The sequence below is a fragment of the Carassius auratus genome, chromosome 8 (genome assembly GCF_003368295.1).
Source record: "Carassius auratus strain Wakin chromosome 8, ASM336829v1, whole genome shotgun sequence".
Taxonomy (NCBI): domain Eukaryota; kingdom Metazoa; phylum Chordata; class Actinopteri; order Cypriniformes; family Cyprinidae; genus Carassius; species Carassius auratus.
This window is the reverse complement of record NC_039250.1, coordinates 10,993,700-11,134,548: the sequence shown is the minus strand read 5'-3', so window position 1 is coordinate 11,134,548 and position 140,849 is coordinate 10,993,700. Positions and strand designations below refer to the sequence as shown.

Here is a 140,849-nt window from a genome sequence, read left to right as displayed (position 1 = left end):
TCCTTTATTCTCCTCTGAGAGGAAGTGACTCAAGTCGGCTTTAAGTTCAGGTTTCCGTGTGATTTTCACCCACAATGCAAGAAGCCCCACCAGCTTCACTATCTTCCATTCAGCCCCACATTCTCCCACGTCAGAGACACTCGACACAGTCCGCAGTTTTACGACCACATCTACGCAAACCACTGAATCACTTAAGAAGCTTAATTGCCTAATATATGAGCTTATTTGATTTAAGTGTAAAACCTCAACTTGGTGAGCAAAACACCACACCGGTGAACAACATGATGTGGCATGTAACAGAAAAAGAACAATCCAAATAGGTCATGTTTTGAATTGGTACGCACCCTGTTTAAAGTGAAAACACTTTTATTATATTCTAATTTACATGTGACCTTTGTATCTTGCATGAACATGCTACTATGGCAGCTTAAAAGTTGATGACCTACAGCTATATATTTCCCTTTGTTACTGACTTTGACAGACCTTTTGACTGATCATCTCATGTTTGTGAAAGCACAGAATTTGAACTCTGTCCTTTGTGTGAAAGAGCACATGATTTATTCCACTTTAAACTTTCATTGATTTGATACAATGTGCATTGTACAGATTGAAAAAAGGCCGTATTTGAATTTTAAAGAGCTCAAATGCATTTGGTCTACAAAGAGCATCACGTTTCATCATACATGGTCAGGAAGTCAGCGGGGTTTTGTTGGAAATGATTGTCTTTCTTTCTCTGCAGTCTATAAACAGGGATTTGCAGTCTCAAAAGCAAGAGTTACAACAACAAATTTATCATGGTGGATACGTGGCGCTCATCAATCCAGACAGTGCTTCTGTGAAATGCTGCAGGCTATGTGCAAGCACAGGTTTCGAGTTGGGGAGGGATTCATTTTTAAAGTAGACTAGTGGGTCAATGACATAAGAGTTTCCACAATAAAGAGAAGAAAAGTCTTTTATGAATGTACTTCATGTCAAATATGGGCTTGATAAGTTCTTAAAATGCACTGTTTGTATTCATGTTGATTGTACTTGGTTTATTCATTATTTAAAATTTAATAAATAAAAAAAAATTCATTGGCTTTTGGATTATCACTGGAGGTGTGAAATGCTAACTCGTTTCCAAGCATTGTCCGTGCAGCACTCTATTGTATTTTAATTTTTTTTTACATCATTAATGTCATGTCATTGACCCTAGTACCCTCTGACTCCATTAAAATAAAACATGTACCTACATATTTCCTCACTACAGGATAGATTCCCGCAAGAGTCAGTATCCTGAGTAAACCTGGAAAAGCCTCCAAAATGCAGAGAAAAGGAAAGTAAATCCATGGAAAAGTTGGAAAAGCTGGAGGGGTGTGGGAGTGTAAAGTACATCTGTCTTAGGAGATAAATCTGTCAGCACCTTAGCCGCAGCCCACGGGATGCCCAGGATGGATGAGCGTATAAGCGGCCTGCCTCATCAAAGATGGATGCGGTGCCACGAGATTTTGAGATGATAAAAGTCCCACTGAGGTGCCTTTCCTTTTTTTCCAGTATGCTCCAGTTTCATCTTGATTGCAAATGCAATTGCCTGAGGCGTGATGTTCTTCGAAGAATGGGTAACGGGCAATTTATACACAAAAGCTGAGAAACACACACACAGACTTTGTTTACTATAGTCTAAAAGGCTAAAAGTGCTTTTGATGAAGTAGCAGAATGTAGAAATAAACTGAATTCAGATATGCATGTATACTCATATGTCGCCACAGCTGAGTCAAAACACATATTGGAGGGCAGACAGGTGGAAAGAGTACAGGGGACTGGTGATCTTTCAGATAAAAACCATTTATCTGCTTGCCAGGGCTGTCAGAGGTCTGCTAATTAGCTTTACCATTCAACTCTCTCTCTTTCCTTCCTTCTATCTCACACTCTTTCCATTCCCTCGCTCCACCCTCTTCATCACACTCTGTCTCTGTCTCCTTCCCTCGCTGACCTTCTTTCTTCTGTTCCGCCAGTTGCTTTTAACTATTTTAGTATACTTTACTGACCCGCAGTGCATATTTAAATTACTTGCCAGACTATTTTATATGACCTTAATATAATCTAATGTTATGTTTTGGTATTATGGATGCTTTAACTTGAAGTGTATTGGAATATTTTTTTGAACATTGTAAAGGGTAAAGATGTTTTGAATCAGGATCTCTGTTCTTCACCTATTCTGCCTGACAAAAACTGTGCGTTATAACTTGCATGAGCAAGAATCTCAAAGCTCCCATGGTCAACAAACACGGAAATAATGTGTATAATTAATTCATGAATTTAATGTAAAAGGTTTTAAGATTCACTGCGCCTACAGTAAACATACAAGAAATGTGGCAGATATTCAGCAAAATATAACAATGCAGCTAAAATGTGAATATTAAAATGTTTAAATATTATATATTTTCAAAATATATTTTGACATTTAAAAATTTTACAGTAAAATTAATTAAATAAAACAATTTATATAAGTTAAATAAAAACAAGTTAATTTAGTTTAAAAGGCTTTGAAATTAACTTCACCTGCAGAGTTAAATCAATATTGTTTTTTAATGTTGTATAATATTTGAAAATATAATAAAAAATATAGAAAATTAATTAAAATTAATAAATAAATAAATAAATGAAAACTTAATTATAAAACTTTTAAATGGCAGCCCAATCAATTATATATATAATATATATATATACATATATATATATATACATATACATACTGATTATAAAATTTTCTTCTGATCCAAACCATTTGAGCGTGGAACAGTAGCTTGTGCTCCCATGAGATCACGTATTTCCTTCAATCTTGATAAAACGTGTGGTGGTATCTACATCTCCCATAACAGTAGTACAGCTCTACTCCTCTGCTGCCTGCTTTGCATTTACAAACAGGGCAGGCCTTTGCTAGTGGGATATTTATACCATTGCATTAAGCATGAAATCAAAGGTTTTATGTGTACCATTGCAACATCGGCACTCCTCTGTTGAGGCCTGCCCAAAAAATGCCTGCCCTTTGGCTGTTTGCAGAGCTGTGCTGTTTCAATGCATATCCAAGCTTCATTACACATTGACCTCTCTTATGTCAAAATACAAGCTTTTGGTTAACATGCAGCCAGAAGTGACAAGGGCAAAGTAAAGTTTACCACGTGGATCACATATTTCCATATTTTAAAGCAAAATATCACTTCGGTTTGATGCATGCATTTTTTAAGAGCTGCGTTTGACCTCTGAAGGTCAAATCTCAGATAATGCTGCTGCCGACTTGTAAGGACTGTTGAATTGATCATGAAAACATGGAATGCATCAGTTCACGTGATCAAGTGTTGAATTGATCATGAAACATGGAATGCATCAGTTCACGTGATCAAGCATGGCACAGCTGTCTAAGCAAAGGCATCTGAATGGAGATAAGAGCCTTTGGCAATGACATCACATACACTACACTAGGAGGCTTATCTCATTGCCTTTGCAGTCCCACAGACCCCCATATAACTAACCAGGAGCTTGTGTTGTCTGGAGGCGCTTCAAATACAAAAGTCAAAACAAGCTCTCAATGAAAAAGACTGGAATCCTAATATTTTGCACCAGAGCTGTTGTTCCATTAAAAAAAAAAAAAAAAAAACACGTGAAAACCATAAAACGACTTTGTCCTTTTATCAGAAAAGCAGATTCGAATTTCTTATTCAGTTATTTTCTTTTCAATGCTGCCCTCTTGTGGGTAGACATGAGAAACAAAAGACGTCTTCTGAAAGCTGGAAAAAAAATATGCTTGTAAATAAAGTTAGGCGCATATCAATCTGATGATGTTTCTTATCATAGTGTTGAGAGATTAACACTAAATAAGTTAGAAAACAGGAAAGAATAAAGCTGTTCATTTGATTCATTTTCTGGAAAAGCCGAAAAGACAAAAGCCACATAAAACATTCTGAATGAAAGACAAAAACTTTATTTGACATGGAAAACAAAAACCAAACAAAGACACACATTTAAAATTTTAGTTCTCTATAAAATTTAGCACACAAAATATAGCATTTCTTTGATACTGTAGGTCAAATCTACCCTAATAATTCAATAACAAATTATAAACCCTTTTTAAGGGAAAGGATTATGTACAAACCACTGGCCTTGCAAGTAGAACAAGTACAATCCAGTATACTTACAATGAGTGAACAGCTTTTCATTTTTAAACCAGACTTTTACAGGTCAAAACTCAAAATCTTTTAACACAATTGCCTTCTTACAGATACATAGGAGAACATTTAGAATGGCTGCACTCTAATAACTGACTGACCAAAGTTAAAGAAATGATTCCTAAGGATCTAAAGAAACACTATTGGAAATAAATGCAAAAATGATATGAATATAAAAGACATCATGAAAAAAAAGTGTACATATTCACTATTTTTACAATTTCATCTAAGCATTTAACTGGACACAAATGTTTGAGTACTGAGTGCACACATCATGCTGTCAAAAGGGGGAAAAAACACCACACTAGATGACCTTGCCAATATTTCGCTCATTTAAATAACATTACAATTGTTATTCATTGCAGTGAATAAATGGTAATGTGCATGTGTTCTAGACATGACAAAAGTAGTTTTAAGGATTACATGATCACCACGGCAAGAGGTACCAAGTGTCAGGATTTAATCTGCTTCTATAAACAAAGTGAAATAAACTACAATTATTTAAAGGTTCATCAATAAACAAAAGATGTCATGTATTAATGACACAAAACGGAGGAAATGGACCTCATGAAGGGAAACACATCTACAGTATAAGGAGGATGAAAGAGTAAACATCCCTGAGTTATCTAGTTTTGGTTCAGAATGAAGTGCATTTCAGAATGTTTGACCTTTCTCCTTATAAGCAACACGTGGTGGTAGAGTTTGTGAACAATAAAAAGGCAAGGAAATGTTAATTTCATGGTGTTAGAATTCTGTAGATGAGGATAAAAAAGTAACACAAACAGCAATTAACCAAAAATATTACAGCAATGACTGAAAAACATGATTAGGCCTGTAAAACATCCAAACAGAAAAGTATGGTGTGTTTAGAAATGGTCATGATTGTAAGTGACAGACAATGCTACTGCATACAGTCAAAAACTAAACTAAGGGCAGTCTATAACCTCAAGCTTTAAACAGTCCATCGTGAGATAAACAAGTGTCTTATGGGTATCAGTAGCCCTATGAAATCTATAAATGCAAACTTACAAGTGTAAAATGTGATGACATCTTAAGGAAAACATGTTTTCAGAGGAGTGCACACATTGAATTTGAAAATTCATCATCTTTAATGTACACAAAGTACCATCTACAATGAAGACATAGTTAAACCCTGATCATTAAGCATCATTAACCACTTGTTATTTGAAACACTCTTAATTTATGCAGGAACTGATATCAGTAAAACAGATCATAGAAAATTCTAATGATGCTATTCTGCATAAAAAGAAACCAAGACAACCCAGACAACCCGGTTTCCTAACTCTTCTCTTCATCTACATCAATATCTTCCTCTTCCTGTCCTTGCTCTTTGACCTCACAGCCGCTGGAGTCACGTGACTCTTCTACTTCCTCAACATCCACTTCCTCTTCATCTCTCTCCTCGTAGGAGGATTCCCCCTCATCTCTGTCATTCTCTTCTGAGCCTAAGAGAATATGATTAGTCATGATGATTTGGGGGGGGGGGGGGATCAGTTTTATTTATTGATTTGAAAGACATTAGAAAAGCTCTACATTATACAACATGACTTGATTGTGAAAAGGAAAACCTCACCTCCGACTTGGTCATCATCTTCATCCTCATCCTCTTGCTCCAAGTTTTGGCTCTTCTCCTCATCTTCATCTGAATCGGAGATGATCACACACTCGTCTCCATTATTGTTGCCCTGAGGTTTGGGACCGCTGCTGGACAACAGAAATTGGTTTAAAAACAAAAACACAAATACAATTTGAAAAATCTGGATGTTTCAGGCTAGAGATTACCTGCCATTCTCTCGTGGCTCCCAGAGTGGAGTCAGATAGTACCTCAAAGGGTTTCTGTACAGGTCATCTTTCAGGATCTAGAGCCAAGGGAATGGAGTTCATCATTTTTTTTACTATGTTTAAGGATTTTGTTATTGCCTGTTTATACAGCCCTTCCTCCTGCACCTAACCACATGAGAGATGTACCTGTGCGATGTCATCCCTTCCTGGGTTGCTGTGGTCACTGAACCAGTGGAAGAAGCTCTGGTAAACTCCCCGTGATGTTCGACGTGGTTCTCCACTACCGACCAGATTCTGCCCCCTGTGCCACAAAATTGGGTTTGAGAATGACACCGGAGACCCTGAGCAAAAAGGAAAGCACATACAGATAAAGCACAATTACCTTTTTTTTTGTACCCAGAATTTTTTTTTAAGTAACCCAGAGTAATCCTTTTCACATTCATGAAAAGAGGGGTATTGTGATAATGGTCAGCTCACCTCCCATACCAAGATGAAGCTCCTTCACTATCATTTTGTTTTGAAAAAAGGGATTTCGCCGAAAATGGAAGCAGATGCGGTAACCAAGTTTGTTGTTCTTGAAAGACTCAATCTGTCGAATGATGAGCATATTAAAAACATAGATCGTTTGCAAGTTTAGATTGAAAATAGGAAAAAGAAAAACTGAAAAAATGTATTACCTCTAAATTAGTCATGTAGCTTAGAGCATCTTCGTCAGTCTCATCGATTTGCGCTGATAGATGTGGGTGATTCAGAAGCTGATTGGCTTTAAGTTAAGTGCACATTACGTAAATGAAGACAAAGATCTGGAATCCACAATCATTTGGTTGAAACCCATTTGACACAAATGGAAAAACAAAATGAACAGGAGTTTTGAGTATGATGAGTAAAGTTCTAGGGATTCTGGGCCAATAGAACAGAATTTGCTATAGGGCCCCCTCAAAATCCCAAAGAAAAACATTGTGGGCCCCATGTACTTCGTCTCCCTTTTTTCCCCATTTGTGACACTCCCCAAGTATGATCTTTGGTGACAATTAAAGTGATAATTCACCCAAAAATTTAATTTCTGTCATTAATCACCTTCATGTTGTTCCAAACCCACAAAAAGGTAATCTCATAACTTCTTAATATTAAGATTGAAACACTGATGTCACATGGACTATTTTAACAATGTCCTTACTGCCTTTCTGGCCCTTGAACATGGTACTAGTTCCATTACTGTCTATTTAAGGTAATCAAAAATATCTTAATCTATGCTCCAAAGATGAATGATGGTCTTAAGGGTTTTGAACGACATGAGGGTGAGTATTTAATGACAGAATGTTCCATTTCTGGGTAAACTATATAGACGTCAGCTCAAACCTTAACTTCAAAGGCCTTGACACTTATTAAGTTGTCCTGAACGCCACGCACACTGTTAAAGGATACAGCAGTGACCCAGAATCCTGGGATGGCTTGAGTGATGGCGCTGCGCTGGTCTAGGTGAGGGCGTCGCTGGCGGCTCACTTTCATCTCCAGGCGTTGATGCAGACGCGCGCCTTTCTTCTCCAGCGCGTCCAGCCGCATCTGCACCTGAGCGAGCAGCGCCACGGACTGCCGCACCTCCGGGGCCATCTTCACCGACACTATGGCACACTCTCCGTCCTCGTTATCCTCATTATCAGAGGCGACAGAGGAGCTTGCCGTGGAGGAAGAGCCAGGAAGGGAGTCGTCATCCTCGTCCTCTTCATCATCATCCACGAACGAAGCCTGCTCTGGATCTTCTCTGTCCTCGCAGAGCAGCAGGGATGAGGAGCTGTCAGCCGCGGCTGCCTCCGTCGTTCTCTCGCTCTGAGAACAACTGGGACGATTAGACTTATCCCTTGATTTCTCTCGGCTCGCTGTTTTAGAAGAACAGGGCATTTCTTTAGTACGGTCTTCGTCCGCGTCTCCACCGGTCAGACTGGCAAGCGCTTCTGCTGCGGCGATGGCAGCTGAATCTGACGCCTGGCGCTCGCTCTCAGCTTCACTAGTCTGTCCTGTGCTCTCCTGCGCGTCTGCTTCATTCACAACCACCGTGTTCTTCTCTTTAGCGTCTTCAGGATGCTCAGACCCGTGTTTTGGCTCGTCACTGCCAACTTTCTCAGGTTCTGCATCTTCACGAGAGTCATTCCTTGGTTCCTCGTCACTCACTTTCGCCTGCTTGGGAAGCGTGGAGTCAGACTCTCCACCTGGACTTGCACTTCTTTTCCTCTGGTTAGTTTCGGACGGCTGACCGCTGTCCGAGTTTGTACTCATGGTACTGCCTAGTTGTAACTTTGTCAGACGTATAAGATGATTTTAAAACAAATTTTAAATGCTAATTGAGATAACTGTGCGGGTCTCTATCCAGAGCCCGCGTTCGCATTACAGCAATACCAAATTCCAAGTCTGCGCAAATGTCAGCAGGCCTAGATAGCTTCCTAACGCTCAATGAGGCTAGTTTAAATTCTCGCTGACTGTCGCATATCGAATATTTCCGTTTGTATGTACACACAGCACTCGTAATATAGAGTTACTTTTCTCTTAAAAGTCACAATCCGTCTAAAAATGTCTAGTTCTGTTGTATTTGTTTACAGTTTGCCCTTCCGTTCGCCATTTATCTGAGGCTTTGCATACGAGCGCGAAAACAAAGCTCTGATTGGCTGAAATGCAGCGCGCAAAAATATCTCGGCCAATCGTAGACGGTGTACTGCAGTTGGTGACGAGCAGGAGCATGGAGTACATCACCATTGCGTTGCATTTACGCACTGAAAGAGTTCTGATTAGGTGGTGTTGAATTATTATTTTAGTTTATAAGAAGCAGAACTTGACATTGTGTACTATACCAGAATAACAGTATTACAATCCTGGATTCCGTTTCAGTTTGGACCTTTATTTGAATAACATATTTTAAGACATTAATTCAAGGAGAGAAAATGTACAGTTATTGTTTAAGAACAATTAGCAATATTAAATTAAGTACCATACTAAATGTATTTACATACAGATGCCCTTAGTATCATTATTGTTGTACAATTTTAATCTTTATAAAAAATGCGTCTTGTACTTTTTAATCAGTACATTTAAAAGCAAGAAGGATAGTGAAAAGTTTGCTGAACACCCACTACTTAACTTTATCTTTGGATTATGCAAACTTCATAATTCCTTACAAAATTATTTTTTCCAAAAAATAAAAATAAAAACTGTCTGAAACAGACTGCCAGCTATATGTTTAAAACCACCATTTTAAACTATTATAATATTTATCATTCTTACTAAAGTCGTTGATATTGTTACTGGTTGATTGTATCTCTTCATGAGAGTCCATTTGGGCCTCGCATCTGATAAGTTTCACCTTGTGGAGTCACAGGAAACACGTGAAAAGGTGCCATCCAGCCCATATCCTGATCCCTGGAGGAAAAAGTGGTGCAACTGCAATAAATAATCTCTTATGATTCTCCCACCTTCAACGATAGATCCACTTAGATCCCTCCAAAGAGCCAAAGTGTTATTTTTAACCTTTACTACTCTGCCATTTTAAAATTAATTTATTGTATTTATACATACAACCAACAATCCACCAGGAGTGTGACAAGCATCAGGAAAGTACAATGTTACTGACACCCCTATGAAGAAGGAAAGACAGTTTACCTGTGAAACTTCTGTCCTTTTCTTCTCAGAAACTCCTCTTCATCCACGGTCCAAACAGAACCTTTTCTTCCTTCAACGCGCACAAAGCACTTATGAAGACTGAGGTTATGCCGAACAGCATTCTACACACAGACAGAGACACATCAATGACTTGTTCTAATAGGAAGAATAAGATTCACTTAGTCCTAACATAAAACCACTGTAATCTCACAGTCGGATCATCACTTTCTGTCATTAACATACAAGCTGTGAAAGTTTTCTGGTCTACAAATCAGAGGCTGTGGCTTTCAGGATTGGCTTGTGTGCAGTGAGTCATGGAATGATAAATATAATAGGTTTACAATACAAACAGCGCATCTCATACCTTCCATGTGGCAGTATTGTGACGAAAGTAGAAAAACATGCGGGTAAACCAGTGATAGATTTCATTCAGAGTAAGCTGCTTCTCTGGAGACTCCAGTATCGCCTAGCATAAAAGACAGCTTTTATGTGACTGGCAGGAAATGAAAAGGTAATATACAGGATGTTCAATTCAGCTGTACTTACCCATCGTATCATGGAGGCGTAGGTGAAAGGTGGCCTCATGTTTGTGAACTTATAATACTCAAAACTGGGGATAATCCCTATTGCCAGAAAAGAAAGAAAACAAAACGCATGAAGAAAATAATTACATCGTATACCGTAGTATTGTGTGTGGAGATGAAATACGAATGACTTGTAATCAGAACCAGTATTTTTGTATAGTATAATTTTAATAGTAACAAATGTTGGTGTGCTGGCTGACCTGGTATAACTTGTGAGGTAGAGATCTGCCAGTATCCTTGTGTTAGTGCTTCAGCTGCCGCTCTGTCACTGTCATAGACACCATTTGCGCTCTGACATGCTGCAGGTTGCAGGAGTTCTGACAGATGTCCTGACTTCTCCACACTGTTACCATCCTAAGATCAGAAGGAGAGAATTACATCAATATATAATCTTGACATAGAATGCCATCTGACTTTCATCAAGCCCTATAATCAGGTCAAATCTGACCTCAAATAACAACCAGAACATCAACAGATCCCACTGTAATTATGGAATAATTTGATTCATTCACACAGGGTTTTGTCTTAGCTTTTCTAATGCTCCCTTTTTGTTTACTGTTGTAGACTAGCTAAAGATCACTGTTGTCTAGTGTGACCTAATTTCAGGTCTGCTTTAGCTAGCAGACTGATGGCCTTGCATTTGTCGCAAGAATAAACTGGTGTGAAGACAAAGCCATAATCCACTTACAAATCATGATAATAGTCCATTCAGCAGTATGCTTGGCGGTTGGCCAGCAGAAGATGATTGTAGTATGGTGCATACTTTCCAAACCTACAATTTTTTCCTGACTCCCTTTAAATGGCACTATAATTGTTTGTTTTTAACTAAGGAGTGTAGATCAATTGTTGTAGCTTTTTTTCCTGAGAATTCCCTCCCCCTGAGCTTGCTGGGAAGATTTTTTTCCACTTGTAAATGTGTATTTTTATTACATACACTGTAAAAAATTTCCTGTAGAAATTACAGTAACTTACTGGCAGCAGTTTGCCAGTAACTTACTGTAAATTAAACTTACAGTAAAAATACTGTATTCATATTTACAGTACCATTTAACTTGCTGTAAATGTATTTGCAGTAATATATTTTTTACTGTAAAACACAAATGTTTTTTTCTCCTTTTTATATATTTTAATACAATAAAATATTACTTTACACTGTGAAATTAACTGTAATTTGTTCACTTTTATTATGTCTTGTAGAACTGTACAAATTATTGTATTTCAACAGGTCTCATGTCTCAGTAGTAAAAACTATAAAAAGAAACAAAAGACTGTTTAACTTCTTTTATTGGTTTAATAGTTAAATTGTAATACTTGAAATAACATTTTAATATTCTTGCAGATAGTACTTTCAGTTTTCCAAAAACTTGAATACATTTCATTTATACATAAAAGTTTCATATTAAGAGCATTTTAAAACAACAGACATGAACAGATTCAGTCATAAGAACAATCTTAAAAATTTACAAATTCAGAAAACTCCTGTGTAGAATGTATTTGCTCTTGGTAGCTTAATAGTTTTGCCATCTGAAATCCAGAAACTCCTTAAAGGGATAGTTCACCCAAAAATCTGAATTAGGTCATTAATAACTCACCCTCATGTCGTTCTAAACCCGTGAGACCTCCGTTTTTCTTCAGAACACAGTTTAAGATATTTTAGATTTAGTCGGAGAGCTCTCAGTCCCTCCATTGAAACTGTGTGTACGGTATACTGTCCATGTAGCCTGGTAATACCAGACTCTGCTACTTCACTTTGCTTCGTAGACAGAGTCTGGAATGGCATAATAGAGAAGTGTTTTCTCTCTCGCTAGGGGGCGCTTGTCTGAAGTTTAAAATCATTGGTTACCCGTAAGCCAATCAGATACGTTTAGTTATGACGTATGTTATGCGCCTGTACAGCCGCATCGAAGCACAGACATCATGCATCGAACTTAAATCTATGATTGAACTTCCACTGTAAACCTGTTGTTAAACACTCTTCTAGTTCTGGCTTCAGTTTGAAAAAGAGTTGAATGTTCTCCATAACAGAGCGAATTGCATCCCGTGTCTCGTTTCCAATTTCCGCGGTCGTTTCGGTTTTCGATTTCTCTAACCTACAATTTAAAACTTGGTGCTTAGCATCTACGTCACGGCTCTCAGCCAGCCCTCTGTTCGTTGATTGGCCCGGCTGTTTTCAGACCGGTGGCAAACAGAAAGCTCTGACGCTGTATCAGACTGAGTACAGAAGCGAAATGAAATTGAGCGGAAGTAGGAAGTCTGACGTAGTCAGGCTACTGTCCATGTCCAGAAAGGTAAGAAAAACATCATCAAAGTAGTCCATGTGACATCAGAGGGTCGGTTAGAATTTTTGAAGCGTCGAAAATAAATTTTGGTCCAAAAATAGCAAAAACTATGACTTTATTCAGCATTGTCTTCTCTTCCGGGTCTGTTGTGAGAGAGAGTTCAAAACGAAGCAGTCTGGATATCCGGTTCACTTTTTGAACCAGTTCACCAAATCAAACTGAATCGTTTTATACTGTTCGCGTCTCCAATACGCATTAATTCACAAATTACTTAAGCTGTTTTTAACTTTTTTTAACTTTTTTAATCTTTTGTTCATTATCTGGCTCAGCTCGGTGTTCATCTTCAGTTCTCTCTTCACAACAGTTCAGTAAGTGTACTGTTTGAGTAAATGAATTACTCCGCGATATTGGTTTGTTTGAACTCAGAAGAAGTGTCAGCCACATTAAAAAAGTTAACAGCTTAAGTCATTTGAGGATTAATGCGTATTGGAGATGCGAACCGTTTAAAATGATTCAGTTCGATTTGGTGAACTGGTTCAAAAAGATCCGGTTACATCGAGTGATTCGTTCGCGAACCGGATATCACAAACTGCTTTGTTTTGAACTCTCTCACAACAGACACGAAAGAGAAGACAATGCTGAATAAAGTCGTAGTTTTTGGACCAAAATGTAATTTCGATGCTTCAAAAAATTCTAACTGACCCTCTGATGTCACATGGACTACTTTGATGATGTTTTTCTTACCTTTCTGGACATGGACAGTATACCGTACACACAGCTTCAATGGAGGGACTGAGGAGATAAATGGAGGTCTCACTGGAACGACATGAGGGTGAGTTATTAATGGGTGAACTAATTTTTTGGGTGAACTATCCCTTTAATGAAGGAGGATACATGAGGGTTCAGACCAGAGTTCTTCCTTTGCACCATCTTCCCACTTCTTTTGATGACCTGGAGCTTTGAGGAGCACTTGCTGTTGTCAGGGTTAACATTCAACCTTTACATAACAGAAAAAAAAAAGTTAGATCATTTGATGTGAACAATGTCTAACAAAACAACCAAATACTCACAACACAACCAAATACAGAAATGCACTGCAAATGGCACAGAACACAAAGGAAATATTTCCAGGGGACCCAATATGTGACGAACCCGGATGGAGCATGTTTAGTACTCAACGTCTACTTTTGTTTTCTAGCAAAAATACAGAGATTACATGTTTATGACATACAACTTTATATACAAAATACAAAATGTAAAAAGAACATGAGGGTAAGATATTAATTTATACATTAGTAACATTGCAAAAAAATGGTAATGTTATGTTTAAATAAGTTTCATAGGTAAGAAATGTAAGGTAATGTAGGGTCCAAAGATGAAACAGCTAAGTTTAAAGTTGAGACACACACAGATAAATAAAGCATATTACGAAAACTTTTTTGTATAAAATGTATTTATTTGCAACAGTTATGTTAACAGCAATAATAAGACATTTATGTCCTAAGAACAGCTATTAAGCTGATAGACACCATGCTGCGTACTCACGAGAACATCCCAGGTTAAAATAATGAGGAAATTACGTTGGCTAAATCCGAAATCGCCCCCTTAACACTCATGCACTCATTTCTACATTAGTCCACTAATACAGTTCACTTGAAGCTGTGAATGAAAACGAGTGAGTGAATTCGGACAGCCGTTGATCGCGCATTGGATGTACACAGTCGGGTTAACGTTAGTCACTTATTGGGGTCCCCTGTGCCATTTGCGGCGCATTTTCGCGAACGAGATTATAATGTTTTTCTCCCGATGCTGATGTACAGAACAAATGTTACATTTGAAGTAGACATATTTTTCTCTTGGTTGTTTAGTTTCCTTAACTTTAGATTTCGGTGTTTGCGGTAACGTTAAATGTGAGACTGAGGGGCGGAGAGGCTTTGGAAAGTGTATGGGCATTCAGGAACTGCACACGAAAACCTTAAGTTCGCCGTGTTTTTATGCCCTTTGTCATGATTAATAAAGGCGTATAATGTCTCCACAGAGACGCCAGTGTTTGCACACGACACGAACATTGCGGGTTTTACTCTAGCACTACAAGCATGACGTGCATTTATATGGTGTAATCAGTTAACAGCAAGCGATAATAGCAGGAAAAAATCAGACTGACTTTAAGATAATCCACGAAAGCTTTGTTGTTCGGCTAACAGTTCACATGAACACTCACCAGCTCCTGGAGTGGTCAAACCCAAGGCAGAGACGGTGAAACGTTCAGAAAAGGGAAAGAAAGGGAAGAAATATGAATGTTTGCACAGTGTCACCACAACTCTCTCTAGCTCTCTTCACAACATAAATGTGAGGTGACTGCGCGCCATTCAGTGGCAGCGTTTTTTTTTTTTAATATTTAGTTAAACCAAAGATATAATATATTTAAAGTAAAAGAAGTAATATTTGTACACACCTTTGCATCTGACTGGTTCTTTTCGCATCTGTGTGTCTTGTTTTCTTCTTTCTCCAAGCAGGAAATAAAACTTGATCTGTGATTGGTCAGGTTTCGCGCTCATTTTTTCTTTACTGTATTTAGATTTACAGTAAATTAAAAATACTGTAATTTAGTGTCGCCAAGAGGGTATTCCCCACAATGTAACTTTAAAATACAGTAATATGCTGTATAACTGTCCTACAGTAAAATACAGTTCATTTTACAGTTAAGTACTGTTAAATTTACAGACATTTCTAACAGTGTATCTTAAAATAGCAATTGCCTTGTAACTCTTCCAAGATTTATGGGCGGCTGCAAACATATTTATGAACTCTGTGATTATCAGCAACTAGCCGCCAATTACCCTCTCTTAAGCAGCATATATTGGACCACTTATTTAGATGTATTATATATTTCAGAACTAATTTAATACAAGAGAGCTTACCTCAGAGGTAGATTTGACGTCAAATAGGTGTAGCTGCATAGCCTGTAGTTTCTGTCTCTCGGCAATCAACTAACAGTAACATTCACATAAGAAAGATAATGCAAGGCCATAAACAGGCATCCTTATATAATCCAGTTCTTATGATATATTATATATCATTAGTTCCTGCGATGCATATTAAATTGGTTAAGCTGGCTTAATATAGAAAAAAAGCATTGTTTTTGAGCACTGGGGTTGCATACCTGATTCTCCATGTATTGTACTTTGTCTTTCTGCATCCTAAACTGGGCTATACTTCTGTCCCCAGGAGCATGGTCAGTAGAAAGGTGTCTAGATTATGGGATATACAGATATCAGGTATTGTTGGATTTAGTAAATGATATTTGTAATTCCATAACTGTCTCACTTTAAGAAATGTCCATATTCTTTGAACACTTCTCTGCTCTTTGAGCACCCAGGCCATCCACATTGTCCTTTAACACACAGAAAGTCACCTGGAAGACTGTATGCATGCCTAGAGATAACCATAAATGCTTCATTTAGCACAAAAACCGAGACCATACAGGCATTATTTATTTGTTTGTGTGTTTATGTTCTCAAACCAGATACTCACTTCCCAGTATGCTCTGTGCTGTCAGGCGGAGGACTTTCAGATTGGTTGGTGTAAAGTGGCACGGGGTCTGACAGGTCACTGTCAGGTTCTGTCTTACACACAGTGTCCACAACCCAGTCATGAACACCACAAGCTGTGGAGCATTATCAAGAGTTCAGTGTCAGAGATAAATGAATTCATTTGTTTTGATAAAGTCTGCAGTACCAGTACCTTGTGGGAACGGCTGGTTGCCTTTGCGTAGTACTGATGGTCTGTGCTGTCTGAGATGTTTGCTTGTGATTTCTCTGGCAGGCTGGATAAAGACAATATTCTTTTAAACCCTTTATTCTTAGGTAAGGTGTTGCAAGGGAAGTGAAACCTTTTCTGACTGAACTGTACCTGCTGTTGTAGAGTGGACGTTTGAATGTGAGATGAACCAGAGCCTCTGAAATCACTGTCCGAGGCAACAGATGCCTTGGAAAAAGATACATTTTAAGGTTTGTTACAGAACTCATTCTCTCAGTACAATGTGTTACTTGAGCTGAAAAGTTCGTTTTTTTTTCTTTTTTCGGGCAGGATTACTTGAATCAACATTAACCTTCATATATAAATATATCATTTAGTTCATATATTTAATATTATTATTTGTGCATTAATACAGAAATATGTCAGTTTCCAGTCCGTTACCTTTGTAGCCATGGGTTTGCATGAGATCAGAGATGAACTGCTTCCTCTGGCCTTCATCTGCATGCTGGAAAAGGTAGAACGGTCTTGCTCTTGGTACTGATTTTGGCGACTACTCCATTTATCTCCACCTTTGTGTGTTCCAGCACCATTTTGAAGCATTCCTATATAGAAATATGAAGATATAAAAGAGTTTAGTTTATTTACTCTATCGTACTACTGAGTACTAAGAGCGAAAGGAATCAGCCCTAGCGCAAACTATTTCCTGTGTAAATACAGTCACCTTTGCTTTGTTTCCTATAGAACAACTATTTTTTTTATTCAACATATTTGAATAAAACTGGTAAAAGTATGGAAGTTGTTTTTCATTCTCGTTTTACTGTGCAGGTGTTTTCTGAACACAAACCACACTTCACCTTGAGTAGGCCCCTTATATACAAACTGAAGAGCCTTTTTTAACTTTCTGTGAAGCAAACGATTTTGTCAGCTAAAACAAGCAGTCTTTATTAATCTATAGGATATTACATATTTTACAATATAGCATAGCCACAAAATATGTACATTAAAAATGTTTGTTTGTGAGATTGAGATTAGTGTTATATAAACAATAAGATGCTCAACAGAAGTTAATATGAGTTTAAGTAATTCGATCATTGTAGAAACACGTAGATAATAAATCATCATTTATCATTTTCTTTTTTACTTTCAACCCTATCAATTCATCAATTCAAATGATATGCATGTTCACTCACCATTTACAATATAAATATGACACATCTAAACTTAAATTACATTTTTTAAAATAAAAGGAGCCATCAGAATATTACCATTTGATTTAATCTTATTTTTCCTCTGTAAAAAGAAGTTCAGTTCATCTTAGAAACTCAAAGCAATCAAATCAATAGCTACAGGTCAATTGCTTTCGTAAGTCTCAAATAGCGATTAAATAATTATGCGATTGGCTATTAAATCTGAAAGGACCATGACGCTCCAACGTCAGCCCATATATGAAGTACTTCGATATGTGTTCAGATCTAATTCAGTAACTTCTGTTTAACATTTAAAAGCATAAAACCGTGGATTTATCATACCTTACATACAACCTTTGAGAAAGAAAAAAACCTTCATCTTTGGATTTTAGAGCGCCATTGTTATTGCGGTTTTCAAGTTCTCATTGACATTTGACATTAACCACATCCAGTCTTATAAATGTCACATTTTTTTCACCTGGGGGGTTTTTCAAACAAGCAACTTCACATGATGAGAAGCAGAAGAGCCTTATTTTGCATGTGCTGAAATGTTTTACAAATATGCAAAAAAAAATTCAAATATATATAATACATTCGAACATCTTGAAAATTATCAACTACCCACGTTTGCAACATATTTTGAACAGTAGCTGCACGTTATATTTATGACCCTCTTCTGCCCTTCTCTGTATCAGTAGTCATTGTGACTAATTATCGGAGGCTTAGATCAGGAATATGCAAGGCTGTTATTTTCCAGTAATTTGCAGGATTAGTTTTTAATGTTGTGATCTTGTGCCTAGTGAATGTGCATTGATTTTTAATTTGTTCCTCTGAAAGTTCGACCTGAAGATGATATTGATAAGACTGGGATTATTCAAGGCAATGAAACTCATTATTCATCTCTCAGTCTGAATAGAGTCTTCTCTCAGTTCCAATCACTGAGATAAAATCCCTCAAAATATGAGAATAGCCTGGACTGACAGCGAGTTTCAATTTACAATGACGACACTTTAGAAACTTCAGTATTCAGTAAAATCAGTTTTAGTTTCCTTGTTCTGTGGAATTCATAGTCACAAGTGATAATCTTCAGATCTAAGCTGTGAGCCATTAAGCCAATTCGCATTCACTCGGAATTTAACCTGAAACTTGTAATTAATAAGAACATATATTTTTTAACAGTACAGATATGGAACATGAAGACAATTCTGGCCTCAATTCTCTCCCACAAACATAGAAAATATCATTCTGACTCACTTTTTTTCCACTGTACCCACTCATTTATGTTAACAACATACAATATTATCAGAATCAAAGACCAGGATATCGGCGGTATGAACTGTACTTTAATCTGAAGTGTCAAAAGATAGTGTTTAATAGTTGGACACCCTGCTCCACCCAGTTCCACCATCGTGGCTTCTTACTGTTGGAGGTCAGAATTAATCGATTCATTGATTAAAGTGGCATCTCCTCTGTGGTAACTGCTGAAGATATGCAAGACGAAGCTGATTTTGCATTAAAGAGTGCTATTCTTGAGCATTCTCTTGTATCATACAGTAAGTACCAAGTTAAGTGCCTGAAAGATTTCCATGCTTGTAAAAATGGCTAACTAGCATCATGTAAATGCATCTATATATATAGCGATTTATCTTTTTATTGTTATTATTATTTACTTGGACAAAAAATGTATCGGTTATCATACATAGCTTGAATATATATATTGGCTTGTTGTATAATTCAGAATAGTAATATCGATGCATTGTTTGAATTTGATCAATTTTTACAACATATAACTTCACATACCAGCTCATAACTAAATGCTATAATTCTTAAAGATAACGGTTCAAACCATGAAAGATTTTAATGCCTGACATCAAAGTACTTTTTCAACTTCCTTTAAGAACTGTTTGTTTTTCTAGTTGTGTTGAAACCATGATGAACTGATGTTTTAAAGAACACTAAACCAACATACAGACCTGAAGAACTCATTTCTAATTTAGATCTTCAAAGAACTGTATAACTCAACTCAAGAATCCACCACAAGAATCTGCTAAAATGCGGATTGTTCGCTAAAAGATGCCACAAAGAACCATTGAAGAACCGCTACTTTTGAATGTGGCTGCCACAAGAACTTAATCTCTTGGTAATAAAGAATAAAGAGGTGACCTTTTAAAAAAAAAAACGTATTTTGTGTCAACCAAGTTATTTTTGAAATGTTTGCACCTACTCATTTTCTCCCCATGTGCAGCTCTCAGGTACACAAGAAGTGTATTTTTAGAGTTGTGTAACTTACCCTTTACATCTGTTGTCTGGGTGATCCCTCTTTAAGATGGAACATTGATTTCACACACATTAGTTTAACTAATACATGATGCAATTGCTATCATAACTGCAGGATCTCTGTAGAAGATAGGCTCTTTTACCTCCCACACCTTTCTTTGTCTGTCGCGCTTTTCCTGGAGACCTTCACTCTATGTCTGTGCTTAAACTCAATCCTTCTCCTCAGCAAAGGCCTTTGTGGTGCCTCTGAACAGGAAAGAAAACCAAAGACTAAGATGCACAGACCTCATTTGCGACTGCACTTTAGGAAAGCACACTGTTTGGTTGCTTGTCTCTTTTTCCTATACTGAGCTGTGTTAGTTTGTCAGAAACTACAGCGGAATGAAATGTTATGTAAGCTGTCACATCATCTGGAATTACAATGCCATTTTAAGTGTAAAATGAATCACAATTAATCCAGTGGTTTGTTTGAGAAATGTGATCATTTTAACCAATCTAGCTTTAAAACATCCAAGGATTAAAACAATTCAAACTCTTGTCTGTCAAAACAAAAGCATATTTTGAGTATTAAAATTTAATAAAAAATGATTTACATTTGATGATGCAATATTGTTCATAATTTAAAACACACAATAATCTCACACACTGGTGTCACACTGGCCAAAAAAAAAAGTAAACAGAAATTCATAAAGAATAAGCTTAAGTTTTGGGTTATAAAAGCACCAATAAAAAGTTTCTCTTTTTTTCTTAATTTTTTTCTCTCTTGCTGAAAACAAACAAATACCTAATTAATACAACCAGCTTGAAAGGAGAGAAAAAAAAAAACTCACCTGTTGTGCGAGTGTCAGCTAGATGCAAGTGAGAGAGCAATTATTAGGTTGAATGCTCTGGAAAATGTTCGGGTCACCCCTTTTATAATGTTTAGCATGACATTTAGTGGAAATTCAGCAAGGCAGACTGTTTCCCCACTGGGTGTTGGCGTGTGTGTATCTATATGTGTGTGTGTGTGTGTGTATGTGTTCATATTGTATATTCATTTGTGCATTACAGGGTGTGTAATAACTGTCTACATATCATCTTAAGAAATTATGTGGCAAGTTGATGTTTCTGTTTCCTATTTAAGAAAACCTCTTCACTGCAGCAAAATCCAATTTCTTCCATTTTTTCTGAGTGATTACTCAGGTTTTCTACATGTAAATGTTATTGATAGTTGTCTTTGTATTACTTGGGTACTCATACTGTAGGTGTATTGCTGACTGTTAATCTTGAATAAACAAATAAATAAACTATTAAATTATTCCTTTGGTGTGGATGAGCCAAAGCCCAAATTCATCTTGACCATCTTTTGTGCTGTTTTACCATGAGACAGCAATAAGATTCTGCACATTTGCTTCTGACAGATATTTCTAATTCACCTCATTCGTTCTTTTTGATTTCAAAACATCTTCTTTATCATATCAGATAAAACATATTTTCATGGATCAGATCATTCCTGTCAGATTTCATGACTGAGATTAAAAGAACATATAATAATTCTGCCATATACCCATATAAATTAGGACCAGCGTGCCACTTTCAAATGGAAAAGTCAATGAAAAGTCCATTCCGGAAGACCGGAAAATGAGATTGCAAAGAAAATAACCTATTACGTGTTCGGAAAGTCCGTTTGCAGGGTTTGTGACGTTGTATTCGGGTTCTGGGGGGAGACTGAACATATGTACAGGGTACATAGCATGTGTGTCGATTAGTTTAACGCAGGAAAAAACATCCTCATCCTGTGGTTGAAAAGGTTATTTGAGTGTTTTTGAACAAATTGTTCTTCAATAATGACACTCCCAAGCACATGTACTGCATGTAGACCTCTTCTGTCTTTTCTGAGACATGTACGTACCGTAACTACATACAACTTAAAAACATTTTTGAAGATGAAAACGATTTGTTGATTTGAAAATGTATCTCAACAACAGGCAGATCAATGTTAAAAAACAAGTGATGCTTGGGGGTCAAATTTCTGAAGTCTGAAAAGCTCACATAATATGAAATACACGCAGAACATGTACACATTTGACAATTTTTCTTGGGGTGGGGGGGGGGGGGTTGTAAACATAAGGGATCAATGTAGAACAATTATGTAAAGATTATACAAATCTTACACAGAAAAACATAAACTAACGTTTATTGTGTCCATAAACTTTGAAAGAAAATGTAAGATTTGCTTAACATCAAAGATTGTGTGTATATAAATTCACAGATGGCTATTTTTTTAGCTCTTCTACATTCATTTTTAACTTTTATAACATCTGCCTGCTGAATTCCATGACATGTGACGATATATAAGACATTTAGAGACAAACAATGAAAAAAAAAAAGTTTAACCACTTCCAGCCTGAACGTTTTGTTTTATTATTTGTCTCTAGTGCACGGATTATAGAATCACATAGAGTTTTGTACAATATATTTGGGCCAGTTTTGTGACAGCAAAGGAAAATAAAACCTTTGGTAGACAAAGAACCAACTGGATAACTAAAAAAAAGTTCTAGATTAGAAAAGAAAGAAAGGGTCATGTTACAGGTATCTTTGAGCAGATACTCATAACACAGGGTTAGTTATAAAAATAGGCTACTAGTTACTGTAATGCAATTTTTGAGACACAAGGTTGTATGTAAATTTGTAACCATTCAAGCACAATAATTTTAATTTTAATCATAGACCATATTTGCTGGGAAATAGGGGGAAGGATTCTAATCGTAATTATCTCATATCCTCATTCAACAACAATACCTGACAGGGGTGTGGAGAGTTGTAACAAAACCAATCCCCAGTGAAGACTTTTTCTATTTTCTTGATTTTTCAGCATGCCTAGACAGACTGAAAAACAGACAGATGTTTCAGAGGTAAGAGATGTCTTGATTACTTCATGCAGGCAGCTGAGCTGTACTATGGATTTATTTTAAAATACAGTAGATATAGGTAACATGCAAGTAAAGGTAATTTCTTGTTAAATATTACAACTGTTACGATGCAAATTATATGTATAATGATGTCCTTTTTTGCAGCTATTCTTACTGTTACAACTAGTTTAACAGCTTACTTTGAATTGCAATAACTCTTTGTATTCAAAACCAGTTATTTAAATCACCTTTATGATCATTATAATTGTGACTGAAATTTGTAGCAGATAGATAAAGATATATTGTGTTAAAATATGAGGCAAAAAAAAAAAAAAAACTCTCAGAGCCAGTTTCCCAGAGAGAGATTAAGACTAGTCCTAGACTAAAATGACCCTATAGTCCAGAATTGAATAGGCTGATTTCCTGGAGGAAGACTAAATGGTCCTTTTGGATTATTGTTCTGTTGGAGATCCAACCATGGTCCATTATAAGGCTTACAGACCCCAAGACTTAACTATTGTCTGCAATTATCCAGCTGTGATCCTTGGGGAGTCTTTGGCCATTCAAACAATTTTACGCACATTGCATTAAGACAATAGATACACTGACAAAGATTTGCAACATTCCCTGTTAATTGGAACTCCTTAATTAGTGTCCTAATGTTGTAAAGGAAAATATTCAATGATTAAGCTCTTTTCTTATATATATATACACACACATATTATTTAGCACTATTTTGTGATATTTTTTGACTTCATATTTTGTAAAGCTCAACTATCTGTTTTTGCACAACATAACTATATTATATGAGTATTTTTAATTGTGATTGATGATAAAGAGAATTTGGCCTTTGTGTTTCTCATAATTTTATTCCTGTGTAACAGGAAACCATGGATGAATAATTTAATGTTCCTGCTTAAAAATGTTAATATGAATGGAAATACAGATCTTCAGAGATTTTATTTATAATAATTTCTAGGACTACAAATAATTGTGGCCAATGTGTATTATGTGATATGGTTGAAATGTTAGATTTTTGTGATTTATTTATTTACTTTTTTTTATGAAAGATCAGAAGATTAAACAAAACAGATTTATTTTCACAGTCCTCTTTGGTCACATTTTTTTAGCGTGCTAAAAAATTCTGACCATGACTCTCTCTCTCTCTTTCTGTTGCTCTCTCTCTCTTAAACAGCTGATTTATGTATAATATAACAATAATAATAAAATAAGCTGGCTGCAATAAGTTATGCAAGAATTCTTTACAGATTCCTAGGCATTTATTATTTGACACCTTATTTGTGCAGTTAACTTTGCTTTAAAAAAAAAAGTTTTCTCTTAATTAGTAAATTTGTTTTGTTTGTTTGTTTATGTTGTAGTTGATCACCTTTTTTGTGCTGCTATTGTTTTCCTTGGATTTGCTTCTCAGTTTCATTCAATTTTTAGCTTTTCTGGGTTCATTCCATGTTTTTCAAGCAACCTCTGTCATGCTTACTCAGATTAGCACAGTTGGTTTTAAATGTATCTAGTTTATTTTAGTTCATGACTCCATAATCCATGAATTAGTAATCTGTACTTAATCTTTGTTTCAATGTCATTTTTTAAACCAAGATTAACTATTCTAGATTAAGACTACTCCTGGTTATTTTAAACTCTATCTGGGAAACCGCCCCTCAGAGTTATTCATTGTTAATCAAAAATGGATACAATCATGGTTACCCTCTATAGGCAGCTTGCAGTACATATCGGTGGTAATGTGACAATAAAAGTGATTTGACTTGATTTGACTATTGATTTCACTATATTAAGCAAGACCGAATGCTCCGTCTAGGAGTTAAAATAGCTTTCCAATCAATATCTCTAAACGGTAACGATCTATAATCGAATATGCCAGCTTTTCTTTCTCACCACTAGATCTCATTAGCTTCATGATCATTCTACTATATTGTTCATTTGAAGCAGGTGCACTGGATTATGCTTTCAGAAATTAATTTAACAGACTTTTACGGTTTCTTTTCACATACTCTGTGCAATCAGTGACAGGTAAGCAAGCTGTCCACAGGGACTTTTGTGTTTTATTGGTTTATTATAAATGAGTGCAAGAATTAGGTGTTAAAACTGTTGTTGACTACTTTTTTTGATCACTCTTGGTATTTCATAATTCTTCACATATCTTGACTCAAAACTGTAATCCTGCTGTTTGTAAATTGTGTGCATCTCAGAACTATAATTCAAACCAGCATTTTAAATCTTTGTGTTTAGAGCAATGGTCTCAATCTCAATTGCTGGAGGGTCACAGCTCTTCTCCAACCCTAATCAAACACACTTTATCCAGGTAATCAAGCTCTTCAGGATTACTAGAAACTTCCAAGCAGGTGTGAGTTGGAGCTGGTTGGAGCTTAACTCTGCAGAGCTGTGGGCCTCCAGAAATTTTAGTGTGTTGCCCAAAGTGGGCTATAGTCCCATTTCACTCTGGAGGGGAGAGTATGTGTGAGGGGCTGAATCTTTCCAAACTATTTAAAGCTGCATATAACTGGTTGTTTAAATGTGAGTGAACTATTACCAGTTAATTTGTTTTTAGTATAAATTCTATATACACAAAAAGTGACACTTTCTAGTGAGCCTGAAGACCTTGATTAGCTGGATCAGGTGTCTTTGATTAGGGTTGGAGCTAAAATGTGCAGAGCTGTGGCCCTCCAGGAATTGCATTTGAGACCAATGGTTTACATGTTCTGGATGGCAACACAAAGTATTTACTGTATTCTTGGCTGAAAATGTCTTCAATTGAAAACAAAAGAATGGTTGAGTTCAGATTGTCATCGATTATCTCGTTGTTGTTTTATGATTCGTTAACATTGATATTATTAGCAAATAATAGCAAAATAAAACTCCATGACAAATTTATTATTATTAGAACCAATTGATTTATTGTTTCTATAAGAGCAGCAACATGCTTTATGGCAATATTGTCTTTTTTTTAATATTAGTATTATAAGATTTCTCAAAACAAACAAGGCAGCATGTCTTTAAAGTCGGCATGAAATCAAAACGGAAAATAAGATTTATTTTTTTTTTAAATGGAATGCTTTAGTGTTTTATCAAGACCTGATTTGTGCTTTTTTTTTTTTTTTTTTTTTTTTTTTTATATTCATGTGCCCTCATAATCTTTGATCAAAAAGGTTAACCTCCCCCTCAAAATGACTCCTCTTCTCTTCTGGTCACGAGCTATGATGCAAGGGCGGAGCTAGTGACGTGAGTGCTGGTCAATTCAACCATTGCTGCTGCGAGCCATTGGGCTGTAAACTTCCCATAAAAACAGACTGAAGTAGTTTAAGTCTTTGGTTCTTTTAATTTTTTTTAATTAATTGTGGTGATTTTTGGCTCACATTTAACAAAAAAAACACTAATCTCACTGGTCACCTAAGTCACTATCTCAACAAATTAGAATATGGTGACATACCAATCAGCTGATCAACTCAAAAAAACCTGCAAAGGTTTCCTGAGCCTTCAAAATGTTCTCTCAGTTTGGTTCACTAGGCTACACAATTCATTGCCAAAGAAGCTGGCTGTTCACAGAGTGCTGTATCCAAGCATGTTAACAAAGTTGAGTGAAAGGAAAGAGTGTGGAAGAAAAAGATGCACAACCAACCAAGAGAACTGCAGCTTTATGAGGATAGTCAAGCAAAATCGATTCAAGAATTTGAGTGAACTTCACAAGGAATGGACTGAGGCTGGGGTCAAGGAATACAGACGTGTCAAGAAATTTGGCTACAGTTGTCATATTCCTCTTAAGCCACTCCTGAACGACAGACCATGTCAGAGGCGTCTTACCTGGTCTAAGAAGAAGAACTGGACCGTTGCCCAGTGGTCCAAAGTCCTCTTTTCAGATGAGAGCAAGTTTTGTATTTCATTTGGAAACCTAGAGTCTGGAGGAAGGGTGGAGAAGCTCATAGCCCAAGTTCTGAAGTCCAGTGTTACATTTCCACAGTCTGTGATTTGGGGTGCAATGTCATCTGCTGGTGTTGGTCCATTTGTGTGTTGTGTGTTGTTTTTTTTTTTTGTTTTTATTAAACCAAAGTCACTGCACCCATTTTCCAAGAATTGTTTTTATGGCACTTCATGCTTCCTTCTGCTGACCAGCTTTTTGAAGATGCTGATTTAATTTTCCAGCAGGATTTGGCACCTGCCCACACTGCCAAAAGCACTAAAACCATAATCCTGCTGTTTGTAAATGGTGTGCATCTCAGAACTACAATTCAAACCAGCATTTTAAATATTTGTTTTAGAGCAGTGGTCTCACTCAATTCCTGGAGGGTCACAGCTCTGCTCCAACCCTGATTGAACAAGCCTTATCCAGCTAATCAAGCTCTTCAGGTTTACTACAAACTTCCAAGCAGGTGTGAGTTGGAGCTTAATTCTACAGAGCTGTGGGCCTCCAGAAATGGAGTTTGAGACCTCGGTTTTATAGAGTTGAAGTGTGTAGTTGGTTAAATGACCATGATGTTGGTGTGCTTGACTGGCCAACAAACTCACCAGACCTGAACCCCCACAGAGAATCGATGGGGTATTGTCAAGGGGAAAATGAGAAACGAGACCAAAGAATGCAGATGAGTGCCACAAACTGATCGACTACATGCCACCCTGAATTGAGGCTGTAATTAAAGCAAAAGGGTCCCCTAACATATACCGTAAATTAACATACTTTCCAGAAGGCCACCAATTCACTAAAAGGTGGTTATTTATATATATATTTTTTTTGTCTTATGAAGCATTCTAATTTGATGAGATGGTGGGTTTTTGTCAAATGTGAGCCAAAATCATCACAATTAAAAGAACTAAAGACTTCAGTTTAGCAAAAAATATAAATGAATGATTTTGCAATGCATATTTTCCATGGCCGTATCAATTTATTTGCAACTCTGCTTTTGTTTTGCATCTCAGTTTGAGCTTGCCATACAGTTTTTTTTTTTTTCCTTTTGCACTTCGTGTTTCTGTGCGTCTCACTTTCTGGCACAGTTTTGATATGCGGTTGGAGTCAGTTTCTCACTGGCTCTGAATACACATACAGACAAATCATGAGTCACAGGAGGAGATGCTCCTGATCAAATTATTTGGGCTAAGCATCAGCATTCACGATCCACTGTTAGTTTTAACAGAAAAGACCGCAACAAGCTCGTAATCTCGACTTCATAAATGGGAAATAGGAAGTTTCCGATAGCACGTGAAGACAGCAGAGAAGTGGATAGCATTTTTTTTTTTTTTTTTTTTTTTTTTTTTGACTCGTATGGGACTGCATACAGGGTTTATTTTGAGTCGTATGGGACCTCTCACAATATATTGCTTTACACATCTATTGCTTTAGCTGCTCAGAAATATTCACTCAATCATGCAGCACGTATCAGAAGATCTGCGATCCGTCGCGGTTAGCGCTCCCACTCCATGATCTATATATATCTAAACTGAACTTCGCTCTAGCCCACCTCTTCCAACCAAGCCAGGGACTGCTACTGAGCGATCACACTAGTCAAACAAAGCAGGCTTTGGGAATTAAGATTGCCTAGTGTGAGCACACCCTAATTATTCTGCCACATACCGCACATACGAGTCTCTACCCGCCCATCAAGTGTTGTCCTACACCGCACTCTGCTGCGATGGGTCCCGCGATCATGCAGGTCTCTAATAGGAAGGTGCCTGTTAGAATGTTATGCTCAAGGCTCTGGACTCTATAACTATAACAAAAAAACTATAACATTTTCTATAAAAACAATAATGTCCTGGCAGTGACCAATAAATTGTTTTAGATTTAATTACATTAATGTTATAAAATTTATTGTAAATATTAACTTATTTGCTACTATGTTAAAGAAATACTGCTGTAAAAAACCTTGTTTGTTTGAAGTGTTTGCAAAGCAGTACTTTTAAATGAAAAAAAAAATGCACAATACACTACTATTGAATGCATTATTAGTTCTGTGCATAATGCGATTTTAATCTTGATAAAAATTGTAATCGTTGCCCAGCTCTCTCTTTTTATTTATTTATTGGCCCAAGACGCAGATAAGAACTGATCCAGGCACCTTCACTGAGCAGAGGCATGCGGGTGGTGCTTTTGATACACAAATGTATGCGTATACAGCTAAATGCATCTCTTATACTTGTGCTCTTAAGTTATTTTTCCTTTAATGTAAATAAACATGGGCAAACAATATACTTGCTTTTGTGTACTTATGATGCTAATTAAATTGTGATCTGTCTCTTTAATACCACTTGGTTCATGTTTCTGCTGATTGGGCTGACATTTGACACGCCCACCAAACAAGAGAAAACATCTCAAACCCGTTACACACCATTTCCAGGAAACCGATTGTTCAAACTGGAAACCGTAGCAAAAAGTTGTACACTGGTTTGAGCTTGAACTTGCCCCTGGATCAGTTATGGTCTGCGTCTTGGGCCATTGACGTCACTTCCAGGGAGGCATGTCCAGATCTGTTGTACATGCCTCTGTCCTTTGACTCCACCCCCATTTCAAAATGGTGCCAGAAAGTGAGACGCGCAGAAATATGAAATGCATAGGGAAAAGCCCAGGGGGGCATGGTTTCATTTTTCCTTTTTTTTTTTTTTTTTTTTTTTTTAAGCCCCCCTGGGCGCTGCCATTGGCTAGCGGACCCCCACCAGCCGTTAGCATTTTTATTGACTCCCATTCATTTTGGTGTCATTTTGACAGCTAATAATTTTACATCTGAGGTGTTTACTCCATTTGTCCATTAATTATTTCTAAAGAAACATGAAAATGTATACAAGGCTCCACAGTAGAGAAATTACCATATGGACAGGAGGAGAAGCTCGCAGGCAATCTTTTACTGTGTACGAGGCTATCGGGGGGACGTGGAGGCATAAAGTCAAGGTAGATAATTAATCACAATACTTAACAAAATTTGCTCAAGTTCATGCTCGGCTTCTCTGCAAGATTCGGTGGGTGATTCAGATTTCTTTAGCACAGTGGTTAGAGGACTTACAGGCTGCTCACGTGACATTGTCATTAAGCTCAGTTTGAGTCTGCGCAGTATACCCATAGACAGTAAAAGAAATGGACACAGCGACCCCATTGGAACTCAATTGAGACAAGTGAAGCCCATTTTTAGCGTTTTTTAGCACTTCCGTTTCTGACGTGCAGACTCAAACGAAGCTTGACGACGTCAGCAACCTGTCTGACAGATGTAAATGTTCTAGTAGCTGTGCGTGCAAACTGCCATCGTTAATCTTGCAGAGACGGCGAGCTTGAGCGGGGAGTTCTTTGGCGTGTGTGAGCAGGAGTAAGTATTCTGATTAATTACTTTGTATAGTATTTTAAAATGTAACGCCAGTACGCCATATTATGTTAATTGCCTGCTTCTCCTCCTGTCTGTACGGTAATACGACAGAGAGTTGAGTGGTTATGACGCAATCGTTAGCCTATTTTTTACAAAAACTGTTTATATGGGGCCATAGTGTAACATAGAAGGTAATGGAGCCCTTTATACATTGTCGTGTATCTTTAGAAATAAATAATGGACAAATGGAGTCTTTAAACGCCTCAGATGTAAAGTTATTCGCTGTCAAAGTGACGTCAAAATGAATGGGAGTCAATGGGAATGCTAACGCAAGTGAAGTTCTGCTATAAGATGGCAGCTCGTAGCTGACTTCAACTTCCGGTCGACTTCCTTGCCGCCTGAGTACACCCGACCAGGGGGCAAGGAACTCGACCGGAAGTTGAAGTCGGGTGGGGGCTGCCATCTTTTAGCAGAACTTCACTTGCGTTAGCATTCCCATTGACTCCCATTCATTTTGGCGTCACTTTGACAGCGAATAACTTTACATCTGAGGCGTTTAAAGACTCCGTTTGTCCATTATTTATTTCTAAAGATACACGACAATGTATAAAGGGCTCCATTACCTTCTATGTTACACTATGGCCCCATATAAACAGTTTTTGTAAAAAATAGGCTAACGATTGCGTCATAACCACTCAACTCTCTGTCGTATTACCGTACAGACAGGAGGAGAAGCTCGCAGGCAATTAACTTAATATGGCGTACTGGCGTTACATTTTAAAATACTATACAAAATAATTAATCAGAATACTTACTCCTGCTCACTCATGACAAAGAACTCCCCGCTCAAGCTCACCGTCTCTGCAAGATTAACGATGGCAGTTTGCACGCACAGCCACTTAGAAGATTTACATCTGTCAGACAGGTTGCTGACGTCGTCAAGCTTCGTTTGAGTCTGCGCGTCAGAAACGGAAGTGCTAAAAAATGCTAAAAATGGGCTTCACTTGTCTCAATTGAGTTCCAATGGGGTCACTGTGTCCATTTCTTTTACTGTCTATGCACCCGACCCCCAGGAAGTGCGTGCTTCTAATTGACTTCATTTTTCTCCGTTGAATCCAATGGGGTCGCTGTGTCCATTTCTTCTACTGTCTATGGAAAAACCGTATCACAAGCTCAAACTTGACAGAAACGCAAAATAAATGCAGCATTGCAAATAAATTAGTAAATATGGCCATGGAAGATGTATTGCAAAATTATTGCTTTTGCATTGTCATTTATATTTAGCAATTCCTCTTTTGTGTGTGTGTGTGTGTGTGTGTGTGTGTGTTTTGCTAAACTTTTCTTGCAATACTTTTTTTTTTTTTTCTCAATACTTTTTCGTTCGAAAAACTTTGTTTCCTTTTGCAATACTTCAATTCTTTTGTAAGTATATGTGGCAAGTTTTGACTGGACCCCTCCAACTAACTGCAAACTGGCATTCAGATCTGCCTCCATTTTGTTAGTAATGCCCCAACTTCCAATGATCCAATCATTTCCCGAGGGATGAAATCAAGTCCCGCCCTCTCATTTCATATGCAGTTTCACTCGGATCGACGTCACGGTAGAGAAAACAAAAACAAAACAATCGCTACTTCCGTTTCATGCCGACTTTAAAATAGTAGTGGGGGGCGTGTGCGGTTTGGAGCGACCAACAAGAGATCAGGGGGAGGGGGAAACCAAAAGAGCCCATCTTCCTCCTGACCTCTGGAAAAACGATGGACGTGCAGCTTCCTTCTAAATTTAGACACTCATTCGTGTCTGTGCGCTTTGAGCTCCAAACTGTAATTCTCGTTGATGTCAATAGTTTAGGCCTAGTTCGGTCGAAACGAGGTGACAGACCCTCGCGGGTCTCCGTTGGCACCATGAGCGGCAGCTCGGTCTGACGGACGCGCACATCGCAGAAACGGTAACGTTACCTTTCATGTTTACGCGGCTCATAAACACGTAATGGCGCAGGGGCATAACAGTAATTTCCTAACTATTCCCTCACAAGAGGGTATTTTCAAGACTGTGAGGGTCGAGCGTTCCGATGAGAACAGTAATGACGAAGATGAGGAAGAAACGGAGGAAGACGTAAGGCTAATACCGAGGTCTTCTCCTATTCCCAGAAAGCGAGGCTCTTCGATTGCGGATGAAACCGCCGAGTACATGCGAATCAGCCTGGTGTTAACGAACAGAAGTGTGTCGTTTGCAGACAGTACGGGAGCCGAGCTGGTTGATGTCAGGATGTTTGTCCCGTTTGATTCAGATGAAGAAGACGATTCAAGATGGGAGGAAGAGCAGGCGCGGTACCGAAAAGCCTACCGTGAGCCCACTTACCGTGTGTGGCCGGAGATCCAGCCGCTCACCGGAGTGGAGCTCGTGCTCGCTGTCCACAGCAACAAACTGGAAGTGGAGAGCGTGACATCTGTGCCAGACGAGCCTCTGTCATTTGAGGTGCTTATTCGTGTGCTCAACATTTCCTTTCACAAATCAGTCTATGTTAGGTCCACGATGGATGGTTGGATCAGTCACTTTGATTACCCAGCCGAGTACGTCCAGGGCTCCAACGACGGCGAAACGGACAAGTTCTCCGTGAAGCTGTCCTTCGCTTCACCGTACCTGTTCAACGGAGCGCGGATTGACTTTGTTGTGCGCTACGAGACTCCAGATGGAGAGTTTTGGGCGAACAACTCTGGCAGGAATTACTCCGTGACTCTGCTACAGTGGTATGAAGAAGACACCGTCCAGGCCACCTCAGCGGACACAACTGAGCTCAGAGGAATCCTCAAACCTCCCAGGTACCGGTAAGTGGGTGTCAGTTATCTTATAACACAGGTCAAACCCTGTTGTTAAATCTGTTTAGGCTGCTATCAGTTTTACTCTCTAACCAGCAAATTAAGCCGTTTATAACTGATAAAACAATTCATTTATGCAATGTATCAAACACGTTTAAGATTAAATGTACAGACTAAAACCTGGCCTGGAGTCTCATATAATTGGAAGCGGAGAGACATGGCGTCCTATGAACACTCTGCTTGAGCTCCTGTCCGGGTTTTGCATATCCCACTCTATGCTTACCTGTAAGAGAGAAAACCTGCAAAGAGAGATACTGGAGGAGATGTTGCACAAATGCGCATGTAAAAAAAAAAAACTCTCAGATACTAAAATATAATGCTCTGATCCACTGCAGGCCGTGGTATTTCTCTAATGCTGCTTTGCAGGATAATTGAAATGCACCATCAGTTTATCTTAAATGTATAGTTCAGCCCAAAAAAACTATAATTAATGTAATTACTTGCTCTCATGTCATTACAAATTAAAGTAATATATATTTTTGAAATCCAAGTGCTTTTTGTTTTGCTCTTACATAGACCGCAACACAACTGAAACGTTTTTTGGCCCAGAGAGGTAGGAAGGACATCGTTGAAATAGTCCATGTTATGATATAGCTACAATAATACTTTGTGCACACAGATGACAAAATATATAGGAAATAACGACTTCATTCAATGATTCTTCTCTTCTGGGTCAGTCTCTGCCGCCATCCAGAAGTAAGAAGAAACATGCGTGTACATTCCTCATTTCTTTAAAATTTTATTTATTTATGCCAATTCAATGCTAAATTTTTTAGCATCATTATTCCGGTCTTCAGTATCACATGATCCGTCAGAAATCATACTAATATACTTATTTGCTGTCAAAAAAAAACGTATTATTATTGTTGAAAACGTTTGTCTTAAGTGTTTTAGATGATAATAATGATGATGATCAATGTTTCCTGAACTGCAAATCAGCATATTAGAATGATTTCTGAAGAATCATATGTCTCTGAAGACTGGAGTAATGATGTTGAAAATTCGGCTTATTTCCCAATATTATTACTTTTGCTGTATTTTGTATCAAATAAATGTAGGCTTGCTGAGCAGAAGAAAATTCTTAAAAAAAAAAAAAAAAAAAAAATCTTCCAGTTCAAAAGTTTTTGAACTGTCTATATTAATGTTGAATAATTCATTCAAATTTATTAAACCCTTTTAAATAGACTGCAGCAATAATATTTTGTGACACATTATTTTGTTTAGTTCAGAATTGTGATATCTGATGAGACGAAAAAAAAAATTAATGTGATTCTCAATTTATCCAGAATTGTGCATCTCTACTCTAACACAGGAAAAAAATTACAATACTTAAACATGAACTCCTTTATTTAACATTACAAAAATGCAACATTGGTGGCACCTATACTCTGAATGCAAGCATTAGTTTTAATTTGAAATTTTTAAACCTAGTGGCAGGCCGAAAATATTTTTAAAACCCGTTAACAAACCACAATTAATGTGTAGCACTCGTGCTTTCAAAGCTGTGCGCCCCCTCTTTTAAATCTGACACAATCATATTCCTATATCGTCGCCGTCTTCCACGTTAAGTTCTTCTGTGTGCTTGTAGGCATTTTTTTTTTTTTTTTTTTTTTAATCCTTTGAGGACCGACTGAAACATTTCTAGGCATATGCTCTGCTGGTGTACCGATAAAACGTGCTACCTATCAGATTGTGCTACCAAAAATATATATTTGCATTGTTTTTAGGGTAAGGGTAGGTGTGGACGGGTAGGTTTAGTGTAGGGGTAGGTATGGACATAAAAAAAAAAAAAAAAAGCCTTAACATGACTAAGATGCTGGTAGCACAATCTGATCGGTAGCATTTTTCGCTATTGATTTGTGCCATCTATCTTTGTAATGGGAGGCAGCACAATCTGAGCGGGTAGCACAAATGGTCAGAACCCAGGCCTCCGTTAGTTCCGGAAGAATTGCCGTCTCGCCAGTCGCTACCATCGGTACTTGCACTACACAAGTGCCGGCAGGATTTAAAAAATTTTTTATTCCTGACTTGGTACCTTAGTATGGGCCCATCGGCTATTTGCTTCATAAAAGCAGGAAATGATCAGCGTGTTTCTCAGAGAAGGAAGGGACCAAGAATTGTTGAGTAAAAGTAAAATTTGCAGCTTCTGCATTTTTTTTTTAATGCACATTATCTTCTATTTAGCCTTTGCTGTGTATGAAATCATGAAATATCACATTTAAATGTTCTGCTTCCAAAGGAGAAGAACCATAGAATCAAAAAGCTTGTGAATCTTAAATTATACAGGGTCTGTTAAACCGCATCTGTATTGTGAGTTTTGGGGTTGCACCGTCTCCCCACCCCCCCTCACTCCATTTTGAGAATGGCAGCCATTCGAGGGTGTGTGAAGAGGATGAAAATAGGACAAGGCAGGTGTCACTTTCAGCTCTGGTGTACCGAGACCTCAACTCTGACCTTTTATATAGGGGTTATGCAGTAAGAGACACAACAAACCAACAAAAGCAGACGCAAACCTACGCTGGTTCCGTCTGTACATCTGGAGACACATTCTTTTTACCCATTATTTCCACTTTTCCACCAACGCCAATGAAAGTTTGAGAAGAAAGCGAATGAGTGGCATTTTTATGTACATTTGTCATGGAACTCCTGTTTTGTCAGGAGATAGAAATCAGAAGACTAGTTTCGACCTACAGTTCCATACAGACTCGCAAGTCTTGCTCGCAACCTTTCCTTAAATGTCAAGTCTTCTTTATACTATATTGTTCAAACATGCTAAAAACAGAAGGTCATAGAACAGGATGCCAATCGAACTGCTCTGTGCACAAAAATACTCGGAATATGCAGCAAATTCTGAATGAAAAGGAAAAGATTCACATGACCAGAGCATCAGACTGTCATGCTCATCTAGGGCTGGGCGATATATCGAATATTAGCGATAATATCGCAATAATTTTGATGACAATGTAAAATTTGAAAATATTTAGTGAATATAGAATTTCAAATTCAAGTATACTTTCTCAAAATAATGCACCGAACGTCCAAAAATGCATCATGTTACTGCGGACTGCTCTACATGCCTCTACTGCGCAAGCCTCTTGAGCGCTGTTGCCAGAGATGATGAATTCAGTTCACGGAACAGAGATTCGCTGTTACATAAATATTTTCTACCTGGTGTTTTGCTTATTTTAAGCAATCTGGCAACCTGCACACAAACACTTGCTGCTCATTGCAGAGGCGCTGCCGCAGATGATCTGAAAAACGAACAAGCTGGAGTTTAGCGATCTAAATTAAATCTTTTTAACCCTTCATAGGATCTCTCATGCAGTTTAATGGTGAGTGTGGGCTACACTGGGTACAAGCGGCGTGACAAAATACTATAGAACTCATTATAATCAGTGATGCGGTCTGCACTGGTTGCGGTGTGACAACCGTTGCGTCCGATGTTAAAACTTCAAGAGATGTAATGATTTCCCACGAACCGGTTGAAAAATGATTAGAATCGGTTGAGATGCTAAACAAATTGTGATTCAGTTAGGGGTAGGAGTTTATTAAATGTCTGAGGGGAACTTACTGTCTTTAGAAAAGTTTAGATATTTTTTTCTTTTCATCTTAACTCTGTATAATGCATATTAAAGTTCATAAGTGCAGTGCTGCTTTGTTTACAGCGGAAACCCTTTAAGCACCACCTGCTGGCAGAGAGTGAATCTGCGCCTGGTTCAGCTCGTTTCATGCAGATAGTTTTTATTTTCACAAAACTAAAGTCAAACCATTCTGTTTTTGCTTAAAATCTTTAAATTATACAATCAAATTTAGATTAAAAACTGCTCATGTTGCATGTATGTAGCATTTGTTTGGATCATGATTAAAATGTAGTAGTTGCCTCTAATTTTAAATGGAAAGAGCATGGGGGGTAGCTTGACTACGTCAGACTTCCTACTTCCGCTCAATTTCATTTCGCTTCTGTACTCAGTCTGATACAGCGTCAGAGCTTTCTGTTTGCCACCGGTCTGGAAACAGCCGAGCCAATCAACGAACAGCTGAGAGCCGTGACGTAGATGCTTAGTGCCGAGTTTTACATTGTAGGTTAGAGAAATCGAAAACCGAAACGACCGGGGAAATGGGAAACGAGACACGGGATGCAATTCGCTCTGTTATGGAGAACATTCAACTCTTTTTCAAACTGCAAAAGTCGTTTACAGCCATGTTCACTCCGGTATTTCGCTCGCATCATCATGTGTTTACAACAGGTTTACAGTGGAAGTTCAATCATAGATTTGAGTTCGATGCATGATGTCTGTGCTTCGATGCGGCTGTACAGGCGCATAACATACGTCATAACTAAAGGTATCTGATTGGCTACGGGTAACCAATGATTTTAAACTTCAGACAAGCGCCCCCTAGCGAGAGAGAAAACACTTCTCTATTATGCCATTCCAGACTCTGTCTACGAAGCAAAGTGAAGTAGCAGAGTCTGGTATTACCAGGCTACATGGGGGGGGCTTGCTTTAAGATTTAAATTTAGTTTTGTTATTTACATTGTCATTTTAGCAGACACTTTTATCCAAAGCTACTTACAAATGAGGACAATAGAAGCAATCAAAACTAACAAAAGAGCAGTGATATGCAAGTGCTTTATTCAAATATTATTATTATTATGGTGTTATTTCAAATTCACAGAGAAATCTGCAGTATTTTGTACAAGTAATAATAAAAGAACACCTTTTATAATTTGTCTTAATCTTATTTTGTAAAAAAGAAAAGCATGAATCGAATCGTGTTTTGAGTAAATGGTTACATCCCTATATAGACCGGATCACGCACTGCTCTGAATAAAGCGTCTCAAGCTCTGGAGGCAGTCTGATATTACCATAATAACAAATGTGACTGTTCAGTTATTTTCCATTTAACGAAACAACCATGTATGCCTCTGGCCAATGGATTATATGTATACTTTATAATCATTCAGCCAGAAATGAAAATTGTCATTATTTACTCACCTTCATATTGTTCCAAACCTGTATAACTTTCAGGTTTTGTTTTTCCATAATAAAAATTAAAAGATGATTTACTGAAGAATGTTTGTAACCACTTTTGATTACTTTCATTGAATGAAAGTTGTATTTCTCAATCATTTTGTGTTCCACCGAAAAAAAAAAAGTCAGTTTGGGATGACATGAAGGTGAACATTCTTGATGAACTATCCCTTTTAATATGCAACATTCTGTCATGAGCAGCTAATAATCTTATATTAATAATTAGTTATACAGATTCTATATATATTTCCGTTATTAACGCTCTTCATTGATGTGTACTGCTGAAGAATGATCATTTTGGTGTGTATGTGTCTTCTTTTTAGAGCTGACATTCATTATGATGACTCTAATGACGGAGAAGATGGTATGTGTTCATAATATCATCCAATAGCTTATTTATCTCAGGGTAAATATAAGAAACATTTGCCAGGTTAGTTGCTGTATGTTTCAGGTTTCTGTGTTATTTTTTTTTCAACAGATCTTAGCAACACTAAGTGTGAAGAAGTGGAAAATCCAGCGTCTTTTGCACAGCCGGTTCCAGTTCAGCCAGAGATCGACATCGAGGTAAGTGAGGTTTGGTTTGCAATCACCATTTTTAAGTGTGGCTGGGATAGCAGGTGGAAAAAGATGCATCGTTTATGAACATACAAAAAAAAAAAATTAAGTTTGTTTTCCCCTCCTTACTCTAACCTTTACCAGGTTTCCATGACGGTTTTCGTATGCGCTGTAACAGCAGCTCTTTTTTTTTTCTCAGGGTTTTTTTTTGTGTCAGAACTCCTTGACCTGTATGCTGTCTAGACACTCTTACAGTGTATTTTTGTATGATGTTACTGTCTGTCTCGGTATACAGTTATCGATCAGTGATGTCTTCTGATCGTTCTCTTTAATCAGCGATTCCATTTGTTTCAGTTTATTATTATTATTATACCCAGGATCCCTGTCTGCAACAGATGCAGAGCTGTGGTGTTTTTCAGAGCAGCCCAGGCTAAAGATAACTCAAGAATCTAGATAAAATGAAACCTTTTAAACTCATTGATTGCCTAATGTCTATTTAATACTAGCTAAAATTCTTATGATGTGGATTTCCATCATACTTGCATAATTTGCTTGTTAAATTCCCACCAACATTTCACTGCCCAGATAACCACTTGCTTGTCTATTTGCAGCTGTTTTAAATGCCTGAACCTGCTATTTACAAAAATACTACCACTATCTCGGTTTCTGGTCTGTGGTCAGCCCTTTACAATAAATTAAGACACTATTATTATTATTATTATTATTATTATTATTATTATTATTATTATTATGAATTTACCCGAGGCCTTTGACTAATAGACCACACAGAAGTTGAAATTCTGTTATCATTTTTGTTCCAAGCCTGTATAACTTGGTGTATTCTGAAGAATGTTGGTAATCAAGCAGTACCAATTCCATTCAGTAGGTAAAAAAAAAAAAATCTTAATGTTCTACAGAATAAAGTAAGTCATACTGGCTTGGACCGATATGATGGTGAGTAAATGAAGACAGCATTTTCATTTTTTTTTTATTTGTGTGAACTGTTAAATATTTAAAATATATATTTTTTATACATTTAAAGGCTTAGCAGTTCAAGGTACAGTGTCGTTTTTTTTTGGTTATGCTGAGAGTATGTCACAGCTTTTTGTAAATTGGCTAAACAATGTCAAACAGTTGTTGGTTAATAACCAACAATGATTTAACCTATGCTCCAGTATACATCGTACTAAAAACAAGATGTGTATTTGATATTATTCTCTTCATCTGTCTACCTGAACAGCTCATTGAAGCTTCGGCATCAACTTAGGTAATGTGCATGTAACTTACTAAATTGTCAATTTCACCCATTCATCGTGTTGCATGTAACGTGCATCCTGTATTATGACCATTAATATATGATATCAAGATCAACCCTGCGGAAGCTATTCGTGTTCATGCTTGGAGTAAAAAAAAAATGCTTAGTGAATGCTATGTTTATAGAAGCAAAAAATATACAGTAAGTGTTTTTATTTATTTATTTTCATTTTTTTTTTTGACAGTTCCTGATATTTACAACATGAGACAAACTGCTTTGAATTTTTAGCAAAAGGTTGGGCTGTTTTATTGGGCTCCTTGGGCTGTTTTCCCATAGAGCATTTTGGCAGGGAGTCACTGGGATGTGAAAAAAAAAAAAAGTGCATAACTGAAGTAACACTCAAAACTGTCGAAGTTTTTTATATATATACATTTAAAAATGGCAGGAGAGATTGTATTTCTGTGTTTAGTATATGTAAATATTGTCAGCATCATTGCATGTTTACCCTGAGATTTACCCCGCACAAGTTAAACATCACTTTTCTCATCGTTGTTTTTAATTCTTGTGTAAATTTGTCAAGAACTTGTCACATTCAGAGCCTTTAAAGGTTTTGTTTCCATTAGCCTAATCTCCCCTCAATGGCACAGACTTCTGGGAAAAAAGCCAGAAAAACTTGCACAAACTTCATGCTAACACAAATCACTTTCCTGTTCGCACTTGGTATTATAGGTAGTTCTATTATTTATTTATTTATTTATTTATTTATTTATTTATTTATTTATTTGCTTGTCTTAAGTGTGTGTGGTGTTTTTTTTAGATTTATACACCATATGAAAGCTGAATAAATTAGCTTTTCATTGATGTATGTTTTGTTATGATCTGACCATATTTAGCCGAGATACAACTATTTGAAAATCTGGAAGCTGAGGGTGCAAAAAAAAAAAAAAAAAAAAACTTTAAAGTTGTCCAAATAAAGTTCTTAGCAATGCATATAACTAATCAAATTAAGTAATGATTTTTGGCATAAAAGAAAAATCGATAATTTGCAACACAATAATTGCTAAAATAATACCCCAGCGTGTGTGTGTGTATGTATATGTGTATATATATATATATATATATATATATATATATATATATATATCTCTTTTTTCTTCTAAAATTATTAGTATTGAAAAACTGATGTGGTCTAAAAAATTGCATGTATTAAACATTTTAATATAAAACTGTTTATACTAATATCAGTAGATAATTTGTGCTCTTAATCAGTGTTGGTGTCAATAATAATAATAATAATAATAATATGCATTCGCAAATCCAGTTTCTTTTTGATTCTCAACTAGTTGCAATAAAGAAATTACAGCGATGCATATTGAATTTCAAGTTTGTGCCATTTTCATCTTACACTTTTTGTTAGTTGGTAGTAATTTAGATTTATAAATGCAAAACCGAGTGTTTACTGCCCTACAGTATACAGTCTTTATTTTTAATCCTCTTTTTTTTTTTTCTCTCTCTGTTGCAGACTGCCAAGAATTTGTCCAGTTCTCCAGAGTCCACCAGGATTTCCTCCACAGCAGGATGTCCTCAGTCCACTTCAGATACTCCCCTCGGAGAACCACTTGCACTAGAGTCAATGTCATCCAATAATCTACCACAAACAGAAGAATCTGGACTTCAGCAGTTAACTCTATCCATCCCCCAGTCACGTTCAACACCGCAGTTCTCTGAGCCACAAGATCAGGTCTACAATGTTGGCCCTTCCTTGACCCTTCCTCTTCCTGCAGTCATCATACACTATTGTGATCTCTCAGAGACAACCAAGGATGAATTTGAGGATTCAAGTAAACCCGAGCAATCCCTTCTTTCACAGAAGGATGATTTCCACACTGAGATGTTAGCACAAGTGCCTTTCGAGCTAAGCCAACCATCACTGGCTGGGTTTCCAGACATGCCACAAATCCTGGAAGAAGGTATGAATAATATTAAGGTGTTTGAAGATGTTATAGAAAAGGATGCCACGTTGGCAGATATGCTAGAAGAACTAAGTAGGAATGTAGAAAATAAAACGGGGACTTGCTTTCACATGTTGGAAGAAGCCAAGCAGCTGCATCCATCAAAGGAAGTAAACAATGCTACTAAAGAAGCGAAGAAGCCCGATTTATCAGAGGCACTACAGCACCCTCTGGAGGAAGGAATTCAAGAACAGAAAGTAGAACTTGTCTCTTTAGTCCGAGTCGATACCATCGAGGTGATTGAGGTGGAAAGTACCAAAATGGATGATGAGGAAATGAATGTTTTGGAGGCTTCCTGTTTGTTCCCATCTTACTTGGGTCCCACAAGACCGGACCAAGAATCCCAAAGTTTACTCGTCCATCCAGACTCTGATAAGCTGGTAAACATTAAACATCTGCAAGAGGAAGAACTTGTCTTGGATCCAAGCATGTTGACCTCAGTCCACCCTGAGGATCCAAAACTTGATCACCACCAAACTATTACAACGTGTATTCCAGAGCATCCAACAAGCAAACCAGAAAAGCCAGAGTTGACCAGCATTTCTGAAGCCTCACCAAAGCCAGCTTCAACTGTTAACACTTCAGCAGAAGATGATTTAAGTTTTAAGGGTGATGAAATGTCTACTGCTCCATATCAGATGTGTAAAGACCCTGAAACCCAGCACACACTGCCAAGACCCGGCACTGAACCGTCTCCGATATCAAAGGATCAGAATGAGGTTTCTCTGGACACGTGTCTGATGGTATCTGCGACCTTTTTGAGTGCTGTTATTTGCCTGGCTGTTGGGATTCAAGAGCCCAGTGTTTTTCTGTGTGTGGGATTATTCCTGTTGTCCCTCTGGTTCTAAGTTCTATGCCAGTTTAATTTCCCCTCCATCTGTTTCTTCTACAAAGCCTTAAGACTTTCCTTCCTTCCTCTCCCCCCAGTGCCTTGAGGAATTCCAAAAAAATGACATGCAATCAGATCTGGTGTTTGTGTTTATGTGGTATTAAATAGTTAGTTAGTGTTTTCACATTTAGGAGTTGAGATTTAGTTTGATGTATAGAATATTTTATTGTTCAGATTGTCCGTATAAAAACAGCAGTGGTTTATTTGCAGCCAAAAATAATAGTTTGAATAAGCAATGTGTATTTTAGCTGAGTGACATCACTGTGTACCTCATACATGATTGGCTAGTGGAATGTGGCTCAGCTTATTGATTCCTACTTACCAAAATGTCTATTTAGTGAGCTTCTCTATATATGCATACATTAGCTACTGAAGATTACATTCGGCTGTATGGGAGTCACTTGTGAGTGGAATGAGTTGATGGTGCACGTATGTGTGATAAGAAATGTGGTGAGACTGGACAAACGGTGCAGGTGATTGCGGAGTAGAAATTTAGAAAAGTTGGAGTTTCAAGTTTAGTTAAATGTGAGGTTTTGCTTGTTCTCAGTGAGCAGACATCTATGAATTAAACAGAGCATTTATGAAGGTAAGAAATGTTCAAAGACACTTGCGTTTGTTTATTCACTTAATTTCACTGTGAAGGTGTGTTTTGTTGTTTGTGGTCGTTTTGTGACTGACTACACTCATTCTGTCTACGAACTTAAAATGAGACTTAAGAGTTAAACCCTTAAAATCGCTAACCTTTCTTGTCAGTTAGCGGACAAGTATATGGTGTTTTGCGGTGATCTTTAAAAGCGTTCCCTTAAGCCTCTGATACCCCGAAAGGTCATGCATTGCACTGAAGTCATGGCATCAGGTTACTGGGTGACTAAACACCATTGTAGGAAGAGAGGATCGAACCGTTCCTTCTAGAAGTCTTTGACCCGTGATTCACTTCTTCCAAAACCTGTCACGAAAGATATCGAGTCACGTATTTTATTACTTTGTCGTCTCACTGAATAAATGTGCAAACAAGGTTGTGAACACATTCTGTGCTAAATATTATGTAAAATGTATTTTATTATGTTAATGTCCAAGTAGAAATAAAAGTTTGTAACTGATCAAAATGGATCCGTTTATTTCACAGCTTTTTTTGTGTTAATAAAGCTTGCTGTTAATATCGACAAAAATGTGAAATTATCCAAACTGAAGTCAATTAAACTTTAGCATTAAACTGTTATGTTCACAGAGCAATGGAATTCATGATACAATTTAATGAACAAGAACATTGTTTCACAATCATGAGTGTGAGATAAATGTGAGGTCTGACGAGGCGTCTTGATTTTATTTTTTTAATGCAAAACCAAAAAAATAACAAGTGGTAGTCTTTAAATATTTACATATGCACAGATTTGGTTGAACGATAGTTATGTAATTGTGTGAATTTATTTAATTTAAGCAAAATGGTCCTGGGCATTGGTTAATCCAGAATTTATATACCAGCTCTCATTAATCTACAGCACACATTCCAGCTTCACTGTCCAGTTCTGAAAACCACCTGAGCTCTGACTCCCGAAAGCACAGGAAGCATAAGTAAGCTTTTGGGAAACACAGCCCTGAATAGTCAGACCTGTGAAATAATAAAGTTAAGCATTTATGCATCTGTTTAGGTCCAGCGCTCAAATACAGTTACTGAAAAACCAGTTTTGACAGTATGAATTTTGTTAGACTATACACACGTAAAACACAGAATGATAACATTTTGTATGTATAAAAGGCAACATTTCATGTAGGTCCCCCTCCTTCAGTCTAACGAACTTCCGCTTCTGTGCATTAATAATAAAATTTCGCCCCCTGGTGGAAATCTGAGCGCATGAAAGAAAAAAAGAGGGAAGGACATTATAGATTTTTGATATTTTGCACTGGCCTAAAAATATGTCTAAAAATTTTTTTTTGGTAAAAGTAAAAAATAAAAAGAGAATCCATTCTATTTGAACAGATAAAGCATATTTCAATGTACAAAAAATAAATTTGTAAAAAATTAAAATAAGAATTCCAATGAGTCGACGCTTGATATGAATTAAAATAAGGGTTTTAAAAAATTTACTGAAAATATTTTTTTTTGTTTACTTTACAAACTTTTCTAATGGAAAAACTGAAAAAGTATTGCTACATTTTATACACTATTTAAACGTGGAAGACAACAATACTAAGTAAATAGTTGAGGTTGATCTTGAGGAAATAATTCTTAAAAAATTCTTAAATATATATTTAAAATTCAATTAAGTATTTCAAAACGCCTCGCAAAACAGTTTCTAAACTGCAGATGCTTTCAACATTCACTGGAACATGATCTTCTTTCAGTCCCTATTTAGCATGGACTTCCTCTAGAAGAGGTACTTTCGACATGTCGGCACCCCGCATTTGCACTCTACGCGCATTCGCTTTTTAGGAGAGCCTGGGAGTCCCGTCAGACTGAAATTAGAATCCATCTTCGTGCTCTCAGCATCTACTGGGTCAACTGAGGAAAAAATGAGACACAAAAAAATTATAATCCTAGATTTATATTGAAATATATATACACATGTACCTTTAGTGAATGACACTCAGTTCAAAGCAACATTAAATAAATAAAAAAAAAAAAAAGTCAAAAATGTAAATGTAATTTATTCATGTGATGGCAAAGTTGAATTTCAGCAGTCATCACTCCAGTGTCTTTAGTTTCACATGATCCTTCAGGAATCAATCTAATTTGGTCCTCAATTAACAGATTCTAAAGTAGAAACATTTTGTTGTATTACAAATGCCTCTATTGTCAATCAATTGAATGCATCCTTCCTGAATACAAGAAAAACAGATAATCATCCCAAACTTTTGAACAGTTGTGTATGAATCAATTGATCTAAATAATTTAATGGTAAATGAGCCCAAATGACTTGTCATGATGTACCCCCTCTTTTTCTATAAAGTCCCACGCTTACTTTTCATGTTGTAGTCAAATGTGAGTTCCTCTCCTGCCTTTATCCCACGAGTGGCAAAGAACGCTATCCGCGGCAGCCGCTCATCCAGGTTATCAATGAACACATTATATACCTGGAGGTTGGGGTCACACTGAGGAGAAAAAAAAGACACTTCTCTCAGATAAAAAGCTACAGTTTAACTGCTATCAAGTCAGTTGTGTACAAGATGAAGCAAGGATCTCCAGTCCACTCACACTGTGATTGACAAAGTGAGAGATGTTTCCATAGTGAGCAGCATCCACGGTGTACTCGTCGTCAACATAATCCAGATCAAACAGATAGGTGGCGCCTTCTTTATCATATATGTGACCTCTGCGTTCGGCTTCTTCTGTTGTAATGATCTAAACAAAAGAGATAAAAAGAGGGTTTAACAATCATGAAACCAGGCTCACTTCTGGGAAAGACAGATAAACAGCCAATCAGCCATCACAAGGAAACTGAAAAGTTGATTGATAATGCCATTATCTACCAGTGAAGCAAAACATATTTCAGTGAAACACAAAAACCTTGAACTGACAGAACGGTACACTGAACGTGAAAAAATGAACAGCTTCTTTAAGCCACAGTGACTGGGTGCCACCAATACATAACATGTGTGTGTGTGTGTATATATATATATATATATATATATATATATATATATATATATATATATATATATATATATATATATCTCTGATGCGTATGGGAAGTAAACACATATCGCTCCTCACCTCCCCGACGTACTCCATAACGAAAGTGTTCTTCCGAATGCGCTCCATGGTTTTTACCCCCCATCCCCTTCCATTGTCTGTCCTAAAAATGCAGAGGGAATACTGAATTCCCCTCTGCACCACTCTGTTGGGGCAGTCGATCCCGCATCGGCAGCGCTTGTTGCATTCGTAAATGGGCAACCCGGGCCGAATGCGGACCTGGCCTAACTCATTGTAAGCAAACTTGTGCTGCGATGCTCCGGCACAGCATCCCTCCACAGGGTTTTCCAGGCAGTCTGTGCATTCGCAGCCCACGGATACCTCATTCAGCAAGATCCCATCACCCACTTTATAGTCGTTTATGTAGGTGAAGTTCTTCGGCGGGCCTTCCAGGTCGACCTGGTTCCGCACGTAGATGTGGCCCTTGTGGGTGCCCAGGCTGTTGAGGTGTGTCTCCCACTGTTTAAGGGTCTGTCTGAGTTTGGCCCGCTGGATGAGCTGTGACACGGTGGTGGGGTCTAGGCGACGAGGGGCAGCACGCTTCTTCTGTCTCCGCATCTCTGCATTCAGGTCCTCCCAGAACTGGTTGAGAAGATCTACGCACTTCAGGTTCTTCCGTGGTTCCCAAGTGTTGCTGGATTCGGGGTAGCCCTTCCATTTCACCAAGTATAACTCCTATGAAGAGGGTAACAGGGATGTGAGCTTAAACACATTTAAAACTGGGGCCAGTAGCATAAACGTAGCCACTGTTAAGACTGAGCTTGTCTGACCAAGTAGCGCTTCATCAAGTGGTCAATCAGTTGAATTTTTTGGGCTCAAATGAAACCAAATGTTTTAATGTAAATTAGATGAAAAGTTAATATAAGGTGCTTTATTGTCATTGTACGTGACACAAGAAAATGTAGAGTAAACATGTATACTATAGAAAAATTAAACTATAAAAGACATTTGTTAATTAAAAAAAAAATGACATTATGACAATATCATATTGTGAACAACACTATATATATTATTAAATATAAATACATTGCCTTGATTAATTATATATTAACTATATATTGAGATGTATATAGTTATGACAAGACTTGAAGAAACAGTTAATCCAAAAATGAAAAGAGTTAACAGATTACTCATGTCATTCTATACGTATAAGAGGTTTTTTTTTCCATCAGAACAGATTTGGAGAATTTTAGCATTACACCGCTTGCTCACCAACAGATCCTCTGCAGTGAATGGGTCAAATAATTGAGTGATGAATCGAATGATTAAAGCTGCAGTAGGTAACTTTTGTAAATATATATTTTCTACATATTTGTTAAACCTGTCATTATGTCCTGACAGTAGAATATGAGACAGATAATCTGTGAAAAAAATCAAGCTCCTCTGGCTCCTCCCACTGGTCCTATTGCCATTTGCAGAAACTCCATCGCTCCCGGTAAAAAATAACCAATCAGAGCTGCAGTCCGTAACTTTGTTTGTGTTCAAAATGTAGAAAAATGAACATAATAAGCGAGTACACCATGAATCAATTTTCCAAACCGTGTTTTTGGCTTGTCCTGAATCACTAGGGTGCACCTATAATAAGTGTTTATATTCGGACTATTTTAGATTGCTTCGGGGGTACCGCGGCGGAGTAACCCAGTAACTTTGTGATTCTTCATAGACATAAACAGAGAGAAGTAGCTCCGGCTACAATGTTCTTCCGCAAGACGCAAGCAGTTCTGTTTATTAGCCGCTAGAGCGTCAAAAGTTACCGACTGCAGCTTTAAAGCATCGCAATAATCCACACAATTCCCGTCCATCACTTAACATATTGTGAGGTAAAAAGATGAGTGTTTGCAAGAAACAACTTTAAACGATCACTTCTGGCCAGAATATCAATCCATAATCCAGAATTTACTGATATATATCTTTAGACCTGTTTTGGCTTGTATATGGTGCTTGATCTGTACATATTTATCTCTTGATTCAGACAAGATTACTTTTTCACTAAGGAAAGCATCATTTTGGACAGAATAATTTTAGTAGGACACAACAGGTATAGTAAAGTGTCTTAATGATAAATCAGTTTATTACAAACACACAACTTTCTCAACGGATGGCCTGGAGATCGGATTGGATTATTGTGATGTTTTTGTCAGCTGTCTGAACTCTCATTCTTATGGTCGGCACCCATCCACTGGAGAGGATCCACTGGTGAGCAAGTGATGCTAAATATCTCCACATCTGAGGGTGAGAAAACTGTCAGCAAACATTCATTTTTGGATGCAAGATTCCTTTATTATAAAAAAGAAAAAAGATGAAGACTAACTTGTAAGACTAATCTAAGCAGTTTATGTGTCTGGCCACCACTTAAGTTTAGCTTTGAAAAAACACATTTTACCCATCATGTAATAGAATTTACTTTGACATGAGTACATTTATGAGCCAGAATTTGAAGCTCACCTGTACTATTTGTATCTTCCCAATATTGATGACTTTCTTTTTGTAGTCGCAGAGATATTCCACCTCATAGTCGCACAGGTTGTGCTTGTTGATGCCCAGCTCATCACACTTCACCCCCTGCTCTCGACAGATCACCTCCAGCTGGGCTACAGTAGCGATGCATGCTACCCTACAAACTTCAGCCACAAAATACAATTAGATGTTCATTTCAGGAAAAACGTGCGATGGCAGACATATGTGTAAGCTTTAGATCAAGAACTGCACAGCTATTCATCAAATAGGCTTCTTGATGTCCTCAAGTTTTTTTTTTTCAGGGAATAAGGGAATAAAGCTAATAGTTATATTACTGTTATATGTTATTACTTGCATATTAAACTATACTAAAACAGAAAACCGTTATTTAAAATAGTACTAATATTTTGCAATATCGGCATTTTTACTGTATTCTTTTATCAAATAATTGCAGCCTTTGTGAGCATAAGAAATTTCCAAAGTGACAAAAATTACAGATGTCAAACTTTCTAGCATTCAAGATTATTTTGAATTTGTGTTGGCTCTAAAATTTCTCCACTGTCTGATTTTCTTTACTGTACAGTTTTGAAAGGATATTTACTATGGAAAGTGCTTTTCAAATAACCTTCAATTAAACTGACAATCCTATATTCTAATATAGGCTTTAACAATATATGTTGCTATTTTGCAAATATTTTCGATATAATAGTTTAGCATACATTTTAAACTACAATTACAGTGGCAAACAAAAGCATGTCGTTTAACTTAGGAAATTGACAGATGATATTATAACATCAAACAAATGTATATACAAAGAATAAATAAATATAAAAAGCTTGAACCAAACATATTGTACAGATAACTTGATAATTTGGGCAGTTTGAGATAAATACCCTCATAGAAAAAGTCCCATGTATTATAATCTATGAGCCATTTAATACATTGTCTAAAGACCAAACGTAATAAGCAAAACAGACAAGAGATTCAATGAACCTAAACTAAGTAACTTAGGTAAACAACGACATAGGCATTAGATTAACATTTTACGGAATAATTTAAATTAACTTGTGTGCTTTATGATAAAGTGTCCAGTGATCAAACATGTTGAGTAAATCATATTCCTCAAGATAACGTAAAAGTTAAACACTGAAGATCACTCTAAGTGAGTGTGCACATCTTTGCACCGTATGTTACGCTGTATAACTCTACAAAGAAGTCGATGCAAGAGAAACAGATGAGTTCACAAAGAGCTTGTTTGAATGTATTGCATGAGCGCGCGGCAGCCATAACATCGACCTAATGTGAATTTGTTTCAACAACTTGCAGCAAAGATTCTTCCAAAACGGAGTGTTTAATTCCGGGGGGTCCTTGATAAGACGTCACTTAACTTACAACTCGTGTAATACATCAGAAATATAGCGTGTAAACCGTTGTTTCTTGAACGATTAACACGATATATTCTTACCTTTCAAATTTTCCGCCATCTTCCGACCGCCGCCAAAATTATAGGATTGAAAAGCCGCTAGATGATTGGACGTGGCTCCGTCTGAGTGACGGTTTGGTAAACCAATAGAACCAGAGTATTTAAATCGACAACTGTTTGAACAAAACGTACGGAGGCTTTTGCAGTAAAACTCATATTCATGCTTTTTTGTTAACTCTAAGTACCTGGATTTAACATATGTTATATGCATTTTCAGTTATTTAAGCTCCCATTTTGCTCATTTATTTCCTTTGTGATAGTTTACAAAATCTGAAGAGACTTATTTTTAGGTAATATTCGTCGGAAGTGAAAGCCGATGTGTGATTACTTTTATACCCGAGGCTTTATTTTTATAATATGATTCTGGGGCATTACAGATTATAAATTGATTAATTCTGTAATAAATAACGCTTTTAATTTGCCTTTCAGCGTTTGTGAAGGCGGGGCGTAGAGTGCATCCATCATCACGTGACACAGAGATACTCCAGAACTTCCGGAGAAATTCATCATATGTTTGATGGGCGGTTATAAATATTATATGTGCGTATATGCATTTATTTTGACATTTGCATGTAAAATTTAGTTTAAACATTTGACTTTTCAGATTTACATTTTCCCTCTCTCTCAAAATACTCAACAAAGGGGATAAAAGGCCTAAACTGCGGAATTGAGAGACCGGTGTTTGTCAGCTTCATAGAACGCTACTAACGTTACTGCATAATTTACACAAAATTGATTTGTAGGCTTTCATTTGGTTTTATTTATTTATTTATTTGTAATTAAAAAGTACCGGTTGGCCCATTCAATTCAATTATTACCTTTCCTTAAACAATAAATGTTTTATTATGTAAATTATCAAATTATGTTTATGCGCAGGCATCATGTCGTCCAGCACTGCTCAAAATCTCCGGATAGCAGCTGTCCATCTGGCGTTTCTTTTTCTTCTAGATGTGATTTCCCTAGCATATGCAGATAAGGTACAGTTTCTCCCTGACACATACATTACATATATGTTCTCTGTATTTTACCAAATATGATCCACTTATGGAAAAGCATGTTCTATAAATGTAATTTTCTTAAAATGTTGCCTACACAGAGTTATGAAGATGTGCGTTGCAAGTGCATCTGTCCACCCTACAGAAACATCAGTGGACATATCTACAAAAAGAATGTGTCCCAGAAAGACTGGTGAGACAGACTACTGTATTGACAAAGAACTGTCCAAACAGGCCTGTGTTGTCTGTAGAGGTTATTACATATAGATCAATATTTTTTGACACTATTTTCAGCTGTCTGAAGAACGCATTGTAAATGTATTGGTTTGTAGCAACTGTCTGCATGTGGTGGAGCCCATGCCAGTGCCTGGCCATGATGTGGAGGCCTACTGTCTGCTCTGTGAGTGCAAGTATGAAGAACGAAGCAGCAACACCATTAAGGTATTGTGCTACTTCCACTAATCACTCAATAAATCCTACTTTGATTTAAAGATGTTTATTAGAATCTGCTTTTATGCCTTCATAATCTAGATGTCCGCTTTAAGCTAAATTGAGGAGTATTCATATTCTGATGTATTTTCCAGGTGACCATTATAATCTACTTGTCAGTGGTTGGAGCTCTTCTGCTGTACATGCTGTTTCTACTTCTAGTTGATCCTCTTATCCGCAAACATGATCTGTACACCATGCCACTGCAGAATGAGGAGGATTCTGAGGTTTGTGCACATTGGAGTTTGTTAGTTTTTTTTTTCCTGGGTATTTTACAAAGATAGAAACAAGACATTGACTCAGCTTAGACTTTGCATTGACTTGACTTGGACTTAAATGAGAGATTTTAGAGCAAAACAAGTCTTTGGGTCTAATAAGAGAAAATGTTTTCTCACTCTCACACCCACAAATGCATTAATATGCATTTTCTATTTCTTTTCATTCAAGTAAAACATAACATACTTTTATACTGCTGTTTATGACTTAATGATCAAGATATCGTAATTAACATTACGTTTTTTTTTTGTTTTTTTTTTAAACAAGTATGTCCGCGAAGGCTACATGTATTTGATCAAAAATAAAGTAAAAGCAGTAGTATTATTAAAAAAATATTATTACAATTTAATATTAGTGTTTTCTATTTAAATATATTTTAAAATGTAATCTATTCCTATGATGTCAAAGCTGAATTTTCAGCACTCATTACTCCAGTCTTCAGTGTCACATGATCCTTCAGAAATCATCACATTCTGATTTTCTGATCAAGAAACATTTCTTATTATTGTCTTATGTTACTGAAAGGGTAGATTTTTTTCTTCTTTTTTTTTAATCTCTTTTGTAGATAATTTGCCAGTTAAGGAATATTTTTCTATTTTTGTTGGGTTTAGGTATTAATTTTGTCCTTTGTCTCCCCCTACAGGATGTGAGGCCCCAGGTGGATGGTTCACAAGGTCGTGGGAACACTGTGCTGGAGAGAGTAGAGGGGGCTCAGCAGCGCTGGAAGATACAGGTCCAGGAGCAGCGCAAGACTGTGTTTGACCGGCACAAGCTCCTCAGCTAAGCCCTCAGATGGTGTCCAGCTGGGAAAAAGTCTAACAGGCACCACTGACTAAGACAACATGCGTGGTGGTCTTATAAATTTAGCTTTTATGACAATATGTTTTATCAGTGGGCCTGCATTATCATTTGTATTATTATCTTACCAAGACTAACTTGGTTGATTCCAGCTTTCAAACCGAAACTGTGAAAACATAAAGCAACTTGTTTAGTTGCTTGCTGTTAACATAGATATAAAACAAAAGAATCAGCCAGCTCCAGTTGATCTCACACCCACGGTCACCTTTACATTTCTCACACAATAACTTGAGTATATCGGTGCTGTCACTACTTTGCTTTGAAAAAGCATTGCAAAGGATGAGATTACATGGAAGTGTGCCGTGTTGTCTGGGATTACTGCTGTAGACAGGAATATAATATAGATGCGCTTATGAATGTGAAAAGTGTCATTACACTGTTGTACTTTCGCTTTGAATTAACAAAAAGTATTGAATGATTACTATTTATTTATTTATTTGCAAGCTGATAATACCATTCAGGATGGTATTAAGTGATCAGCGATCATTTAAGTGATCAGCACTGTCAAATAGTGTGTCATAAGCTTCCTCTAAATGTTTGACACTTTTGTTGAATTTTCTGATTAACAGACATTCAGAAATATTGATTTTGCACCTCGAAATGTGAAGGAATTTGAACTTTGCTTGACTATTGTATTTGCTGCTATAATAATTATCCAGTGTGTATCCAAACAATTTGCAGCTGTTTTACAACTGAAATATTCTTGCTTATGTGAAAATGCACTAAAATATTAAATATAAAAATAATGTTGTCAACTTTCTTTGTACATTTTTTTTCCCCTGAGAAAATCCACTATGGGTAACACTCATCTAATGTTTTGTACAGTAAATCAACTATAATAATGCCATATTTCAATACCACTTTATGTTTTGTATTTTTAATGTTTTCTCCTTTTTAGTGTCTTATGTCATCTGTTGTGATGAATTCCTCTCACAGAACCTTAGTCATTCTCCTTGTTCATCTGCTCTACCCCAAGGCCACCCATCCCCTCCTCCACCTGCCTCCGCACCCCCAAGAATGGACACTGACTTCCCGTCTATATATATCCCTCAGAAGAGACCAGCTGCGCCTAAATGCGCCCTACCCCTCCAATGCCTCTTTGTCTGGTGTAGGTTTGCAGCAAGGGCCAGGACCAAGAAGGTACACTGTGCCTTCTCAGAGAGGGCGAGATGGTGGATGAAGCTTAGGACCATACTAAAGATCTGACCTGGACCTAAGAAGACCAAGGATTTGCTAAACTAGGAATTTATTTATATACATTTTTTTTTTTTGTTAATGAATTGAAAGGCTACTTTTTAAAGATTTAAAATGGAGGCGGGCGGCGGTGGTGGTGGTGGGGTGGCAGCTTTGGCCTCGTTCATCATGAATGAAGAAGAACTGAAGAGAAAGCAAAGGGAGAAACTCAAGAAACTACAGGCCACAGGAGGAAACCCTCGACCGCCACGTTCCTTGTTCTTCTTCACGCTCAAAAACCCTTTCCGGAAGACCTGCATGAACATTGTGGAATGGAAGTATCCTTCAAACTTAAATCCATTTTGGTTTCCATTCTTTTGGACTGTGGTTTGATGTTTGTTTAGTCTGAATCATAGTTGAGATAGGTGTGTTTTAGAAAGGCATCCATCCCCCAGAGAGCCAGTTTAGCATGCATGCCAGAAAAAGCATGCAACCATAACTCTGATCTGTCTTACTCAGCGTCTTATGTTCAGCAAAACCAGACTGAGATATTTACTCCATTATAGATATCTTCAAATATGAGGTGGAGAAAATAAAAACAGACACCGTTGTTTTTCATAATCCCCAGGTTTACTGTGTCTAAAGGTGCTGAAATCTGTGACTAAACCTCACCACGGTCAATAGGAAACAGTTAGATCAGGTCTTTACATAGAAGATGATAAGGATGGACCCCAGCCTATTTACAGCCAGACAGCAAATACACTATTAATAAGACTTTAAACTAGTGTTAATTGACCCTATTTACAGTTTGTATCATTATGGTTTCAAAGGGTTTAGATTGAAAACTTTGTATATGCAAATACACGTCAAGATATTTGTAAGACTCTTTCATAAATATAAGTTCCTAAATTCACAGCAAGAACAAAAATCGACTGTGTTGTTAATCAGAAAAAGTTGGAAACGGCTTCTTAACTTCATCTTTGAGACCACCTTTGGAGACAAAACTGACATATACAGTAAACATTTGCTTTACGAGGTGAAACTTTCAGTTGCTGATTAGTTCATTAACCAAGATGCATACAAATGTAAATGTGAATTGAAGATTTTCAAGTAGAAGTGTTTTAGCTTTTGTGCTGTGGTGAATAGGGGATGTCAGTTTGGAATTCTTTTTTTGCATAGATGTATTTACAGTATACAGTTTAATGATATTCTGGTTGTGCACAGCTGTTGCGTGGGATCACTAGTGGACATGATGCTGAGCTGGCAGGGAAATTCTGATCCCACCCCCTAGTGGCAGAAATTCGTGAATAGTTACAGTTAGTTGAAGACTGTGAAACTGTACTAATTGATGATTATAATGTCTTTTTGGACATGAAATCATATATTTATCATATATTCTGTCTTAGTAAATGTTTACTCTGAGGTAAATCCACCTTTACTTGATGGTTTGTGTGTCAGTGATTCTAATTTAGCTACTGAACAAATAACTACCCAAAGTCTCTCTCTTTCATTTAATTACCAAAGCTTTAATTACCATACTCACCCATACTCATATCCACTCCCAACCTGAATGTGAAAAATGATTACCTCCATTATCCAGTGGTTGTTTTTACCATGTCTACTCACTGTTTTCCTGAGCAGACTCCATCAGACCCTTTGAAATCATTATCCTGCTAACTATCTTCGCTAACTGTATAGCTCTGGCCGTGTTTCTGCCCATGCCTGAAGAGGACACCAACAACACCAACTTAACATTGGTGAGAAGTCCCTAAACTACGAGTAACATAGGAGAACATGTACAGTATGTTAAATGAAAAAGTTCTGATTACAGGTAATTTGACGTAGTCAGATAACTTTGAAAATATTTGCTACTGAAAGTAGTAAAGAATATTATGGCACAAGTGAACTGGAGTAAAGGGATAGTTGTGTCTTTTTGCCAGAGAATCTGAGATACTGAAACATGTCCAAGATAAAGGTTTGTTCAGATTTTTACCTACTCAGCTTTTTTGCCCTTGTGTGTATAAGGGGGGCATAGATGTTTTGAAACTGATACATGTGTGCTAAAGTTCTCACCCTGTTGGCCGTTGCACAGGACAAATTTGTGATTTGCATTAGCTCTTAAAAGTACAAGTTAGATCAAATTATAGGTTCGTATACCTAGAATGCAATTTAGAACATGTTTTACAAACTAAAAATATACCATGTTAGTAGGTGGTGTTTTGTGTGATGAGTTTTATATTTAGTCTATGATTTGAGATGTGCATGTCCAAAAGGTACAAGTGTGGCATTTATAAATACACTCAAATCTCAGAAGGGGATTTTCATGATGCATATGATGAGAATTGAACTAAGATTCTATTATCATGACTGTCCCACATTGAGGGTCCACTTATTGCATGCTGATGAGATCAGTTACCCCATGTGGACACAGACCTTTGCAGTTCTGCTCTTTTCCTATGCGTAAAATTTTTTGTTTCATCTGCTGTAAATAAACACATAAAATACTGATAAATCCTCTTTACACAAGCTAATTTAATGACTCTAGATTTGATGGTATGTAGGTCACACACTCTTTCCTCTAGTGTGGACAGTCATGTTCTCCTTTGTCAGAAAATAGTGTTATTACATTACAGATTGCACATATCTGAGCCCCACTCACTTATTTACTCCCCTGGGTTACAATGACATTCTATTCGGTCTATTCCTCACTAAGCCATTAAATGGGAGCTGAGAGTGGATCTCAGTAGACATTAGTCCGAATTAGGTTGATATGACCTGTCCGTGTAGAATGAGAGGCTGTGAGCTGTGTAAACATACTGATTCGATCCTAACTGCATATTGATGACAGTTGTTTTGGTTTGGAAAAACGTTAAGGTTCAGGTTTCAGTGGCACTTTGGGGAAGGTGTTGTTTTTTTTTCTTCGAACAAATGGTCCATGCAATGCAGCTGAAAGTGTATTGAAAGTGACAAAACTTGAAGAATTTTTTTTTTTTTTTTTGCAGTTCTCACAATTGTGGAAAACAATAAACACGTCAGAATTGTGATTGTATTATGATTGTATCATGTTTAACACCCCATTAATTTCTCCTATATTGTTTGTTTCCTTGCAGGAGAGTCTTGAGTACATCTTCCTGGTCATTTTCACTCTGGAGTGCTTCCTAAAGATAGTAGCATACGGGCTTTTGTTCCATGAAGGGGCCTATTTACGAAATTGTTGGAACATATTAGACTTTGTCATTGTGTTCATGGGGTAAGATGACATTTAGAATGTCCAGAAGCCATAAATGAAACACAGTTGTCCCCTGAAATGTTTCCCAAAACTGTCCTGAACTCATTTCAACCATAGATTTTTGGGGTATTAATTTTAGTTTGCGGTATTAATAATACAATAATACCTGACATTTTAAAATGTATTGTTTAACATTTCTTAAACAATAGTCCTTTTAAATGACCTCTGCAGGCTCTTCACACTTGTCGTGGACACCATCAACTCAATAGCAGGAGTTCCCAAAGAGAAAGGAGGAGGGTTTGATATGAAGGCTCTAAGAGCGTTTCGAGTCTTGCGACCACTGCGGCTCGTGTCCGGAGTTCCCAGTAAGACTTTTAAGCACCACAAGTAGGGCAACATAGACCTTTAAAACTAGATCCTAAATATAATAAAGATATATAAAGATAATATCATAATTACTTATTAAGTGTTCTCCTACAATATGCTCAATATCACAGAACGAGCCAGTGCTGAGTGAAAACAGATTAAATATGTACACAAATGTGCTTATGAACATCCTTTGCTTAGCTTAGGTGTCTTGTAAGATTACAATATAATCATGTGTCGTCAAATGTTATTAAAGCTGGTGTGATTTGTTGTCATCCAGGCCTCCAGGTGGTAATGAGCTCTATTCTGAAGTCCATGTTGCCCCTCTTCCACATTGCATTGCTGGTCTTCTTCATGGTCACCATTTATGCCATTATGGGTTTGGAGCTGTTTAAGTGTAAAATGCACAAGACATGTTACTACCAGGGCACTAGTGAGTGTTTTTAGATCTTTAAACATATAAAGGGAGTCTCATAATTAAAAAAAACTAGTTTTGGATATGTAAAAGAAACCTTGTTTTAATGACAGCAAATTGACAAATCATCCTCTGCTTCAGATATCATTGCCATCAGGGAGAATGAGAAGCCCTCGCCCTGTGCTCAGGCTGGACACGGGCGCCGCTGCACCATCAATGGCACTGAATGTCGGGCAGGTTGGCCTGGTCCCAACTTTGGCATAACCCATTTTGACAACTTTGGCTTTGCCATGCTCACAGTCTTTCAGTGTATCACAACGGAGAGCTGGACTGATGTGCTCTACTGGGTAAATACTTATGGGCATGATAATCCTCCTCTTTACTCTCTTATGGAGAGGTACACAGACAAACATTTATTTATATTAACAGACAGTAATGAAACTTCTCTATGCTAAAGTTAAAAAAGAACTGATGGGATGCTATATATTTAACATTCTCATTCATAAAGAAAGCCACTTTTGGCCACCTACACCTACTAAAAATCCCCACAAATAATGCACTGAATGACCGTTCATTAATCCAAATTGAATGTTTTTTCAGATCTAGTGATGTTTTTATCTTTTAGATTAATGATGCCATGGGGAATGACTGGCCCTGGATCTTCTTCCTGACTCTGATACTTGTGGGCTCCTTCTTCATCCTCAACCTCGTCCTTGGAGTACTGAGCGGGTATGAGCTCTAGCTGTGTTTTTAAAACTAATCTAAACTACTTGAGAGACATAAAAATACAAGAACATCACATGACCAGGAAGCCATTTCAGCTACATGGTTAAGTGGCCCAACTGAGATGAGTTTTTCCTCTTTGCAGGGAGTTTTCTAAGGAAAGGGAGAAGTCACGGTCACGCGGAGAGTGGCAACAGCTACGAGAGCGACAACAAATGGATGAGGATCTGGAAGGATACATGGAATGGATCACTCATGCTGAAGTGATGGATGGATATTCTGAGAGTAATATTACAGTCCTTTTTATACATGTGTTATGTTATTCTCTCAATCTATCTACCTTATGTCATAAAAAAAGCACACAAACTGCATCTTTAAAGTTTCTCACTACTTTGATTTACTCTCCAGCACTTCTTCTTCTTAGAAAGGACACTGATTCAGAGACAGACAATTTATACCAGAGGGAGGGGATCATCAACAGGGTGATCTATTTCTAGTGAGTGTGCAGTCAAGAGCAAAAATATGCATCCTGATTTAACCAAAGACTGATTCTTCATTTACTGTGTAATCCGCAGCCGTCTCGCACGCCGCTGGAACATTGTTTTACGGAGAAAGTGTCATGTTTGGGTGAAATCTAAATTCTTCAACTGGTGGGTTCTCCTTGTTGTGTTACTCAACACCCTGGTCATTGCGATGGAGCATCATAACCAGACGGAGGGGTTAACACGTTTTCAAGGTCTGCTCCATTAAGCAATACATTACAATGCATTAAGCAATACAAAATTCCCAACTCCTCTTTAGTATTTAAAAGTTGTTGTAAAGAATCTTTCAAATGGAATCATTCAGTAATTCTAGTTATTTTATGATATATTTATTTTGGTGAATGAAGTAAGAGCTTGACGAGTTTTGGTCCTGTTTGCAGACACTGCCAATGTACTCCTACTCGCCTGTTTCACGATTGAGATGGTTATGAAGATGTATGCATTTGGTCTGAGAGCCTACTTCATGTCCATCTTTAACCGATTTGACTGTTTTGTGGTCACGATTGGTTTACTGGAGATCTTCTTGGTCGTGTCAAACATCATGACACCACTGGGGATCTCTGTGATGAGATGCATACGACTCCTGCGCTTGTTCAAGCTCACAAGGTATGTTCATTTATTTAAACTGGAAGTTATTACACATAATAATAATTTGTCTTAACTTCCTTATTTTCCTGCAACAATTCACAAGAACTTTAACTCCGAAGCAATTAGAAGAGTACCTTATTAGTACATCTACTTTACTTTCTATCTTTGGCTTTAACCCAGGATTTTACACTTTGAAATATAACATTTGTTTATTAATTAAATTTTATTTTATTTTGAGCTCTCATACACAAAATACATCTTTCCTTCACCAAGACTGTTTTTTCCTCTCATTGGTCATTAGGTACTGGACATCACTTAATAACTTAGTGGCATCCTTACTCAACTCAGTGAAATCCATCGCCTCCCTGCTCCTGCTCCTCTTCCTCTTCATTGTCATCTTCGCCCTGCTGGGTATGCAGGTGTTTGGTGGGAAATTCAACTTCCCTGACAGAGTGATTCAGCGCAGCAACTTTGACAACTTCCCACAGGCCCTCATCAGTGTTTTCCAGGTACTTCAACTGCAGTTTTAGTGAAATTGTGCTCTGATTACAGAAGCTGTTTACGTGAGGCTGGGCTTTGTTTTCAGGTGCTAACTGGAGAGGAGTGGGACTCCATTATGTATAATGGAATCATGGCTCATGGTGGACCTCAGTCCCCAGGAATTCTTGTCAGCATTTACTTCATAATTCTGTATGTCTGTGGAAACTGTATCCTTTTGAAGCATATGTCATTGTTTTCATGTCCATGTTATGAATTTGTCAGAACTGCATGCAGATGATAAATGAGAATTTAGTGTGTTTTAAAGAATATAGCAAAGCACGAATTATAAAATAAACATTTACTGTTATTTCTGCTGCTAAGAGCAAAGAATTTCACTACCAGTAAGGTTGTATTGTTGTGATAAGTTTGTTTGGACTTTTCCTTAGCGAGCTGTTAAATAGTCGTTCTCTTGAATGTGTTCTTGGCCATCGCTGTGGACAATCTAGCCGAGGCTGAGAGTCTGACAGCAGCACAGAAAGAGAAAGAGGAGGAGAAAGCCAGAAGGAAACTCATGAGGTGAAAGAACAATTAATGAACACTTAACTGATCAAAAGTCTTAATTATTATGTAGCAAATGTTTCTTTTTCAAATAAATGCTATTGTTTTGAACTATTCTTCATAGAGTTCTGAAAAATGTTGCAGTTTCCACAAAAAAAGAAAAGAAAATACGCAGCACAATTGTTTTTGACATTGATATTAAGAAGAAATGTTTTTGGAGTATCAAATTAACATATTATAATTATTTTTAAAGAATCTTGTGACACTGAAGTCTAGAATAATGGCTTCTGACAATTCAGCTTTGCCGTCAAAAGCACAATTACGTTTTAAAATATTAAAATAGAAACAGTTATTTTAAATTGTAATCATATTTCACAATATTACTGTTTTTACTTTATTTTTGATCAAATAAATTCAGACGTGGTGAGCATAAGAGACTTTTTTTTTTTTAAACATAAGAAAATGTTACTAAGTCCAAACTTTTGAATGTATTTGCATATCTATATATAACTAAACATTTTTTTTTTTTTTTCAAATAAGATTGCCAGAGAAAAGTGAGGAGGAGAAGGCCCTGATGGCTAAGAGACTAATGGAGTCCAGGTCAAAAGCTGAGGGAATGCCCACCACAGCAAAGGTACATCTGATACAAAAGAGCTCACTGTGCTTATTCTATATAAACATACTGCAATATTTTACTAGTTGGCTTTCTGTCTAGTCTATTAGGATGATTCACTACATCAGGTTTTCAATCAGCCACATCAAATTTTAGACTCTTATTGTCTGCTAAATAAACAAAAGTGTAAATGCCTAAACAAGTTTCATGTTTTGTCTCTAGCTCAAGATAGATGAGTTTGAATCAAATGTTAATGAAGTGAAAGACCCCTTCCCTCCTGCAGACTTTCCAGGTAAGACTGAAAGACGCTAACACAAGACTTTATATATCCTTTGAGGGCTCTGCACTTCAGAAAATGCTGGCACAGACCTCACAGTGTGTCTCTAAACATGTAATGGATGAAGTTTAAAGATAGCTGATCTATTAAAAGTTAAATGTATTATTGGCTCCAGCCTCCAAGCTCATTTATGGAGCACATTTCAAACCACAAGCCTGGCTATTTTCATTTGATTTTCGAGCTGTGCAAAATTCAATTCGCTTCACAGCATAAATGGCTTTATGATCAATGCTAATCCAAATAAATCTTATTTCACAGAAGTAGATCACAAATAAGCTCAATGCTTTTGAGTAGATCATGCTATAATCTCTCTCTCCTCCTCAGGTGATGACGAGGAAGAGGAACCAGAGATCCCGATCAGCCCTAGACCCAGACCCATGGCTGACCTACAGCTGAAGGAGACAGTGGTGCCTATGCCTGAAGCAAGCTCCTTTTTCATCTTTGGCCCACAGAACAAGTGAGGCTTTATGGCCTGATTTATAGACCATTAAAACTAAATTTAGAACTAGAGATTAATTGTTCCAAACAAATGGCTCCAAAATGGTTTTACTAACGCTGTTTGTCGAAAGGTTCCGGAAGCTTTGCCACAGGATCATCAACCACACGACCTTCACCAACATCATCCTCCTCTTCATCCTCCTCAGCAGTATCTCCCTGGCTGCTGAAGACCCCATCGACCCCCGTTCATTCCGAAACAAGGTACCAAAAACTTTAATTATTGCGTTAACTGAACTATCTGTTCATAAACATTCATTTATTCATTTCACAGGTCCTGGCTTATGCTGACATTGTTTTTACGACTGTCTTCACCATTGAAATTGTGCTAAAGGTAATGTGCTTGTCAACTTGATGTTACTTTCAGATTTGTGGTTTGGCGGACATTTAATTCAGCACCTGTGTATTTTTAGATGACGGTTTATGGAGCGTTCCTGCATACTGGCTCTTTCTGCAGAAACTCCTTCAACATTTTGGATCTCATTGTTGTGGGTGTTTCCCTCTTGTCCATGGGCATGGAGTAAGTTCAGTAATATTTGATGTTGTTGCAGTTTTTAGTATACATTACCCATCCTTTTATTGCTTTGACAAGGATATTTTTGTCTTAAACAAGGAATATTCTAACTTGTATATAAATTACAAAGACAACCAAATAAAAATAAAAAATATCAGTTAACTTTTCACGCACACGCATTATTTCACTGATGACCACCAGCAGCATTTTTGCACATTTTTCAATATGCACGAACAACATGTGTGTGGAGCCATTTCTTTTAAATGAATCAAACACATGCAGATTACAACTTCATTTGATAATGTGTAGTAAAAGAAACACATCTGAATGTTTTTTGTAAGTTTTAATTAAAATGCAGTGAAGGCCAGTTATTGAACTGCATTATTGTATTGCAGGTCGAGTACTATCTCAGTGGTGAAGATTCTCAGGGTGTTGAGGGTACTAAGACCGCTAAGGGCCATCAACAGAGCCAAAGGGTTAAAGGTGTGTATTCATTTTCGACAGTATCTTAACTAAAAAACTGCTTTGATTTGTGATGTTGTGAGCGTTTATCTATTATTTATATATTGATAGTCATTGGTTGGTTGGTTTAGGGCCAATATTCAAAGCATGATACATATTAGGCACTAAATATAATCAAATCTTCTAAATATGAACCGATTTTACATCTCCAGCACGTGGTCCAATGTATGTTTGTGGCCATAAAGACCATTGGTAATATCGTCCTGGTCACAATGCTCTTGGACTTCATGTTCGCCTGCATTGGAGTGCAGCTCTTCAAGGTGAGACAACCACCATATTGTGCAATAAAACCCTGTGTTTTGTGACTGAATGCTAAAGGCATTACCTTTAATTAGGGCAAATTGTACTATTGTACGGACCCCCTTCAAACGACAGCAGAGGAGTGTCAGTGAGTATTTTTTTGCCACATTTCTTTGAATGTTGTGCCTTTTCTTTCTCCTGTTGTGGCAGATAATGTATCTAAAACATTGTTTTGCATTTGGTTTTTCTTAGGGGAAAATTTTTAAAGCATGTGCAAAACTCTCTTCATGACATGGAGGTCCATCAGCGCATGTGGGTCAACAGTGATTTCAACTTTGACAATGTTCTGAACGGCATGCTGGCTCTCTTCACCATCTCCACATTTGAGGGCTGGCCAGAGTGAGTGTGTGAAAATAAATCTACTCCTATGTTCATCTAACGTTATTCCATCAGTCAAGAACATGTTTCACACCAAACCTTCCTTCACTCATCTTCAACAGGATCCTGTATAAAGCTATAGACTCAAATGCAGTAGACACAGGCCCTTTGCACAATAACCGAGTGGGCATCTCCATTTTCTTTATCATCTACATCATCATCATTGCTTTCTTCATGATGAACATCTTTGTGGGCTTCGTCATCGTCACTTTCCAAAAACAAGGAGAGCAGGAATACAAGAACTGCGAGCTAGACAAGAACCAGGTAACCAGTGGGATCTTTGATATTCTTCACATGGGATATGATCCAGGAATTTGTGTGTGCACTGAATGACAAATTATAAGCAAAATTTCCTATTTACAGTATACTGTGCATCTGCATTTCACATACCTGGTTTAACTCCACTTTTACTGTATATACAGTATTTATCAGGTTTGTGAAGGTAATGCAACTGTGCTATAATTTTATAATCATCTTCTCTTTCCACCTCACTCCTCACCAGCGTCAGTGTGTGCAGTATGCACTGAAAGCACGGCCCCTCAAGTGCTACATCCCGAAGAACCCGCACCAGTACCGTGTTTGGTACTTCGTGACTTCTTGCTATTTTGAGTACCTAATGTTCTTTCTCATCATGCTCAACACACTGTGTCTTGGAATTCAGGTAAGCAGTTAAATAGTTACATTTATTTACAGCTGATGATATACACTACTGTTCAAAAGTTTGGGTCAGTGAGATTTATTTAAAGAAATCAATACTTTTATACAGCAAGGATGCATTAAATTGATCAAAAGAGGTGGTTGAATCATTGATAATGACATTAAAAACATTTTAAAATGTATTAAAATAAGAATTATATATATATATATATATATATATATATATATATATATATATATATATATATATATATAATATTTCACAATATTGCTGTTTTTACAGAGCCCCACACATGACATGCAGGAAAAAATAGTAGGCTAAATCTTGTGCACGATTTATTAATTCATTCCCTCAATGTACTAAAACTTGCACACGATTACTATTGTGTTCCCTTGATTTACTTTTTCGTTCAATCGAATTATAAATTGTGCACACGATTACTAATTAGTTCCCTCGATTTGCTAAATCGTGTGCACAATCGAGGCAAATCAAGGGAACGCAATAGTAAATTGAGGGAACAAATGAGTAAATCGTGCGCACAATTATTTATTTTTCTTTCATGTCATGTGCAGGACTCCCTAGTGTTTATTGTATTTTATATCAAATAAATGCAGCCTTGATGGTCATCAGAAACCTTCTAAACCTTTTTTCATTACTGGCAATGGGTTATAAGGGTGTTTTTCAAATTGAAAACAACCCTACATAAATATTATGACATTTTTTTGATGCATGTAATATGTATTATCTTTACATTCAATGTATATTGCCTTTAATTCAACCATTACAAACCTTAACATTTCCCACTGTTTTCAAGCCAATAAAGTAAAACTTAATCCCATTTGGTATTCATTTTGGTATTCATGTACAGTATATCGTACAATATTCAGTCTGTATGATAGTTCATAAAACAATTTCGAAATGGCTGCTTTGTTAATCTGCTGTCTCTCTCATCTCTGTGGTACAGCACTGCAACCAGTCCGATCATATAACCAAACTCTCGGACACTCTCAACCTCATCTTCACGGTCCTGTTCACTGGCGAGATGATCGTCAAACTCATTGCATTCAAAGCAAAGGTACTCCTGCTTCCTCTGTATGAAACTGTGTAAGAAGATTTGCTCTATTTTATGACATTTTTGGTATTTTGTGTGTGTCATGACACAGGGTTACTTTGGAGACCCTTGGAATGTGTTTGATTTCGTCATCGTGGTCGGTAGTATTGTTGACGTGGTCCTCAGTGAGGTTGATGTGAGTATGACAATAACTCCAAACTTACTTCAAAATATCGTCTGAGTGATTTATATGATGTGTTAATGTCTGCAAAAGCATTTCAAATGGCGACCAACAATGGCTTGTATTTTAAACCCGTATTTAGCGATACATGAAGCACAGACCACAGCAAGCAGTCAATATCAGCATTAGTGCACAGGAGGTACAGATTTCATCAGCTCCAGCTTAGTATTGTTCTCATTCAACAAACTTCACTCATCAGTGGCCATATAGGCTCGTTTTCATGATTCATTTCACACTCTTTCCATCTCTTACAGCTGATTAATACACACCGCTCCACATCTCCAAGAGTGATTTGATGCACTTTTTATTGTCTATATAACCACTTGTTTTGGAAGTCTGGTTCAGAGTTTTGATGTTATGATGACGTTTGTCTCTTATTCGCAAGATGCATTGGCGTTTCTCTCATGTCATCTCTCAACCATCATCCGTCTTTCTGTTCTCAGGCTGCGCTGGAGGCCGGTGGAGGACTGTGGTGTCTACAAGGTTGTGCGGTAAATATCACTCTGCGCTGCATGGGACCCACTGCTCACATTACCTCCTACTAAACGGAGAACTGAATTTGTTAGACAGCTATTAATAATAATGCCTTCATGGCTCAATCAGCAGATTCCGACTGATTAAAAAAAAGAAAAAAAAGTTTTTTAAAAATGTACTTAATTTATTGCTTCATCTCACTGTGCTTGCCTAACTGGTTTGAATTAATTATTCCTTATTCTTCATTTAATATGCAAACATGCATGACACCAGATTATGTTGTAGCTATGCATTTTTGCTTTATATGATATTATACGCTATATATTATATTGTATTATATTGCGTGACTGATGGAGTCTATTCTTTTTTCAGGAAGTGAATCCAATGCAGGCAATAGCTGTAAGTACATTATGCTGGTTTGTTTTATTTTTAAACACATAAAAAAAATAAAGTTTAATATTTACTGCTGGAACTAAATATTTGTCTCATAATTGAACTGGTTTATAGGAGGCAGAAAATGTCCGAGTTTCCATCACGTTCTTCCGGCTGTTCCGTGTGCTGCGTCTCATTAAACTGCTCAATCGCTCAGAGGGCATCAGGAACCTTCTGTGGACCTTTATTAAGTCCTTCCAGGTCAGGCAACACAAAAGAAAATGAAAATATATAATTAATAATTCTATCAAGTTAATAATATAATGATCATAATAATGTATTTATTTATTTTATAATTTTATCGTATTATTTCTAATGAAAAGTGCTTTACCTTTAACTGAATGTGTCTCACAATCTATGATGATGTGTTTCCTGTTTCAGGCGCTGCCTCATGTGGCTCTTCTCATTGTCATGCTCTTCTTCATCTATGCTGTGATAGGGATGCAGGCGAGCTTCACTCCTTCAGTTGTTTACATTTCCTAAAGTTTCTCTATTTCTTGCTATAAATGTTTCTTAAATTCTTTCGTCCTCTCTCATTCTCCTTCTGTTTATAGATGTTTGGTAAAATTGCTCTGGTCGATGGTACAGAGATTAACCGCAACAATAATTTCCAAACTTTCCCTCAAGCTGTATTGTTATTGTTCCGGTGAGTCAGCAGTGTACTGAGAGAAATTGTTCTTAAATAAAAGCCACTCAACTCTGTTCTATTTAGTCTAATAACCAGGTGACTGATGAATGTGTGGGTTCACAGTGTTGCCACTGGAGAGCAGTGGCCTAAAGTCATGCTTGCCTCTATGTATGGGAAGCTCTGTGATGCCAAATCAGACTACGGCCCTGGAGAGGAGTATACCTGCGGCTCCAGCATCGCGGTCTTCTACTTCCTCAGCTTTTACATGCTGTGTGCATTTCTGGTAAGCAGATCCTCCTGTAGTTTACACATGGTAATCAGCTCAGAATACAGAATCCAACATTTTGCTGTTTGTTTTAGAAACTAAATCTATCTCTTCCTGTAGATTATTAATTTGTTTGTAGCTGTCATTATGGACAATTTTGATTACCTCACTCGCGATTGGTCAATCCTCGGCCCCCATCACCTGGATGAGTTCAAGAAGATCTGGGCAGAGTATGACCCTGAAGCAACGTGAGTTAAAGCACACAAGGCTCCAATGCCAGTGTCATCTTATCCTGATGTTCATTTTATCACTTTCCTTAAGACATAATAATGTAGCCTGTCTTCTGTCCTTATAAAGGGGACGAATCAAACATCTGGATGTAGTAACTCTCCTGCGGAGGATTCAGCCACCGTTGGGTTTTGGTAAATTTTGTCCACACCGCTCAGCGTGTAAGGTAAGAAAATTTAGATATTTTTTTTTTGGTTCTGTTCAGAAATTTGGGGTTGGAAATAGTTTTTAATATATATTAAAAAAAATATATATATATATATATATATATATACAAAAATTATTATCAATAACACTGTAAACAATAAGATTTAATTTAGATCAATTCAGTGCATCCAAGTATTAATTAAAAAAGTTCTGACCACAAACTTTTGATCAGTTGTGTATTTCAGTATTTCAAATCTATTTGTGAACTTCCACCTCAGCGCCTGATTTCCATGAACATGCCGCTGAACAGTGACGGCACAGTGACCTTCAATGCCACACTCTTCGCACTGGTCAGAACAGCTTTGAAAATCAAAACAGAAGGTGTGTAATTGAGATTAAACTTAACGTGCAGTTTGTTTAGCGACATATTATATAATTTACATTTTTCTTTTAGGAAACTTTGAGCAGGCCAATGAGGAACTGAGAGCCATCATTAAGTCAATCTGGAAGAGGACCAGTATGAAGTTATTGGACCAGGTCATTCCCCCCATTGGAGGTGAGACAGCTGTGATAAAAATCATTTCTGTTTAATTTACACAGTTTTAAATACAATCCATGGCTGACTATGATGTCATTTTATTGGCTGCAGAGGATGAAGTCACTGTTGGAAAGTTCTACGCAACCTTCCTGATTCAGGAACACTTCCGCAAGTTTATGCAGCGGCAGGAGGAATACTACGGTTACAGGCCTACCAAGAAGAACGCTGATGAGATTAAGGTGCTCTTTATAATAAATGCTTGTAGAAACATCATAAAAAGGACACGTTTCAAGAAAAATACTAACAAGACTTCCATCTGACTTTGCAGGCAGGTCTGCGCAGCATTGAGGAGGAAGCAGCACCTGAGCTGCACAGGGCCATCTCAGGTGACCTGATCGCTGAGGATGAGATGGAGCGTGACTTGGAGGCCGGAGAGGACGGCATCTACAGGGTCTGCACTGAAGCATCTCCTTAAGGATATAGACACAAGTAGATAAAGATGTCCTTTTAGACTTATAGTCTCTGTGTCTCTATCCTTGCAGCGGACAGGAGGCCTGTTTGGACTCAACACAGACCCCTTCTCCTCTGAGCCCAACAGCCCCCTCTCCACACAGGTGACCAGCCAGAGGCCCCTGCAGTTTGTGGAGACACGTCTGGAGGATATAGACTCACCTCCAGACTCCGTCTTCCTCCCAAACACTGAGTTCTTCCCTGATAACATGCCAACAACAACCAACACCAATAACAATGCCAACTTTGTTGAAGAGTGAGTGGATGCCTATACTGTATAATGAAAAGTGCTACACTATAAAACTTTTTCTTTGTTCAAAATTTGCAAAGTGTATATAATGAGCGAGTACGTTATAAATTCATCTATCAAACTACCTTTTTGTCTTATCCCAAATCCCTACAGTGCATTTATAAAACGTGATTATTTTTGGACTATTGTAGCCTGTTCGGGTCGTCGCCGCTGCGGAGTAACACATACATGTGTGAATCGCCATAGACATAAACTTGGAGAAGTAGCTCCGGTTAGATGGTTCCTCCGCGGGATGCGTGCAGTTCTGTTTATTAACCGCTAGAGCGCCAAAATGTACATAACAGCGTTGCTTTAATGTGTGTCTGTAAAGGTCACAATGCTCATTTAATGCTGTTTTTAGTATGTCATCCAGGTTTACGTTTGAAAACGAGTCACTGTCAGCTGCTGCAACCAGAAACTATTCGTATGAGGACATAAGTAAGTGAAAAAAGTGGGTAATTGAAGAAAAAATAAATAAATTATATATATTTATAATTAATTACAATTATATATATATATATATATATATATATATATATATAATTTAAAAAGATGTATCTATTTTTTCACTGTGATATTGTTTTCATATCAATTAGGCATTTTATTCAGTTTTATACTCAACTCATTACTGTCATGCAGTCATTTGTTTTACAGTATTACATTGAAAATATTTATTTATTTAACTTTTTAATGAAATTGTATTCATTTTAAATTCATTTTTATTGAAAGCACTACAAGAAATGCCACCAAATATATTACTGTTTGGGGTCAGACGTTACAATAATACTTTTATTCAGCATGGATGAAATAAACTGATCAAAAGGGACAGTAAAGACATTGTAATGTTAAAAAATATTTTTATTTCAGATAAATGCAATGATTGCTGAATTAATTACATATGAAAATTTATTAAATTAGAAAATAGCCATTACAAATTGTACTAATATTTCACCTTATCGATATTGTATTTTTGATCAAATAAATGCAGTCTCTATAAGCATGAAAATACTTCTTTAAAAAGCATTCAAAAATCTGATTATAATCTTTCAAGCCATTTATAATAATAATACCATGAAGAAATTCAGTTGATATGACAGAAATCGACACACTTTATTGTATAAATGACATTATTTTCTGTGCAACCAATAGGAGACTCAAGTTCATATGTGGGTGGGGCCTCAAGTGTTGATAACAGACGGCTGTCAGATTTCACTGTGAGGACCAATATCACACAGGTGTGGACAGGTGTCACATTTCTTGTGCTAATCACAGTACATTGACTACTTGATATTCCTCTCTGACTCCTCCATGTGTGTCTGACTCTCTCAGTTCCCCTATGACCCCTCACATGGGCCATCCAAGAACCAGACAGCAGCAATAGAAGCTTCACCAGCCACCGACAAACTCATTCAGCAGGTAAATACACCTGGACACATCTCACACACTTAACATTTGTTCCATACCTTCTCAGGAATGACTATTACACCATACTGTCCATGAATCCTCAGGCACTGAGAGACGGTGGTCTAGACTCCTTGGCTGAGGACCCACAGTTTGTATCAGTGACTAGGAAGGAGCTGGCAGAAGCCATTAATATTGGCATGGCGGATATGGAGGGCATGGCTCAGGGTATTGTAAATGGGCAGAGCAGCAAGGTAACAAAACGTAAACGCCGTCCCATCCTAGTTCCACCAGACACCATGTCATCCAAACCCAAGGAGAGCACTAGTGCCGTGTAGAAACATATTGAGAGACATTCAGCAAATTCATGAGATGTCATCAGCCTGAATCTTCTGTCGTTGTTCAAAATCACTTACTTCAGTTTATGAACAGGTAGTGCACTGGTTGTTTTAAAGGGTACTTTTTTCAATGATGGCAAGAGAAATAACATATAAAAAGAGAACATGTTACTGCTGTTTTAATGAGGCCTGGTGATTTGTTTTTTTGGTGAATGAATTTACAATCATCCTCAATAAAACTGCTCACACTCTGTTCTGTGAACATTTACAGTTGAGTGAGTTACATAACACAGACAAATGTCTGACACCTTGTAATCTGTGGAACCACAACGGCAAGTCTTTTCTTAGGTTTGTTAAACCTGTGGTTTAAACTTTTTTGAAAAATTGTTTGCATACTTGTGACTTAAAGGACAAGTACAATATGCAAAGAACTTAATTTGTGTTTTTGCATTTACTCACTTAGCAAATGCTTTTATGCAAAGTGACTTACAAATGAGGCAAGAAGGGCTTATAAGGTCTGATAAAGGCTTAATGAAATGTTTTTATCTGCAAATTGAAGTACATATTTATGTTTCACATGAGCCTTTACATTCTTCAAAAGAATCTTCCTCAATTAAATTAAATGTCAGTCGTTGGCTGGTATATGGAGAAAACTTCCCCCATTTTCTGGAATATGTAAAGGATTAAGGATTTATATATATATATATATATATATATATATATATATATATAATTATTATTGTTTCAATTAATGGCTTGTATATTTGTCATTTAGTATTGGTGAGATATAGGACAGTGGGAATGGGAACAGTATACAGGCCGGATTTCAAATGGGTCCCTGTTTTATATTTTAATTTTTTCGTGCACTACCCACAGGCATTGACAACTTTTTCTTAGAAAAGGGATTTTTGGGCTAGAGAAATTTTCTAGGGACATTGGATGTAGACATTTATATGTGAAGCATGCACATCAAAAATACAATGCAAATAATTGACTAAAATAACACTGAAAAAAAACAACATTGTGACTTTTTTTTCAGTATTTGAATCTTCTCAGTGTAGCAGCTGAAGTCCTCAAATGAAATCATTTTGCTCACTGACCATTGCAACGTTGCACCTTTTTAAAGTATAGCTGAACTTAAAAGAATGTGTGGACCGATACCACAGATTGACGTCTTAAAGCTGTATTTTCCCTTGTCTGATTTGTAATTTCTGTTCAGCACATTTTTATATTTCACTGCAAAGTACTAACGTTTAATGGATGTGCATTTAGATACACACGTTTTCACTTTCCACCTCAGCCTGTGTGTCTTGCAAATGAACATTTGTTAAAAGTGCAATTGAATAAACATGAAAGAAGCATTCACATTTTTTCTTGGGATATAGGAAAAGGTTGCCATTTAGATTTATATTGTGTTGTAGAAATAATCTGGAAAATATGTACTCATTTGATGAAATCTTTTAATATTAACACTTAAAAAATAAAAGAATCACCTTTTTTCGAATAAGAACACCGTAATAACTGCATTTGAATTTGAACGAATACTAGCTTTAATATTAATATAACTGGCCTGTCATTCTAGCTTTACATCTGCATTACGCCTGTGAGCACATACAGATGAATTGCAACTACAAATAGCACAAAGCAAAGGCTAGTATTGAAATATTATTATTAATATCATGTTTACTGTAGACAGATGGTGTGATGAACGGTCTATGGCCAGTGCAGCTGTACTACACTGTAGAGAGGGAAACTTGAGAGTAGCTCTAGGTACTATTAATACTGCAACACATTACAGCTCAAGCCTCTTATGGCGTGAAACTAAATCCATAAAGCGGAGATGAGAGGTTCAGACAGTGTATGAACTGACGTCAGAACTTTAAAAGCTTTACAGTGGTTAAATCATTTGATCCCACTAGGCTTCAGTAACAAGATGCGTAATTACAATGAATTTATTTATACAGGATTTTTACTGACATCAATTAAAGTCAAGTGGTGTAATCAAACTTAATCGAACACACATAAAGAAAATGCATAAAGCAGAGGGCCAGTGGGCTGATGGTTCCCACGCTGAAGGATAATGTCTTCAAAGCTCCGATGGGACAAACAGTGCATTTCCAGCAGTCCATTTCAATGAAGCACTTCCCCTCAAATAAAGTAATGGGGTTTCTTTACATTTATGCCATACTCTGCCATGGCTGGTGTCAGATCTTCCATCGTCAGCGTGTACTTCTTGTCCTGGGAGGTGCGATGAGAACAGTGTGAATGAGAGATTTTTTATAACACTTCCACAAATGATGGCTTGCAGATTAAATATTCATTCTATAGATTTATTGTAGAATATGTTACTGTACTTATCACAGTTTTAAACACAAACCTTGGTCTTGTTTCGGGAGCTTCCAGAGGCTGTGCCCTTCATTTTGCAATGCTGTAGTGCATCGTTTGCAATATCTGAGATGAACTTCTGAGACGCCAATGATATGAGACGGATTCTGATAACACAGGATAAAGATGTCAAGGAAGATTCATAATCAGCATTTTATAAACTCTGATGAGTAAATGATAAAGTTTTAACACTAGATATTTTTGTGTTTTAATATTAGCCACAATGCAATACACTTCATGACACAATACATATCATGTTTTAAAAATCATTTACTTCTGTATAATAAAGGACACGGCAATGGTCACTGGTATAATTTCTAAAGCAATTTATTTTTTTCCAGCTGATAAATGGTGAAACATTTAAAAGCAATCTGACTCTGGAAACGTCTCCAATATTCTTCAAGAAAGCTACCTGCAAAGCTCCCTGAAAAACTACGCACAAGTGCACCGAGGGCAAAAACTGCTTTAAACGCAAAGGATGGTCACACCGAATGTTCATTTTATTTAGTTGATAGTAATTAATTGATAAAGAAAATCTACTAATGAGATTATTATTATAGTTTGTGTTGGAAGACAAAAATCTCACTGGATTATTACAATTAATGGCAAAATGAATTTTTGGAAATGTAAACTGATATTTCCAGACACACTACAGCAAAATATAGAAATAACTGACTTAAAACTATTTTTTAGCTGCTGAAAATAATAATAATAATTTTGACCACCACTGTAATAACTCTTAAATATATATTATTTTAGTATTTGTTAACTTTATTTATGTTTTAATAATTTTCTTGTGTTTTTGCCTTTTTTTTTTTTAATCAAGCTTTATTTCCATTTTAATTTAGTAATTCCAGCACTTCACCTGTATATTTATTCCAGTTAGTTGCCAAAGCAACATGTTTCAGTTTCTTAAACTTTTGATTTAATTTAATCAAATATATATTTACATTTTATTTCAGCCTTTGAATGTTTTGTTAAAGAGCCTAACATGTTACATATCAGAGTACATCATCCCAACTCACATTCTTGGATCTGATGCTTCAAATCCAGCTCGGTTGAGGTAATATCCGGTGACTGCGTCTGGGATCTGAAAAACAGAGAGTTTGTTAACATGGCTACAAGACTCCAAGAATCAAAGAATATAGTGTATTACTGCAATCATATGTGGACTGACAGTAGGAGTGTAATCCTCCAGCTGCATCAGGAAATCAGCCAGCGGTGTGCTTGAGATGACGGGCTTCACGTCTCCGTTAGCGATGCCCGTGGGCACATACACCCCGTTTGACACGCTGGAGTCGGATGATGGAGTCGTCATTGCTGCCGAGGTCGGAACTGTGAAGGGAAAAGTACGACAGGCCTTACAAATACACTACTCTCCGTCTTTATACAAACCAAGACTTAAGCAAGTTAGCTAAAGGCTAAAAGGGAAAAGCTACTCCGTGCGCGTTTAAGCTATCAAAAAAGACACCCACCATTACCGCTGCTGAGCGCGGGGATGCTGCTGGCGTTTGTGGAGGCGCTGCTCGGGACGCAGTTGCTGCTCGATGTGGATGTGCTGGAGGCGGCTGCTGCTCCAGTCTGCGGAAGATCCACGTTCATTTTGTCCTGTTTAGATGGAATATTCCAGTAAACTGTGGATACGAGACAAAATCTACGCCGTTTAAACTAGGGAAAAGTTAAGTCGACATACATTTATAAAGGTAAAACAGCGAGGTCAACGATCATTCGCCGTGAGGAGAAAAATATTTACGTTTGATATGTCACGTGACTAACACTTCCGCGCGCAAACCATGACGAAAGTCCGGAGGAGCTGCAACAATAGTTCCGGGATCGATTGCGTTTCCGTGAACATATATCAAAGCGTGTTTTGTTTTACACACATATCTGCCGCAAATCTTGTAATACATTTTATTAATGTAAGTTACATTTTGTAATTTAGATGAGAAAAACATTTCACGCCGCTACAGAATCAGATGAGGGCTTGCAAATAGCTCCATCTAGTGATGATATTTTTACTTGGTTGGACACTTGACATCATAACTTTGAAAGTAATTTAAAAAAAATAAAAAAAATAAACGGAATGTTTTAATCGTGACTCGTGTGCAAGGTCACATTTTCTCTTTGAAAACGGCCCTAGATACTCAAACATAAGACTGATGTACATATATTTTATTACCTTAAAACAACCAGTTTATTTGGTATTTTTATACTATATTATTTATATAATAATACCATTTGTTTTATATTGATATATTCTATATATTTATTGTAAAAAAAAATTTTAGAAACGAACTTTTTTATTTTAGATACGAGTATGGTACATAACTGTATAAATCACCAAAACAAATAACATGTTTCCAAATTAAAAGTATTTTTATTGTCACAAGAATAATTGTACATTTTAGTAAGAAAATCAAAAATAAATGTGCATATTATAGGAGCCACATATCAATATGTATAAGCTTACAAGAGTATGATACCATAACCACCAGTTTTAAAGGACATTGACAGTGACAGCCAGGTACAGATATGGACAGGATGATTCAAGGCCCTTTAAACCATTATCAAATCACTGGAATTATTAATTAAACAACAAAAACATGCCATAAGATAAAATAGTGAACTTTAACTACACTCTCATTTTGAGTCTTCCTGGTATTATACTTCACAGAAAAAGAAAAAGAAAAATGTTGTGCTTTTTGCATGTTATCTGCTTTGGAAGGAGCAGTTTTCCCCCACAGAAGTTAATACTGCTAAAGCTTTAATGTGATTATTCAGATGTGCAAACATTAGTTATAAAGCCAAAACTGTAAAAAGTGTTTTTTACCAATTAATTACGAGTTATTACTTTTTAAAAGTTCTAACATTGTAGATCAGTGATGTTCAGTCTAAATTCCAAATAACTGTGCTCATATGAATTCAAATCTCTGCTGGGGCTGTTGACCAGAAGTATCCTGATGGATCTCAGGGAATGTTGTACTAAAATTAGTTTAACACAGTGTGAAATCATTTGGCACGACAACAATGGAACAGCTAAAATCTCTCAAAAGGAATGACAGAATGGTTTATGATTTCTAACAGAATGTTTGATTGGCGTCATTAGTTGACTCCTCAACAATAACATAATATAGACCACATTCACCCTTTAACATCCAATATTTTAAATACCTTTTACTTGAACAGTAGAAAACAAAAGAAAAAGAACATGTGGATGGCTGACAAGACTGGGAGACAAATATTTATACAACTATTATTTGAATTTCCAGAGAACTAGTGAGCAAACTTGAACATTTAGCAGTGACTCAGAACACAAAAACAAACAGCAACATGAAGCATAGCAATTGCCAACATTGTTGTCTCCATTATAGAAAAGACTAAAGGGTATTTTGCCTTTACTGATTAGATTGTAATGGAAAAACTTAAGGAATATCAGATACATGGAGAACGAAACGAAGACAAGATTGTAGGCAACAAAATTCATATTGAGAAAATAAGAACGTTTCTTTACACAAGACCCCATTCCATACAAAACTAAAATTATTATTTTTTGATTATCACATGAAAATATAGATTTGTCTTTATACATAGCATCTCAGTTAACTTTGCCACAGTGTAATGCATGTCACATGACCATAAATGGTAAAAATCCTTATTTTGGACGATTGCATTAGAAATGTTCCCTCATTTTTCAAATTGTCACAGTAAACTTTGAAACCAATTTTGTTTTTTTAAACTAAATACTTTAATATTAGATCCTATTCAGACACATGGCATTCTTTGATTAATAGGTTGAATGACATGCACTGGCTCAACAGAAAAGCCATGCTTATTTCATTAGCAAATGACATCTATACTCTATGCATGAAACACTTTTTGATTCTACCTTATCTCACAGAGCATGGGCTGCTGTGCAAGGCTTGCAATTCTGGTCCTAATTTGAATAATATTAAGCAACCCAGAGTTAGATTTAGGGAGTTGACTTAAGGGAAAGTTCACGCAAAATAATTTATTCACCCAAATGTCAAATCAACCTGAATGAATTTCTCTCTTCACACACTAAAGAACAAATTCTCAGTGATATTTGTGTGTGTGTGTGTGTTTTTGTTTTTTTTAAGGGGGTTCAATGTAGTTCTGGATCCCACTGACTTTCATTATATGGACAAAAACAGTGTACACTTGTTCCGAAGTAAACCCTTGTGTCGGACAGAAAAAAAGCTATTCAGCTTTGGAAAAACGCAAGGCTGTGTAAATTATTTCTGGGCGAACTATCCCTTTATATAAAAGCGGAGGAGGATTTCACACGATCTGTGGTATCTGACCAACCCCATAAACATGTTACAGTTAAAGGTTCAGGAAGCACAAAATACAGGGGTTCATAAACAGTCAGATGACCTTGTCCTAGACACCCCTCCATCCACATCAACCAGACAAGCTGAAGAAATTCAACTGTATAGAGTAATTGAAGTAAGCCGTTTCAAATTTACAGCCATTTCATGCCATCATTTTGATCTTAAAAACTAATTGTAAGCTTGTGTGTGCCACATTTAACACTGGACACTTTATAGCCTAAAGGGACCCATGTAGGAAAAACGACACCACAGTGACCATGCAAGAAAATATTGATAAACACTCAACAAACACCATTACAATCATCACCACACATGCACATACACCCAAAACCACTTCTCCATCTCTCTCTCTCCGCTCAATAAAAATAGTTTATTTTATGCTCTTAATATTTATGGATCGGGGTACAAGAGCAGAGATTTGTTGTTTGTCCTCTCATGTTCAAATGGCCAACAATGTAAGTCAAATTAGTCATGGTACAGTGAAAAGCATTTCCTGCTTAAATTGCCACTGATGTAAATACAACGGACTGGATATGGCATACTGAGAGTACTGGCTGATTTAAAAATAAACTTTAAAATGTTAGATTTGAATTTACTGGCATGTTGACGAGAACAAGACAAAATGCCATTCGAACTAAAACGAAACGGATGGGGTGAATGGACAACAGTACATATATACAGACGTGTGACTGAAACAACAAATCCAATCCAGTGTATTGAGATCAGTGTCTGGCTTCACATTTAAAATCAGCCTGAGAGAGAGCGAGAGAAACAGGCAACGATAAACAGATGATTTCAACACCAATATCCGCTCAGGAGCACACACTACACAGGTGTCCCTCTCTCAGGAAGATGGATCTGCATGGATCTGAGCGTTTCACAGCCTTGCATAGTTTCTCTGATTGCGGGGGACTCTGACGGCAGACAGACGGACAAACGTGATGAGTAAATCGAGGCTTTGAGGTGGATGAGGCTATTTGAAGGCTGACTTCAGCTCTTTGAAAGCGGCTTGTTTTTTTTTCTTCTCCTCTGCCTGACGCTTCTTGTCTTCCTGCTCCTGACGGATTTCTGCCTCAAACCGGTTTGAATCATTAATGGCCTGCACCTGTCAGAGACGAATATACATTTTTAGGGAATCCTAAATTTGGTTTCCTTATCAGAGGCACTCATTACAACCTATCTAGACAGGAAATTACAGTTATAGAGCTGTCATAGACTATGAAAGGTTTACAAATGAATGAATGAATCTGCTGAAGGATTTATTTCACTTAAGATGTGGTGAAAAAGTATTAAATGTCATGATTCTTTACTTTTGCCTCAAAGAATGATTTGGCTCCCTTCACTCCCTCCGTAGACACGTCAATCTCTGACAAACGTGCCAAGGCATGAAGCCCGCTGTCCTCTGCCAGCTCTCCTGCTGCTGCTTTTCTGAAGATAAGAAGAAACTAGAGAGAAAAAGAGGAAAGAACTGAGGAGATTAATAGGGGAATATAAGTAGCTGCATTATGTACTTCATTGCTGTGAAATACGGCCAAATCAAACACAATTTTTCATGTTTCGACATACTAAAGCATTTACCTCTCTAAAGCAGAGTTTGCCATCAAAGTCCTCATCTACTTCTTTGATCATGTTCTTCAGGCCCAGGTGAGTCTGAGGTGCTTCGAGTTTCTCCATCATCAGCTTCAGCTCCATCAGATCGATGTAGTTATCTTTCTCTATATCATACCTGCACACACACACACACACACAAGCAAACAAGTTATTAAAGCATAATTATCATGTTAAACTTCTTGTGAAATAAATGTTCATCACTGGTGATATTGCTGCAATGTCTCCAGTGATCAACAGAGGGCAGTGCAGATAAACATCTTTCACTTATCTTACCCACTGTTCATATATTTTCAGCTTATTTCAATTTAAAAGATAATTTAAATAATTAAAAGGTTTAAAAAAGGCATTTTTGTAGAAGTGTTGTGATCAAATCTTTAAAAAATCTTTGATCTGGGAAGACACTACATATAATCTTATTTTAATGAAATCTCCTGTGAAGAGCAGATGTACAGCCAAAAAAAGGGTGATTTTTAATGTTTTACATCTTTATTATTTATTATTATGAACATGGTTAACACAACTATTTTTAAATCATTTAAAAACTGAGAACCACTTATCTACACCAATGCAACCCATCATGTTTTCATTTGTGTACAATACAATATGGCATCTATCCAAACTTACAAACATTATGCTCTGAAACATACAGGAATCCATTAAAGCATAGATATCATCAGTCAGAGCTGAAGTGTTCATTAACAGCCACCCATTTATTATACCCGCTGCTGAGTTCATCTTAATGTTCATCTCTCCTGCATTTTTAATAAACAGAGTATGAGCTGCTGGCAATTTATTGAGTTGATAGCAATCCAAGACACTCGTGTGTACATTCGAGAGCATTCAAATTTGTGAACTTTAAACATAACATTTACAGACTAAACATAAGCCTGATGTTATATAAATGTTAAAGCATTTCAGTATTTTCTCTTATACACCGGAAAGAGAGGAGGACACTGATCTTACATCTCTCTCTCTCTCTCACACACACACACACACACACACACACACACTTCTTGTGGTTCAGCAGACATAATCATGGTTTAGAACAAGTGACATTCACACAGGCCAGACCGATTATATCTGCCTCTTCTTTTGCATCGATAATGAGATGTTAAATTGATCCACGGTGCATATTTTCTGGTGCAAAGGCCAGAGAACTGTGTGGGTGAGTTATTCTGCAGCAATGGGTCGATGAGTAAGAAAAGTCACATCCCTTTTCTCTCAGTTATTATGTATGAGACCACTTCCTCTACACGTCCACATATACACACACACACACAAGCAAACACCACATATTGCCCAAAGATGAGGTTTTACGTTGCCATAGTAACTGGGTCTTTTAATTAAAAGCAGAGGCCAATGAAACTCTTTGAATGAGACTCTTATCAACTAGTTGAAAAATCGTCTTCCTTCCTTGGACTAAATGAAACAAGATATTCTTAAATTCTTAAAATAAAACAATGAAATAAGAGACATTTAAAGTAAAATAAGACAAATGTAAAATATTCAAATACTTAAATTTCAACAAATTTTAAGGCTAAATCTATATAAATATTCTGCCGATGAGTTTTTATCTCCCTCATTAACTCCTTCTAGGCAATCCCATCATGCTCCCTGCTCATGAATATGGAGTGTGTGTCCATCTGCCTCAGATACATGGCTACTGTATTCCTTTCTACCAACACAAGACACCCTGCTGACGCCAGGTCTCTCACACGCATCTCTTCTCATTAACCCTGTATCACTGACATCTTCTCATCACTAATTCAAAGGCCAAAAGAGTGTGCTCATGTTCAAATTAACTCTTCATGCTGTGGCATGTGCCATAGTGAAAAATGCAGTATGATGGAGGATTGCAGTCGTGGGGCATCTGAGGGTCATGTTTCTCTGTGGATGCTGCTATCCAGGGTTTGGTTGAAGATTACAGTACAGCAGCGGTTAATCAAACTAATGTGATTACATGGCAAGCGAGACTGAGCTGGAGGTTTATTTTTAAAAAGGTAAAATCAAATCACTTGAGAAACCGAGCAACCAGTGCCCATAGTGGGTTCAAATCAATAATTTACGTCTACATACGGCTAGTCTGTTTAACAAAAAGAAAGGTCAAGCGTGCTCAGTGCAATTAAAAGGTCAGCTGTAATTTAAACCCTCCATGTTTAATTATGCAGTCAACTCCTGAAAGAGTCCTCATGCCAAGATTTGTGAAAGATTTCCACCATGCTAAGACTTTAACTGTTCTTTGCATTTTATTGTCACACTTGGTGTCATTTCCTCTCAATCATGCACAATAGACGTTTTAGCCTGAACATGATGAATTTCGACTTATGGACTCCTGGGTTATCAACAAATTCTATTTTACATAGAAATGTAAAAGCGATCTGCAGGAAAAAAATATATAAAAATGTTACATTAACAAGACTCTCGTTGCAAAACGTCATCAACCAATAACAATTTTCCAGTGGCCTTGGTTCTGAAGATACACGATCATAATTTTAAAATGTTGGGGTCATTAGGATTATTTTTTAGAAATTAATATTCGGCAAGGATGCATTTAATTAATCAAAACACAAGATAAGGGTAAAATCAAGACCAGTTAGTTAAATTATTTTCAGTTTCTGACTGACTCAGACTAACCTGTGATGTTTAAGATACATCACAGATTATGAAAAGCTCCCAAGTGTTAAAAACATAATGTAGTAACACTTCAGTTGGTTGCAACAATTTGGAAAGCATTAGCTGTATTATTACCAAACACAGCTGACAAAATAATGTGTGACCATCTATATGGAGACGCAAGCAGTGGCTGCCCAAAAAGGTGAAAAAGAAATTTTCCCCTTTTCTGTAACGATATGCAGTTGAGGAAGATCACATTTTTGCCCAAATAAGTCTGTAAGCTGAACACTTCACACTACAGACGATTAAGGAAGCAAATGCAATGAGCACTTCCTTATAATAACCAAGTGAGGTTCACAGTCGTAAGCTGATACTGATTTCCGTCTGCCTTAGCAAAAAGGTTTGACTCATCTGATTGGCTTTGCTGACAGCTGCATTTGAACTGAGTGTATTCACTTGCTGTTGTTGGAATGAAATCAAGTTTAAGTAATTATGAAGAAAGTCGAAAGAAGGAACGTGAAAGCTAAAGTGTAGCTTTATTTGTGCTTTGTGTATTTAAAAAGTCCTCTTGTTATCCAGTTATCTACTTTCAAGAACTCTTGGAAAACTTTACCATGCGAGTCTGAACTTGAATGAAAGTTCAGGAATGTTTCTTTTCCTTGCTCTTTAAAGGTGTTTAGACATGCTACATTTTTTTCTGAGCAGTCTCGGGGGACTCCAGCTAATGAGGTTTCAGCTGCAGTGCTGACTTCTGACGCTGGACACAGATGTGCTGATTCTATCCCGCTTACTTGTGACACATGACACATTGTAGGAAAACACGACTCCGAAAGAGAGTGAGAGAGAATGGAGAACAGGAAATACTCAAATAGCCTTGTGAGAGCTTCAATCTGCTACTTAGGCACTGACCTCGAAAAGTGCTATTGCTGCACTTCCAAATTCCTCTTGAAATTCATTTACAAATGATTTGTTTAAAACGATCACTTCAGCTGAGCCACCCAAGAGCAGAAATCTGACTTCAAGAAAATCCTTTTACATAAGCTACTGGACACTTCAAACCATTGACATTATCATCAGTGCTTCAGCTGGACAACGTCAAAGACTGGAAATATAACAATACTGTTCACTCAAATCACTATAAGTCCCGCCTTCTAAATAAAAGAACCAATCATCATTTTGTAAAGTCATCATGTCACTACAGCTGCCATTAGAAGCTCTGGTTCCCTCTGCTTAAGACTATTTGAGCATAGGAAACAACACTTTTTTTTGTTTGTCAGATTTCGTTGCCGTTTCAAAATATATTATTTAAATGCGAGTTCTGGCAAGCAGTTTTTGAGATTTCAGTGCCGGAAAGTTCATTCTGTGGTCTTTGCATGTCTAAAACCACTGCCCAGAGGTGTGAGTGAACTGACTTTCCTTGAAAGGGACTTTTTCAAAGGGACAGTGATTGTTCTCTTAGCCGCGCCGCCCCCTTTGGTTAACCCAGCTCAACACTTCACAGAACATTCCACAGGAGTGAACGGAGACTTCCACACACAGACTGATTTTGTAGTATAGTTTTAGTTAGTATAGTGTTAAAAATGACCCTAAATTAAAATTTGCGGGGACCGCAAATCTGAGTTAAGACAGAGAAAAAAGAAAATCCACATTTCAAATGATTACAGTAATAAGTGTTCAGAATTGTTCCTTATGTTTCTACAACACATTCACTATTGTACAGTGAACAGCAATAAAACGGCAATGACATGAATCCATTTGTGAACAAATATTAATCATGTTAATTTTTTTTTAACAGTTTAGTTTACACAAACTAGTATTTGTTTATTTAAAATACTGAGAAAATAAATTGTATTCCTATTATAAACACCATGCTTTTACCACATTTTCATTAAGCGGCCAAATTCCAAAAGTATCCACATGACTTCCATAAGACAAGATCTTGTCTGATCTATGGTAGATGTCAACACTTGATTGGTTAATAACATTTTTAATGCAAGTCTCTCTGCAAAGAGGAACTTCTTCAGTAGTTTCAGAGTTTCATTTTCACTTAATATGGTAAAGTATATATCTTGGCATCTTTCAGAACATGTGTGTGTGTGTGTGTAATGACACTTAAACTTCAAAAGCTTCTGACAGAACTGGATGCAGTGGAGTTTAAATGGGGCTGAATTTAGAAGAAGTGAACAACATTTTGGGGAATCTGTTGATGCTGATGCCTAAAATACCACCACTTCAACTCATGCAGACTTTTACCTAAACCAACCACTGGAGCTAAATGGACTGTGCATTGTGGACTTTTGTGGTTGTCACAATGTGAGGCATGTAACAGGATTTGAGATTAAGCAATTGCCTGAATTTACAGAAATGCTGCCTGATGCCAGCCTAAATACACATGCCTGTCTGAATAGTCACCCTTTAATGCATGCCTATAGCTGCTGCTGATTTAATTATGAAAATACCTGATTAAATTTGAGTGGAATGATGTCTGGAGCTAATAAGAGACAGCAGTATTGCTCAAGGTGGTCTGAAGTACAGTAGTTACATGTCAGCATAGCATTTTCTCATGATTTTTTTTCTTTGTCCATTATGTGCTGATACGCAAGAAAGTTCATACTTTACTCCGACGCATGAGGAGTGAACAACCAACTCTTTTTCCTCCTCCCTCCTTTTCCTATCTCTTCCTGCCAATCTCCTTAATCCCAGGTTGCCAAGCAACAGCTGACAGAAGTAGTCATGGGAAAACCCTCATAAACACGTGATCAGCTCCAAGCACATTCTTCACAACGGCCCGGCGTCGCAGGCGTGATCGATCAGGATCAAACGCACCAAAACTGTGTGTTCGAGGATTTCACTTTCACTAGACATCTGCGCAGCGTGTGTGATGACATCATTTACGCTCGATTTGATTTCATGAGATGGGACAGGATGAGGGAATGGTCCAGAGAGACACAAAGAAAGCAAGCAAGCGAAGGTCAATTCCATTCACAGATCATTGGAGAATTTCCCTGTACCATCAGGCACAAATCTTGATAAGCAAATCTGAAAGTATAACAGCCTGCCCTACACAAAACAACAAATCATTTCTAAAAGACTGTAACCTATGAAAGGGGAAGCAACAAACTGTTTTCTGGAAAGAGATCAGGTAGTTCATGTTCTTGTGAGGCCAAGTATTTCCTGTTTTTCATTATTTGTAAAAACTGAGGTAAATGTGCTACTAAAAAAAATCCACAAAGATCATTGTCAGAGAATAATGGCTTTCAAAGGCAGAATCTGAAAGCATCTGTTCATACTCTTCATGACCTTCCCATCCACGTAAATCAATTTTCCTGAATAGAATTGATAGCTCTTCTTCACACACTTGTACTTCTAGAACTAATGGTCAGTTTGAAACTCAAGTCAAGAAATGTTTTCAGATCATTTTCAGTTTCTTCACTTGAACCAGAGTCTGTAAAATGCTGTTTTAAGATGATCCCTGCTCCTCAATCCAGATATTCAATCCAGCTCACATGACATGCTTAATGCATGAAGGTTTACATAACTGTTAAGATGGATTCATCATTATCCACCCACTCTATAGATGACTATTAACAAAAAGATGAAGCATTCTCAAAGAGATGAGTCACTGTAATACACTACTGGCTAACATTTCTTACTAAAAGTCAGTCCATGGAAATAGTAAACCAACCTAACAAGGTTTTGTATGCTTTTCATATTAATTTTTATATGCAAAAATTGACAGTTACAATTCCTAGAAACAGGTTACTTGATGGTTTTGCCAAAGCTGCACATTTAATGAATTTTGGTGAGAAAGTGAGATGTTATGTCTTCCTTTTTCAGTCCAACACTACACTGAACAATAATACATTAGGTATGGTGACCTCAGGAAATGTCCAGCAATTGTATTACTATTAATATATTAAAATCTAATTATAATATTTTCCAAAAAAGAACATAAAATCAAGATGGAAACTTGATTTAAATGATTAGGTTTTTTTCATTTCCCCTAATTATTGTTTTCTTTAAATAATATACAATTTTGGAATTTTAAATCATTTTTACAAATCACAAAATGCTAACATATAAAATGTTAATATAAACAAAATGTTAATATAAAATGTTAATACATTTAATTAACCACATTAATTTTAAAAATCATTATACAAGTTTTAATTTCTATAAATATTCTGCTGTAAGAAAAAAAAAAAGAGACATTCACAGATTGACAAAGACATGGCTTTTCACACTTGAGTCATTCTTAATCCTGGGTAAAGGTTATGTTTTCATGTTTCACACTTCATTCTGGGTTAATGGTCTTATTTGAGTATTTTTCTCTTCAACATATTTACTGTTGCTGTTTAACATATTTAACAATTTCGCTGAATTCCAACAATTTCCTGAAACTAAAAGCACAATGTTTCTGTGACTGTACGAAGCGTGTGAATATCTATTGAGGTAAACACTGATGCAGTTGATGCACGACTGTATGCAGTGCATATAATGCAGCATTCTCTGCCACTAGCTGATGATCGCTGGCAGAACTAACCTCGATCTGCTGGGATTATAGACCAGGTGACTAGCCATTAGTCCTTAAGCAGAATCCTTCATGGATCAGCCAATGGCCACACAACCCCAGAGGTTATTTATAGTGAGCGGAGAGTGTGAAGCATGAACACAAAATGTCACAAACAGAAAAGAACAGGGAGTAATGGTCCCTGAAAGAGATGAAAACTAAAAGAGGAGAACTTCCTGAAGGAGTGCTGAGGTTACATATGGCCTTTTCTGTAATCACAACAATCTAATACACTTCCTACTGCATAAATGAGTCATTGAGCTTGTGATGACTGTGTGTGAATGCCAAATAAGGGTGTGTGTCTAAATAAACCTCACACCTACACAACCATTGGCAGCTTCTGAAGAAAAGACGCCCCTTGCGCTTTAGGCATCAGTCTTATATTCTTTTTAAAAGGAAAACAAAGCTACGTGAAATTGATAAACAATAAGGGAAACTAATTAAAAGTTTCAGAAAATCCAATTCGAGACTTTCACGCATGATTTGAGTGATCACTTCCTATCCGTCTTAAATATAATGTGAGCGAGTGTGGTATCTCATTTGCTGAGACAGCATGCATTGATTGGCTTTCTTATCCTCTTAGGTCACAGTGTCAGTTAGATTTGGCAGAATTCAGTAGCTTTTGTGGATAAAATCCCTGGCTGTGTTTACTTTCAATGCCTCTAAATCATATTAGAAGCACAACATCCTGAGAGACAAACTGAGCTGCGCTAAGGGGCTCTTTAAACACGCAGGATATTCAGAAATGAGGAAATGGGTGATTTAGAGAATAATCACATCATACTACTTTCTGCAGGGAGAAAGGCATAACCATTTAAGGACTTGGCAAATACATACGCTCGAGAGAGAAACGCTCATTACATTCTGCTTTAATACATTATACATTACCACAATTAATTTATGATGGCCGCCAATGTGAAACAAGCAATATTTTGCCTACTGACAACTCACCACCACAGTGGCCTGCAGGCTTACATTCAAACATTCCTTAATGTGTCCGATGTTATCTTTTCTGAGAAATCTGTCCCTGAGAAAAATGCACAAGGAAGGGAGCAGAGTTTCTCTTGCTTCTCTCATTACTAAAGGCGACTCTGCAGGAACGCTCCTCGCAGGACTAAAGCCCCTTGATCATATGTAGGCACAGCATGGGACCTGCACACATAATCACTTAACCAATTAGGTCACGCTGCCATTGACAATAGAGATGAGCAGGGGGGATAAGAGGGGCTGGATATCATCTGCTGGTAGGATCTTAAAGGTAGGGACACACCAAAGCGACACCAGAGAACGCCTCGCATCATCTGCATCGGGGCAAAAACTGTTGTACTATCACACCCAACCAAACTATAGCTGACTGCCAACTAATGTTAACGCTCTGCACTTGCGTGAGAGAACATAACCCTCCCAAAAGAGCTAGAACTGTGTATTTACAAACCAAGCAGCGCTTGTCACTGTTTACACCAGCCGCACTCATTATTGACAGATTCATGTTGATGATTTTTTCTATCTTAAGTTGCAAATGGCTCTGGCATTGTCAGACCTTGGCCGTCTTCTTGTGGATAAATAAAAAAAGAAACCGATAGGATGACAAGTTTCTTTGCATTCTCTATTTACTCCGTTATTGGTTTGCTTTTGTCAGTTTTTTTCTTTGCGCTTATTCACAAATGCTGAATTGTCAGTCAGAGTTTTCTCTCTCGCAAAGAGTTTTGAAATAGATTCTGTAGAACTATTTCGACATGCAGGATTGGCTGAAAAACAGAGCGCATCCAACTCCATAGAGTCAACACCCCCAAAAAATTTAAGCTGATCAACGCTCAACAACCACCTGACATTGCCCAAGAGCTGACCATCTGCTTGGTGTGTCCCGGGCTTTAGATAGCTGTCCACACAGTGCCATGCAGAAGGAGGAACAATTGCTGTTTACCAGTAAATTTTATGTATAAGATAATTATTTTCAATGTATGCCTAATATGGCAATGAATATACTGATATTAAATTTAATGCAATTTTGTGTATTTAAAATATACAAAAAATTCATGCTACAAATAAGTTTTGGCATTACAACATTATAATCTATAGTATGAAAAAAAATTTTTTTATTGAGATTTGCCATTTCCACACTTAAGTGTTATTATATTAGTAGCATGTAAATGTCAAATATCAGCCAATAATCAATATGGTACTACTGATGTGTTGTGCATCCCTAGTAAACATATTAAGTCAGATGCGAGTTTGATTTCTGTATCTGATGTAAATTAAAAAGGTGCATCTTGGTGAGGTGCATATACATAGCAAGTTTAAACTAGGTAAAAAAGTTAATCGAGACAAACTTTAAGTTGGCTTGAGAAAGCCTGATCAGAGAATTTTAAAAGTTGGATGGTTTTCAGTCTGAAATAGTCTGAAGTTTAGTGTAATTTTTAAGCTTAAATCTTTTGAAGGCAATACAACCTGTCAGACAGACAGACAGATCGATAGATTAGATAAGAAATAATATATATATTTCATAGAATGGAAGCTTAAATGTGTTCATATGGTTTAGAAATATTGCTAAGGTATTCTGGATGGTTGCTAAGGGTGTTGTTATGTGGTTGCTAAGGTACTCTGGGTGGTTGCTATGGTGTGGCTATGCGGTTGCTACTGTACTTGGGGTGGTTCCTAGGATGTTGCCATGTGGTTGCTAGGCTAACTGGAGTGGTTGCGAAGGTGTTTCTATGTGGTTGCTAGGGTACTGAGGGTGGTTTTTAGGTTGGTTTGGCTAGTTGCTAGAGTATTGCAATACAGATAGATATCATTTTTCTATGATTTTTAGTCTTTGTTTTTATGAAAACTGTAAGCAATATAGCAACTAACTTCAGATCAGTCTGAAGAGCTGGGCTGAGTTTGGAGTTTGTACTAGGGCTGCACGATATTGGGAAAAATGACATTGCGATATTTTATTTTTCTGCGATATATATTGCGATATTTTTTCTTACAAACAAATGGGGTGAGCACACTTACATTCTCATTTTAAATTATTTAAACATCGACACCATCGTGTCAATTGATTAATATGCGTGAGGGAGAGAGAGCAAGACAGAGCTCGTGTTGTTTGAAAACGGCTCGCTTTCTCTCGGTCTCTCTCTCTCTCTCTCTCTCAATTCAATTCATATTGCTTTATTGGCATGACATACAAAGGTACATATTGCCAAAGCATTGTACATATCAGAATAGAAACAAACTAAACAAAAATACATATATATATATATATTCATAAGAGAAAAAAAAAAATTACATGCAAAATAAATCCATATACATTTCTATAAACAATGATGGTACTTCTAATGTACTCTCTCTCTGTCTCTCTCGCGCGCGCTCTCTCTCTAGCAGCAGCGCGCCAGCCCAGCGCCACGTCAGGCACTGTTCTGGTGTGTAAAGACACAGAAAACTAGAGGCAGCCACCACGCTTCTGGGACGCTTCAGACACGCGACGCTCACGCCACGCAGCCAGTGTGTCACCGGCCTCTGTCTCTCTCACGCACGCTCTTTCTCTCTGTCTGTCTCGCGCGCGCTCTCTCTCTCTGTCTTTCTCGCACGCTCTCTCTCTCTCTCTGTCTCTCTCGCGCTCCCTCTCTCTCTTCCCTGTTAAACTTGCATGTGGTTTTCAGTCCTGTCAATGATAAACTTTCACTCTATGATGGTTTAGCTGTGCAATTAATCCGCAAATCACATTTGTCAAGGGCCGGGGAGAAGCTGGCCGTACAGTTAATGAATAACGGATCAACTACGACAGCCTACATCGCACATCCTGCGATGTGACTATCGTGGATTCGTACATCGCGATATCGATGCTTAAACGACACATCGTGCAGCCCTAGTTTGTACAGCTACAGGAGGAGTTAGATTCAACGTTTTTAGTAAGAAGAAGAAGAAGAAGTTTAAATAGCATTTCAGTAAAGACTTAAAGACTTGTTCTGACACGAATGAATTCCTCTTATGAATAATTCTCAGTGATAAAACTGTATCTGCTCAAAAACAAACTTACTTTAGCTGCAGGCTAAGACAAGGTAAAGTTCTTCTATGAGTTCTAGGTGTTGGCCAACAAAAAAACCCCATCAAAAATATGTTTCAGGGTTAATTGCTTGTACTTTTAAACAAAGCAGGGGTCCCCCACAGGACTGATTCTACAAGGACTGATTCTGTACTTAGTAAACAACACATGCATTTATATGCATTATTATCATTTACCACAAATATGTAAAACAGCTAAACTAGGGCATTCTAATCTGATAAAAATAGAAAATATTCAAATCACTACTTATAATAACCATACCTTAAAAGATAAATGACTTGCACAAAGTTATAACAGTTTTGTGTTCATCTTCCAGTTTGAATGCTGGACCTGAATCTAAAGTTTTGAATCCCCCTGAACAGTGGCCTGAGGTTAAGGCAAAGCATGCATTCCTCTTATCAGCTGGACTCTAGCCAGACTGTGGCCGTTATGCAGTTTTCTTTCTCTCACCCCATGTTTTTCTGCCTCCCTCTGCACAAAAGCATTTAAGACTGCAACATTTGCTGCAACTGAAGCTTTTGAGTACTGAATGTGCCTACATGAAGCAAAACTATATAAGCTTTAGTTTGGAAGGTCATAATCAATCAGGGAGTTCATACAGACACATAAAACATTCCTAACCTGCCTCCTCACTGCCCTTGTCTCCTCTTTCTTTCCTTATCTATATTCAGGGCTCCAGGCAAACGCACAAACAGCCATTATAAGCTGAAAAGTAATAAATCAATTGCAGTGCACAATTCTCTCCAGCTGGAAACCTGTATGAAGGTAAATGACATGGAGAAGCAAATGAACGACATGTTGACTTACAAACCCCTTATCTCATAAATTCTTAACTGGGAATAGACCATGAAAAACTCTAGCTAATATTTAACATGTGAAGTAACCACAGAGGCTTTGTTTTCTCCATGACAAAGGGCTATGCACACTTCACTCACTCCTAAACCTGAAACCGTCTCACTGGTCTCATTCAGCCCATTTAACGCCATGGGCAACACCATCAAAGAGACTGAATGAAACCAGTGCTATATCTCACCCTGGGCGAGGTCTTGTGACTCCAGACACCTTGAACGAACTGCACAAGGAACTAATTAATAGGCATAGAAAAGGTGATACTCTGAAACAACAGTCTACACACAATAATTTAAAAGAAGAAAAAAAATCAAGCAAGCCACTATCTACTTTTGTAACACCCATGTGGTTATCTAGAGGTAATTAAACTATTGTGATAGACTGGGATCACATCTATTTTGCAGCAAAATGAGATTAAAATGTTGAACAGTCACAGAACTAATTGTTCTCAAGAGCAGATGAACAACAATTAATTATTTAAAAGGGAAGTTCACCTAAAAAAAAATAAGATTTGATTATCTCATAGGCATTTACTCATCCTTCTGTATGTATGTACATGTATGATTGTCTTTATTCTGTGAAACATAAAAAGCCTATTTTAAATAGCCTATTTTAAAGGATGTTTCAACTGTTTTTGTCCATATAATGAAAATAAGTGGGGTCCAATATTTGTTTTGGACACTGTTGACTTTCATTGTATGGACAGAGAAATATATTGAGACAATTTTTAGGTATCTTTCCTTGTGTTCCACAGAAGAAATTAAGTCAGTAAAGCTGTATATATTAAGTGAAAAGACAAGTGTGTAATAAAATTACACTAAAATTAAAAAAACAAATAATATCTCATTCAAAATATTAATAACTATAATAGCATAAGTTTACAGCTAAATATAATTGTTCCCATTTATCTCAATGGCAAAAAAATCACCCTAAATAATACTAAAATAACAAGAATTTGTGAAAAATATAACATCCTGATAAATGAAATTCATTTGTGACATTACAGAAAATGCATAGGCCAACTCATCTAGATGCAAAGGCTTCTCAGACAGATTTGGGTGGCCTGTTTTGGCTAATTCACAACAATGGCTTTGTCTGATAGCAGAAATGGGCAGATGAAACCACCACTTCCTCAGAGAACTAGTTTCTCAACCCCTTTCCCACATGGTTCAGGCCTGTGTGAAACCGACCCTGTAGTCACTGTCGCGGCACGAACCGACCCGCTCCACCACAGAGAGCAAAGGGGACACATTCCTGCAGTGACTCTCATGAAGATTCGGCTCTCCATACCTCCCATTCCCAGAGAAGTTTTTTGTTTCTGTCAGTGAAATCAGCCTTAAATAAAGGCCCTGCCAACCCTGTACGCAGCACAGCATTTACAAAAGCTCGGAGAGCAGTTTTGGATCCCGAACGTGGGGAAAATGCGTAAACTGCCTTCCATTCATCAAATGTAAAGGAAGAGGGCAGTCTCACTAAGAGTCTGGCAAAGGTGGCCACAGAATTGTGTCATACTGGGCAGTCTAGACTTCTCTGCATGCCTCTCGGTTAGAGACACAATGAAACTTGGACATGACCTAAGGGACTTTCTCAACCCATAGCTCTACATGTATCATTGTGCAAATGCATGTGGATTAAACGATACAGACTTGGGTGGGGCTGAGCTCATGGCCTTTTCTTAAATGTGTGAAAGAGTTTCAGCCAAAACATGAAGCACAATGAAGAAAATAGAGAGTGACTGATGTAGATTGTAAACTACACAACTTGTTCCTGTTTAAACATTCAGTTCAGAGAATAAACTAGTACAGTAGTATTGTTGAACTAAACCAGAACATTCATCAGCATGTTTCTTTCAGGGCATGTAGGGTTAATAGAGGTCATGTTGGTTGTCTTTGGGGGTTAAAATGACATGCGCATGTCTCGCATCTGCTGCAGCAGAGGATGACAGCTGGCATGAGGTACTTACTGTTTGAACATCTTCTCCATGTCTTTGATCTGCTTCCTCGAGAACTCCTTGAACTCGGTGTAGGGGTTGAACACCTTCATGCTGGGCTGGTGGTGTTCACCGACGCCCTCGTTCAGCTCCCCGCGCCGCTGCAGCTTGGCTCCCAGCTCGGAGTCCGCGCTGGATGTGGCCGCTTTCTCGTGCGCTCCGTTCTCGTGAGCCCCGTCCAGCGCCACCGGGTCGTGCTCGCCCTCCTCGATCTGCAGCCTGCGGCTCAACTTCGATGACAGCTCGTCCGTTGCCATTTCGCCTTATTCTGAAATCTGACGAACGTTACTATCTACGGGGAAAATACAGTGAAGAAATACGCAGAATGCTGCAAAGAGCGCGGACCATATAAAGGTTCAGTGCGTTAAATCCAGATTCTGTTTAGTATTTGGTTAAATACGTTTTCAAATGCAAATCATCCGATTTCTAGCGGTGTGACGGACACACAGTGATTCAAACGGACACACAGTGATTCAAACGGACAGCGCTCGTGCGTGTGACGACGCCTCCGTGCTCGCAGAAGGTGAAATAAGCTCGCTCGTGCGCGTGCAGTGAGATGGACACAAAACGGTTTCACGACGCCACGCCTTTTAAAGAGACGCACCGGACACAAAAGATCACTTGCGATACAAACCCTATCTTTGATACCTTTTGTTGTTATTACACAACAATAATCTCACCGCAGAAGTGTATTGTTTCTAGTTTTTTAATAAATAGCAATTTGGGAAATTACGTCATTTGTTTGTCATTGATATATTCAGGACCGAAGAAGTGAACTTTGTGGACCCAGTCCAAAGATTAGGCTGTCAAATAATCAATTTCATAGGCAAATCAGCATGCTTGCGTATTTATTTATGTATACCGAAAGTAAACTGACCTCATTTATTATATCTCGTGACTAAATGTTGACAATGAAGTATCTAATAGGAATGAGAAACTTTTTTCTTTCGTGTTCTTGGTAGACCCACACGGAAGCTATGCCTGCATAAACCTCAGGAGATTTCCACTGAATTTATACAAAACACTTGTCATTCATTAAGTCATTCATCATCACCTCTTGCATATTTATTCATTAATTTATTTATGTTTTATATTAAATGATTCATATTTCTGCTAATTTGACCATGATTTATTAATAGATGTACTAGCTTGAGCTGTATAGCACATTTTACTATAAAATTATTTCATATAGGCATCTGAATATTCATCAGATCTTTCTTTAAAATAAGTGCTGAAAACACCTAGGAGATTCTGTTTGTGTGATGTGTGAAACACATTCAGGTATTAAAGATAAACATAATTTATTTTTATTTTCTTATTTTTCACATAAGCGTGAAATTGTGTTAATGTGAGCACAGGCCTGTGTGCTGAAATATCAGCATAAGATCTGAAGCCATCAGCTGAGTGACTAAAGGGTGATTCATGAAACAGGAAGCCACACACACACACACACACAAACACACACACACACGGACTTACACACTTTGTCTCTATCTGAGACATCCCCTCTAGTTAGAGGAGGGGCTGCACTCACTACCTGCGTTCTGTCCTTATATGGAGAAAGAAAGAAATGTAGGATTTCACAGCTGAAGAAAGGAGTGTTTAGTTCATCACACCTCTCTGAGGAGCTAATGTGATCTGGCATGCTGTAATACCAGCACACACTGAAAATATTTCCTTTGTGTTGTGTGCATGGTGAAAAAATAAAACTGTCTGCATTAAAAGGGCCAGGCTATCCATGGTTCCAGATGGCTGCTTTATAAACACACTTTTTTCCCAGAGAAGATTCAGATACAATTATGAGAGCCATAATACACTAGGGACTCCTCTTACTACTCTCTGTGATGGCCTTTTGCCTGGAGGAAATGTGAACTGTAATCATTCTTGCTTTCTCTACTTTTGTGGGATATATCTGGGTCAGACAAAATAAGCAAGCTGAAGAGAGTAACACAAACATAATGGAATCTCCTCATGTCTCTTTCCATCATTCATCTCATTTCGTCACCCTGTTGTGTTTTTAAGTATCGCATTTGCTTTCCTTCTCAGACCAATGTGTATAAACAATCAAACATTTTATAAAAGAAGATAAACTAAAAAAGATTAAGAGAAGCATGAAGTCACTTGTCAGTGATGCAAATCCCAAATCCTTTTGTGCCTAAAAATCAAAAAAGGTCATGGTAATTTCTGAGACTCTCATTAGAAAGTCACGTCATTTTTTTTACTATGACCTAGAAAAACAATTTCACAGTATATATATATATATATATATATATATATATATATATATATATATATATATATATATATATATATATATATATAAGCTACTGAGGAGTGTGTGTGTCGATGTGTGTTTTAGACAGATTGTATAGCCCTCAGCTATGTAGAACTAGCAGTAAATGAGCATCATGCTAGTCAATGCGAGCTGCTTGAATCTGGTCCTTGGATAGATGTCCAATCTCATAACGAAGCATTTTCTTTGTGTGAGAATAGAAACAGGAAACCATGCAGAGAAAGAAAGAGTTACTTTTTGTATAAAAAGGGAAATATAGGCAATTATCCAACACAAATATGTATTGTTATAAAGAATTTTATATTATTACATTTAAGTAGCGCAGATTATGTCAAATCTCTTAGTCAAAATATCTATACTTTAAATGTAAAATATATGTATACATTTTTAAATGTATTGCCTGAATGATACAACAAACAAAACTTTTCTAGCATTACAAAATGTGCCAGACTGCATTTCATGGCAACATAAAAAAATAGCATTCTCAGCATTTCCAAAATTGGTGCTATGGCGGTCTTATCAGTTTTTATTAGGCCAAGTTAATATTATGATGGTGCGTGAATTTTTTAAAAACAAAATTATAATGGGTATGTATGGGTGATTTATAATAAACACTGTAATATTACAAAAATATATTACACATAAACAATATTGAATAAGACATAAATGACCATTTTTATGAAATATTATAACATTAAAACTGACTAAATCAGCAAATTAAGTTAAGACTCATGCCAGTTTTACAGTTCTGTTGCTCTTTCTATTCAATCTCCTTCTTCAACACCCTTAAAAATAAAGGTGCTTTAAAAGGTTCTTCACAGCAATGCCATAGAAGAACCATTTTTTGGTTCCACAAAGAGCTATTCAGTTTCTTTAAAGACCCGTCTTACCTTTTATAATCTGAAGAAGTAGAAAGGTTCTTCTGTTGCTAAAGGTTCTTTATGGAACCATTTATGCAAAAAGGTTCTTCTATGGCATAGTGAAGAACCTTTATTTTTCAGAGTGAAAGCCAGTTCATGCTCTTTCATTCATCATCTCCTGCCAGGTCTTTGTTTGCCCCACTGAGGCCATTATAAGTGCACACAGACATACCCACTTAGAAGGCAATAGGAAATTTAGATTTGGAGTCTCTAAAAAAACAACTTCAAGGGAACATAAACAGAGGTTTAGGCACTATTTACAGCAGTGGGTTAACGAGTTTTAAAACACATTAGGCAAAAAAACAAATTAGCTGGTGCAGCTGGGGTTGTAAAATCCATTAATGACACAGTGTGATGTTTGGCTATAAAACTTCTGGCAGTCAAGTGTGTGGTGGATGGCATTAGTGCAGGCCTGGAGTCAAACGCATACATGCACATACACACTAAAAAGAGGATAATGCCAGTACTAGTCCCAAAGGAGAATACACTGACAGATCTGTGAGTACGGTACAATGAGGATCAGCTGTTTTATGAATTATTCATGAAAACAAGCCCAGTGAGACTACTGATTCAAGCTGCTGCCAGTAAAGTGAGAAAATGAGCCACTTTCTGATGAAACTCACTTTACTCATTCAGAAACAGGACTGAACAGAACTGGGACCTGTACCATGAAGCTGGTTTAGCTGGCTAGCCAGGTAAGTTTCAGTTTAGTTTGCACCAATCCTGGGTTTTAAGTACCATGAAAGTGGCTTGGCTTTTAGTGATGTTCATCAACATAGTAACTAAGGCTCCACAGCTAACCTACTCCAGGGCAGGTTATGTTCTGGTTTAGAGAGAGCAAACTGAAAATTGACCAATCAGCTTCAAGCAAAGTGACACATGTCTGACGCAATAAAGCCACTTCCCCAGTTTCTCTTATTCCAAATTAAAGGACGCTAATAAAAACATTTTTAAAGCTAAAATTGTCTGATTTTCACACAAGCTTTATTAGTTCAATAGTAATTATTAAGATTTTATTTTTAATTAATACAAACATAGATCATATGCAATATAAATAAGTTTTAGAATCAATAGCTTTAAACATGATCATATATATTATGTTTTTTTTTAAGTTTCTCTCTTTCATGGATAGATAATTTCATCTTGTAAACGTGTTTAAATTCTTCATATTGTTCAATCTTTTAATCTTTGGTAGTGAATAGCTCTGACTCTCTCATGAGAAGTGAATCACAGTTTCAAGACATTTGATTGGCTGTTCATTACTGATGTCACACTTTCATGTGCACATGCTCCATTAACTCAGGATCAAGCCTGAGTTGACACAGAAAGTTGATGATCAGCTTCATGGTACCAACAAAGCAAGATTGGACTGGTTTGGTTTTGTCAACTCAAAACTAATCCTGTAACCCTGAGTTTGTTCAGCCACCATCATGGTACAGGCCCTTGGTCTGACAGCTGTCTGTGTGAGTTTCAAAACACCAGTACAACAGAATTTAACTACAGTAATAGGAATAGCAGTAAAGTTTATTACTATATTGTCAAAAATTTATAAAAAATTCAGTGCATTCAGTGCATCTCTATGGAAAAAACTAATTTTTGATTGGTCAATCATGAAAACCATTAGACCACTGTATATCAGTATGCTCATCCTGTATAAATAAAACCGCAGCTACTTCATTTATCACACACACTGTGGATTCACGTTCTGTGGTTGTTCCTTACAAACGCAGCTGTGGTACCATCTTGCGCATTATTTATCGACTATAATAGTGAAAATAATCGCGCAGGTCCTAGCCTAAGTATTAGTGAAGCAAATATTGCTGGTCTTGTTGATGATTGTTTTGCACTGTTTGCACATGGCATTTTATTTTTTGTGGAAACTTTAAGGTAGTAGGTAATATACCGGTAAAAATCATTAAAAATATGAATAATAGTAATAATAACTTAAAAATATTAATACATCCTCCTGGACTATATGTTATCTCTTACTCCAGGGTTCCCCAAATTGGGGTTTGTGAATTGATGAACATCTGATAATGAATGAAATCATAGAAAAATAAAAACTGAATTAATTATTTACAAATAAAAACATACATCTAAATAAAACTCACTTAGATACTTGACTTGATCACCTTCATGTCAAGTGACCATTAACTGAAATCCGAAAAATGAGAACTGTGAACAAATGTCATGAATTATTGAAATATTAACCTAAAATATTAGGAGTTACGGCTATGTCCAGAGGGTTAGCTGATGTTTAAGAATGCCTTACTCTGCATGTGTGTTCCCTGCAGATCAAATCCCTGACCTTTCCAGCTGAGCTACAGGAATGGCAAGTTCAGTTCATTTGTTTGTTAGAACAATAATCTCAATTATAAGAATACTTGAATGACCTGATTTACAAGAAGACACAACCGTCTTCTTCCACATCTGAAACCAATACCTCATTAAAGCTGAATAACATTAGACTGGCTTTGAGACAAGTCAAGGACAGATGCTGGGTGGACCACGACTGCATCTGTTCAGTGTGAGGTAAGGCAGATAGAAAGAGAGGGCAAGAAACATCTGCTCAGCCAAACTGAAGGGAAGGTGAGATCATTGTATATCTGAATGTAGTTCTGAGATTCTTTGAATTTGGCTCGGAGAGCTTTATAAGGGGTTAGATTCATTTATATAGGGTATAAATGAATCTAAACCTCGGACAGAAATGCACTGACACATAATTGGACAGAACTGATTAGGTCTCATGATGTGCCTTGATAAACATTTAGTTTATCCAAGTTAATTTATTGTATTGCTAGAATACTCTGTCATGTTGTAAATCATTTGGATAAAAATGGATTATGTATTGATCCTGAGTCAGTCCTTACTAAGCTAATTTACAGAAAGACATAAACTCAGATGAATGAACAGCACACACAGAAAGACAGCACCAACTGCAATGTAAACAAGTTAAACAGGGCAACGCCTAAGCAGAAGGACAATGCAGCATCATTTTATTTATGCACCCAGTATTTTTCCCAATTAAAACTGATTACACCTAAATAATTGATTAGTATTTTTATTATGTATACACACACACACACACACACATATATATATATATTCACATGAGACTTATTAGTGGTGTATTAAAGCTGGACTCACTTTCATTCTCCCCACTGAAACCTTCAGATAAAGTGTAGTTGAATTTTGATCAGTTTCCAGAACTTGTCAACACAAAAGAAATGCCCTGAAAACCCTCTCGGTTGGTATTAAAAGCCTCTGTTTTAGATATCGACTCTCACATCCCTCCAAGCAATGGTTCAGTGAGTGTTGGATTGAGCACAGCGCACTGCTGTGAAGTGCTAGTGTGATTGTATCTATTGAGTTGCTTCTCTCTCAGTCAAGGCCTGAGGAGGGAGCTAATTGAACAATAGAGTTAACAGCTGCCAGTGAAGGGAATAGTTTAGCCTGGGTAAATCAATAGTTATTTTCTTCATAACATATCTCCAAGTCAAACATCTAACTGTAGTTTAAGTCAGATTTTGGATTGTTTTCATGAACAGTTCTTTTTGATTTAAAAATAAAAACCTGCCCTGTCTTTTTCTGCATGCTTTCTTTGAATTGGGGGTGCCTCAAGGCTATTTCACTGAATTTCCTGATCTCTTTTTCCTGCCTCTCTCTGTTTTTGAGAGTGTAGTGACCCATATAGGTAGACGTTGCTCATTACACCATGCTTGCAGGCTACAGGGTGCATCCAATCAACCTCACCAACCACTGCAAATTTACTGCAATTTCCATTTAGATGAAGTACTTTTGTGTACACATTAATGAATCCATGTGCAATAGGAATGGGAGCCGTTTAGCTGAGAACAAACAATACTAAGTTTGTAGTTTGCTTTGCTATTGCACTGTTAGTCTGTGTTACTATTACATGGACATTGATAATACTGGCTTTGTGTAATTTTATCAAAGCTTTGGCAATGTAAACCCACCCAATCTTTTCAGTTGTAATACACCTGTTCAGCCAGCAGATGACAATCTTTATTTATTAAGTGAACTGACCTTGCTTATCTCATTGCAGGCCATGTATGAAACTAAAACACAGTTGGTGAGGTTGAACTTCAATTGTTTTTCGAAATCAGTATCTCACTGGTCTTTATTTCACGTCATTTATTTAAATAAATTCACCACATATCATATTTTGTTGATTTTGAGTCTGGTTAAAACAAATGAAGGCTGTTGACACAGAATACATTATGCATTTAATGCATGTTAGAAAACAATCAAAAAGCATGATGCTCCGTGTGAACTGCCAACCCCTGCGTTAAGGAAATATGCTTTTAAAATTTTAAAAGGAAGTGGATTTGGTTCAGTAAACATTGGTGAAATCAGCAGGAAGTTCTGAGGATCAATAAGAACAACAAAGAGATTTTCTGATTCCTTCTCCTCAGCTTCCTTTGCCCTTGTGTTTGGGCACCTAAGGACATCTGTGATTCTTACAAGGTTTATCATCCTTTCCCTCCTTACATTTTATGCATTCTTTCTTTATTGAGTATTTCTCATAGGAGGTCATTTTGCATTCTGTCAGTCAGTTGTGTCACTGGAATTTCACTCTGAACGGTGCCCTCCAGAATACGCGCAGTTCTCTGAGGACTTATTTGCTGAAGACGTGGCTCTGCTTCTACAGAGACATGACATGCCCCATAACTCTCTGCATGTCCACTGGAAAAGGGTGTGGAGGTGCTGGCATCCTTATTGTTGCACTGCTGAAAGTTCTGTACCTGCCGATCCTTTACTCCTGCTGTGGGACTGGCTTTACTATGGCTCAAACAAATCCTGTGGCGGATGGTTTGGGTATCCTTACTCAGTGATTTGCGAAAGTTGGGTTTGAAGAGGAGATAAACCATAGGGTTGTAAATGGTGGAAGATTTGGCCAGGATGGCTGCCAGCGCAAAGGCGGTGGGTGGGACCTGCTCATTGGCACTGAACGCAGCCCACATGGCAACAATGGCATACGGGCTCCAAGCCGTAAGGAAGCCAATACACACAGCCACTGACAGCTAAAAAAAAACACACCACTCTTAGTTGTCATGCAATTAGATGAAATTATTTGTTTTTAAATGTTTTGAGATCATATTTTGACCTCTGTAACCTATATTCTCACACACATACACATTTCTTCAGGAAGAATGCATTAAACTGATAAAAAGTGACAGTGCTAAAATTTTCTTACTCAGTATTTTTGTCTTGTTTTCCAGTACAAATATCTTAACATTCTTTAAACAAGATTCATTTACTTGAGAAGTAGAATGACTTAAGATATTAAGTCTTGTTTTATGAAAAATTGTTAACTGAGTTTACACTTAAAACAAGAAAAAACTAAATAATTCAAGGGGCAAAACAAGTATGTTTTTCTTATCCCCTGGAAGATTTTTTTTCTACACATTGATTTAAGATTATTTAGATTATTTAGATATATGTAATGGAAAACAAGATAAGAGTAAGAACTTACTTAGTTTCATACTAAGTACTAAAGACTTACTTTTTTTTTTTTTTCTGAAAAGACATTTGATGTCATTAACATTTATGTTACATTTATTATGTTACAAATAGACAGTTCTATTTAAAAAACAAATGCTGATCCTTTGAATGTTCTATTATGAAAGAATAGTCCTAGAAAAAAAAATATATATATATATATATATACAGGTATATATGCTTATATTATGTGTGTCTGTTGATTGCCAAATGTTTGTAAATGTATGCAATACAGCATACAAATATGTTTAGAGGGGACATTTGAGTGCCTCAGTAATCAACATTGAGCACCATCATATTCAACAGTGCAGTTACACAAGGGCACAATACACCAGGACAGCCAAAGGTACAGCCAGCCCTTGTCCAGAGGACAGAGGATGGGTAATCAGCATTACATTTTGAGGGACATTAGGTACATACTCAGCAACAGCATCACGTCCGTACTGTCTGCGCCACAGGGCAATAAAATGTGGTATATTTGCGCAGCGTGATAGTGTGGACATCATGAGTTTTTGTACACTTTTATGTCCCAGAGGTTCATTTGTATTAAAAGCAACAGTTTTTTTGCTATCTAAAGGTCACTGTAAACACAAAAAACAACAATGAACTCATGAAGCTTACTTACCTTGACAATAAGAGCGTGTGCATTGGACACTTTGGTTTGTGGTGAGATGTGCTGTTGAACGGCTTGGCTAGATGCCCTCACTGTCAGTAGGATGAAGGTGTAAGAGAGGATGATGATGGTACAGGGAATAACATAACAAAAGATAAAGAGACTGATGATGTAAGACATGGCAAGGGCATCGTGGGATGGAATGTACCTTGGAACACAGAATGTAGAAAAAGCATGACTGCAGAATCTGTTTGCGTACATGTCACATATTAATGCTAAAATGTTTGTGGTCATACCAGTTTATGCAGCAGGCGGTTCCGTACGGTTCTGGTCCAAAACTGCCCCAGCGGGCTAAAGGTCCCACAGCAAAGACAGAGGCGTAACACCAAACCCCAACCACCATCACACAAGCATGGCTGGATGAGAATTTGTTACCTGTGGAAACAAGGACTGCATGAATAAATATTTTTACAAGAAAATGATCAGACTGGTCATGTTGACTAATTGGTCTGCCTGCATGATTCTCCTGACACAGGTCGGGACAGTTGGAATTATTTTAATTTCATATCCCACAGAGACAGAAGGAAGAAATGACCTGGTGTTTCAAGCTCCAGCAACCCCTTAAATGTGTGTTCATTATCTGTGTGTTCTTTCCTTCTTTGGTTCATTTTCCACCACTCTGTCTCTCCTATTTTATCTAATTTTCTCTATATGTTCTGTTTTGTTCCAAGTGTTCTCTCGTATCTTTTTCATCTGTGTCTCTTTTTATTTGTTTTAAACACTGATTCTTGCGTATTTAAGCCTGAGGGTCTATTAATTTCACAGTGAACTGAATGTGACAGTTTTCAGAATCTTCCGACAGAACCCGGCGCAAGCACTGTCCACTGTCCACTAGCACGAGTCCACCGTATGAGACGAGACTTGACCCCAAAAAACTCACATTCATGAGAACAGTATCGTTTATGTTAATTGTTAATATTTGAATCTAGGAGAAGCCTAGAAATGCGTATATACCATTCCAATGCCTAGAGAATTAGATGCAGAAACCAAACTGAACATTCACCAAGCTAAAAGAGTTAATCAGAAGTAGGTCTGTAACTTTATTCAGAGTTGCAACGTTGTTTAAAGTGAATTCAAATTCACTGAAGATATAAAATTAAAGAAAAGACATTTGTTTTACTGACTTTTACCTCAGTGAAACACTTTATCTGGATGTCTTAAGAGTTCTCGGGGGAGGGGGTTGTCTTAAGAACTTCTTAAAATGTTGTATATGTAAAATATTTCTCACATAAATCAACAAAACAGTGACAAAATCACAGTGTTTATTCATGTTATTTGGCAGACTCATCTTATCTTAATAACATGCTTATATTTAAAATAGAACATAGGAAACAGTAGGCTAACACTTTGTAATGGTTTGTAAAATAATTGTTTGGTTAAAGGGTATCAAAAGAGTTTCATACCGTAATTTGGGACGCAGACTTTGAGACAGCATACTGAAGACAAAGCAGTCAGGTTTGTTAGGCTGCATAAGCCAAATAAAACCCCGCACACAGCATAGCACAGACATGCTACCTCCCCAAACAACCATCTACAGAAAAAAAAGAGAAATCAACTTACTGTTTTTGCCGAACTCTGAAACACCCCTTTTCTTTATTTTTTTACATAAGAACCATGATACTTTACTGAAAAATAGATCAAAGAGTATCAGGCATTTGTTGGGAGAATAAGAGAGTGGTGAAGCTTTGAAATTGTTGCATGCTAAGCTAGCTTTATCACAAGCTACAAAGATTAGCTAACTACATTAACACTAAAGTAGCTATATCTTTTTATATAAATATGTTTTTTAATTCTTTAATTCCAGCATTTATCAAAAATGGAACTTTGAGACATGACTAATAAACCTAGAAAATACTCAGTTATAAAGTGCACACTGAAAACATAATTGCTGAATAACAGTGCAACACTTTTGAACCTTTGTTTTTGAACGAAATGTTTCACTAAAATGAATCAGACCTCTCAACCCTAAAATGTGAAATAGGGGTAGAGCGCACTTATATATTAACACTTTTACAAAAGTAATTTCTGATATTTACAGAAACATAATTTGTAATATTGTGAAGTCTCTCAATCTCTCTTTATTCTCTGTCTATTACAGTGAGGAACAGTATGAAACAGGATCTCACCTGTGTGCTAGAGCAGATGGGATGGCCAGAGGAAACAGAGACAGGGTCATCCCTAGATCACTCACAGACAAGTTCACAATGAAAAACTCTGCTGGCTTCAAAGATGACCTCTTACGGTAGGCTACAAACAACAGTATGCCATTTCCCAGGAGCGACAAGACACCTGGGTGAGCAAAGGAGATCTTTTCATATTTTCATCAAAGTAGCTACTGAATTTGTAAAGCTGTATTGAAAATGTGCCCCTGACAGTGTGACATCTCCATGCCATAGCTGACAAACCTGTCACATGAAGACACCATTTGATCCTAGAGCTTGGAAATGCTAAGTACACCCTGCTATGGTGTCTCAAGCAGTCTAAAATATCAATTATCCTTATTTCTTTTAACAGACTGATGTTGGATCAATCCATGAGCTTCAATAATCTATGCAATTTGTCTGCTGCATTAGAGGCATAATTAAAGTTCTCACTTCTAAAGAAACGTTAATATAGTAAGCAGACCAGAACAATCACACACATACATACCAAGTGGTCTCAAGAAAAAAAAAGCCCCATTCTCTTAATTATATCTGTGGCCATATCAGGGAAATAGATTATAGAAGATAAATTTGATCATCCTCATTCCTCAGGACAGTTTGACCACAAGCAGGGCAAGCAGCAGAAGGAGGTTAATTACAGGTGAACAGTTTCACCTCTGAATTATTCATAAAGAATAAAGGCATGCAAAGTCATTGGGGTGTTGAGTGTTGTCCTGCTCTGAATAAACCACATTTGAAGATAAAGAAGAGATGCAGCAGAATGTTACTGCAGTTGTGGACTCACAGAACACTGAATAAATTGATCCCATGAGGATGTCATGCTGTCGGGAGATTGTGGATACAAACAGGGCAGTTTTTGACACATTGCCCATCTGTGGGGGAGAAATAGAATGTGTCAGATAGAGTTTCAAACAGAACTTCAAATGCATCTCTGAATGTTCTCAGATGCATTGGCTTTACATTGTGAACTTGTATGACTTTTTTTCTTGCGCGCAACACGAAAGGAGCTATTATATACCAGAATATCCATGTCTTTAGCAAAAATGTTTTCACTGTCCTACTCAAGCTTTGAAAAGGTCTGAGCTACAAACATTTTAAAGAGTTTGCTACTGAAAGTTCCCCTGAGATGTTTCACATTCTAATTCATGTTTTTTACTGGAATCGTTGAGAAAAAAATGACACCTCAATTTGATAATTTTTTCTATTTCCTCCTCTCTCTCAGTCTCTTCTTGACGTACTTGTTGCTCTTCTAATTCTAACAGATCTGTCAAGTGTTCAGCACTTTGGCTGAATTTAGACCTTTAACTGTAGTGGGCAAATTGCCAGTATTAATCAGCAAGTTATTTGGTTCTGTTTCAGTTTGACAGGTCAGCTGTGTGTTCATTTATACTGTGTATGGTCAGTGAGGTAAACATGTTGATTTGCGCTCTATGACCAATTGTGCCTTTTTATGTGATTTTTATTATCTTTTAGCGGGTTTCTTTTATATCATCATTCTGTGTGTGACACATGATAATTGTACTATTTTGTACAACTACTTTATACTATAATAAATTAAATTATTATTTGGTTGTAAACCATTAATTCTTTGTGGCTAAAATAATCATAATAAAGTATCTAATATTTTATTGTTTAAAAAGTTGTTTTCAGTAAAGAACATTTTGTTCAATGGAATGATTTTGTGGATATTAAAGGTTCTTCATGGAACCATAGATGCCAATGAAGAGCCTTTTAAGAGTGTGAAAAACATATTTTAAATAAGCCTCAGCCTCATTTTCTCCCTAGTCTGTTTTCATTCATTTCTTTGGTGCAAAGCCCCAGACAACAAGCTATATTGGTTTGGATTCATATGACCTAGGAAAGTCTCTAGACTAAAAGCCCAGCTGGATGTTGCTTTCAACCATTTTCAACTCATCATTTTCACCGTATACATTATCTTTCTCGCTGGCCAGGGTCCTTGATGTATTAAAGCAGACAGCTCATTTTGAATTAACCCTGCCGACTGCTTTTAAACCCTAAACACATTCCTAGATTCCATTTCTGTAAAAATGCACAACATCTCCTGCTGCCATGTCATTTATTAACTCAAAGCCAGACTGCTACAATTGCCAACGTTTTCTTGATAATTTTTCATGCTCCCCACCTCTCTTCGCTTAAGCTCTCCTGACATTTCCTATCCTTTTTTGAGTTGAAAAGAGCAACATAATTTTTTTTAGATCATGGTATACTCATAAGCAGGATCACTTTTCTTAATAAGAACATTAATATAATAAAATACATAGCTTGTGTTTTTGATCAACTTATTTTCCCCTTCATTCATCCCTTGTTAATGTTTGATCTTATCCTCACACTTTCAGACCGTATAGTCCTTATAGACCAAATGTCGTGATGTGGTTTTCTCCATAAAAAGACAAAGCACACTTCTACACTCTCAGAAAAAAGTACAAAAGCTATCACTGGGTTGTACATTTTTAAAAATCACACTTTTGTACCTTATTTGCCCCTGAAGGATGCGCATACGTATCTAAATGGTACTTTTTTATGAAAAAGTACCATCCGACAGCTTTTGAACCTTTTTTCTGAAGGACTATATATATTATCTTTTTATTGATATGCCTTTGAATGCCTTCCTCTGGCTGGTCTACATTTACATTACATTTATACAGTAGGGCTACGTTCAATGTAATGTACAAAATGATGAAAAATAAAAGCAGTTATTGAATTTATCATAAAGGAGCCAACAATATTTCCCGCAATAGATCAGAATATTATAGAATAGAATTACTTTCTTATTATATTTTTTTCAAAATAGTATTATAAAATTATTTTATAATATAATTATTAAATATTATCAGTAATGTTACTTTTTTTTTATAAACACTATTAAATATGAAAAATATTGTATTTTTATAATGATATGACCATATGCAATCAAACATGCTAAGTGTATTTGTAACATGATCTTTCATCTAGGAATCAACATGCCAGTTTACAGCCTCCTATATTTACATTCAATAAGATTTTTGGATTCAGAAACACATTTATAACAAACCACCAAATATTCCTTTCAAAAAGCTTATACATAACAGTCACCCCTAAATACTACAGAATAACAGTGTGCCCAGTGTGGTGATGCCTAGTTTAGGTGATCCTTTATTTCCACTCAATCATAAACCCCAGACAGAACTTACCTTCTTACTCTCCGTGTGTGCTTCACTATCCACATGGAGTCCAGGTAGAATCCAAAGTATGGCAAAACTCAAACAAACAAACAGAATGAAGGACAGATAATGACAGAGAGACACTGAAAGACATAAAAGATAAATATCCTCAAATTCTGAGATGAGCAGATCTATGGCAGTCAGTCCTCTTTGACAGTGATCAACTCTACAACTGATTCTTGATGTGAAGGACTGATATAATCCAAACAGACTCGGAGTCAGAAAGCCACAGTACTGACGTCTGATGTTGCTAAGAAAGCACACACTCTCTGCTACTGGTCCTCTCCTTTTTTCTCTCCATCCCTCTCTCACTCTCGCTCTGCTCTTCTTGTGTTTTTTTCCCTGTCCCCTTGTTTTTGACCCTCCTCCCCACTCCCATTGTATGGCTAGACACTTTCTCTCTTTGTCTCTATCTGTCAGATTTTTTGGTACTTCACTGAAACAGACACATTTTTCTCAAATGTTTGGTATAAATGATAATATATTTTGATCCAATAATTCACTAATTGTCTCCTCTTTCTCTTTTTTTTTTGAGATACATTTTTGGCTTTTTTTTTTTGCCATCATTGTTATTGGACAGTGTACATGAAATGGGAAGTGAAGTGGGAGAGAGGGGGCGGGATCGGGATCAGGAAAGGTCCTCAAACTGGGATTTGAACTTGGGACACAAGTAGAGCAATGGCACTTCATGTTGGTGAGCTGCCCACAAGGCTATTGGTGCCAACCTTTCGCTTGCTTTTAGAGAAGAACATCTGTGATGGCATTTTCGTCTGGCCACAGGCCATGATGTCATACAATGTGTAAAGTTGAATTTTGTCACTTTTCATTTTCGTTTTTTGGAATCATATGTTTGACAAATCGTATCCATTTTTGGACTGCTTTTTGCTCAGTTGTAAAAAAAATTTTTTTTTAATTAAATTAAATAAAAAAGATGAATTTAAGCTTTGAATACAACCACTCGTTTAATTTGCTCACCATATTTCACTAAGTATTTCAACCACCAGACAGGCACACACCCTGCTGCTTGCAAAATCTTCTGTGATGCGATTTGCTTCCGGAGAAAAAACATTGTTCATCAAGACAATCCAAAAAGTGTTCCGGGGTTCTTTTGATCCGACATCCAAGACATGCTTCAAAGCAATCCGTCTCAATGCATCCCATGCATTTTTAATAGAATCTGACTACAGTGGAGATTACTGCAAAAACCTATGATGAGGTGCTTTAGATAGGGAAATTTTGTACTGGGAAATTGTGTATATATAATAACATATCATAACTTCATAATCCTTCATAAACATGCATACAGATGAGCAAAACTTTCAGGATTAGGCCTGGAATGAGCCAATGAAATCTCAAGGAACACTATCAAAACATTTGTACATATAGTTTTTTTCAAATCCAATCACTGTCACTAGTTTCTGATCATTCCAATAAATTTAATCAGCAGCATACAGTTTTGAAAGTCACACATGATCTCATACAGACAATAGATATACAGTATTGTTCAAAATAATAGCAGTACAATGTGACTAACCAGAATAATCAAGGTTTTTAGTATATTTTTTATTGCTACGTGGCAAACAAGTTACCAGTAGGTTCAGTAGATTGTCAGAAAACAAACAAGACCCAGCATTCATGATATGCACGCTCTTAAGGCTGTGCAATTGGGCAATTAGTTGAAAGGGGTGTGTTCAAAAAAATAGCAGTGTCTACCTTTGACTGTACAAACTCAAAACTATTTTGTACAAACATTTTTTTTTTCTGGGAATTAGCAATCCTGTGAATCACTAAACTAATATTTAGTTGTATGACCACAGTTTTTTAAAACTGCTTGACTTCTGTGTGGCATGGAGTCAACCAACTTGTGGCACCTCTCAGCTGTTATTCCACTCCATGATTCTTTAACAACATTCCACAATTCATTCACATTTCTTGGTTTTGCTTCAGAAACAGCATTTTTGATATCACCCCACAAGTTCTCAATTGGATTAAGGTCTGGAGATTGGGCTGGCCACTCCATAACATTAATTTTGTTGGTTTGGAACCAAGACTTTGCCCGTTTACTAGTGTGTTTTGGGTCATTGTCTTGTTGAAACAACCATTTCAAGGGCATGTCCTCTTCAGCATAGGGCAACATGACCTCTTCAAGTATTTTAACATATGCAAACTGATCCATGATCCCTGGTATGCGATAAATAGGCCCAACACCATAGTAGGAGAAACATGCCCATATCATGATGCTTGCACCTAGGGCTGTAGTACTCGAGTCCGGTCTTGGACTCGAGTCCGGACTCGAGACATTTTTCTGTCGTCTCGGACTTGTCTCGGACTCGTTGCATTTGCACTCGGACTTGTCTCGGACTTGGCCATTGGACTCGCCAAGTCTTCTAGTTGGTCTCGACCGAGTCCAGCAAAAAAATAAAATAAAAAATGTCTCCTTCAAAACAAAACCACATTTGCATGATGTCGCGACTGAAAACGTGTGGAAAACACTAGGCGCGCCGCTCTCCTTATTTCCAAAGCACTCTGTAATCTGCGCTCGCGCTCCAGTGGCGTCTGCTGTTGCTGGGCAACCATGACCCGCTCTCCATGATGACGCAGAAGTTTCAGCAAAGAATAAATGGATTTCCAGCACTAAACATCCCTTGCAGTAGCTCTGCTAATAGATTCATTTAAAAAATGGCTATCCTTGAACAACTATGATCATCTGTTTCTCCATCTTAGCTTTCAGTATTGTTCCGGGAAAGGATGTGCATGACCAGTGGTGCATTTACTGCGACCTGAAAAGTTTAGATGTTTCTAATTTAATTTTCTACCTGTTAGATTGTGTTTTACCTACACCTAGATAGCCTTTTTTTTTATCAATAAACGCGTATTAATGTATAGCCTTATGCAACAATTAGTACATATGTACATTTTAAAAACTTTATATATGACATTACATATTTACATTTTCATGTAACAGCCAGTATTTGTATCTGTAACAATCACAATTTTTTTCCTATCTGCATTCGGATACAACATCGTACAGTTACTTGATAAGACTGTTATGACTTTTTATATATTTTTTCGTAGTTATCACTGAACAAGTATGTCGTGTTAAACTGAAATAATTATTAATTTCATGACATGTCATGACAAACGTTTAGTGATCATTTGAACACGACTGAATCCATTCAATGCACACATTCTCATTACGCAGAACACTTTGAGCGAGTCTTAATGTTAATGAACTTCACTAAACAGATGTGTGTGTTCCGCGCAAACCAGCAAAAGGTAAATATGCAAACATGTAGGACAAGTAGACAATGTATCCGTATCGAAGCTGATTATTAGCCTACTCTTGAGAGAGAACTGATTTGGTTTTTGAGAGACTGAGACGCGCAGCGCGGCTGTTTGATTGGTGAGCGCGCTGTGCTTATTCCATTCATTCGTATCATGGAAGCCTAAGCTTTCAATATTTGCCTTTTAAATATATACAAATAATATAACGTGTAGCTATGATGTATTATTATAGGTAAAATTACTCTTGCAACGCTCTGATTTCTGAGAGATAAACAGAGAGGTGACAACAATGCGGTGTTTGATTTGCTCTCTTTTCACTCATAAAGTTTACATTCATTCACTTCTGGCGCTGATGCCCTGGCTCACCTGTTATCTAGCAAACACCAGACTCTGTCAGCTTTAGCCGAGTATTCAGGCAGAATTATTCCTTGAGCGTTATTCGTTTTTTAAGCCATTATCCGTGCCATTCCGAATAAGGTATTTGGCTTCAGGCACAACCCTAATTATTACATTACATATTTTATTTTTACATGCAACATAAATAAGGTCATATAGTAACAGCTCCACGCAATATTGTAATTCTAAAATTCACGTGGTACTTGCAATCACTTTGTATTCATTATGGTTAATGCATGCTGGAGTAGTCGATTGTTTCCGACAGTGCTCGACTAGTCTATGCAAGCACTAGTATAGTATGACAAAAATTTCGCTGTATTTATGTGCGCATGTCCAGTAGAGCCAAACGTATCCCTTCTAGCCTTGCTGCGCGCATTTGTCATATCCCGAGCTTTGCGTGTGTCTGTGCACTGTGCCAAGGCATCTGTCATATACATTTTTGACCACAGATATAATGTCAACAAAAAATAAAGTACATAAAAATTATTTGACCTTACAGTCCCAAACTTTGTTCTTTTATCCAAGTTTAGCTCCCAGGGTCGGACTGGGGGTAAAACCAGTACTCATTAGCAAGGCCCCAAAGGAAGAGAGGGCCCTTGAAAAGTATGAATCTGAAATATATATTTTTTACCTGGATATTTTCATGGGTGGGGACCATGGGGGCCCATCAGGACTGCCTATGCATAGGGCCCAGGATCTTGTTTAACGCCCCTGTTAGCTTTAACCCTAATTATACACACTTGAACCTAATCAAGCTCTTACTAGACACACTATTCTTCCAGGTGTTTTAAGGCCAGTTGGAGCTAAACTTTTCAGGACATTGGCCATCCAGGATGTAGTTTGGAGACCCCTGTCCAACAGAGTTGTTACTTTGCACATGCTTTTTGATCATTACAAATAATAATGTAAAATTATTTTCTTAGAATAGGAGATATGCTTTCTCTCGCATCACAAACATTATCAGTAGTTAAGTATGTGGTCTTGAAGAGGACCCTTTTTTCTTTCATTTGGACTCGGTCTTGGACTTGGACTCGAAACTTTTGGACTTGGACTTGACTTGGACTCGAACCTCTTTGGACTCGGTCTTGACTCGGTCTCGACTAGTCCTGGACTTGGACTTGACTTGGACTCGACAAAGCCGGACTTGACTACAGCTCTACTTGCACCTCCATGCTTCACTGTCTTCACTGTGTACTGTGGCTTGAATTCAGAGTTTGGGGGTCGTCTCACAAACTGCCTGTGGCCCTTGGACCCAAAAAGAACAATTTTACTCTCATCAGTCCACAAAATGTTCCTCCATTTCTCTTTAGGCCAGTTGATGTGTTCTTTGGCAAATTGTAACCTCTTCTGCACATGCCTTTTTTTTAACAGAGGGACTTTGCGGGGGATTCTTGAAAATAGATTAGCTTCACACAGACGTCTTCTAACTGTCACAGTACTTACAGGTAACTCCAGACTGTCTTTGATCATCCTGGAGGTGATCATTGGCTGAGCCTTTGCCATTCTGGTTATTCTTCTATCCATTTTGATGGTTGTCTTCCGTTTTCTTCCACGTCTCTCTGGTTTTGCTCTCCATTTTAAGGCATTGGAGATCATTTTAGCTGAACAGCCTATCATTTTTTGCACCTCTTTATAGGTTTTCCCCTCTCTAATCAACTTTTTAATCAAAGTACGCTGTTCTTCTGAACAATGTCTTGAACGACCCATTTTCCTCAGCTTTCAAATGCATGTTCAACAAGTGTTGGCTTCATCCTTAAATAGGGGCCACCTGATTCACACCTGTTTCTTCACAAAATTGATGACCTCAGTGATTGAATGCCACACTGCTATTTTTTTTAACACACCCCTTTCAACTAATTCAACTAATTGCCCAATTGCACAGCCTTGATTATTCTGGTTAGTCACATTGTACTGCTATTATTTTGAACAATACTGTATATATATACAGAGAGAGAGAGATTGCTTATTTTAACTTTCATTTTGTGAATGGTAGCCAGTTTTCCTGTTCATCAGCACTAGTTACATCTGACACAAACACAAAAAACACAAAGCAGTATATGAAAGTAAAGTATATAAAATTACAAAGCAAAATTATAAAAAGTAAAATTTAATTATAAAAATTCTAATATATAATGTATTATTATAAAATATATTGAATTCTATATTTCTATTTTACTGACATTATTGTCCTATACTTTGGCCTGTATTAGATGCAATTCTGATTCTAGATTGGTTAAGTCATCCTGAAAATTGTCTTTTGTTTTCAGAAGAAAGGAAACAGCATGATTTGTTTTCACTAATTATCAACCACCTCATGCAGAAGCTTACAATACAACAGTATTCTCAAATAATGTCACGCACAGGGGGAGACGATTCATTGTTAGGCTTTGGCATACATGCATATCTTCCTGACATACAATTTTGTGTCACGATCACTGCAGCTGTTGGAGGAGCATTTAGAGGAAAATTAATGTAGGGTTTCTGTTACAGCATGGTGGTCCATCATCTGCTCAGAAAGAACAGAACAGCAATCTCCTCAACTGAAAACCAGAAATAAGTAGTCTAAATGAATAAATGAAAAATATACATTTTTTGGCAACTTTTTAGGCCAGCTGGTCAGCACAGCCATTATGCCACAGAGACAAGATTGATGTTGTTTACACAGAAAAAATGAAATGTTTCTCAAGTACTCTGATGCCATCTACCTCATCTATTAATTTCATCTAGAACCTGTGCCGGACATATCCAAGAGAGCACCAGATCCCCAGGCTTTAAAATAGCAGACGTTCAAAACTCCAGTACTGAGTTGAACTTAATCCAGGTTAAAAAATGACATATTGGAATGGAATTCTGAAACAAGAACTGCATTAGCATTTTTAAATGAAAATTGATCTGGAACCGTTTCCTAAAATTAACTACGAAGAGCCCGAAGATGGAGCTTGCTCATGGTTAGACGTTCTCCAATCTGAATTTTCCCTATTTAGTAAATATAAAACGTTTGATATATCGAATATAGAATGTTAAATATATTTAATTATACTTTTCATGTTAAAAGTTCTATTTCATTCATTTATTTAATTGTTTCCCGTAATTCAAGTGCTATACTTCAGGAACATTTAGGAACATTTGCAATGTTTAATAATCTCAAAATGCTTTTATAATGTTTTGACTAGATACTTTGGCAGAACTCCGGTTACATTTTGTAATGTTTTTCTATGTGTTCCTCAATAATTTGTTCTCTAAAAGTGTCAAGATGGGTTTTATTGACAAGAGTGTCTCTGCTGAATAGAAGTAAAAACCGTTGGCGTCTGATGTGGTTTTTACAGAGAGGTCTTGATTGCCTGTTGTTATCACTATGACTCTCTCAAAAAAAGTGCTTTTGACTGTTGGGTTTTTCTGATGACGTGGTTTTGTTGAGTAATGCTTTGGCAGTTTTGAAAGAAATCAGTGAATTAAAAAATGAAATCAGTGAGTTTGCTTTTCCCGATCTCGCTCTCAATTTAATTTTTTATTTTTTTTGCCTACTTCACTGGCCATGCAAGAAAGGTTTTTCAACATACTTTCATCATACTTTTATTATAATAATTCCTGCTTATACATCCATAAAGTTAATTGGGCTTGTATTATTATTGAAAATAGCCTACTATATGTGAAACACAAGCCCCCAAACAGGTGAAATATGATTTGTCATCTATGAGTCAGTATCATGTGTATCCAGTTGTGTCATCTCAAAGATGATGAAAGATGTGTTCAGAAAACCCTCTAATAAACCTGAGATCAAAAACATTGTGCGTTTAAGGTTCTTTCCAATACCTCATTGATGCAATAAACAGACAGAGAATAATAAATGAACCATGAAAACTAAATAACAAGATGTGTGTGTGAGCTCCTCATTAAAGCTCACTCTCATCTCTGCATTTTTTGTTTGACTTTTAACAAAAGAACTTCTCTGTCTGTTTTCTTTCATTTTCTTTTTGTTTCGCATTCTTTCCCCCTTTCCTTCCGTTCCCTTATCTCTCTGTTCTGCTTTCACTCTCATTTTTATGAATGAATGAATTACTAAATGAATGAATGAAAGAATGATGCATTTATACAGCGGTTTCATTGTACACCCAAAGTGCTTTACAATCATATGAGGGGGATTTTAATCAGTTTTAGTGGGATTTCTTGCCCTGCCTGTACATTTGTACTGTACTGTACTGTGTGCATATGAGATGTAATTATATTATAATTTATCATATTATAAATATACAGATGTAATATAAATGAAAGATGCGTAAACAATATATTAGTGTGAAATGAAAAATAAATAAAACTGGAGTAAAATAAAATGTGTAGTGCAGAGTAAACCAAGAAAGTTGCAAATGACAAATTTAACAACAAATTAATAAAATAAAGAAGTATATAAAACTGCACATTTAACAATGGCAGACTAGACATTAAGCATAATAAAAAAAATTATAATCAGAACATATTGATGAGCCACAAAGGGCTTAAATCTACTGTTTTACTTTCAAACATATTGGTGATCACTTGTTTTGTGTGGATATATTCATACATTCATTCTTTTTGCCATTTTGCAGAAAACTGTTTAATGACCAATTTAAAACTTACAAAATGCGAAAATTATACACAGATGTCAGTGAAGCGCTGATCGAACTCAAAGATGACGAACAGTTGGATCCAAATACAAATAAGGTTTATTTAAGACATTAAAGAACTGATAAACAAAGTAACAGACACTGGTGAGCTGCAGGAATTATAAAACAAATAAACACACGGGCAGAGATGTATAAAGTACTAGAGAACCATACTTGAGTAAAAGTACAAGTGCTCTATCAAAAAAGTGACTTGAGTAGAAGTTGAAGTGCTCTTTAAGCACCACACTTAAGTAGAAGTACTAAAGTACTAAAGTATTCAACATTTTTTGTACTTAAGTATTGCAAGTAGTCTATTTTAAAATTTACTACTCAAAGTACTGAAAGTAAAAGTACAAGTACTGTGTTATGTAGTTATTAAAGAAAGTAGTCAAAAGTTTGAACATATTGTTTTTACCATTTCAAATGATTAACCTAAAGGACAATCACAATTCCTTTGACTGTAACTTTTTGTAAAAAAAAAAAAAAAACAGTTTTTTTATTGTGTTTCCACTATCGAGCTAGGACCGGGCCAGGGCCAGTCGCATTTCCACTGTCACTTCCGGGGCTAGATCGTGCCTCGCCGGGGCTTCCTCGGGGCCAACGGCCAGGGTTTTTTGGCCCGATGAAAACCTTGGGCCAAAGCGGGCCAGCTGGGGCTAGAGGAGGGGTTATGAACAAAGGCGGAGTTTCTCAGCGTCTGGAGAGCGTCAGCGCGGATCATTTCAGAAAGATAACAGCAGTAATACCAGTATTAAAGACGTTTTAAAATAAGTTGAGCTCAAAACTCACTCTTAGTTAGCAGCAAGTGTTTGAAATAACTTGATCCAATGTGGATTATAAACACTAAACAAGGCATAAATATTTATACGCGATGAAAAAGATATGCACGCTAAACATGTTACCATAGTAAACATGGTAAAATATGACTGCTTGAAGAAATCAGACGTCAGCTTCTTATTCTCTATCACAGTCGTGTAACTTATATTATCTGTCACAAGCCTCGTCTCGAGAGTTTATCTCACGTTGCCTATCATAAAAGAATATAGCCTAATAATGTTTTTGTTCGGGAGCTTTTATAAAAATAGAGATATTATCATTGATTCTAAATTTGACGGCTACTGTGCCTAATAAACAGAAACAGACTCGACTGAATAAGCAGGCTATTTTCATGAGCGTTAAAAATAAATAAATAAAATAGAAATAAGTGTATTTATGTGTGAATAATTTTGAGTCCTGATAAATTAAATCAATATGATCAATGTATCACTTATTCTATAGTTAAAACATCGATGCATTTGAATTTGGATATATAACAAAGCATGCAAACAAACGTGCAGCGGTGCTTATTTTATTTATATATATATATATATATATATATATATATATATATATATATATATATATATATATATATATATATATATATATATATATATCTATATATATATATATATATATATATATATATATATGATATGTTAATGAGGAAGCGCTAATATAAGTAATAAATAAGGTAATATATTATTCTAATATGATTATTTATTTTATTGGCATATATAAGAGTTATCTATAAATTATGTATTAAGAGGTATGCATAAATTATAAAACAATATGACAAGGTAATGTTTAACTTATATATATTTATATATTTTATTAATTACATGTTATATCTCACACATGGAGTGGTATTTTCTATAATGTCTGAATTCTAAATCAAAATACATATCTGATATGACTTAATGTATAATTAGCATAAAACAAATAATACAATTTACATTCTCAAGGATTGGAAATTTTTTTTAAATGATTGCACAGCCATCAGTAAGGTGGCAATATGCACTAAGCAGGTAAACAAAATGAACAAAAGAAGAAGAAAGAAACAGCTAGGCGCGCTTTATCTTAGCGTCCGTTTCTATAGTGACTCGTCAATTCGTTGCTCTGTTGAGAATGTCTTGAGTCTTAACCAGGAACATACTCCCGGACGTGTTTTTGGAACCACATACCTCGAGTAAGCAAGGTTTGGGGTTAATCAACTGAGAGTTCAGGGTTTAGTTCACGGTAAGTTAACCCTGCTTTCTGGAATACACCCCTGGTCTTGTCTGGTCTAGTGGCATCGAAAGGCCTGGGAAAAACAAAAAATGACCCAAGCCCACGGAACCGTTCTGAACTAGTGCACATCACATGTTATCAGTGATGAAGATTCCATTTCATGCTGGATATAAGAAGACATTAAAGTGGGAGTTCACTCAAACTTGTAAAGAAGATGGAGCAAAGAGCAGCAGACTGACAGCAGCTAACGAGTGATGAGGACAACAGATGAGTAGTGTGATAAGTGCTGGATGACAGATGAAAAGATGCTGTGTAATCTGGGACTGACAGAATTGAAGAGAACAGATAGTGTAAGTGTGTTTCCGCATGTGTTTGCATGTGTATATTCAAAGTCTCGGAAAGACTGCAATTTTCAGTGACATTGATCTCTCCCCTCCCCATTATCTTTCTTTGTCTTTTCTCCTTGAGTCCTTCTCTCACATTGAAATGCACAACATGCATTTGTGTCTCCTAACCAAGTGTATTCACCAGGTGTTAATTTGTCATGCTTAGGTGTGCTGGGTAATTGTTGCACTGGAGACAAGTGAGACAGGAGACAGATCTCCTTCATAATGCAATAAAAATTAAAGAGTGCAGTTAGAGGGTCACAGCTTTCCTTTTCCTAGAAATATGACATATTGAATTTGTAGAAAGGTCCTGCTTAGTATTCAGTGTGTGTGTGTTTGGGGCGGTTGAGCAGAAGCCAGTCCTCATAAGGAAAATGGCTTTATGAACATACTAAATAATGATGTAATGAAAATCTAAATGAAGGTTTCTGCTAGGGTTAGGTTAAGGAAATAGAAAATAGAAAATATCCCTGAGTTAGTGTGTGTTTGGGTTTTACATTGTGGGGTGCAAATTATCTCATCTTGAATGATGTTGTCCGATATTAAAATTAGTTGTTTCTTCAAAAAAACATATAAATCTAAAAAAGAATTTGATGTGAGTTAATTTATTTACAGCATTATAATATACAGTATGAAAAATTGATTCTGCTCAGTGTTAAGAATTATTTTTACACAATTATTGTATTTATATTTTGATTTAACTTATATTTTCATATTTTCTGTTTTCATTTAAATGCAGTTTAAATTTTAATAATTGATTAAATATTTTAGCACATTATGTCTACTTTGCTTTTTATTCAGCTTTATTCATTTTAGTGCTTTAGCTTAAAAATATTTAACTAGAAATTGTAACATTTTTAACTTTTTTCATATTTTTTTATTTCAGCTTTATGGCCAGCAGTCAGTGGTTGGACAATGGCTTTATGATACTAAATAATTATTTTAAAATCCAAATAAAGATTTCTGTTAGGTTTAGGTTTGGGAAATATAAAAAAAATTACTAATTAAATTAAGCATTTAAGGATTAGGTCCAAACGATCCTTGGGCATTAAAACATTTTGGATACCAGATGTTCCACAAACACAAATAATTAACAATGATTTTTACAATTTAATGATTTAGGATTGGAGGGGAGAAAAAAAACATTAGCTCAGTACATAAGTTGGCAAGTCAATGGAAAGTATTTGCCATGATAGATAAATGTGAATGTGCTGGCAGAACAGATGACTGGACATAAACCATTGACATTTAAAACATAGGCCTACTGAATTTGTGGAAGAGCTCAACCTTTCTAGACGTCAGGAATTGTTTTGTGCGTGAGAGGGTGAGAACATGTTATCCTTGCTGGCTTAAATATCACTGTCTGCTCTGTGAGGACACGATATGTGCAACAACACCTGTCAGCATCCCAGCGGGTCTGCGAGACCCCAGAACTACAGGTGAGAACAAGTGAAGGAGCAGCCGAGATCTTTTTGTACATGGTGTTTATCACAACTGAGGTCACGCCCTCTGTGTAATTGAATAACCTTTTCAGACTCTGACGGAATGCAAGATACTGGGCTCGAAGAATCCTGTGTAAGGTGACTTTTGTCCGCCATCTAGTGGACTAGATAGGACAACGCATTTGATTTGTCTTGTCATTTGACAAGCATTTGACATTTTTTGCTTATAACTAATATTTATTTTTATTTTTCAGTTACGTTGTCCAATAGTGATTAGTGTCTTTCTTTAATTATTATTATTATTATTATTAATAACCTTGAACATGTTGCTACATCTGCGTGGGAAAGTCGTCCACGAAATTCCTGATCTCATTGGATTAATGACTGAATTTCACCAACGAAAATGCATCCAATACTGGTAAACGTCACACGGGAACAATGGAAAAATGAGTTGTCACTTATGGAATAGTGACTAGCAGCAAAATAACAAATAGCTCATTTGTATCAGCTTGTAGCTACCAGTCACTATTGTATTTCTAGTATTAAAATCCATACTGCTGGTTGCTTAAAAATAATCACTGATTAGGTGAAAGTAGCTGTTAAAAAAAACGACTTGCTTTCGTGTTCATTGGGTAAAACTACATATCCCAGCAGTCTTAGCCCAACAGTGCCGTAAACGACACGCCCAGTCGCAAATCTGAACGGTGACGTTTGCAAATCTGATGTTTGTGCTTTGTGGCTGTTTGCTGGAAACGCCACACTCTTAAATAACAAAACACTAGGTTTATTCAGAAGAAATGTCGACGTTAGGATGTTAAAAAGAACAGCCGGGACGCTTGTTTCGAATTCACGCTTACTGGCTACAAACCTGCTACCTGGAGGCCTGTTGTGAGAGGAGATCCTCGGACTGAACTGCGACTCCAGGCCGGTCTAAGAGGACATGCCACCGGAGAGAAAGCTCTTCATAGCTCGTCTTTCTTCGCGTGTTTTACCCTTAAAACAAACGGCAAGTGCCTGAACTAAGACCAAAGACTTATATAAGACATGAAACTGTCAAACTGACATGAAAATGTGTTAAAACAAATCGAGGAGGTGAGGTTTATGAAGTGTTAGCAGACGGTGTCGATAAACAGGTAACGTTAGAGTAGCTCAGGTGACCCTGATAGAAACGCATAAGTGATGAATTATATATTAACAACTCCGAACAGTAAGACCCGAGTAGGTAGATAGTCAAAATGTTTTGTCAGTAAGGTCAACTATTTATTCAGTTAGAAAGTAAACGTTACCTTGACAACAGCTTTAGTTTAAAAAAATATTTTGTACGCATTCTGGAAGGTACAGAAGAATATTTGTATTATTAACTAGGTAACAATATTATTTAAAGCAACAGTTCTTCGTTCTTTGAGGGAGGATAAGATCTACTTATTTCACCACAAGTTTTGCAATCACCTGTAAGACCAGTGTGAGGTAGTACTGTAGTTTACTCTCCACAATCTTCATCTAAGACACCATCCCAAAGTAGCTTATGTTGCAGAACCTCTGTTGACGAGGTCACACTTCTTGCATGTTGATGTCTGGGCTTCATCTCCTGGTTGTGTCCCTCATATTTGACCTAAGCTGCTGATTTCTTAGGCTTGCTATTTCCGGAGCGTTTACAACTGAGGACTCGAATCTGTCAGGATGAACCGTTACCTGCCAGTGGCACGGCAGCACTTTTTGAGTGCCCTCGCGAGCACAAGCGTGGTGGTCAAGTCCATATGTGCCACAGTGATCCTGATGTACCTGCTCTCCTGGGCTGCTAACACCCCTTACCTGCTTGGCGTCACACCTGGTTTCCTCTTTCCACCAAACTTCTGGATTTGGACACTTCTGACCCATGCAGTGGTGGAGCAAAACATTCTCGGCGTGGCAGTGAACATTGCTACTGTGATGGTCGCTGGACGGCTTTTGGAGCCATTATGGGGAGCGCTGGAGCTGCTGATCTTCTTCGCTGTGGTAAATGTAGCAGCCGGTCTCCTATCTGGACTCTCTTATCTTCTCACCTACGCTGCCACCTTTGACCTGGACTACCTGTTTGCCGTGCGGGTGTACGGCACACCTGCTTTTCTGGGGGGCGTTCTTGTAGCGCTGAGGCAGACTGCAGGAGACACAACAGTGCTTCGAGTTCCTCAAGTACGTTTGAAAGCCGCCCCGGCGCTAGCTTTACTTGCAATAGCTGTCCTGCGGCTAGGAGGGCTGCTGGACACTTCAGCTCCACTAGCAGCATGCGGGTACGGTGCTCTGTCCGGGTGGGTTTACCTGCGCTTCTACCAGAGGCACTCTAGGGGGCGTGGAGACATGTCAGACCACTTTGCCTTCGCCTCGTTCTTCCCAGAGGCACTCCAGCCGGCCGTTGGCTTTGCAGCTGGGCTTGTGCACGCTGCCCTTGTGAAGATAAAAGTTTGTCGTAAGATGGTGAAGCGATATGATGTCGGGGCTCCATCCTCCATTACCATCAGCCTACCAGGCACAGACCCACAAGACGCAGAAAGGCGGAGGTAGGTTCATTTAATTAAGAGCGGCTGATATTTATTTTCATGTGTTGGTTTATATTAACATTTATATACAATTTCTTCCAATTTGAAACAAAAATGTATTGTTTAAATGCTACAAATGTGTTTAAGAATTTTTTTTATGTAGAGTATGAACAGTTTTTTTTTTTTAGTTACCTAGTTATTTTAATATTTATATACAATTATAGTGTTTATTAATATTTTATAATTAATCCCAAATAATTAAAAATGATATGAAAACTGAAAATATATATTTTTAAAAATTCTACGACTTAAACTAATATTTTATTTAGTATTTTACTAATTTTGGTAAACGTATTTGTCATTTGTTATTTTTACTCTATGCATTGTCTTTCATTTGTTTTTATTTCAGTTTTAGTTATTTTAGTACTTTAAAGTTTGTTTTCATCTAATAGTTATATTTTAACTTCAACTTTATTTAATTAATTGTTGAATACATTTAAAACAAATCTCTAATATTGACCAAGGCCCAATATGGTACTGCCATATTGTGCATTTCTAGAGCTTATACAGTAAGTCAATTTGACACAGACCAGTCTAATCGTTCTCAGTGTTGATGTATCCATGTCTGTTTATTGGCAAATAGCAAAATCGGTTCATTTTTTTGTTTTTCCCTAAAGGCAAATTGCTTTGAAAGCTCTGAATGAGCGTCTGAAGCGTGTAGAAGACCAGTCGGCTTGGCCCAGCATGGAAGACGAGGAGGATGATGAAGATGAGGAGGTGCGAACAGACACTCCACTCCTTTCAAGCCGAGAGACTTTGCCACCAGCACCCAACGCCACACAAAATCCTACGGGACAACAGGAGTCCAGCATCATAAGTTTTGAAGATGCTTCGACCCATTCCTAACCCAAAAAGACACAAACACAATCCTTGTTTTTGTCCTGCAGAGTTCAGTTTATCCTTACAATCACAAATGCTACTGGAGACATCTCACACAAACACACGCACATTATCTTGCTAATGTTTTATACACACAAACGAGGAGTTGTCACTAAATGAACACATTACCTAAACTAAATGACAAAGACATCCGTACTCCGTTTTTCATCTGTACAAAAAAAACCTTGGATTAGCCTGATTCATATCATCTGCAGTGCTCCAGTACTTTTGCTTTGTAAAAACAAGAATATCTTCTCTCCCTCTTGTGTCAGGTTTTTGGGAAGTATCCTTTTGAATAAATGCTCTAATGGTTTCTGGGATTCAGTTTTTAAATATATGGCAGACTCTGAAAATGTTTATGGGTTGCCTCCTATTATTATTATTATTATTTTTTTTTTTGGCCTAGTAACAGAAAAAAGGCAAGATTCCTCATATTTATTGGGCAGAAGATGGGATTTTTTTTTGCTGCTTACTGATGTAATGCATCAAAAGAATGTCTGGAACATCAAGGGCAGGATTGCTAAAGGTGAAGAATGTTTATGCAAAATGTGTTACTTTTCGAAGAATGTGTGATATCTTATTCAAGGTCTTGCTTTCAATGATAAGGTTGTGGCCCTTTGATTTCCTGTTTCAGTCATGATGATTTCATAGGTGGAGGCACAGTGAGGAGAAAGTCGGATACAGTCATTTCAAAGATATTTTTGTTCAGAATAGTTTGAAATGATAATAGCAATACAGAATCTGATTCTGTCCCCTGTTGTACCCTTTTCCTCATCTGTACTTTAATGATCTGTCTATATGTGTTGGCTTTAGAGTGTTGCACTCTAAATTATGAGCTTGCATTATGGACCTGTTTTTATAAAACACAGATTGTCTACACAATGTGGCTCGAGTTTTATTTAACGTTAAAATTTTTGATTATGGTCCCTGAAATTTAAACTTATATTTTTAACTCATTTTCTTTAAAGTTTTCTAGTAATTGTTGATCTGTTTTCTCATGGTTCCTAGGTGTCAGCCTTGATGCTTCTCACGCAGACTTATTCTCTTATTCAGGTTTCAGTCTAATTTTCGGATCTTTCTAAATCTATAATAAAGACTGAATGAAGAGCACACCTGTCCCAGAGGATCTTTTTGATTCGAAACAATCAATCAGTGCTTTATTTACATTATTAGTTAGTGTTTATATCTCTCTGTGTGTGTGTGTGTGTGTGTATACCATTCATTGGAGTCTGTAGGATTGTTAGCTTTGACAGAAGTCTTATGCTCAGCTAGGCTGCATTTAAATTATCCAAAATACAGTAATATTGTTAAAAAGATCTGTTTTATATTTTATTATACTTCTAACGTATTTAATTCCTCTGATGGGAAAGCTGAATTTTCTGCAGTCCTTACTTGAGTCTTCAGTGTCATGGTCCTTCAGAAATGTTTATATCTATCTAATCTAATATGCTGATTTGCTGCTTGAGAAACATTTTTATTATTATTGTTAATTTTAAAGACAATTATGCTGATTAACTTTTTTTATTCCTTGATGATTATAAAAAATAAAACACTTGTATGAATATATAAAAATAACAAATTTAAATTAACAAAAGCTCTTTGTGAGCTTTACCATGTTAGGCAAAAAACAGTCTCAAGTGGTTTTAAAGATGTTGAAAACAGAAAGTTCTTGTTCCATGAATGAAGGTTCTTTGAGCCCAGAACTTTCATGACGTCCATGAGTATATGAGAATAGTAGTTTAGGAAATAACATAAATTCATGTTCAGGTGTTACCCAGGCCCTCAGCCTGCACATAATCTCATTATAATGCATAAGTCATATTGTGTTTTTTATTTAGATTAACTTGTTGAAGTTAGGGTGAAAATCTCCTACATGGATATATATATGGAAGATAAAACCATTAGTTGATCTTTAGTGCCAAGGTAAGAAATGGAACTAGCCACAATACATCCCCACCTCCTCCGAAATGGCAATTCTGTCATTTACTCACCCTGAACCATTCAACCATATGACTAAATGCAGCACACAACAAGATGTTAGACAAAAGACAGTTTCAGTCACCGTTCACTTTTTATTTTACAAGTGCAGTTAAAGTGTATGGTGACTGAAGCTGTCGTTCTTATTAGCATCTTTTTATGTGTTCCACAGAAACTCGTGCATGTTGGGAACAACATGATGGAAAGTAAATAATGAAAATGTTTGAGTTCAATATTCTTTTATCTGCAGGGTTTGTAGACTGAAGACATTGTAAAGACACTGTAATGAGGCACAGTTGCCGATAGATGGCGAACCAAACACGCATTAACATCGTCTTTCCTCATTCGGTTTGAGGGAAGTCCAGTGCCGTTTCTATACACTATGTAATTGTTGCTTCCTAAAACATGTCTACCGAGCATAACATTTGATGCTGATTACATTTCAAACGATATAGTTAGATTTTTAGAGTTTCCTTTTTCAAAGAAACTTTATTCAATGGTATGCTTATACAGTTAGTGGTTGTTTTAAGCTAGGAAAAAGTTTTACGTTGGTTAAATAATAGTCCCCAATTGCTCCATGAACGACACACACATTTTTTAGTTTTTAACTTCATATATAACACAAAACGGCCTTGTTAGGGTGGCCCATCTCTCATAATGACTCATTCATCCACCGCCAAATAAACTCTCTTCGACGTGATCGCGCAGGCGTGGCTCGAGCTCGTGCACACAATCCCTTCCCCCTTCTGAATGCTCGCGCTCTGCTCGTGCTCGCCAACGGTTTATTGTATCGGACATAAGAAGCGACGGAGCTCCAGCGCTGATATAAAACAGAACGGCTAGCCATCTAAACTTCAAGTAAGATTACTTTTTCTCTCGCCTTTGTGTTTATGAAGCTATTATAAACTTTTAAAGCCAAATTCGCTGCGGTCTGGTTGTTTTAAAACTACTTTTGATACAGTGGAAAGGTAAGAGCTCAGCGACTGATCATTCGCCGCTTCCGCGAGCAACCGCCGGCCGGGAGAAGCAGCTCACCCTCGGCGATTTAAAAAACCGTTTAAAGATTTATCCAGGTATTTAACGTTAGACATATAAACGAGCTTTACTATGTGTGGTGAAGTAAAGTTCACACACAAGTGTTTCTTCGTGAATATATTCGATGTTACCGGTTACAGTTATGTATGTGGTGGAAGCTGATTGTCTTTACTGATTTAAAGCGGTGAGCTAAAGATCGACCCAGACATGCGCATAATCTCAGATTTAGACGTAACTGGAGGATTATTGCTTTTATTTACATATAACTGACATTGTTCTTGAGTGATTTTCAACATTTGTTTAAAATAGTAATAGTAATCTAAAATAAGCATGATTCATAAACTGTTATCAATGCAAATCTTAGATATTATAATATAATTCATGTGTGTTTCATTAACCTTTGTGATTTATCGTATTCTTGAACATTTTAAAAGTTTTTCTGATATATATATTTTTTTGGTAGCACAAAGTAGCTACTTTATATCGTTATTCTAGTCATTTGCTTTAGTTCGGTCTTAAAAAGTTTAGTGTATTATTGTATTGTAACTTTAAACTTTAAACAGTATAGTTGTGTTCAAGTGAATTATGTTTATGTATTATGTCATACAAATATTTTTTAAATGGGAAATAACAGTACAGGCAGACACAATTCTGCACAACACAATGACATATTTCAAAAAAAAAATTCAGTTAGCTAAGATATTGTAACAAAAATCTTGTATTTTGATGCCATGAAATTTTCTGAGTGACCGATAGAAGTAATTCATTGTCAGTGATGTTCCTATTAATATGGGTCTATAATCCCATACAGTGGTTGGAAACTCCCACTGGGTCTTATTTACAATTTCCATGACAGCATGAGTGGAAGACATTTCTGAGCAAATCTTTGTATGTGAATGTATAATGTCAAGTGGTTTTACAGACATTTTATACAGAAAGTTCTTGTTTCAATAATGAATGTTCAATAAACCTACAGGTGCTGTCAAGATTAATCTTTATCACTTTGAATAATTTACTATCCTTACTGTTGCCACGCAGTTATCAGGAGGTCCCAAAAGTCACATGCAATGAAGTTTGCCTTTTTGACATCCATGTGGATATGACAATATTAGATTAGGAGGTGCTGATAAACCTCAGATTCATCTTCAGGTGTTCCCCAGGAACTCAGCCTGCATAGCATCCTATTATAATACATATTGTGTTTCGTTTTAGGTGAAAATCTTGAACCCCACATGAATGTATGTTTTAATATAAAGGGGCATATGGAAGATAGAAGCACTAGTTGATCTTTACTGCCAAGGCTTTGTCTCTTCTGCTGGTTTTCAGACTTTGATCTTTAGCTTTGCTGTTCTGTGTATGTGTCAGTGTTTAATCTACTGTCCATCTGAGCCGCTCTCATCACCACAGGCCTGTTCTTCAATAATGTGGGCTCTGTTCTGTAGCTGCCAGCTTTATCTTGTCCACTGGGGTTCTACTTGCACTTCAAAGACATCTGGCCCAGTTAACAGACACTTCCAGATCTGCCTTTATTTAAACGGCTGTTCTGTATCAGAAAATGAAGTGCTGTGTCATGTTGATGTGATCGGATGGGTTGGTTCTGCTGTGGTCATTTTGAAATGACTCAGTTGAAGGCTTAACAGATCTCACCGTTGGCTGTGATGAGTCAACTGAGGACTCTGAAGTCTCTGAACCCTGTGTGGCTTTGATTACTGGGCCTAAGGGACGGTTTGATGTGTATTTACAGTACTTTAATAATAATAATAATAATAATAATACATCAAACTTGTATAGCGCTTTTTTGGACACTCAAAGACGCTTCACATGGGGAAACAAACAAAACAAAACAAAACAAAACAACAAGGGTTTAGGGAAAAGCTAGTTTGAACAGGTAGGTTTTGAGTACTGATTTGAAGTTTGGCAGTGAGTCCGAGTTTCTGATGGATGTAGGGAGTGAGTTCCAGAGGGTGGGGGCAGTGATAGCGAAGGCTCGATCCCCCAAAGTCCGTCGGTTAGTGCGGACGATCGGAGCAAGGCGGTTTGTGCCAGCTGAACGGAGGTGGCGGGTAGGTTGGTGCTGATCCAGGAGCTCAGTGAGGTAGAGTGGGGCCAGGTTATGGAGGGACTTATAGGTGAGGAGAAGGAGCTTATATTGAATGCGATAGTGAACAGGTAGCCAATGGAGCTGACGAAGAACGGGGGTGATGTGTTCTCTTGACCGGGTGTGGGTTAGGAGGCGGGCAGCTGAGTTTTGGATGTATTGCAGTTTTTGTAGTTGATTGGTAGGAAGTCCGTATAGAAGGCTATTGCAATAGTCAAGTCTTGAGGTTATGAATGCATGAATGAGAATTTCAGCTGTTGCCAAGGTAAGGGAGGGGCGAAAGCGGGCAATATTGCGGAGGTGGAAAAAGGATAGTTTAGTGATATGGTTAATGTGTGTTCGGTATGAGAGGGTGGGGTCCATTATGATGCCAAGGTTTCGGACAGAGAGGGAGGGGGTGAGAATATGTCCGTCGATAAGGAGAGTAAAGTTCTGAATAGAGGAGAGGAGAGATTTTGGGCCCGTGATAAGGAGTTCTGTTTTACTGCTGTTGAGTTTAAGAAAATTATTGTCCATCCAGGCTTTAATGTCAGAAATGCAATCGGTGATGGTGGAGAGAATAGCCGGGGAGATGGATTTGGTGGAAAAGTAGATTTGGGTATCATCTGCGTAGCAGTGAAAATGGAGTCCATGGTTGCGGATGATCTGACCGAGGGGAAGCATGTAGATGGTGAAGAGGAGGGGGCCGAGAACGGAACCTTGGGGGACGCCATGGGTGACAGGGGAGGTGTGGGAGTTGCAGTTATTAACAGAGACAAAATGGTGACGATCAGAGAGATAAGATGTGAGCCAGCGAAGTGCTGTACCAGAGATGCCAATAGATTGAAGACGATGGAGAAGGACAGTATGGTCAATAGTGTCAAATGCAGCGGAGAGGTCGAGGAGAAGGAGGATGGATATGAAACCAGAGTCGGCAGCAATGAGGAGATCATTTGTGACTTTAAGAAGGGCTGTTTCTGTGCTGTGGTGTGGACGGAATCCGGATTGAAATGTTTCGAAGAGTTGAAAGGAGTGAAGATATTGATGGAGTTGTGTGTTTACGACGCGTTCCAGGATTTTTGAAAGTAACGGAATATTGGAGATGGGTCTGAAGTTATCCAGATTGTCAGGGTTGAGGCCAGGTTTTTTCAGGAGGGGTGTGATGGATGCAAGTTTTAGCGGGGATGGAACAGATCCAGACATAAGGGAAGTGTTGATGATGATGGTGATGAGAGGAATAAGGGTTTCTTGACAGCTTTTGAAGAGAGGAGAAGGGATCGGGTCAAGCTGGCAGTTTGAGAATTTCATGGTCGAAAGGAGTTTGGAGGTGTCAGAGGGAGACAGTGGAGAGAAGGAGGAAAAGCTGTGGTGTGTGAGCGGAGGGAGTTGATATTCAGAAGAAGGAGAAGCGGAGGAAGTGGAAGCTAGTGAACAGTGTATTGTATGGATTTTGGTATGGTAGGATGACAGAAAGTTATTGCATTTGTCTATAGTGAATGTGGAGGTTATATTGTCCTTGGGTTTGGTCAGTTTTGCAAATGTGGAGAATAATGTGCGGGGGTTAGAAGAATTTGAGTGGATGAGTTGTGAGTAGAAATTGGACCGGGCAGTTTTGAGAGCAGAATTGTATGTGGTTATGGCGTGTTTGTAGGCTTGTGCATGGACAGTGAGACCGGATTTTTTATGGATCCTTTCAAGTTGTCTTTTTTGTCTTTTGAGAATGTGAAGATCTGGGGTGTACCAAGGAGCAGAGGTGGAGAAGGAGACTGAGGCAGTTTTAAGAGGGGCTATTTGGTTGAGGCAGGTGGAGAGTGTGTGGTTGTAGAAATTGACTAGATCAGAGGCAATCGGATCGGAGGGAAGTGAAGAAGTAGAGATGGCATGGGATATGGATGAGTTGAGAGAGATGGGACTAATAGATTTCAAGTTTCGAAATGTAATTGTTCTTGTGTGTTTGATGGTAGGAGAGGGGGTAATGACATCCAAGGTGATGGCCAGATGATCAGAAATTGTGAGGTCAGTCAATGAAAGGTTATGTATGGTGAGGGAGGGTGTGGAACAGACCAGGTCCAAGATATGTCCATGATTATGTGTGGGTGAGGTGACATGCTGGGTAAGGTTGAGGCAGTTTAAAATGTCCAAAAAGTCAGATGTGAATTTTGCTGTCGGAGAGTCGATATGAATGTTGAAGTCACCAATGAGGAGAACGGACGGAGAAATGGAAGACAGCTGAGTTACGAAGTCTGTGAAATCAGAAAGAAATGATGGACAAAGTTTGGGAGGGCGGTAGATGACTGCAGCAGTGAGTGATTGGGAACCAGGAAGTCTGAAAGCCAAGTGTTCAAATGAGGATACAGCCGGGATGGGGATGGGGCGGATGGAGATATCGCTGCGGTGAATAACTGCGATGCCACCACCTCGCCGGTCCAGACGGGGGTTGTCAATGAAGGAGTATCCAGGTGGGGTGGTCTGATTTAATGCAAAGTAATCCATAGGTTTATGCCAGGTTTCGGTAAGACAGAGAAAATCCAGTTTATTGTCAATAATGAATTCACAGAGGAGCAGGCTTTTATTGTTGAGTGATCTTGTATTGAATAGCGCTGTCTTAAGAGGCTTTTGTTTTGAAATCCAAATAGCGGAAGTTGAGACGGGCAGGAGGTTAGATGAAGTCGCGTGAAGAGTGCGCGGATGACGTATGCGGATGTTGTTGTTGCGCCAGTTTCCAGACTGGAGTGAACTTCGGCCGGACCAGAAAGATGGAATACTGTTTTCGGCACTGAAGTAGTAGTGAAGATTACGACGGGAGCCTCGGTGGATATAAGGGCGACGACGAAGAAGACAGTGTTGTTGCAGAGTAGAGATGATGTCCAGTGAAGGAGGTGCGCGGTGGTTAAATCTGAGAAGCTGCAAGGACGTGTATCGAAGTGCCATGGTCAGAGCCGTAGATGACAGAAAGGCCAGCAGGAAAATCATAAACAGTAGTAGCCGCATAGCTGACAGGCTGCTCCGGAGTGCAGGCCGGCCAGTAACCGGGCTGTAATCCACTGCTCGAGCAGAAAACAGCGGGGAAGGGCCGAAGGCAACCCCGGGGGCTAGCTTGTTGATGGTCACAGCAGAATCACAACGTGACGGGCAGCAGATGCGGCGACCAGGCAAAGACACAATCCAGATCTTGAGGTAGGAACAGATACCACCGGTACTAAACAAAGTCAGTAGATAAAACCGTTTTTGTTACAAACAAACTTTTTCGTCCGGAGTGAGTGAGTGAGAAGCGGCAGCCAAAACGCGCCAGCGTCCTCTCACGCGCCCATGAATTGGATTGTGACCAATGGAATGGTAATGGAAGAGGACTACCACGAATGGCACCGTTCATATTAAAGTTTGTATTTTGCAGGAAGTGACATTGGAAAAATAAAGTATCCCAACATTATAACCATGGCAATTATTCCGGTTGCTGCTACAAAGGTGATTGGTAGCGCGATGCTGCAGTGTTTAACTGTGTATGTGTATGTCTTTTGCAGGTATGGCAGCGATTCGCAAGAAGCTGGTGATTGTAGGAGATGGAGCGTGCGGTAAAACCTGTTTACTTATCGTCTTCAGTAAAGACCAGTTTCCTGAAGTCTATGTCCCCACGGTGTTTGAAAACTATGTCGCCGACATTGAGGTTGATAGCAAACAGGTGAGCACGATGCGCTTGAGAAATACAATGTACATAAATACTAGGGCTGGGTATCGATTTAGATGTCCTGTTTTGATTTGACTTCGATTTGCAAGCTTTTGATTCTTGGTTTGATTCTCGATTTTTAAACATTTATTTTATTACATTCAGTGAATATAGTTTTAATACATATGCTATCGATATATCTTAAAACAAAATGAACAGTTAACATCAGTTTACAAATTAAGAAATTAAGAGCCACAGATCTGTATTTTAAAACTATTGTTTTTATGCACTGGGTCCTTTTTTAACAATAATAGGGCCATATAAAATTATCTTCTTCATGTTTTCTGGTAATCAGATGAAGGCATAAAACATTCATTTAATTTATCCTAATCAAATGAAAAAAAAAAAACGTATTTTTTGGCAAAGAAAGTGCTGCACAACAGAGGTTTACTGTTAAAATTGAAATCGAAACAATGTGATTGTGCCTTTAAAAATAAAGATTTATTTACATTTAGGAGTAGTAGTAATAGTAGTAGAAGCAATGTTGTTACATTGAATCTTAAGATTTCTAAATAGTAATATATTTCTGAAGCCCCTTTCACACTGCCATTCCGGCAAATACACGGGTAAAGTGTTCCGGCAATTGTTCACGGGTCGCTAGATTTTGAACTTTCACACTGCCAGTGATTACCCGGGATATGTGCGTGCTTTCACACACAACCAGTAAAGATCCCGTAACGACACATGACATCAGTGCATGACGTATAATGTACGAGTCGAAAACGCTAGGCACGTTATACTTTCACTGAAGCAAGCAAACCATCTCGGCGTCAGCGCGGAAAGTGAGGAACTAACTGATCTCTGCTTCATTACAGTTTGCACACATTTTTTGTCGCGAATGTTGATCTTTCTTCAAAACAGCCGGTAAAAGAGTAGCGCGATAACGCGCATCATCACTTTGACACGGCATTAGATCTGGCTTTTGTTCACACAGCGCTCGTCCCGGGTTGAACCCGGCAATGTTACTAGGTCCCCGACCCGGGTTCAATGCTGGAATCAATCCAGGGACGTGGTTGCTTCCACACAGAAGGCGACCCGGGAATGTTGCGGCAATATGCCGGGTCCGACGTGCAGTGTGAAAGGGGCTTGACAGTTATTTCACATTAAACTAAACTTATTTTGACGGGTTGCCCTGAGGAACTTGCAGCTGCTGTGTATATGATGGTAGTTTTGTCAGATTAAACTGTAAAATGCTCATGAAGATGAGTGCTAAAGAGTGCTTGTGCATTTGGCTGAGTCATGTAAAGTTAATTTGCCTCAGCTCGGAATGCTTTTATGATGCAAGATGAATGTAAACACAGCCCACAGTGAACCACCTTCTAATTCGCTTCAGCCTTTTCATATTTTATGAATTATTATTTTAGGTTCAACTGTGTGTAAGGATTCGGAAACGAACAGAGTACGGCGGTTTCTAAAGCATGCAGTGCCATCTGCTGTTCAAAACTAAGCTCAGGATCAACCTGAAAGAATCGCGATGCATTTGGAGAATCAATATTGAATCAACATCATCTAAATCATTGAAGAATTATTTTATTTTTTGCCCAGCCCTAATAAATGTCATGGTTCCTGCTGTTTGTAATTGTCACTCACTGAAGGTTATTTTATGCTGATTTAAAAAACAATGACTTGTTAAATGTAGATGCTCAATAAAGTTTGGCTCATTTAAAATCAAATTATTAGCTATTGGAAGACCATGTCTTCACATGTAAACCCCAAAACCCAGTTTTATAGGCTAAATAAGTCCTTGTCAGTTGGAGCTCTTGGAAGTGGCTTTAATGTAAAAATATTGACCTGATTCACTTTCCTAATTTAGTTTAACATTCTGATGGCACCTCCATCTGTCTTTTCTGTGGTGGAAGTCAATTTTAATTGTTTGGGATGTTCTGAATGTGCATTTGAGCTCAACGTGTCTCTTTATCCAAAAGGTGGAACTTGCTCTGTGGGATACCGCAGGACAGGAGGACTACGATAGGCTCCGTCCTCTTTCATACCCAGATACTGATGTCATTCTTATGTGCTTCTCTGTTGACAGTCCTGACAGTTTAGGTAAGGATGCTCTCTTCAGTCTAATGTTTCTGTGTACCTTTCTCATGTGTGCATGTTGTAATTATATTAGCTTTCCTTTTTCTAATGAAACTGATCTCTGGTCAGTGTCAAAACTCCAGTGTTGACCTTTGATCTTTGACCTCTCTGTAGAGAATATTCCAGAGAAGTGGACACCTGAGGTGAAGCACTTTTGTCCAAACGTTCCCATCATCCTCGTCGGCAACAAAAAGGATTTGCGGAATGATGAACACACACGCAGGGAGCTGACTAAGATGAAGCAGGTAAACGCATACTAAGTATTTGCACAGAAAATACATCTGGTAAATACATTTACTGTACTCTTCAGCTGGACGGTTTTAGGATAATTAGTTGTTAGTTTTTCTTGTTTCAATAAATGTAGAGTATTTGATTAAATCAAGACACAAATAATGTACTGACAGCATATTTTGTGTTGACTGTCCAATAGGAGCCTGTTAAGGCAGAGGAAGGAAGAGACATGGCCAATCGGATTGGAGCATTTGGTTACATGGAGTGCTCAGCCAAAACAAAAGATGGTGTTCGGGAGGTGTTTGAAATGGCCACTAGAGCAGCGCTGCAGGCACGCAGGGGAAAGAAGAACAACAAATGCTGTCTGCTGTGAATACTAGCCATTGGACTCTGTGCCTGTACTGGGGCTCAAAAAGAGTGTGTCTGAGGGGCACAGACCCCTCCCCCACCTTCCCCCGTCACATTCGCCAAATGTTTTTGGGAAAGAGATCCCAGATAAAAAGCTTTGTTTCTTTTTTTTTTTTTTCGGTCTTATTTTTAGTCATGGAGATGTTTATCAGTATTTAAGAGAACTTGGACAAATGGGACTATTTTTGATGCTTTACCTGAATTTGTGGTATCATTCAAGCTTGCCTTTCTGCCAAATGCTGTCATGTGACCCTGTGGGCAGTTGGAAACGTGTGATCATGTGAGCTGCAATTCAGTACTTCAGCCCATCCCTCATATGTTGGGCTCTTTTTTTTCTGCAACATGAAACAGAGCTGAACTTGATTGTTGCTGTATGTATGTATGGATAATTTTAAGGTTTTCTTTTAAATAAGGGCAAGATTGGGATTTTAGAACAAAAGTACAAAATAGCTGTTTTAAAGCAAAAAAAGGGGCATGGGGTGGGTGGGGTTGATATGTATATTACATACATGTACATATGAACGTGTGTAATTATATGTACACGCATTCAGGACTGGAAACCGTATTTGTAAACTAGACTTGGTAATCTTGTGTAATAAAAGATGTTCTATAAGGAGCAACTCTGTGTGTGTGTGTGGGAGAGAGAGAGAGAGAGAGAGAGAATGATCAGGTTCCTTCACAAACTAGCAGAATGTAAATGATGTGAACAGAAAAAAATACCATTTTGATTCTGCTTCCTTTTTGTAAGTAGTTCACCAAAACAATACACTTCTGTTATTTATTCATTACAGACGTGCTATTCACAAAGTGTGGACATTTTCAAGAATGTTCACACATCTCTTTTTTTCATGAAATAAAAATGTTAATCAGAGACATAAATAGACTCTGTGCACACTTACTCCCTATGCATTTCTGCTAAAGGATAGTATTCTCCATAACAAACTACTATTGGTAGTACAAACTATTTGTTATATTTCTGTTAACTGTCAATCAAAAATAATTATAGGGTATATTTATTTATATATATCTCATATATATAAAAACTATGGTAAATGTAATATTTTAGTACATTACAACATAACATTTAGTTGTGAAATCTATAAGCTTTAAATGCCTTAAGAACAAAGGTGAATTGCATCAATATTGTCTTTATATTGTGACATCCTCAAGGTGTAATTTTTATGTTTGATTTACTCATAATTTCTATGCATTACACTGCACTGGAAATTGTCATCACAGAGACTAACTGAAGAAGCAATTAAGCATAGAGTTCATTGTTCATCTATCAACTTCCAATTGACAAAAAGTACCATAGAATTCATCTTATTAATTGATTATTAGTGAATAATGACAGTTTGGACCATTCCTCATTCAAGCTAATGTATGACTTGAAACTGAACACAGAAATAGAATGGACTTCTTTTATGGTGCTTTTCATGGTCATTGTATGCTTTTTATTGTGTTACCAAGTACAGGAAACATTGTAAAAAAAATTCTGTTTTACAAATGTCATTTTTTTTAAATGACATTTAGATTAGTAAAATAAAATTGTAATTTATGCCCAAACTATTCCCTTTCAGCAAGAGGAGTAGATATTTATGCTGTTTCATTAATGTTTGAGATCACTAAACATTGTGCACATGCACAAGATACATAACTCAAGTCAGTTCCTGGTGTAAAATTTGGAACTACTTTTATATTTCAGAATTTTAGCACTATTTACACACCAACAAATTGTAGACTGGTGACAACCTACCTGGGAAATGAGCCTTAGGGGGTCATGAAGGCTTAACAGGTGACAAGACAGTTCCTTTACAGAACTCGAAGGAAAAAGTTTTAACAGGTGTGGAAATCCTGCTTTCATTTTGTCAGTGAACAGTATGTTCTGTTTTTACGCTGATGACTAAGCCTCTGCCCTCCAGCTAATGTTAATGTGAGAGAGAGTTTACTGAATCAAAATTTAGCCAAGAGAAACTGGAATTATTTCGAGTTGCCACCCACTGGATAATCCTGGAGTCAGAACAGCAGATGAAACTCTCTAAACCAACCTTACCAATATGTTTAATGACAGTGTAGTGGTTAATTCTCGGATATTATGCAATATAACACAGCCTGCTTCTGTTTAACTGAAGAGGGGAAAAAACATGACTTGTTGAGGAAGGAAGGAAATAGTCATACAGCCCCCACCCCCTGCGGGCAACACCCAGACCCGGGCTGGCTGAAAACTCGACAACTTGCCATTTCTGTCTTCTTTTGTGAAAGACTGGCGTGACGCGGGACCGAGAGAAAGGGCCGCCGCCCTTTCGCAATCTCTCATACTCTCTCTCTCCGTCTCTCGGAGAGTTTCGTCCTCCTCTGATACTGCTGCGTAAGTGCACCGAGCCTCGCTCAAACACCAGCCTTTATATACACGCCTATTTTTAGCCCCAGCGCTTGAAGCTATTTTTAACCAATATGAGCTCATCGCCTTCCTGCTCATCCAATCAGAGCACAGAGGTGAGCACGTGTGTGGGCGGGAAGCACAGAGAGACAGCTGATGGAAACCGGGCTTGCAGCACGGGAGCGCGCAATGCCAATTTGAAAATAAAAATGAGATCAAATGAAATTAAACGATTATATTGTATTATTAAAATTATTTTAATACTAGCAAAATAGTATTATAAAAACAATACATTCACATTAATATAATAACAATAAGTAATTTTAATATTAAGAAGGCTTAGGTCATTCAACATAAATATTACGCAGTTCCACAGTAACATAACAAATTATGTTCTATCGGATGTGGTAGCAATCGCTGTTTCTATTCAGTGGTGTGCTGACGAAACAGCATTAAAGGGGAACATGCCAATAGCAGGGTTGAGAAAATGCTGAGGAAGGCAGGCTCTGTCCTGGGGACTAAACTGAACTCGCTGAAGCTGGTGACCAAGGGGAAAATGCTGTTCAAACTCTTAAGCATTTTCACTTCTAGATTGTAATGGACCGATGTCCCATTGAGACATGAAAAGATCCTTTCTACCTACTACAGTATGTATCTGTGTAGGCTATTTATTATTTGTGTGATTACATCTTCACACATTATCCATACATTATCATACACCCCCCCCCCCCCCCCCAATTAAAAAGGGGACTAAAAACAAACTTTTTAAGTGGTCAACTGATTTAAAAGTTCAACTGTTGTACAACACCGACACCTGGTGGCCAGTCATCATAAGAGTCGACGTTCTTCTTCTAATTTCCACTCTGTAATTGATATTGAACTTTAGTATTGAACTGTATAATCCTCGTAAGATTTTATGTTAAATTAAGTATATTAGTTGGTACTGCGTATTTAGTGGTTTTCTCATTTAAATTATAGATATGCGATACTTTCATAGTAAAAAAAAAGGTAAATTCATTCAGCATGGACGAAAAGAAAGAAAACATCTCTCAGAAGGTAGGCTAAAGAGACACGGTCAAGAGGGAATTTAAATATGACGTCTGTATTGATAGCTAATGTTAATGTATTTTAGTAATAATAGTAATAATAATAATAATAATAATAATTCCTTACATTTATATAGCGCTTTTCTAAGCACTCAAAGCGCTTTACATGAAAGGGGGTGTTTTAGTTATCCATTGAAAAATTAACCTGGGTGTAGATGAATAGGCCTATATTTATAGTCATTAAAATAAATAAAACTCTTTGAATGAGAAGGTGTACTTAAATTTTTATCCTACTTGCACATTAACGTGTATACAAATAGAGCAAATATTTACAATATTAACTGCTTTATACAGACCAAAAGTTTGGACACACCTTCTCATTCAAAGAGTTTTCTTTATTTTCATGACTATGAAAATTGTAGAGTCACACTGAGGCATCAAGGGCTATTTGACCAAGGAGTGTGATGAGATGCTGCCCCAGGATGACCTGGCCTCCACAGTCAATCGATCGAGATGGTTTAGGGGTGAGCTGGACCGCAGACAGAAGGCAAAAGGGCCAACAAGTGCTAAGCATCTCTCGGGGAACTCCTTCAAGACTGTTGGAAGACCATTTCAGGTGACTACCTCTTGAAGCTCATCAAGACAATGCCAAGAGTGTGCAAAGCAGTAATCAAAGCAAAAGGTGGCTACTTTGAAGAACCTAGAATATGACATATTTTCAGTTGTTTCACACTTTTTTGTCATGTATATAATTCCATATATAATTCCACATGTGTTAATCCATAGTTTTGATGCCTTCAGTGTGAATCTACAATTTTCATAATCATGAAAATAAAGAAAACTCTTTGAATGAGGTGTGTCCAAAACCTTTGGTCTGTACTGTATATATATGTATAAAGCAGTTAATATTGTAATGTTGTTGCTATACACGTTAATGTGCAAGTGGGATAACAATTTAAGTAGCCGTGAAATAAGGGGAATAAAGTACAGTTTACCAGTCATTATAACAAAATAAACCCCTGCATGATAATACAAGCCCCCTCGGAGTATTTTGTAAACTGTTAAAGTGAACTGTGGCGTCTTATTTAAGAATTTTCTTAATTTTACTTCTTGTAACGAGCTATTGTATTAAACAATAATCATCGTTTAGTCGCTAGAGGGCGACAAATCCACACAATTGCATCTCTGATATTTTCATAATTTAAAGAACTATGATCCTTCAGAGATGTGTGTGTGCTTTGAGTTTGTGTGTGTGTGTGTGTGGGGGGGGGGGGCAATGGGGGTTTTGATTCTCATTTTCTTATTCTTTTGATCTTTTTGTTAATTGTTTACGTGACCTGATTCAGCTACCATTAATTCTCATGCTGTTAGATTTAATTGGAGTGTGTGTGTGTGTGTGTGTGTGTGTGCATAATCCAGACGTTGAGGGTGAGAGATGAAAAGAGAAAAAGCCAACAAGAGATTTCAACAGCCATTAAGCAAATGAATCCTAAGAGAGAATCACATTCAGCAGCTGTCTTATTCTTAAAAAAAGATATACACAAAGAGGGAGGGAGGGAGGGATAGAAAGAAAGAGAGCGAGAGAGGGGTGGGCACAATTGGGACAGTTCCCTCCTTCCCATCAGGGGAGTGTTTGAAAGAAAGGAGTGAATTATAAGAGACGACTGAAGGAGAGAGAGAGAGAGATCAGAAAGAGTTCAAAGATGCAGAGAGATGCAGAG

The 140,849-nt window shown here is 37.3% G+C and overlaps 11 protein-coding genes and 1 pseudogene across 16 annotated transcripts; 6 read left to right on the top strand and 6 right to left on the bottom strand.

The window, feature by feature from the left end:
* LOC113107932 (endothelial lipase-like) overlaps nucleotides 1-186 on the top strand; it is a 3,314-nt pseudogene extending 3,128 nt beyond the window's left edge.
* Nucleotides 187-4,648: 4,462 nt separating this feature from the next.
* LOC113107272 (putative testis-specific Y-encoded-like protein 3) lies at nucleotides 4,649-8,662 on the bottom strand. 2 transcript variants are annotated; one of them, XM_026269655.1, is made up of 7 exons: nucleotides 7,434-8,662; nucleotides 6,686-6,763; nucleotides 6,486-6,597; nucleotides 6,195-6,349; nucleotides 6,009-6,085; nucleotides 5,800-5,930; nucleotides 4,649-5,671 (listed from the first exon to the last, which is right to left on the bottom strand). In XM_026269655.1, exons 1-7 carry the CDS (start codon nucleotides 8,280-8,282, stop codon nucleotides 5,505-5,507), a joined length of 1,569 nt encoding a protein of 522 aa, XP_026125440.1. In that variant the 5' UTR covers nucleotides 8,283-8,662; the 3' UTR covers nucleotides 4,649-5,504. The 2 variants fall into 2 exon arrangements, with proteins under 2 accessions (XP_026125440.1, XP_026125441.1); XM_026269656.1 differs by having other exon boundaries at nucleotides 5,800-5,927.
* A 215-nt stretch (nucleotides 8,663-8,877) lies between these two features.
* LOC113107273 (forkhead box protein P3-like) lies at nucleotides 8,878-20,721 on the bottom strand. The gene is made up of 14 exons (XM_026269657.1): nucleotides 20,573-20,721; nucleotides 19,886-19,988; nucleotides 16,720-16,880; nucleotides 16,432-16,506; nucleotides 16,264-16,345; nucleotides 16,054-16,186; nucleotides 15,847-15,954; nucleotides 15,683-15,770; nucleotides 15,441-15,509; nucleotides 10,441-10,594; nucleotides 10,203-10,279; nucleotides 10,021-10,122; nucleotides 9,657-9,778; nucleotides 8,878-9,416 (listed from the first exon to the last, which is right to left on the bottom strand). The coding sequence occupies exons 3-14, from the start codon at nucleotides 16,876-16,878 to the stop codon at nucleotides 9,320-9,322; spliced, it is 1,266 nt and encodes a 421-aa protein (XP_026125442.1). The 5' UTR covers nucleotides 16,879-16,880; nucleotides 19,886-19,988; nucleotides 20,573-20,721; the 3' UTR covers nucleotides 8,878-9,319.
* Nucleotides 20,722-31,566: 10,845 nt separating this feature from the next.
* LOC113107269 (uncharacterized) lies at nucleotides 31,567-43,669 on the top strand. Of its 2 annotated transcripts, none has more exons than XM_026269651.1 (4): nucleotides 31,567-32,762; nucleotides 38,176-38,216; nucleotides 38,331-38,416; nucleotides 41,185-43,669. In XM_026269651.1, exons 1-4 carry the CDS (start codon nucleotides 31,930-31,932, stop codon nucleotides 42,520-42,522), a joined length of 2,298 nt encoding a protein of 765 aa, XP_026125436.1. In that variant the 5' UTR covers nucleotides 31,567-31,929; the 3' UTR covers nucleotides 42,523-43,669. The 2 variants fall into 2 exon arrangements, with proteins under 2 accessions (XP_026125436.1, XP_026125435.1); XM_026269650.1 differs by having other exon boundaries at nucleotides 31,567-32,768.
* Nucleotides 43,670-44,846: 1,177 nt separating this feature from the next.
* Nucleotides 44,847-50,276, bottom strand: LOC113107270 (histone-lysine N-methyltransferase SUV39H1-like). Its single transcript, XM_026269652.1, has 6 exons — nucleotides 50,177-50,276; nucleotides 48,700-48,875; nucleotides 46,276-46,929; nucleotides 45,757-45,903; nucleotides 45,524-45,653; nucleotides 44,847-45,063 (listed from the first exon to the last, which is right to left on the bottom strand). Exons 1-6 carry the CDS (start codon nucleotides 50,193-50,195, stop codon nucleotides 44,930-44,932), a joined length of 1,260 nt encoding a protein of 419 aa, XP_026125437.1. The 5' UTR covers nucleotides 50,196-50,276; the 3' UTR covers nucleotides 44,847-44,929.
* Nucleotides 50,277-50,623: 347 nt separating this feature from the next.
* LOC113107271 (putative protein 2) lies at nucleotides 50,624-53,583 on the top strand. Its single transcript, XM_026269653.1, has 6 exons — nucleotides 50,624-50,734; nucleotides 51,071-51,171; nucleotides 51,291-51,382; nucleotides 51,522-51,630; nucleotides 51,774-51,905; nucleotides 52,598-53,583. Exons 2-6 carry the CDS (start codon nucleotides 51,076-51,078, stop codon nucleotides 52,736-52,738), a joined length of 570 nt encoding a protein of 189 aa, XP_026125438.1. The 5' UTR covers nucleotides 50,624-50,734; nucleotides 51,071-51,075; the 3' UTR covers nucleotides 52,739-53,583.
* A 537-nt stretch (nucleotides 53,584-54,120) lies between these two features.
* Nucleotides 54,121-71,305, top strand: LOC113107268 (dihydropyridine-sensitive L-type skeletal muscle calcium channel subunit alpha-1-like). The gene is made up of 45 exons (XM_026269649.1): nucleotides 54,121-54,323; nucleotides 55,637-55,742; nucleotides 57,096-57,235; nucleotides 57,446-57,579; nucleotides 57,861-58,013; nucleotides 58,137-58,342; nucleotides 58,621-58,724; nucleotides 58,864-59,003; nucleotides 59,127-59,214; nucleotides 59,294-59,454; nucleotides 59,641-59,866; nucleotides 60,150-60,357; nucleotides 60,435-60,555; nucleotides 60,790-60,904; nucleotides 61,427-61,520; nucleotides 61,722-61,791; nucleotides 62,161-62,293; nucleotides 62,406-62,535; nucleotides 62,606-62,665; nucleotides 62,745-62,851; nucleotides 63,241-63,328; nucleotides 63,520-63,627; nucleotides 63,703-63,755; nucleotides 63,860-64,006; nucleotides 64,108-64,309; nucleotides 64,548-64,706; nucleotides 65,668-65,778; nucleotides 65,867-65,950; nucleotides 66,439-66,486; nucleotides 66,842-66,868; nucleotides 66,977-67,102; nucleotides 67,283-67,348; nucleotides 67,456-67,547; nucleotides 67,653-67,812; nucleotides 67,915-68,042; nucleotides 68,152-68,248; nucleotides 68,508-68,610; nucleotides 68,684-68,785; nucleotides 68,879-69,006; nucleotides 69,096-69,218; nucleotides 69,310-69,533; nucleotides 69,928-70,004; nucleotides 70,716-70,801; nucleotides 70,896-70,982; nucleotides 71,075-71,305. The coding sequence occupies exons 1-45, from the start codon at nucleotides 54,121-54,123 to the stop codon at nucleotides 71,303-71,305; spliced, it is 5,556 nt and encodes a 1,851-aa protein (XP_026125434.1).
* A 1,928-nt stretch (nucleotides 71,306-73,233) lies between these two features.
* On the bottom strand, nucleotides 73,234-75,432 carry LOC113107267 (transcription initiation factor TFIID subunit 10-like). 2 transcript variants are annotated; one of them, XM_026269648.1, is made up of 5 exons: nucleotides 75,172-75,432; nucleotides 74,868-75,025; nucleotides 74,716-74,780; nucleotides 73,683-73,797; nucleotides 73,234-73,543 (listed from the first exon to the last, which is right to left on the bottom strand). In XM_026269648.1, exons 1-5 carry the CDS (start codon nucleotides 75,290-75,292, stop codon nucleotides 73,454-73,456), a joined length of 549 nt encoding a protein of 182 aa, XP_026125433.1. In that variant the 5' UTR covers nucleotides 75,293-75,432; the 3' UTR covers nucleotides 73,234-73,453. The 2 variants fall into 2 exon arrangements, with proteins under 2 accessions (XP_026125433.1, XP_026125432.1); XM_026269647.1 differs by having other exon boundaries at nucleotides 75,166-75,422.
* A 613-nt stretch (nucleotides 75,433-76,045) lies between these two features.
* Nucleotides 76,046-94,240, bottom strand: LOC113107266 (EF-hand domain-containing protein D2-like). The gene is made up of 4 exons (XM_026269645.1): nucleotides 93,697-94,240; nucleotides 79,621-79,768; nucleotides 79,353-79,487; nucleotides 76,046-79,147 (listed from the first exon to the last, which is right to left on the bottom strand). Exons 1-4 carry the CDS (start codon nucleotides 93,978-93,980, stop codon nucleotides 79,016-79,018), a joined length of 699 nt encoding a protein of 232 aa, XP_026125430.1. The 5' UTR covers nucleotides 93,981-94,240; the 3' UTR covers nucleotides 76,046-79,015.
* A 7,240-nt stretch (nucleotides 94,241-101,480) lies between these two features.
* On the bottom strand, nucleotides 101,481-106,166 carry LOC113106733 (opsin-5-like). Its single transcript, XM_026268768.1, has 6 exons — nucleotides 106,079-106,166; nucleotides 105,259-105,421; nucleotides 104,536-104,663; nucleotides 103,369-103,507; nucleotides 103,085-103,280; nucleotides 101,481-101,981 (listed from the first exon to the last, which is right to left on the bottom strand). Exons 1-6 carry the CDS (start codon nucleotides 106,164-106,166, stop codon nucleotides 101,481-101,483), a joined length of 1,215 nt encoding a protein of 404 aa, XP_026124553.1.
* A 15,219-nt stretch (nucleotides 106,167-121,385) lies between these two features.
* Nucleotides 121,386-125,050, top strand: LOC113107265 (transmembrane protein 115-like). The gene is made up of 3 exons (XM_026269644.1): nucleotides 121,386-121,719; nucleotides 122,346-123,250; nucleotides 123,907-125,050. Exons 2-3 carry the CDS (start codon nucleotides 122,394-122,396, stop codon nucleotides 124,133-124,135), a joined length of 1,086 nt encoding a protein of 361 aa, XP_026125429.1. The 5' UTR covers nucleotides 121,386-121,719; nucleotides 122,346-122,393; the 3' UTR covers nucleotides 124,136-125,050.
* A 1,840-nt stretch (nucleotides 125,051-126,890) lies between these two features.
* LOC113107264 (rho-related GTP-binding protein RhoA-B) lies at nucleotides 126,891-136,105 on the top strand. Of its 3 annotated transcripts, XM_026269643.1 has the most exons (6): nucleotides 126,911-127,003; nucleotides 127,107-127,218; nucleotides 132,779-132,936; nucleotides 134,907-135,027; nucleotides 135,178-135,308; nucleotides 135,494-136,105. In XM_026269643.1, the coding sequence occupies exons 3-6, from the start codon at nucleotides 132,781-132,783 to the stop codon at nucleotides 135,665-135,667; spliced, it is 582 nt and encodes a 193-aa protein (XP_026125428.1). In that variant the 5' UTR covers nucleotides 126,911-127,003; nucleotides 127,107-127,218; nucleotides 132,779-132,780; the 3' UTR covers nucleotides 135,668-136,105. The 3 variants fall into 3 exon arrangements, with proteins under 3 accessions (XP_026125427.1, XP_026125428.1, XP_026125426.1); XM_026269642.1 differs by lacking the exon at nucleotides 127,107-127,218 and having other exon boundaries at nucleotides 126,891-127,003; XM_026269641.1 differs by lacking the exons at nucleotides 126,911-127,003; nucleotides 127,107-127,218 and having other exon boundaries at nucleotides 132,751-132,936.
* Nucleotides 136,106-140,849: the final 4,744 nt, after the last annotated feature.

Excerpts from the sequence above, each read along its gene's own strand:
- LOC113107272 (XM_026269655.1), bottom strand. The coding sequence starts at position 8,282 with ATGAGTACAAACTCGGACAGCGGTCAGCCGTCCGAAACTAACCAGAGG. Across the intron at positions 6,350-6,485 it reads GCTTCATCTTGGTATGGGAG|GGTCTCCGGTGTCATTCTCA; the intron begins GTGAGCTGACCA and ends CTTTTTGCTCAG. Across the intron at positions 5,672-5,799 it reads AGATGATGACCAAGTCGGAG|GCTCAGAAGAGAATGACAGA; the intron begins GTGAGGTTTTCC and ends ATATTCTCTTAG.
- LOC113107273 (XM_026269657.1), bottom strand. The coding sequence starts at position 16,878 with ATGCTTCAAAATGGTGCTGGAACACACAAAGGTGGAGATAAATGGAGT. Across the intron at positions 16,346-16,431 it reads CGTCCACTCTACAACAGCAG|CCTGCCAGAGAAATCACAAG; the intron begins GTACAGTTCAGT and ends GTCTTTATCCAG. Across the intron at positions 9,779-10,020 it reads ACAATACTGCCACATGGAAG|AATGCTGTTCGGCATAACCT; the intron begins GTATGAGATGCG and ends GTCTGTGTGTAG.
- LOC113107269 (XM_026269650.1), top strand. The coding sequence starts at position 31,930 with ATGGCGCAGGGGCATAACAGTAATTTCCTAACTATTCCCTCACAAGAG. Across the intron at positions 32,769-38,175 it reads CTCAAACCTCCCAGGTACCG|AGCTGACATTCATTATGATG; the intron begins GTAAGTGGGTGT and ends TCTTCTTTTTAG. Across the intron at positions 38,217-38,330 it reads CTCTAATGACGGAGAAGATG|ATCTTAGCAACACTAAGTGT; the intron begins GTATGTGTTCAT and ends TTTTTTCAACAG.
- LOC113107270 (XM_026269652.1), bottom strand. Across the intron at positions 46,930-48,699 it reads GGAAGATACAAATAGTACAG|GAGTTATACTTGGTGAAATG; the intron begins GTGAGCTTCAAA and ends CCCTCTTCATAG. Across the intron at positions 45,654-45,756 it reads CTCACTTTGTCAATCACAGT|TGTGACCCCAACCTCCAGGT; the intron begins GTGAGTGGACTG and ends TTTTCTCCTCAG.
- LOC113107271 (XM_026269653.1), top strand. The coding sequence starts at position 51,076 with ATGTCGTCCAGCACTGCTCAAAATCTCCGGATAGCAGCTGTCCATCTG. Across the intron at positions 51,172-51,290 it reads CCCTAGCATATGCAGATAAG|AGTTATGAAGATGTGCGTTG; the intron begins GTACAGTTTCTC and ends TTGCCTACACAG. Across the intron at positions 51,631-51,773 it reads GAAGCAGCAACACCATTAAG|GTGACCATTATAATCTACTT; the intron begins GTATTGTGCTAC and ends TGTATTTTCCAG.
- LOC113107268 (XM_026269649.1), top strand. The coding sequence starts at position 54,121 with ATGGAGGCGGGCGGCGGTGGTGGTGGTGGGGTGGCAGCTTTGGCCTCG. Across the intron at positions 55,743-57,095 it reads ACAACACCAACTTAACATTG|GAGAGTCTTGAGTACATCTT; the intron begins GTGAGAAGTCCC and ends GTTTCCTTGCAG. Across the intron at positions 68,249-68,507 it reads CACACCGCTCAGCGTGTAAG|CGCCTGATTTCCATGAACAT; the intron begins GTAAGAAAATTT and ends CTTCCACCTCAG.
- LOC113107267 (XM_026269647.1), bottom strand. The coding sequence starts at position 75,292 with ATGAACGTGGATCTTCCGCAGACTGGAGCAGCAGCCGCCTCCAGCACA. Across the intron at positions 74,781-74,867 it reads TGGAGGATTACACTCCTACT|ATCCCAGACGCAGTCACCGG; the intron begins GTCAGTCCACAT and ends TCTGTTTTTCAG. Across the intron at positions 73,544-73,682 it reads GCTCCCGAAACAAGACCAAG|GACAAGAAGTACACGCTGAC; the intron begins GTTTGTGTTTAA and ends CGCACCTCCCAG.
- LOC113107266 (XM_026269645.1), bottom strand. The coding sequence starts at position 93,980 with ATGGCAACGGACGAGCTGTCATCGAAGTTGAGCCGCAGGCTGCAGATC. Across the intron at positions 79,769-93,696 it reads ATGGAGAAGATGTTCAAACA|GTATGATATAGAGAAAGATA; the intron begins GTAAGTACCTCA and ends GTGTGTGTGCAG. Across the intron at positions 79,148-79,352 it reads AATCATTCTTTGAGGCAAAA|GTGCAGGCCATTAATGATTC; the intron begins GTAAAGAATCAT and ends CGTCTCTGACAG.
- LOC113106733 (XM_026268768.1), bottom strand. The coding sequence starts at position 106,166 with ATGGGCAATGTGTCAAAAACTGCCCTGTTTGTATCCACAATCTCCCGA. Across the intron at positions 104,664-105,258 it reads CCATCTGCTCTAGCACACAG|ATGGTTGTTTGGGGAGGTAG; the intron begins GTGAGATCCTGT and ends TTTTTTCTGTAG. Across the intron at positions 103,508-104,535 it reads AGTCTGCGTCCCAAATTACG|GTAACAAATTCTCATCCAGC; the intron begins GTATGAAACTCT and ends TTGTTTCCACAG.
- LOC113107265 (XM_026269644.1), top strand. The coding sequence starts at position 122,394 with ATGAACCGTTACCTGCCAGTGGCACGGCAGCACTTTTTGAGTGCCCTC. Across the intron at positions 123,251-123,906 it reads CAAGACGCAGAAAGGCGGAG|GCAAATTGCTTTGAAAGCTC; the intron begins GTAGGTTCATTT and ends TTTTCCCTAAAG.
- LOC113107264 (XM_026269641.1), top strand. The coding sequence starts at position 132,760 with ATGTGTATGTCTTTTGCAGGTATGGCAGCGATTCGCAAGAAGCTGGTG. Across the intron at positions 132,937-134,906 it reads TTGAGGTTGATAGCAAACAG|GTGGAACTTGCTCTGTGGGA; the intron begins GTGAGCACGATG and ends TTTATCCAAAAG. Across the intron at positions 135,028-135,177 it reads TGACAGTCCTGACAGTTTAG|AGAATATTCCAGAGAAGTGG; the intron begins GTAAGGATGCTC and ends ACCTCTCTGTAG.